Genomic DNA, 144179 nt, shown 5'->3' on the forward strand with positions numbered 1-144179 from the left:
TTAGTAAATGCTCCCTTTTCCTGTAAGAACGAACTGTATGCTGCCTTTTCCTGTAAGAACGAACTGTAATTGAACTAAATTATGACTAGACCACAAGACTGGACAGAGTACTGTACGGCTTTATATGAGACCTGATTTAAGCAACAATCTACAAAAAAAGAGACACGTTGTCGGCAGGATTCGAACCTGCGCGGGAAGATCCCAATGGATTTCTAGTCCATCGCCTTAACCACTCGGCCACGACAACCTTATAACAGTGGTTAAGGCGATGGACTAGAAATCCATTGGGATCTTCCCGCGCAGGTTCGAATCCTGCCGACAACGGCTTTTTTTAACATCAGCAGTTAACGTGACAATGAGGAATGTCCACGTTTGGATACATTGTAACACCTACAGTAACGTTACGATCAATGTGTTTATATACATCATTGGTTACTACGATAAGCTTATCACAAATAGTAATGTTATACTGAAGATAAGTCTATGATTGGATGCATTGCAACACCAACAAGCCATCTTGCGATATACAGTATGAGATATACAGATTGGTCAGTGCTATCCGGGATCTTTGGGACATCCCTATCCTAAACCCTAACCTTAATCACAAAGGATGAATTATCCTAACCTTAACCATAGTCCTTCCCTAACCAACTTCAATGGTGTAGTGGCGGTCCAATGATCCCGTATAGCACGGACCGATATAGATTCTGATGATGTGATTTCAGTGATGGTGGTGGAAGATAAGATTGACCATCACCCCTCTCAAATTAATCATTTAAAAAATGTATTATCAGACCTTTTGTATTTACCAATGCATACCCTTGGCAGAATAAATTTTTTAAACGTTACCTCTACGATTCTAGGAGTAAAATCATGAAGGGGTATGAATGAACATGAAAAAGAAAGGGGTATGCTTGAATTGGCAAAAATAATAATTGAACATTATAACTTGAGAAAATGTTGAAAAGAGAAACAATTATTAGTTTTAAAAAATAGAAAAGCAAGATAGGCCTAGAAACAAGCTAGGTATCATATCATTTTCCCATTTATAGATATTCATAATACACTTTTGTAGCCTACTTGAGAAAACATAATTTCGGTATTTTTCTTTTGTGCAATTCAGCAATAATTGCAAACTTCAGTTCAGATTGCAAGGACTCAATGTAAATACAATTCACTTTGCCTGTTCAGGTCTACTGTACTGGAAGAACAGTCACCACGTGACATCAGCACTGGGCCTTCGGTCTGTTTTCAGTAGTCGGAGAGAGAGGAAGAAAAATGGCGGCTGCGACCGATCAGAAGCGGGACGCACGCCATTCGTTTTGAGCTTTCTCACGTAAACCGAGGCCGGGGCTTTACGGGACTACTTCTTTGGAATCTACGCAAGTCAAGCTTTCTGGAGGTACCCGTTTTTCTGGGTTCTGTGAAGGCTAAATAAACTCAGAAATTGAAATAGAAAATAATAGATTTTATATATAATGAGGGGGAAAAGAGGCAGGCCGCCCAAAACCCTGCTGATGCAGGAGCCTTCATCCGAGCCGGAGCGTGGCTTGAGACCCAGGAGGGAGTTGAGGGCAAAGGGGAGAGGTAGTACCGAGGTCGATTTTGAGAGTCCCAAGAGGGGAAATAACTCTTCATCGAGGGGCAGGAGAAAAGTGGGATCATCCACGGTATCTCGCGGTAGGGGAAGAGGCAGGGGGGGTGGTGGTGGCAGAGGTACTAGGGGCAGACGGTCAATCGCTAGATCTGTGGTTTATGATGATCATGAAAGTGATGAAGATGATGATGCTGTGAGTTTGAGATCTGAGGAGGACGAGTTGATAGAGGAAGAAACGATAACGGACGAGGAAGAAGAGGCCCTCAACGAGGAGTCAGACCCGCTTGAGGAAATACTCGAGGAGGATGATGATGCCAGCTACTGTACTGAGAGCAGCTTTCGGAGTCAGAGCACTCATGGCAGCACTCCGGGTAAAACCGCAATATTGATCAAGCTGCTTAGAGAATGTTAGAAAACAATGACATTGTAACTAAATATAATTTGTCTGGGCGTATTTTTATTGGCATTATTTCTTATAGTGCAGGAAGCTGTATTGTTCAAAATGGAGAATGCACTGACTGTGTATAAAAGCAGGCCTTGCTTGAGATCAAAATTGGTGATGATGGAATGAAAGCTTTGCATTTAGCCATCTAGGCAGTGCACGAGAGCCGAATTGCACATTTTTGAGTTCTGAAACATTCACACATCTTTAACTAACAGTATTGTGCGAGATGTTAGTATAATTGTGTTTGCTAGTTTTGAATCTGACTTGGCTATTGCAATAGCTAGGTAGATAAGGTCTGTTATACCTAAGGTCTAACGTTAGCAAGCTAGGCTAACAAGCTAATGCCTGAACCTGCTAAACAGCTGTAAAGACAGATTTATCATTTAGAAAACAACTAAAATGACCAACAACAATATATTACTATAACATACACTAATAACTGGATTGTTTCTTATTATAAAACAACGCCTGATGATGCATAATTTCCTTGCAGGGGAATAGCTACTTACCACGTCTGGCTAGCTAGCCAAATATTTTGATAAATGTGTCTAAATGAATGAGACACTTAATTAACGTGTTGTTTTTCTTTAACCTACTCTAACTTATTATTAGCTTCTCATACCTAGCATAGGTTTATTTTTGCAGATGAGTTCTTCAAGCTAGCAAGTTAGCAATGTCATGGGCTCGTGCACTTGTCCAGGAGGACCCAGCTAGTTTGCTAGTAATCCACATCAGCTCGAGCTAATGACAGGACAGGGTACCATGTGGCCCATTGTTTTGAAAATAAGCGCCCTCAATTTCACCAGTTGTAACTGTGTGGAGGAAGTTTCAGTGACGCAGCACAATAATGTTTTACATTCCCCAAAATACATAATGGAATTATTAATTTCAATGTTATATTAATATCCGTAATATTTCATATCCATAAGCTGTTGTAAACTTTGGAAATTGAATGCAGAAGTTATTTTTGTTTCAACACACTTTTGATGCACATTTTCTCACACACAATAGATAGAAGCAACTATTTTGATTAGATTAAAGTTAATTATTATTTGTTGAAAGTATAGTTTGAAAGACACTGTCAAAACTATGTAAGAAAGATACAAAATATATCTGTACAATAGCAGAAAAGTAATGATTATGTTGCTGTTGCAAAACATTATCACAGTGTTTGGATTAGACCCATTTAAGAAGTAATTTTTTTACATTGAAGGGAATGTCCATTGTGTTAGATTTCAACATTTGTTCACTTGTAAATTCTGTCTTTAACGAAAATACACAGAAACAAGTTGATCTATGATTTAAGCCCTTGAGCCAATGTAATTATGCTGTGTTTGGGTTTTATGTATGAGTTACAGAATGCAATTTCAGTTTTAGTTAGTCTTTAAATCACATGGATTATGGCACTCACCTCTCTCTCTCTGTCTGGCAGGGCGGAAGAGGACGCGGGTGCACTGCCCTCGCTCGCCCATCTTTGAGGAAAAGGAGATCCCTCCTCTGGAGCTGCCCAGAACCTCTGAGGACCTCATGGTGCCCAGCGAGGAACTGCTCAATGTGTCCTCCATCTACGAGGTGCTGCGCAACTTCAGCACGGTGCTGCGGCTCTCTCCCTTCCGCTTCGAGGACTTCTGTGCTGCGCTGGTAGGCCAGGAGCAGTGCACGCTGATGGCAGAGACCCACACAGCCCTGCTGAAGGCCATTCTGCGTGAGGAGGACACCTCCAACACCACGTTCGGTCCTGCCGACCTCAAGGACAGCGTCAACTCCACCCTCTACTTCATTGACGGCATGACGTGGCCCGAGGTGGTGCGTGCCTACTGCGAGAGCGACCAGGAGTACCACCATGTCCTGCCCTACCAGGAGGTGGAGGACTACCCCTACGGCCCGCTGGACAGTAAGATCAAGGTGCTGCAGTTCTTGGTGGATCAGTTCCTCACCACCAACATTGCCCGCGAGGAGTTGATGTCAGAGGGGGTGGTGCAGTATGATGACCACTGCAGGGTGTGCCACAGGTTGGGGGACCTGCTGTGCTGTGAGACCTGCTCTGCGGTCTACCACCTGGAGTGTGTGAAGCCGCCTCTGGTAGAGGTGCCAGAGGACGAATGGCAGTGTGAGATCTGTGTGGCACACAAGGTGCCCGGGGTCACAGACTGTGTGACAGAGATGCAAAAGAGCAAACCCTACATCCGCCAGGAGCCCATCGGCTACGACCGCCAACGGAGGCAATACTGGTTCCTAAACCGAAGGATAATTGTGTAAGTAATTACTGCTCCCCCACCCCACTTCCCTTAGTAGTGACTTCAACAATATTATGCACCATCTCCATACCATACTGATTGATCTCATCTGAGCGATACGTCGTGTTTTGTGATGTAGTCAGAGAGTGGCGATATGTCCTTGAGGTTCTTGAAAACAAGTTAATCAATTGCCTTCAGAATTACTACATTACAACATCCCTGCTGTCTTTTTCCAGTGCTGAATTGCTTGGTATAACATCAGTCATGTCCTGTAGATAGAATAATACACCTTTTGTTGCTGAACACTATGTACACACAGATTGCCTGAGAAAGCTGAACATATATTTTTTAACTTGAATTTTAGTAGCTGGATGTTGCTGGTAATCCCCCACATTCATGTAGAAGCAGCCTGGATTAAACATTTACTGGGTATGAAAAATGTAGCTGATTTCAACGATGACTCAATCTGAAGAGAGCATTTCCCATCATGCAGTGGGATTTATCAGCCAGCGCAGTGAGGGTGCTGTGATCGTTAACTATGCCCTTAGTGAGGGTGAAACTCCTGTGCTGTGATGCCATAGCCCCCCTGAGAGTTAACTGAACTGCTGCTGGAGTATCAGCTTTCTCATCACGTTGCCTCTCCTCCATTTGAACATGTCTTCACAATTGCTTGTAATTGGTCTCTCCTCTTGCAAGAGGCAAACAAAAAAGAAATAAGTGGGCTGAAAAACAACATGCTTTTGAATGGAATTGAAGCTTATTGCCAATTTGCATTCAGTATAAATGTTATTTTTAAGGTTAAGATATCTTTGTGTCCAGGTTAACGATGCCTCATGCAGCATTATATGCCATCCAATGATGCCATCTCATGATCTATTCATTAAGGTCCTTGAACCTGTTTTTATCAACAAACTAATTGTCAATTATATTCCATCTTATTTGGCAAAGCTCTAAAAATGGTTGTTGACCTGTTATTCCAGTGAGGAGGACGGGGAGCATGAGAAGAAGAAGATCTGGTACTACAGCACAAAGGTCCAGCTGGGAGAGCTGATAGAGTGTCTGGACAAGGAGTACTGGGAGAACGACCTGTGTGCCGTCCTTGAGGAGATGAGAGAGGAGGTGCACACTCACATGGACATCACTGAGGACCTCACCAACAAGGCCCGCGGCAACAACAAGGCCTTCCTCACGGCAGCCAACGGTAAGGCTAGACAGCCACCTGCTGGATGCTCTGAATCACTGTCTGTCACGCTGAAGCATTTTTAGCTGGTCCGTGGCTTCTATGCGTTGTCAATATAGAAATGTCAACGACGACCCCTAGGCTACATGTTGTATAGCCAGCGTGTAGCTCCTGTGGAATTGCATTCCAATAAATCTCTGGAGAGGAGAGTACATTCTCCCTCATGCTGAAGTATGATTAGGACGGTTGAAGTATTAGAACTGTCAGAGGGCCGCAGGTAGTCTAGCGGTTAGAGCGCTGGGCCAGTAACCGAAAGGTTGCTGGTTCGAATACCCAATTCGACAATGTGAAAAATCTGTCTGTGCTCTTGAGCAAGGCACTTAACCCTAACATTCTCCAGGGGTGCTGTACTACTATGGCTGACCCTGTAAAACAACACATTTCTCTGCACCTATCACAAACCAGGAGGAGTAGAGTAGCCACACAGAGAAACAGACACAGTGCTTTAAAAACGCTGTTTGCATGGTAAGTAAAAAGGCTGAGAAAGAGAGGGGAATAGCAAAATCTATGATGTTTGATGCTTTATTATTGTCACATACATGTGACAATAATACCTTCCTTTCTATGTGCATTTCCTGACTACTAGATCTCAGAGTTTACACAAACCAAGCTTGCTTGGTTCTAGTTGAACTGTTTTGGGATCAGTCTCCTCAATTGTTAGACAATGAGGGCTTTGTGACAGATATTCCAAAGACAAGATTTTCTTTAAAGCCAATGCAGAGTCTTTTCTCTCCTGTCTAGTTCCATCTGTACCATCTGTGGTGATGAATAGGCCTTGCTGGTATGTTATCCTCTTGAGAAGCCCATTGCTCTGGTGCACTGCTTCATCCTCCCTCTGTTCACTGGAGCTGGTGACACCTGTTTCTCTCCCTATGACAACCTCAGTTATGAACCATTGGCGGGTGGGGAATGGAGATTGATTTCATTTTTCATCTTCTCCTGTGACCCAGGACACTTTCAGAGACATAATGCTTTCTGCTGGCTGTCCACATCTTTTTTTTGTTAGATCTATTTCCCTGAATTAAGATTGGAATCTCTCTGTCTGCCTTTTATGGGGAGAGATTTTATACTATATCATCATAGAACACATTATTGATTCTCCACTCTCTTGCTTTTAGTGCTCAGACAGCAGCTTCATTAATGTCATCTCCGGAGCGTTGACCCGCTGTTGCGTTTCAGGGAACAATAGTAGAGACAGCAAGTCAGGAGTTCTAATGAGTTGTTCTTGGTTTTAGCTGTCAATGGCTAACTATATTGGTATTTAACTGTGCTGGTGATCATACGTGTTGTGACTTGGTTATTATTACCTGTCACAATCCGTTTCCACTCATTTTTCACACAGTCTCAAGTAGTGCTAGAAGGTGTATTAGCAATCTGTAAGATTGAGATGTTTGTGTGGTTGTTCTCTGAAGGTGAGAGACGGCTTCTATGAGAACCAGGCTGGAAGGGGTAAACCTAGTGACAGGATGATCTTGACACTGTTACAGCCATTATACATAGGCCTATGTTACTTTCCAATTGCAATTTTATCAGTTGGTTTTATATTGTTTCAAAATGCGTAGGAGAGCAATATTCTCAAGGGGAGTGTGGAAAGCAATTATGGTTTAACTCCATTATATTTGTAATGCCATCCTGTAATAGAACAACATCATTAAACAGGCTAGGGCTAGTGTTAGCCAAACAACTCCATTCCATTTCTTATTGTGTAGCATCGTTTTTCTGGTTGTGAATTAGCTACTTGACACATCCCCTTGTTTTAATGCCTGAAAAAAAAAAAACATTACTGGCTGGTTGTGAGCTTAGACATACGGACATGCATAACAATGTAATAAACAACATGTAGACCTACTGATTTACACGTAAGGTTGAAATGTAGTCTCCGGTCAAACAGACCTAGCATGCTGTGTGGGTGTTGGCCATATGTTTATCAGCTGTGTTGTTGTTTGTGTAGATGAGATCCTGGAGCGTGTGCAGGCCAGGCAGGAGCAGCGGGCAGCGGAGCAGGCAGAGAAAGCCAGTCAGGTAGCAGGTGACAACAACCCCGCTATAGACACCACCAAGACAGAGGAAGAGACCCCCACACACTGCTCTCCACGGCCAGACAACAGAGAGCTCCAAGACCCTGAGTCTGAAGCAAGCTCACAAGGTAAGACTGGAGTAGCTCTTCTATGTGAGTTGTTTATTGCTTATGAAGTCCTTTTCTGGATGCGTCTTTTATGTAGCCTTTTGAAGATGGCTACGTCTTTAAAAAAAATATATTTCAAAAGTGTTGATCTGGTGAGGCAGTTGTGTGCTAAAGATCCAGAGTGAGTCTTGTATGTTTCACAGCAGCTGCAGCTCCACCTACTGGAGAAGAGAACACCACCGTCCAACCTGAGCCCCCTAAGCCTGCTGAGGTGTCCTGCTCGGCCCCCTCTGAGAGTGGGGACGCCTCCATGGAGCCTGAGCAGGAGAGGCCAGGTACATGATGGAGAAAGAGCCCAGCAATCCGCATCTCTCCTCCCAGCCTCTCGTCCTCCTTGTCACACCTCGCTGTGGCTATGCATGTGTGCATCCATCATCATCGGTCTCATGCTCTGGCTGTCTCAAAGCATCCTCCATACTGTAGTTGTGCATAATGTGATGTGATTGCTGTCACAGGATGCATTGCTGTGGAGTCACTGCTACAGGCTTTTTGCTGCTGCTTCTTGGCTAGATGATGATATTCATGCTAGTTGGCTGCACCTCAATGTGACCATTTGTTGATTTGATTATTGGCTCTGTTTGGTAGAAAGTGTACTAAAGAGTGCTATTGGACCATTAAGGCTAAGTCATAGCTTCCTTTGAGGAAGAGCGTGTCTTGAATGGCTGCACCACGGTTACACTGTATGCCTGTCTGGTTGTCTACTAATTCAATACATGGATGACTAACAGAGTGAATGGATTCTCTGTTGGGCAGCTTTCACTTAGTCCCCCCGTCCAGAGTAATGAGTGTAACAGAGGGGGCTCTACTCTCCCACAGTACTGCTCACTTCACTATCACTCATTAAACTGACCGGTGTTGCTCACTTACTGAAATAATTATCCTTCAGGAATAAACATATTTTGTCATAAGTATTTTCTTACTCCTCAAAGCACTCTGCTTTTCACTTCTGCTTATGTAACATTTAAATAGCCCATTATTGAATCCCCTTATTTCTGTGGTTTTCCATCTTCATATGATCAGGATCTCTGGTGCATTGGGCCTTTTTGCGGGAACTTGTGCTCTTGCTATTCATCCATGTTGTGTTCCATTGTCTTGTGTAGTGTTCAGCATGCAAGGCTGAACAGTGCTCAGGAGGCTCTAAGTGTAGCCAGTTGTTATTCTAGTCACCTTGTCAATTGCTTGCATGTTCTATTTTCTCAATGCATTCATTGTGTTAGCCGGTCCACACACTGAAAACTTGTTCTCAGATAATGGCGTTTCAGCTGCAGCCAGCAGCATCCCTGGCAGGCAACGCCCACCATGCTAAGTCTGTCACAACCAACCTCTTATTCTCACTCCAATTCATCAGGGAAATTGGCCTCCGTTCCTTTAGCGGAAACAAAAGGCTGGCTGCCTTCCTGAACCTCTCACCTGCTACCTCAGCGCAGTATATACAGCAGGGCCATTTTAACCCACAGCTCAGAAACACAATATCTTTCTTAATTTGGTTCTGCAGCCGCGTGTTGCACTGTTTGTGTTGTGTTGCACTGTGTTCGTTCCTGGCTGGAGGGGATTTAGCCTTATCTGTCTGCCTGGACTGCTGAAATGCAAATTCTTGCTCAGACTCGCAGATTAAGCATTTCCCTGGTGTTATGCTAATTGTGCATTATCATTAAGGAACAGGTGAGGCGGGGAAGGCATCAAGCCAAACGCATTCTGTTTGTACATTTGTTGTGGATTACAGGTTTTACTTATTTATAAAAAAAATTGTCCGTGTTTGCTCTGCATTACCGTCATCATTTGCAATACTTTCTCAGTATAGACAGCTGGTGCTGGTGTTGACGCATGTTTTCAGACAAAGGGAGCCTAAGGGGTTTGTGCTGCGCAGCTTCTCACTGTTCAATCCTCTCCTCCTCCCCAGATGATAAGCCTGTAGACTCAGAGTCCCATGGAGAGGAGGACCCCTCTGCCCAGTGCCAGCCTACTCCACCACCACCACACCCTGGTGACGAGAACAGCAACAGCAGCCACGTCTCAGCGCCTGGGGTCCTCAGGAGGCCTGAACAGCCAAACCTCGCTGACAGGTCCTCTCAGTCCTCCATCACCAGCCAGGATGACACGGGTATACCGTCGCCATACTATCCATGCACTCAGGCCTCTGGAGGCACTCTGTTACTGATGAATGCCCTGACTCATTCAACTTTCAAGGGCCTTGACTACCAAGTGACATTAGAGATACTGTTTGTATCATTGAACACGCTGTGCTGGTATTTGGCCCAATTACTCATGAATCCTTTATTCATGATTGACTTCTCTCTTTTAATTAATCATCCCTGATCTTAATGATGTGTTCTGTTGCTCACAGGTGAAGGCAAGGAGAGTGTGAATGGTGAGGGGTCAGCGTCAGGACGGACTAACAATCGCATAGTGACTCGTCTGCGTAACCCGGACAGCAAGCTGAGCCAGCAGAAGACCCAGGGAGATGGCAGCCCTACACCCAGGGACAGCAAGGAGGTGAGACACCAACCAGACACTGTGTTAACCTTCTGTCCTCTTTGTGGGATTTCACCCACAGGCTAGTCTCTCACATTAGAAGGCAGCTTTAGCAGGATTAAATGGATTGTCCTGTTATATTTTCAATCATCTAGACTGAAATCCAGTCCTCTGTTCCACATCGACTCACTTCTTTATTACATAATGTTACACAATTTATTGAACTACCGGTAGTCTCCCAATTACAGAATCCCTAGGGAACAATTCCTCTCTTCTCAGCTGTGTCTCTATTCAGCTCAGTATATATCCCCCTGTGGGTCTCTCCATCAGACATCTCCTCCCAGCTCTGAGAGTGAAGTGGCTCGCCTGGATACTGTGAGGAAAGAATTGACGGTGAAGGGCAACCTGAACAACTTCTTCAAGCTGGGCCAGGAGGGCAAGTTCCGCGTCTACCACAACCAGTTCAGCACCAACACACTGGGCCTCAACAAGCACCAGCATCGCGAGGACCACGACAAGCGCCGCCACCTCTCCCATAAGTTCAGCCTGACCCCCGCCGGGGATTTCAAGTGGAACGGCTCCATCCACGGCTCCAAGGTGCTGACCATCTCCACCCTGCGGCTCACAATCATCCAGCTGGAGACCAATGTACCCGCCCCCTTCCTGCACCCCAACTGGGCCTCGCACAGGTACGCTCCAGCAGACTACTTACTCTGGCATAGGAAAGTGGGGTTTAGAACTGATTCACACAATGGAGAACTTGAATATGATTGGCTGATAAGGTAATGTAAGGAAATCCTGTTTTGCCATATAGTGAGGTTGTAGGTTTGTGATTTTACAGGACAAACTGGATTAAAGCGGTGCAGATGTGCAGTAAGGCTCGGGAGTTTGCCTTGGCGCTGGCCATCATGGAGTGTGCTATCAAACCAGTGGTCATGCTGCCTGTCTGGAAAGATGCACTTGGACACACCAGGTAAGAGACATGGGTTGTGACTCAAAGGACTTAATTCATTGCTGAATTGAGTTTTGATGAAAAAAGGATTTCAAATATAGTCATAGCACCTCGATCTAACTGCTCTCTGCAGTCTAGTTTACAATGCTAAACTGAATTAATTATATTGCTTCACTGCTCTGCTGATTATGAAGCATTTTGTTCACCTCTCCAGTGCAGAGGTCTGTAGTGGTGTGGGCAGTGTATGCAGAGTAGCTGACGCTTTTCCCATGAGTGAGAAGAGGTTCATTGTTGAAAATAATAGAGCGCTGGCTAAACAAGCCAGAGTCACCTTGCTGTTTTAATGTCTTTTTTTCACTCTCCCCCTTCCCTCTCCCCTCAGGCTCCATCGCATGACCTCCATGGAGCGGGAGGAGAAAGAGAAGGTGAAAAAGAGAGAGAAAAAACTGGAGGATGAGGAGACTATGCAGCAGGCCACCTGGGTGAAGTACACCATCCCCATCAAACACCAGGTAAATCTGGGTTCACTTTTCTCTCATGTCCTGTTTGGGCTTTTATGACTGCATGATGGCTGACAACATAATAATCTCTTCTTTTGAATGTGATCGCGTAGTCTTCATCTAACTGGTTCTTTCTCTCTGTGTGTAAGGTGTGGAAGCAGAAGGGGGAGGAGTACAGAGTAACGGGGTACGGGGGCTGGAGCTGGGTCAGTAAGACTCACGTCCATCGCTTTGTTCCCAGGCTACCAGGGAACACCAACGTCAACTACCGCAAAGCACTCGAAGGTAAGTGTTTCTTCTGTACACGTATTATCCCTGTTGTCTCATCTCACTGATGATGATCAAGGGCACTCAAGCAGAAAATGTGGCTCCAGAATGCCTCAGTATAAATTAGGTGCTTCATGTGATTTCATTTTCATCTCTCTACAGCAGCTAAAACTGGCAAAGAAAATGCAACGTCCAGCCTAAACAAATGGAAACGGTTGCCCAAAGCACCAACAAGCTCGGAAACCCAGGGAAAAGAAGAGTCTGCTCCAATTACTGAAGAAAAAGACAAGGAGCAAACCTCCACCATGGAGTCATCTGGGAGCACTTCACCAGGAGAGGGGCAGACTCTGAAAGAGGAGGAGGAGAAGGAAGATAACAATATCACAGAGAAGGTGGAGGAAAACATTTTTGATCAGGTGGAGGAGGAGACTGAGGACAAGATGGATGTTGACCCCAGTCCACCAGACACCTGTCTCAGTGAGGAAAAAGGTACAATGATATTACTTTTCATCAATAAACAAAGAGGGTCCCCTGCTGTTTATCTGAATAAGAAATTGTAATAGATGGCATTTGTTATTTTCCCGACGCTTGCTATGATTGACTGTGTTCTACATTCATCCCATACTTAGCAGCTGTCTGTCAGGGCTCACAGTTAGCATTTTCTGGCTAATATCATTCATTGAGTTCTCTCTCTCTCTCTCTTTTAGGTATAGTGGACAGCAAAGGCCCCTCGTCACCGACTGACCCTGCTGTGAAGGTAGAGCCCAGGGATGGAGAAGAACCTAAGCAGGAGGACTCTGAGGCCAAGCCACCTGTCCGCCCCTTCAACTGGGATGTGGTGAATGTCAGCGAGGGCTTCCAGCTCCGTACGGCCTACAAGAAGAAGGTGAAGACGTCCAAGCTCGACGGGCTGCTGGAACGCAGAGTGAAGCAGTTCACCCTGGAGGAGAAGCAGAGGCTGGAGCGGCTCAAACAGCAGTCAGCCCTGGCCAAACACACAATCTACAAAGAGAAAGTTCATACAGGGACTCCCACCACCGTCAAGACTGAAGCTTCTACAGCAGACAAGGAGCAGGACAAGTTAGCAGTGACACCGTGCACTAGTCTGAAAGCTGAGGGGCAAACAGACTCTGTAGTTAAAGACTCAATCGTTAAAAGGCTTGACTTTGACCAGGAGCAGCCAGTGAAATCCCAACCCTCAGGAGAGACAGATAACCTGGACGTCAGATTAGGCTCCACCTGTAAGCCCCAGGCAGCAGGAGCCACAGGCCCCAACCTCAACACCATAGGGTTGGCCAACCATGAGAGCAGCGTTCAGGGCAATGGTGGGGATGCGTTATCGCAAACAGAGCTGAATGGAGGCTTCCAGAAAACCATAGAACTCAACAAAGTCAATTCGACATCCCTAGAACCGGCTTTAGGTGCGGCCAAACCTCCCAAAGCAGAGGTGACGATAGCAGGAGAAAACGGTAAGAAGCATGGTTACGAGGAGACAGAGCAAGGCAATGGACAGAGGGAGACAGAAAGCATGGAGGTAGACCAAAGCAAACCACATCAAGTGCAGGTGAACGGGAAAGACGCTGTTGACACCAAGGCTCCTGTAGACTCAAAGATGCACTTAGACCTGGCCAACAAAGTGGACACCAAGGCCATGCTCCAGACGTTAGAGGGTGACATCAAAACGCTGCCAGTGAAGGAGCCTGTAAAGTCCATTATGAACGGTACTCTCTCTCAGGACGGGTTAAAGGTCAACAGCACTGTGTTAGCCACCAGCCCAGCTTTGGCGGACGTAGAGAGGAAGGTTGTGGTGTCCGAGCCTGACTACCTGCCTCCTCAGAAGGTTGCCAGACTGGAGAATAATGGCGAAAGGGTGGCAGACTCTGTCACCTCGTCACTGTTAGGGCTGTCCACTGGTGTTCCCAAGGTAAGCAACAGCACCAAGTCTGAGCCAATGGAGATTGGGCAGACGGCATTCAATAAGATCACCCCGTTTCCTATCCCCACTGCAGAGGAGTCCAGCTTGAGTAACAACACCACAGAGAGTAGCAGTAGTGGGGCGCTGAAGACCGTCACCACAACCACTACTACCACCGTGTCGACAGAGTCTCGCACGGTGCAGATAGCTGAGGTCTCCAGCAGCAGTAAGCCTGCAGTGATGCCTGCTGCAGAGAGCAGTGCTGTGTCCACCCTCACCACCATGACCAAGACCACCGTCACCAGGGTCAGCTCCCCGACCCTCGGGGCCGCCTTCTCCGAGGAGACCAAGACTGTTGTCACGGCAATGTTGACAGATGCCACATCTGGCCCCTCAGGCTCTTTGGTCACCTCCATGACGGTCAGTAAGGAGTACTCCACCAGAGATTGTGTCCGGCTGCTCAAGTTCTCCCGCTCCAAGAAGACCCGCTCTGGCACGGCCCTCCCCTCCTACCGCAAGTTTGTCACTAAGAGTAGCAAGAAGAGCATCTTTGTACTGCCTAATGATGACCTGAAGAAGCTGGCGAGGAGAGGGGGCATCAGAGAGGTGCCCATCTTCAACTACAACGCCAAGCCAGCCCTGGACATCTGGCCCTATCCCTCCCCCAGACCCACCTTTGGAATCACGTGGAGGTTAGTCAAGTAGTTGACCCTTAGTTATTAGGCTGCCATTCGTGCAGTGGGCCACATAAAGCCAACAATAATAGGGCTGAAACCATTGAGAACAGGGAACCATGTACATTTGTCTTTGGTTTAAGGTTGTTTCGGTAACACTCACTGACTAGGGTCTCCCATTCAGATACCGTCTCCAGACTGTAAAGTCTCTGGCGGGGGTCAGTCTGATGCTACGGCTGCTCTGGGCCTGCCTGAGGTGGGATGACATGGCCGTCAAGCCCTCCCCTGCTGTAGGAACCACCCGCACAGGTGAGTGCACAGCAATGCTACCCTCCTCTCCCTCTCTCTGCCCTCCCCCTTCCTGTCTCTAAATTTGAAGATGAGGCACCATTTCAAACTGACATATTTCCTTTCTGCTCTCCCCAGAATCCTCAGAAACTGCGATCACCACAACGGAGATCATCAAGCGGCGAGATGTGGGGCCGCACGGCATCCGGTCGGAATACTGCATCAGGAAGATCATCTGCCCCATTGGCGTTACCGAAGCTCCCAAAGGTAAAAGGATGAAACCGCAATCCTACAGTGGTCTCATGAATCTTTGCTTTGGATTGCCTTGCTCAGCTTGTTTCTCACCTCTTCTAGTGTTCTCTCTCAAGTACCTGAGTAGGCAAATCCTTTGCAATGTCAGTGAAAATATGAAGATTGAGAAAGTTCACTGTTTATCCCACAATAGAAAAGATGACATTAATTGACAGAAGTCAATACTAGTTTTTCCCTTTACCTCATTCTTTCTCTCATCCTCTCTCTCTCCTCCTGAGTAGAAACTCCCACGCCCCAGAGGAAAGGCCTGCGCTCCAGCGCTCTGAGGCCAAAGAAGCCTGAGCCGGCCAAGCAGACTGGGCCCATCGTCTTAGAGACGTGGGTGGCCGAGGAGGAGCTGGAGATCTGGGAGATCAGAGCCTTTTCAGAAAGGTGAGCAGGCGGACTGTCCTTAGCCTTGTGGCTGGGGCTGGAGAGAATAAGCTGCTGTACTGCTTGATATTATGTGACCTTTGAACCTTTACTTCCCTCAAGATGTCTTGTTGTAACCCTGCCCAGGTATGTTGTGTTGTCTTGTCATTGGATGTAGTATGACTAACTGGCTTGTCCTCTTGTGGGCACAGGGTTGAGAGGGAGAAGGCCCAGGCTGCAGACCAGGCTAAGGTTAGTAGAACGCTGAAGACAGCAGAGGAGGCCAAGGCCCAATTGGAGGCTCAGCTAAAGCACCAGAGATTGGCTGCTCAGCAGGTGGGAAGATCAGACAAGTTTCCACCTTGCACAATGGTGACACCTAGACTCCCTACAATCCACCCCCCCCTCAGCCCAAACCTGGGGGTGCACAAACACTAAACATGGGGAGCTGGGACATTTCAAGGGCCTCTGTTTGGGTTGGTTTTGATCAGAATAATTGTCCTTTTAAACCATGTGCAATTACAAATGTGTATTGGAAGTGATGTTATGTATTATTCAGATGAGACATGTTCACTATGTACTCACACTCCTTTACGCCTGTCTCCACTTTCCAATGAGTTTGGTGTTTCTATATGGTTTAGCATAGATTTAGCATCTCTACCTTTGCGTTGTAGAAACGGTTGGAGCAACAGAAGCCTGGTGCCACCACCTCCACCCCCACCAGCACCCCTACAACCTCAGCCTCTGGCACTCCGACATCCCTGACCAGCCAGGTCACTTCAGGGACTAAACTGGTCCTGGCCACCAAGCTGGGAACACCTGTCACATTCCAGCAGAACAAGAACTTCCATCAGTCGTTTGCTTCCTGGGTCAAGCAGGGCCAGGGTAGTCCAGGTGAGTCTGGCGACTACTAGCTGCTCATCCAAAATCATCATCCTCAATCATGGCAGTGGCTACTGTGGGGGTGTGTTTTAAATTGATAGTGATTTTTTATATATATTTTTTTCCGTGTTTTTGGTCATAAGGCGTTTTCGTTCCCCATTCGCTTTTTAATGGTGGCCATTGAGGTTCACTTGTAGATGTTGAAAATCGTTACAACAACATAGATAATTTTAGTGTTTGGATTCTTATTTTTTCATTTGACCTATTTTGATAGATATTTACGGTATGTTGAATTGCCTTAATGGCCAGTGGTGTCCACTTTCTGTATACGAAAAGTGTGGGGCTGGGAAAGGGAATTATAAAAACCTTTGGAATAACTTTTGACTCCTAGAAGAAAGTGGAGTTTCAGGCACATAATCAGTTAATCAGTCCAAAAGCATATGCAACGGCTTTGTTTGAATCAAAGCTGGGGGGAAAGGACCCCTTAGTGGACACCACTGCTGCACACCCTGGCTGTTGTGGTTGCACTTGCACACGGTGTGTGACTGCAGGTGGGGTGTGTCTTGCAGCCTCCACTGGCTCAGGGGCCACCGTGGCCAACAGCATTGTCACCACCTCTGGACAAACGTTCCAGATCTCTGGCAGCCCGGTGACCATGGCTGGCCAGGTCATCACCGCCAAGCTACCCATCCCGGCCAACAGCAAGATTGTCACGGTCAACATGCCAACCACACAAGGAGGTATGGAAGACCTTGCCATCTGTACGGTTTTAGCCAGCACGATCGCATTGACCAGGCCTACCCCCACTCAGCAGGCCTACGCCCACTCAGCTAGCCTGCCCCCACTCAGCAAAACCATGAACCATCTCACCCCAGTGGAAACTAAACCTTTGAGGAGCTTTGAAGTGTTGCTTTTGGTTTGAGTGTGCTGGCTGCTCTAATACGTAGAAAATGCCAATGATTTATACAAGAACACTCCAGGAAGGAGTTCCCCTGGGATGCCCTGTCTGTCTCCCTCAGTAATAGACACAGTAATGGCTGTTCTGTCTGTCAGATTATTCATCCCATGGAAGCTTCCTTCAGGTACCTTGGTTGGACTGAGTCCCAGACAGTCTCAACACAAAGGACCTGTTCTGCTTGATCAATACAATCTGTCCAGGTCATCTGCAAGAGGGGCAGATGAAATTTCTCCCACTGATTGCTGTGACTTGACAGTACATTTGGAGATGTGATTCAACCAAGTATTTCTTTGGCAAACTGAATTCTTAGTTCCATGAGCTTTTAACAAGGGCGTTTGACGTGTTGTAAATCTCATTATTGAGGTTCAACACCCTACTGTTGATCTACTTCTAGTAAATGCATGCTGCTTAACACAGTCCCTGTCCACCACAGGTATGGTGCAAGTCCAGCAGAATGTCCTGGGCATTATTCCATCCAGCACCCCAGGCAACCAGCGGACCTACTCCTCATTCCAGAACCGCAACGCCACCATCAACATCAGACCCAACACCTCCACCTCAACCACTACTCAGCCGGTAGAGAATAGACATCAAACAGATCTATCTCTCTCACACATATTCTTGCTCTGTCTTTTTCCCTCTTATGCTCCCCTCGCTCTTTCTTTGTTATAATCTTAATTAGAATGTAGTTAAATGAGCATAATCATGTGTACAGAATCATTTATTTGTGTTTTGTTTCTTTGGCTCAGGTCATCACTACTGGAGCCCAGATCCGTCCGGGCATGACGGTGATCCGATCGCCTCTACAGCAGGGCACCACCATGGGCAAAACCATCATCAGAACCCCCTTGATGATGCAACAAGGTATTCTACCAGCCAGTAGGTCTCTCTCCTCTACCGCCTCCCAACCTGTGGCTGCATGGCTCTGCTCACTCCTCAGCATGCAACATTACTTTGTGTTGATATGTTTATACGTATTCATTTTATTAGGATGGATACTACACTGCTCAAAAAAATAAAGGGAACACTTAAACAACACAATGTAACTCCAAGTCAATCACACTTCTGTGAAATCAAACTGTCCACTTAGGAAGCAACACTGATTGACAATACATTTCTCATGCTGTTGTGCAAATGGAATAGACAACAGGTGGAAATTATAGGCAATTAGCAAGACACCCCCAATAAAGGACTGGTTTTGCAGGTGGTGACCACAGACCACTTCTCAGTTCCTATGCTTCCTGGCTGATGTTTTGGTCACTTTTGAATGCTGGCGGTGCTTTCACTCTAGTGGTAGCATGAGACGGAGTCTACAACCCACACAAGTGGCTCAGGTAGTGCAGCTCATCCAGGATGGCACATCAATGCGAGCTGTGGCAAGAAGGTTTGCTGTGTCTGTCAGCGTAGTGTCCAGATTATGGAGGCGCTACCAGGAGACAGGCCAGTACATCAGGAGACGTGGAGGAGGCCGTAGGAGGGCAACAACCCAGCAGCAGGACTGCTACCTCCGCCTTTGTGCAAGGAGGAGCAGGAGGAGCACTGCCAGAGCCCTGCAAAATGACCTCCAGCAGGCCACAAATGTGCATGTGTCTGCTCAAACGGTCAGAAACAGACTCCATGAGGGTGGTATGAGGGCCCGACGTCCACAGGTGGGGGTTGTGCTTATAGCCCAACACCGTGCAGGACATTTGGCATTTGCCAGAGAACACCAAGATTGGCAAATTCGCCACTGGCGCCCTGTGCTCTTCACCGATGAAAGTAGGTTCACACTGAGCACGTGACAGAGTCTGGAGACGCCGTGGAGAACATTCTGCTGCCTGCAACATCCTCCAGCATGACCGGTTTGGCGGTGGGTCAGTCATGGTGTGGGGTGGCATTTCTTTGGGGGGCCGCACAGCCCTCCATGTGCTCGCCAGAGGTAGCCTGACTGCCATTAGGTACCGAGATGAGATCCTCAGACCCCTTGTGAGACCATATGCTGGTGCGGTTGGCCCTGGGTTCCTCCTAATGCAAGACAATGCTAGACCTCATGTGGCTGGAGTGTGTCAGCAGTTCCTGCAAGAGGAAGGCATTGATGCTATGGACTGGCCCGCCCGTTCCCCAGACCTGAATCCAATTGAGCACATCTGGGACATCATGTCTCGCTCCATCCACCAACGCCACGTTGCACCACAGACTGTCCAGGAGTTGGCGGATGCTTTAGTCCAGGTCTGGGAGGAGATCCCTCAGGAGACCATCCGCCACCTCATCAGGAGCATGCCCAGGCGTCGTAGGGAGGTCATACAGGCATGTGGAGGCCACACACACTACTGAGCCTCATTCTGACTTGTTTTAAGGACATTACATCAAAGTTGGATCAGCCTGTAGTGTGGTTTTCCACTTTAATTTTGAGGGTGACTCCAAATCCAGACCTCCATGGGTTGATACATTTGATTTCCATTGATCATTTTTGTGTCATTTTGTTGTCAGCACATTCAACTATGTAAAGAAAAAAGTATTTAATAAGATTATTTCATTCATTCAGATCTAGGATGTGTTATTTTAGTGTTCCCTTTATTTTTTTGAGCAGTGTATATTTAGAACCATATTGGTAGTCCGCCAATGTTAATTTTATGTATGACCTCCAGTCAGTTCATTCATGATAAGTCAACTGATTTGTCTTGGGACTGTCCCAGGCACTTTTCTTATTTAAGGCTACTTGTGTGTCCGTTTTTCTGTTTGCCTCACCATCTCACTGTCTGTCCTCTAGGCCAGCAGCAGGTGGTGACTCAGATCATCCGGGGCCAGCCTGTCTCCACAGCAGTTTCCAGTGCCAGCCCTGTGCAGACCAGCGCAGGCCAGAGGGTGCTGGGGGCTGCCCCGTCCCCCCATCCTGTCACCCCTGCCCCCGGGCAGTCCCCATCACCATCCACCCCCCAAGGCGGCCGACCACAGCAGGGCCAGGTCAAACTCACCCTGGCCCAGCTCACCCAGCTAACGCAGGGGGCACAGGTGAGGAGCCACCTGCTCTCTTTTACATCTACTTATACACATACTCTCACACTCCTGTTGGATGGATTCTCTGTGTGTTTCTATATCTGACTGTGTGTGTGTCTGTCTGTGTGTTCCAGGGAGGGAACCAGGGTCTCACAGTAGTGATCCAGGGACAGGGCCAGACCACAGGCCAGCTGCAGGTCATTCCCCAGGGGGTGACGGTCATCCCAGGCCCTGGGCAGCAGCTCATGCAGGCTGCCATGCCCAACGGCCAGGTGCAGCGCTTCCTCTTCACCCCGGGGGCATCAGCCCCTGCCCCCACCCCCGCCACCACGGCCAGCGCTGCTGTCACCCCTGTCACAGCCACCACAACCACACCCTCAGTGCCAGGTATGAGGCTAGGCCACTTCAACAAGCATCGTACACGAGTATTTGCAGAGTTGTGAATTCTAATGTTCATTTGGATTGGTCTCTGGTTTGTGGTTATGTGGATGTGTTAATACTGTGCCACTCTCTTTCTCTCCTACCTTGCAGCACTGTCTCAGCCTCAGGTTCAGACTCCCGCCACCTCTCAAGCACCGGCACCACCAGTCCAGCCTCCTCAACAGGCTATCGCTCCAGTCCAGCCCCCTGCCCTCGCTCCTGCCCCCCCTCCAGTGTCCACACATCAGACTCAACCCCCTCAGACTCAAATCCACATCCCCCTCCAGTCCCCCACTGCTTTACCCATCCAGCAGAAAGCCCAGATCCCAACCTCTCCACAACAGGTCCATATAAAGGCTGTCTCTGTCTCCCCCTCCGTCACCCAGGCCACAGTGAGGCCCATCCAGGCCCATGCTCAACTCCAGCCCCAGGCTCCGGCTCAGATCAGGCCACAGCAGCAGCTGCAGCTCCACCACCAACCCCAGCTGATCACGGTGCCGGGGCTGCAGCAGCAGGTCCAGGTGCTGGGTACCATCCAGACCCACGTGGCGGCCCAGCTCCAGGTCCAGGCCCAGCAGGGTGGGGCGGTGCCCCAGCAGATCAAGCTGCAGCTGCCGATCCAGATCCAGCAGGCAGGGGGCCAGGTGCAGGCCCACCAGATCCAGAACGTGGTGACCATCCAGACGGCCAGCGTGCAGGAGCAACTGCAGAGGATCCAGCAGCTCAGAGAGCAGCAGCAGCAGAAGAAGAAGCAGCAGGAGGCCAAGAGGGAGCAGAGCCTGCAGGCCTCCAGCCCCAGCGACATCATCCAGAAACAGGTGGTGATGAACCAGAATGCTGTGATAGAAAATCTGAAACAGAGGAAGACCATGACTCCAGCAGAGCGGGAGGAGAACCAGAGGTATGGCTCTCATTGTTCACAGACATGACCCTTACATAACGACACTCATATGAATTACAGTAAAGAAAAATATCCATTTGTCAGTTCCAAAACCTTACTATAATTAATCCAACCAACAATCGCCAACTATTTTGTATTAGTTGTATTTCGTCTGATTCCATGATGAGTCTGACAAGCCCTCCCTTCCTCTATCCCCTGCTGAGCAGAATGATCGTCTGCAACCAGGTGATGAAGTTCATCCTGGACAAGATCGACAAGGACGAGAAGCAGGCGGCTAAGAAGAGGAAGAAGGAGGAGTCTGTGGAGCAGAAACGCAGCAAGCAGAATGCCACCAAGCTCTCGGCACTGCTCTTCAAGCACAAAGAGCAGCTCAAGGCTGAGATCCTGAAGAAGAGGGCTCTACTGGACAAGGAGCTGCAGCTGGAGGTTCAGGTCAGTGCCATAGCCACCTCTGCCCTCTAACACACATCATAGGCCACTTTATTGTAGTGCTCCATTAGGGTGTAGAAGTGTGATATTGGATGTATTGAGAAATATTGTGGCCACTGGCCAGGAATTCCTTACATTGTGATAATACCAAATGTCAACCATTCTCTCCCTCTCTGTCCTTCCTTTCCCCTCTGTCCTTCTCTCTCTCAGGAGGAGCTGAGGAGGGACATCAGCAGGCTGAGGAAAGAGAAGGAGAAGGCCCAAGCTGCAGCCTCTCAGGCAGCCGCTGCTGCAGCTGCAGCCCAGGTAGCCTCCTCCCTCTCCCCTACCATAGCCTCGCCCTCCTCCGCCCACAAACGCAAGAGGGACGACGAGAGGGACTCGTCCTCCGCCAAGCCCAAGAAGAAGAAGATGATATCCACTACCTCAAAGGATCACAAGAAGGAAGTCAAGCTGTACTGTGTCTGTAAAACGCCCTATGACGAGGCCAAGTAAGAGACAGATGCACCATATCATGTTCCCATAGAAACACTGAACATGTAATTGAACTGTAGCATGTATGTCAAAGATGACAAACTTAACAAGTCCACATGGTTTCAGGTTCTACATTGGGTGCGACCTGTGCTCCAACTGGTTCCACGGTGCGTGTGTGGGCATCACGGAGAAGGAGGCCAAGAAGATGGACGACTACGTCTGTAATGGCTGCAAGCAGGGCCAGGACTCACAGGACTCAGAGGGCACCACGGAGGAGCTGTACTGCATCTGCCGGACGCCATACGACCAAACACAGTATGATAACACAATACGAATAAGGTTACAGCTTGGGTGGACTGAATGTTATAGGTCCAAATATCCCTGACCTGTACTTCCCATGTCTTTTCTCCCAGGTTTTACATTGGCTGCGACCGTTGCCAGAACTGGTACCACGGGCGCTGTGTGGGCATCCTGCAGAGCGAGGCCAACCACATAGACGAGTACGTGTGCCCGCAGTGTCAGTCCACGGAGGACGCCATGACGGTCCTCACACCGCTAACAGACAAGGACTACGAGGGGTTAAGAAGAATCCTGCGCTCCTTACAGGTATGAAATCCTGAGGTCTCCTCTGTTCAGTGTCTTTACTGATGATGATATGGAGATGGCCAGAGTTGGGAGTCACATGATATACCCTGTCTTGAGTAAATGAAATGATTAAATGAAACAACATTGCATTGCAGGACCAGTGTTCTGGTCTGAGGCGCTACATTCCCAACAGACTTCAATATACCTCACTGTTGTAAATCTAGTGAAACATCTATTTTTCTGTTAACAGGCTCACAAAATGGCGTGGCCGTTCCTTGAACCAGTAGATCCCAACGATGCTCCTGATTATTATGGTGTTATAAAGGAACCGATGGGTAAGATCACATCTCTAAATCACTGGAATGTCATTGACTGTCGCTATTATTTCTGTTTGGTAGAAAAAACATTGTAATCTTGAATGTGTTTAGAAAATATAGTAATTTACCAACACATTTACCTTTGATCACCCTTCTCTATGTTTCATCCCCAGACCTCTCCACAATGGAAGACAGATTACAGAAACGGTATTACAACAAGCTCACCGAGTTTGTGGCAGATATGACCAAAGTCTTTGACAACTGCCGCTACTACAACCCCAATGACTCACCCTTCTTTCAGTGTGCCGAAGTTCTGGAGGCATTCTTTGTACAGAAGCTCAAAGGTTTCAAAGCTAGCAGGTAAGTTTAGAGCTCTCATGACTCCCAAAGCTCTTCAGAGGCCCTGTCATTAAGTCTGCTGTTAGAAAAGACTCCCTCCATCATGCTCCTCTGCATGGGTAATGGCTTGTCAGTCATATAATGTTCATGATCCGTTTCGGACACTCCATGTGACTTTGATTGAATCTGCCTACGAGAATTTCCCAAGAACACCCTGTTTTCCATGTAATCTTTTCTTTTTCATTAAACCATGCATCCGTATCATGCTACAGTAGTTAGCCTCATGCACTCTCTGGGCATGTCAGTTTGTGCTGTAGTAGCCTGACTTTGGCTGTAGCCTTCCCTATAGACCTTCCTGTGGTCTGTGGGCTGCTTGGTAGAGGGATGCAGAGTCTTACCAAAGCCTACATAGCTGACTTCAGCTCAGACATCCTCCCTGCAATAGTTCTCAATTGTGCTTCATTCATGTTTGCTCTGTGTCATGCATCACCTTGCATTTGTGTCTGTTTCACCTGTTCCGCATGCATTTGATTTATGCCACTCATTCTCTCTTTCTTGCAGATTGTGATGTCATAAGTCTGACGTTATAGCTGGAGTCTGATCTGGATGCAGGGGTCTCTAGTAGTGAATCATGGAACATGCTGTTTCATAAACAGCAGAAATTCTGTGTGATTATTTAAGATTAAATAAATAAATACACACACACACACACACACACACACACACACACACACAAGCGTTCTATCAGTGAAACAAACCATGCTTAAAAGTACATTTGCAAGTATAGAAGCCAAATTCCAAAGATGCCTTCAGTGACAATCACAAAATGGCAGCCATGTTGACACTTACAAATCAAGTTTTCAAGGGATATTCTTTTTCTCTATTATTTTGGTCATTTCACCATTTAAAATCGTATCAATTATCAGCAAGATAACATCAGTGTCAGGGAAGCTTTTACTTAGAAATGTGTAAATAAGCTTCACTCAGAAATTCCTTTTTTTTGTAGTTAGTTATTCAACTGATGAAGTTCTGTTGGAGAGGGAGATAAATAAGATAAATATTGTATGTTTTTTTAATCCTTTTGTGAAGGATTATTTTATGGTTAAAACAAAGAGAGCCTATGGTCAGAGGAATTTATATACACTTAAAATAATCAATAAAATGTCACGGCTTAACTATATTGGACGCAATGCCTTACTGCATAACGGTACCTCAGGATGTAGATCTGACGCACCATTTCATTGACTAAGGCATTCCCAATGATTTACACCAACATGGCTGCGCAATCTCCTTCCTGACCCCATGGCATCCATTTTTTGTATCACTGTTTTGTTGTTTGTTTTTGTTCATATCAGTATGTTTAAACTATTCATTAAAAATGTTAAAGGTTCTCAACTGTTCCCCTTTTCCACATTCTATAGGTCTCATAACAACAAACTACAAACTTCGACCTCTTAGAATATACCACATATATTTTTTTTTTTATGCACTCAGCGAGAATTGGGTTAAATTCTGAACAATAAATCCATGTTGGGACCTGACTCCTGTGCTTTGGGACGTCTACCCCTCTCCCTCCTTCTGGCCCCATTCTACGCAGCCCCCAAAGGAAGACTCTCCCTGTAAGACCAGCAGCGCTGCTCCCACAGAACTGTCAGGTGGAGCTGCTGCCTGCCCACCTCTGCCACATGGACATTTGACAAGGGGTTAAAGTGGAGGGTTTGAATAAAGGCATTTCCGAAGAAGGTTACCTCAAAGAAGATACTTTCCTTGTTCTTTCTTGATTTGATTTCATTCTTTATTACCCCTCTAGCTAGTTGAAGAAATTAAGAAAACATCATACGCTTCCATGGCCATGACCATTTAAAAAAAACATCTATGATGCCTGTTTGAACATTGAGAAATGTTGAGCTGAGTTGCACTCAGCCTATCAGATTGCACAGTGACACTTCTGTGTGTTTCTCCCCTTGCAATCACTTTATTAGAGGTGGTGTGAAAGATGTGTCTCATTGGGAAGGACTTGCTTGAGTTTGGACCTACTAGCTTTCTGGACACCAACAGTTTGAGTTTGTCAAGCTATGCTGAAAGGAATATTTGGTATTAATTGCCCAGCAGTAATGACACACTGCAAAGGATAAAACACAATATGTTTTTGCCCTGTTTGTAAAACTTTTTTTGTATTACAGCTGAAGAGATATTGATGTATATGAACCATAATAAATGGAGAAGACCTGGCTCTCTTCCACTACTGAAAGTGTCGGCATATGCTTTTGTGAAATACATTTTGTTAATATTTTTCCCTACAGCATTTACAGTAAATTCTAAAAGTATTCAGACCCCTTGACTTTTTCCACATTTTGCTACGTTACAGCCTTATTCTAAAATTGATTAAATAGGTTTCTTTCCCTCATCAATCGACACACAATACCCCATAATGACAAAGCAAAAACCAGGTTTTTAGAAATTTTAGCAAATGTAGAAAAATAAACGGAAATATCACATTTACTTAAGTATTCAAACCCTTTACTCAGTAATTTGTTGAAGCAGCTTTGGCAGCGAATACAGCCTCAAGTCTTCTTTGGTATGACGCTACAAGCTTGGCACACTTGTATTTGGGGAGTTCCTCCCATTCTTCTCTGCAGATCCTCTCAAGCTCTGTCAGGTTGGATGGGGAACGTCGCTGCACAGCTATTTTCAGGTCTCTCCAGAGCTGTTCGATCTGGGTTCAAGTCCGGGCTCTGGCTGGGCAACTCAAGAACATTCAGAGACTTGTCCCGAAGCCACTCCTGCATTAGCTTGTCTGTGTGCTTAGAGTAGCTGTCCTGTTGGAAGGTGGACCTTCGCCCCAGTCTGAGGTCCTAAGCACTCTGGAGCAGGGTTTCATCAAGGATCTCTCTGTACTTTGCTCCATTCATCTTTCCCTCGATCCTGACTAGTCTACCAGTTCCTGCCGCTGAAAAACATCCCCACAGCATGATGCTGCCACCACCATGCTTCACCAGAGGGATGGTGCCAGGTTTCCTCCAGATGTGACGCTTGGCATTCAGGCCAGAGAGTTGAATCTTGGTTTCATCAGACCAGAGAATCTTGTTTCTCATGGTCTGAGAGTCCTTTAGGTGCCTTTTGGCAAACTCCAAGCGGGCTGTCGTGCCTTTTACTGAGGAGTGGCTTCCGTCTGGCCACTCTACCATAAAGGCCTGATTGGTAGAGTGCTGCAGAGATGGTTGTCCTGCTGGAAAGTTCTCCCATCTCCACAGATGAACTCTGGAGCTCTGTCAGAGTGATCATCGGGTTCTTGGTCACCTCCCTGAGGATAAAAAAAAAAAAATCCATTTTAGAATAAGGCTGTAAGGTAACAAAATGTGGAAAAAGTAAAGGGGTCTGAATACTTCCCAAATGCACTGTACATTGTTATTTAATTGGCAGTTATGGGTAAGACCTTACATGATCTCATCAACTAGCTGCATCTATATAATTTTAATTTCCTTTAATAGCACTGGTATGACCAGATGGGACTCCAGTGACCCTCTATCCCCGGTTCCAGGCATTAATGTCTGAATGAATGTCCATTGTAAGCATATATACGGAAGCACATGTAAATACTGTATTCAGAGGTTGATGTTGATAATTGGTCATGATACACGATAGTCGGTGTAATGTTTGTCCAGACTTTTGAAGCCACTAGGCTTTTGAAGCCACTCCTTGAATTGCATCAGATTTAGATATTGTTTCCACACACATCCTGAGCAGAAAACACATTTTAAACAGTTGTATTTAATAACACAAAAGCAACTGTTCCAACATGAACTTGGTTGGAGAAAATACATTCTGATTTGATATTTATATGATACAAATTGTATTACATGGGCATGGTAGTCCTGAAATCTCGCGATAGGTGTCTTCTGACAACACTTCCTGAGCGCCCTGTGATTTTTCAAAACAGTCCAATAGGGTGATGCTTTTAATCGAACTGACCAATCAGGGAGCTTTATGACAGGAGTTTAAAGGTCTGTACAACATTTCTATGCATTAGCTAGAATTTTTGAACAAGGTCCCGGTAAGTGCTTGTCAACTGCTCATATTTTGTAATGATTGGCTAATATTCGATGTACGTCTACATATTACTGCTTTACTTTTTTATTGACTTTGTTGATATGATTTGCTAGCTATTCTTCCTGGTCACTTGTGACCGATATAACTTTATAGAAAAGCCAAAAACGTGTACCTGGATTTTAGCTAACTTTAATTAAGCTAATTTTTCCATTTCGTTTAGGTGCTCAAAAAATATTTCTTTATCAAACTACCTCGAAAATTTATCAATTTGCCCAAAAATGTCTGCTGGCAACGAGAACGGTGTCCGTCTGGACAAGTTCAAGAATAAGGGAAAAGATGCAAATGTAAGTGACATGTATGGCACATTTTCAATGTTTCATTTCAAATATTTGGTAATGGCTTGCTAACTAAATGAATCTGGCTAGGCACAATCAATGATGGTTCAATGATCACTTTGCAGGAGCTTAGACGCAGGAGGGTTGAAGTGAACGTCGAACTTCGCAAGGCAAAGAAGGACGATCAGATTTTCAAACGAAGAAATGTCAGCACTTTGCCCGACGATGCGACTTCCCCACTTCAAGAGAAAAGCCTAAACTGTCAGGTGAGTTTGTTAGGCCTGTCTGTTTTATACAATGCACAATCATTACAATGGCTACAACCTGCATATTTTTTTTTAAAAATGGTGTAACTCTTTCAGTTTTACAATCCCTGGTTTTATTTATGTGTTGTATTAATTTACAGGCTACTCGACAGTGGTCCGTGGAGGAGATTCTCACTGGTGTGGACAGTAACAACCTTGATGCTCAGCTCAACGCCACACAAGCTGCTAGGTAAAGTGATCTCTGTAAAACTGTCTGGGAAATGCTGTATTTATTGTGGTGCTTTTTTGAGGGGAGGGGCTACCATGATCATGACTTGTTCCTTTTTCAATTGTTCTCATTACAGGAAACTGCTATCCCGTGAGAGACATCCTCCCATTGACCACATCATCAGTGCTGGGCTGATTCCTAAATTGGTTGCTTTCTTGGGTTTGGAGTCACCCCCTATCCAGTTTGAGGCTGCCTGGGCTCTAACAAACATTGCATCTGGAACATCTGACCAGACCAGTGCTGTTGTGGAGGGCGGAGCCATTCCAGCCTTCATCAGCCTTGTCATATCTCCCCACCCCCACATCAGCGAGCAGGCTGTCTGGGCTTTGGGTAACATTGCAGGTATGGCATTCCTCTTTTGTTACCGCATCTCTTCAGTGTATGGAGCTTAACTACAAAAGTGATCTACCACCCCTAACCTTACATCCTTGATTTCGTCTGTTAGGTGATGGGTCGGTCTACAGAGATCAGGTCATCAAGCATGGAGCTGTGGCCCCCCTGCTCAGTCTGCTCGCTGTCCCTGAGCTCTCTTTGTTCTCTGTAAGTATTCTTAGTGCCTAGTATTCTTAATGCAGTGACCCTTGGCAACCATTCATAAGCAATGGACAATCACTTGACTTTCATGTCATAATGCTACAAAACAAAGTATTTGTCTTGTTTTTTTCTAACTCCTTGCCCCCACATTACTTGCCTCACTGGCCACTAGGTGGGGCTGTAACTCAATGAATGAACACCTCAGTAAAACCTTTATTTTTTGCTGCAGTCTGGCTACCTGAGGAACATCACATGGACGTTGTCAAACCTGTGCCGCAACAAGAACCCATCTCCCCCTCTGGCAGCCGTGCAACAGATCCTGCCCACTCTGGGGCGTCTGTTGCACCATGACGATAAGGAGGTGCTGGCAGACACCTGCTGGGCATTGTCCTATCTGACCGACGGGCCCAACGATCGCATTGAGGTGGTGGTGCAGACTGGCCTGATCTCCCGCCTGGTGCAGCTGCTTGGCTCTGGGGAGCTCTCCGTTGTGGTATGAGCACTGTCTATTTATCCTGCAGGGGTGGTGGGCTGTCATGTACAATGATGTAGTCACCCATATATTTATGAATCTCAACGTCTTTATGGTACTATGCCTTTTTTCACCCAAGTGACCACTGTCTTTGACCTGTCCCCTTCAGATTCCTTCTCTGCGTGCCATTGGCAACATGGTGACTGGCACGGATGAGCAGACTCAGGCCGTGCTGAATGCTGGGGCCCTCTCCATGTTCCCTGGCCTGCTGCGCCATCACAAGAGTAACATCCAGAAGGAAGCCTCCTGGACCCTGTCCAACATCACTGCAGGGAGAGACTCTCAGATCCAGGATGTCATCAACGCTGGCCTGGTCCCTCTCATGGTAGACATCCTTCGCAAGGTATGTAGGTTTGTTATCCATAGTAATATCTTATGATAGGATTTGTATTAATTAATTAATTTCTCATAATTAGGAATGATGGGATGTTTTCTTCAATGTATTCCTCTCATCTGCTTTTCCATACAGGGTGACTACAAGACTCAGAAAGAGGCAGTTTGGGCCATAACCAATTTTACCAGCGGGGGCACAGTTGAACAGGTTGTGTACCTTGTTCAAGCCAATGTGCTGGAGCCTCTGTTGAATCTGCTCTCAACAAAGGACAGCAAAACCATCCTTGTCATCTTGGATGCCGTCACCAACATTTTCCTGGTAAGGGGACCTTCTCACCAATAATTACTTAATCTTATTACTGGTATAGACATGGGCATTTGTACACTACAACTGCAAGATTCGGGTGATTAAAAAAATATATATATATATTATTTTTTTGTCCATAAGGCTGGAGATAAGATTGGTGAAACAGACAAGCTGTGCATGATGATCGAGGAATGCGGTGGACTAGACAAGATTGAAGCTCTGCAGTCCCATGAGAATGAGCTGGTCTACAAGGCCTCCCTCAACCTGATCGAGAAATATTTCTCTGGCGAGGTGAGCATCATTGTGCAATGGTGACTAAGTAGACATCTGTCATCCTATTATAGATGGTATTTGTTTCCTTTGCCTCAATTTTTCTGACACGTTCTGTTTTGTAGGAAGAAGAAGACCAATGTGTTGCTCCGGAATCGACAACCGATGGCTATGCATTCCAGATCAGTGAAAACCAAAGCACTTTCAACTTCTAAATAGCACTTCTCCTTTCATCTCTACTGTATACTGCCACTGTTTGTTCTCAGTTTGTGTAATGGACCTCTATTCTATCTGAAATGTACATACGTTTATAAATGTCTGTAAATAAAATTCTTAAAATAAGTTCTAACTGCTGTAATTTCTTGTGAGGTTTGGGTGGAATGGCAAATTGAATTACAATTTAATATTCATCTTTATAGCTTTCACCCTCTTGTTTCTCAAACAGAACTGTATGTAAAGATATACACACTTTGTTTTTGGCACTATATGGACTGTCAGAGCTAAATTTCACATTATTTTTAGCATTACACTGACCCTAGCAATCTGAAATGTAACTTTTGTCTGAATAAAATCTCTAGAATTTTTTTTTTTTTTTAAAGCTGACTCTTCTCAATCATTAGCATTTTGTCATTTCAGTTTTTAAGGTAAGCGGTGCAGGCAGATGTTTCCATCCCTATGTCGTCATTGGTCAGCTACTTACTAGCCTCCTTAAAGTGGGATCTCTGCACTGAAGGTCGCACAAGCTCAACAGTTCAGCTCGTCTGGTTGAGAGGAGGACTGAATTCCAAGCGGTCCGAAGCTGAAGCGTTCTGAAGATGTGAAGTATGAACTCGGGTCGCTTGCTTCCTTTATAAAATAGTTAGGACAGAAACCCGATTTGACAGAGTATTTGTTCAATCAAATGCACTCGGAGGCATCCTAGCTAGTAATTATTGTTTTTGTAGGTGTGCGGGACAGTGATTGTGTGATCATAATGGCAGCAGTGCTGTCCACATCCGGGCAACAATGCCTTGACTCCATTATTGTTAATTCGGTCTGAAACTGGTTGATAAATATTTATTATATAAAATATTTTTGTCAAGCTGGAAGCAAGAGGAGATGTCTAACCAAGGAGTTCGGCGAAATGGTCCGGTTAAGCTGCGTTTAACAGGTAAGAGACCCAACATGTTGTTCCTCCACAAATGTGGCTACTAGCGCGACCTAGCTAGTTATGTTTATTGTGTGTTGCTAGCCCAGCTAACGTTAGTTTGTAGGACAAAAGTGTGTGTTCGAAAGGGTGCTTGCTGTGGTGTTTAAAAGTTTGGGCGCACTTTAATGTTTTGAGTAGGGCACGTTATATAACTGGCAAATTAAACTAAAACGAAACAAAGAAACTACACAGGAGCTAGATAACTTGGTAACGTTTCAGAAATGTGATTTGTAACGCGTGTTAAACTAGATAGTTAGCTAACATTAGATTACATTACCCATCTAACGTCGTTAGCACAGGCAAAAGCATTCAGCCTGGGATTACTGTTAGTAGGTAGCTGGCTAGCTAACTAAATAGTAACGTTACTAGTTAGCTTAAACTAGTTCTTAAGAAATATTTGGGGTTGCGTGTGTGTTTGTGTGCGCGCAAAAGACTACCAAGAGATTCAGAATTACATCCACAATTTTTGTGTATAAGAACTATGTGGGATAGGATAGATTTTCCGGTTTCATTTTTAAACTATGTATATAATGTTAATGTGGGTAACTAACGTTCTCATTAATTGCCGTAAGTGTGTTATTCTGTCCCACATACATTACTGTATTCCTTGTGTTGTGCTATTAATCTAGCTAATTAAACAATGCCATCGTTGACACAGCTACTACACAATCTGTAAAATTGAAGGATTAGATGGCGGCTAGATTGAGAGACGATGTCTGCGTTTACACAGACAGCCCAATTCTGATCTTTTGCACAAGTATTGGTGGAGGAAAAATTTGTGGAAAAATATGAGAATTGGGTTGTCAGTGTAAACGCAGCATATGTCCCAGACAGTTCGCATACTGCAAAGTGGGGATCAATCCCCCCCAGAATACTGTGGCTGTGAGGCAACGCTCTCTCTCTCTGGGTCGCTCTTATTTGGTTTGTACCATTTCAACACAAACAGTAAAACGTTTACATGAGAGGACATTGTTTTGACTGGGAGAGGGGGATGACAGCAGCTATGTTTGATGTACCTCTAGGATCAGGGCTGAGGCAAATTCCAAGCCTTTCCATTCACCAGGAAGAGCCAAGTTAAATATTTAAGCTACTGCTGTTTCTGATAGAAATAAGTGGAGAGGAGGGGAGCAGGGGTCTCTGGACTGAAGTGAGAGATCTGCCTGATGTTGAAAAGAGATTACTCTCAATGGTGTATTCCACAGTTGCTTTAAATCACCTGTGCTACAGAGGTTGCGTTTACACGGGAAGCCCAATTCTGATCTTTTGCCCAATTATTGGCAACAGATCTGATTTCTCAAAATACCAATTAGTGGAAAAGATCAGAGTTGGGCTGCTTTGTAAACACAGCTTTAAGTATTGAAAGTAAAGCACATTGAGAGTTCTGACAACCTGTGAATTTGTCCAAATGTGAGGTAACTTTTCTGCAAAAATTACTACTGGTGGGGTAACCAGGTTCGAACTAGATAGCCCCATTGAAATGTTACCAACATAATATCCTGAATTTAGGACTGATTTTGGTGTCTGTTTTGTTTGTCCGAACTACATGGTGGTCAAGTGCAACACCGTTTTGTCACTTTTTATTATTTTTACTTGAGCTTTATGTTGTAAATTGCCCCCTGTGAATTAGTCTGTCATTCCACTTTCAGATTGACTGCAGTGGTGTCTTGGAGAAATAGTAAGAATGTGAATTCACTGTGGAAAATGAGGAGAGTACGATCACATGGACCTATTTTCCTGGTTCAGGGAGAATTACACAGTACAGGGCTCCAGATCAAACGTCATCCCTGCTGGAAGACAATAGAGATTTATGACTTTACACAAAATGTGTATTTGCTCACTTAACTACTCTGTTTCATATTTACCTGTCTTCCACATGTCTGTCAGTTGAACTGAAGTGTTTTCCCCCTTCCGCCGTCATCTCCCCTGGGAAGGTTTCTTTTAGGATTAGGCTATGTAATATTGTGCAGTGTTATCCATATGCTCCTCCACAGCCAGACTCGCTCTGGGCGGGGAAGGACTTTGTTTAGGGAGTGGTATGTCCTCTTTGCCTGACTACCCATTAGTGATGGGGGGGTGGAGGGATCGATAGTTAGATATCGGGATTTTATTTTTGAGCTAGTTGGCTGTACCAAAACTCCAATATTTTTCCTTCATGGCTTGTTCTCCATCTTTTTTTTAAATAGGGAGCCAATTTGTTTTCGGCACTTTTATTTCCATGACTGATCAAAACTTGTTTCCTCATGACTCCCTCTTGTCCCTCTGCAGCAGACATATGGTGAGAAATATGTTTGGAACATCGAATCGCAATAATCACAGTATCGAATTGCAATACGTATCGTATCGGCACCAAAGTATCGTAAGTTCCCTGGCGATTCCCAGCCCTACTACCCATCCACATCGCTCTAGCCAACTGACTTTTCTTCTCCGCGATGAGTCTGGATTTGCCTCCCTCCCTGACGATTTCTAGAATGCGAACACATTTTCACCATTCTGATTGGTCCCAGAAACCGATGGGTTGTGCCAGAGCCGGCCTACATGATGACGTTATCAACTTTGGTACTCTGATTGGTAAGACTTGTTAGACTATCCAATCGCTGATTAATTTGTTTTGTAGAACACCCCTCATTTTGAAGTCTCACAAACAACTTCTAGGATTGCAGTTTCAGACTGAATGAATGTAGCGATCGATAGAACAGCGGAATTCAATTCAGGGTGAGTCGGCAGGCAAATGCCCTCTCTCCTCTAGTCGATTTTCACCGTCCCTCTCTTACTTGTTCTGCATCCAGACAAGTTCTCAGTGCTTAATGCAGTGAAGGTAGTGACCAACCACCCAATTGGGGCGGCTATTGAGAGAGATAAAATATTGTATAAATTAAATAATTATTACTATATTTGGGCATGATAAGATGCCATGATTTGTGAAACGCTAATGTGTTTACTTATACAAACTCACCTATTGGTAAGTGATGAAGGTCTGAGCATGAGTTGTGAATTGATAATAGCAGCTTGTTGTTAGATGTAGTTGACTTTGACACATTGCTGTTGATGAGTTTGTTATTGGGTAAGCCCTGAATGATGACTTGTTACATGCGAGCAGTCTTGTAGCTGTTTGTGTTCCTCTGAGCTTCTCCTTGCTGACATACCCCCATCCATTTGAACCAGATGTTGCAGACGGTTGCCAGCTTTTAAACTGGAAAAATATGGCAAACCAGCCGCTAAAACTAACACTTGGGGTGAGAATTGCCCCTTGAATACACAGGACAGGTTTCCATTATGATCTACAGCTGATCACTCTTAAATTATATCACACAAACATGGTTAATGGCACAATACATGATCCGGTAAGTAGTAAATTACAGCGTTAAAATATGGCTCATTGCAGAGCACATTATCTTATCTGCCCTAAATTGTATTACTCAAACATGGTTCATGACCAAATGGTATCCATTCCAAACAGCCATACATTTGTCTAATTTATGTGTCTCCCATAAAGTAATTTGAACAAAGAAGCTGTGGAAGGGAGAAGTGAACCCTCCATTTTAACACTGAGGCCTCTGATCCCCAGCTGTTTGTAGCTGAGAGCTGAATCCACCTCACCCACCAACAGATTTGGACAGCACAGTCATTGATTAAGAGATCTCCATAGCATCAATAAAATGAAACGCCTTTCATAACAATAGTTTATTTTATTTCAAGGCCATCTGTTCTTAGTGTTATTGGCTGACCTGTTGATAGTTGATTGAACTCTATTTGCTAATGTTTCATTTAGATTTGTTTAGCATGCATATTACTCTTCTGGGTTTTGCCCTGTACAGAGAAGAACTAACTCTGTGGGATTATCTAGCATTCTCCACAAAAGCATCCCCCCCTCTTCCTTTCTTTCTGTGAGTCACTCAGTCCTGTTCTTTCCGACTGTAAACTGCTCCCCTCCCAGTCCTAAGCGCGTTGCACTCCCACCCTCAGCTAGAGAGAAAGCTGTTGTGTGGTTTTTGATCTTTCTTTTGACGGGGAACCAGCTACTATTGAGGACAGCATTGAACAAAGCTGCAGCTTTGTCAGGTTTACCTATTGAAGTATCTACATTCCTTTTTTAGTCGATTATTGTAAATATTGTTGCTAGCTACCTCTCTGGGATCTTGTAAAATGGGCTGTTAAATGAATGCACTTGTCTCATTTAAATCAAAACAGCCTAATTTTTCCCCTTGTGACAATAGGTTGAGAGACTAAACATTCTCTCACTGTACAAATCTGATTAAAGGATCCATTTCTGTAGTCCTTAGTCTACCGATTGGGTTAACATGTTAGGTAGTGGGGGGAAACTTGCAACTGGGCACAGATGGTGCTACAGAGGCACGGGACTTAATGATCAAGAGAGTTCTTAATGTGTGCAGAGTCATGTGGCTCAGGCCATTTTACAGAGTGCCTGTATGGAAGTGATTTTGGTCATCTGGGTGTTCAGAAAGGATACCTCGTAAATACACAATGATTAGGTACATGTGGGGAACTGTTGACTTTGCTACTCCATTACAGAACTGCATTTGAGCAAACAGTTCCACATTTTGCTTAAAGAGAAGGAAAACAAAACAATAGCAATTATTGCACGTCATTTGTAAATGTTTTCCTTCCCCCGCTGAGGGCTCTCCAATAATTGAAAATGTTTCATAAATTAATTGACTGGGGTTGGCTTTCCTGTTGGTTCAGCTGCTCTTCAAGGAGGACAAAGGCTTCTGCGGTCAAACTCCCAAACCGCTGCCAGCAACGGAGCCGAGGCCAGATGTAGAGGGGGAGTGGGCAGCATCTGAGAGGAAGCTCTTTACAGACAAACACTTGTCCAAATGTCACCCCTGACAGGTGGGGAGCAGACTAGAGAAACTCCTTTTGAGGTTCATAGTAATAATAAAGTGAAGAATTGCAGTCCTATTACTCAGCAGGACTGTCGGTTGGTCCTCATGTTTTGCTCAGATTGCTGGGTGGATTATGAGGCTTGTCCTCTCTACAGTTCAATGTGTTCGAGCAATCAGTTGGTGGTGTGACCTGAGGAGAGTGGTGTGACCTGAGGAGAGTGGTGCTCCCAGCTAGGCTGAGGATGGCCCATCAGACAGAGCTTTATTATCAAATTCAGAGTTCTTTATTGAGCTTAATGCTAGCTTAGGTTGGTGTTTGTGCGCTTATCTCACTGACTCAATACATTCCGTTCAAGTCGGGTTAATGGATTATAGTTTCCTTGTCTCATTTAGAAACTAAAAGCACAGATCACCTCACATTCCCCTTTCTATAGACAGGTGGGTTGTTTACCAACAAAATCGATGCCTGCACAGATGGGGTTTGCTTACAATGAAAGCATTATTGACAACATTTAAACCATATTTCGTATCAATGTTTATTGAAAACATCAATACATTTGCCCAATAAGCACTGGTGTCACTCAAATGCATTGTTAGTTGTTGATTAGCTAGCTAGTGAATTGTAGCCATATTAGCATAGGCGTGACATAAGTCAAAACAAGACATGGAATCAAGAACAAGATACAACTAGCTGAAACAGCCACATGATTCTCCACATGGCAGCTTCTTGTCATTGCTGTAGCTATCTGACTGTTCAGAATCATAACACACAGCCTTTTGCCTCTTAGATGTGAGTGCATCATTGTGACGTTGTCAACCAACCCGTCTGTCTATACTTCGCTCTGTCTTGCCTCTGTAGCCTATGTTCTTTGTGAACCCAGAGGGCATCCAATGATAAGCAGATGCTGAGCGTGACCATCAGTCGACAGAACATCTGCAGCCAGCCCCTCTGATGATTAGTGCTCTCCAGGCAGCAGCTGCCATTATTTACAAGCTCCCCTCCACCTTACTGTCTGCATGTCTGACAGAGGAAACACTCCCCGCACCTGCTCTGCCTCGGCGTTGTCCATTTTCATCATTCTCCACCTCAGTTTCCTATTTACACACTGACATATCTGCATTTCACACCGCTTCTCTGAAGAAGCCCCTCTGTCAGCTTCCCAAGGAAGACGCTGTTTGCGTGCCGTGCGGACAGTGTAAGTCTTTCCGACTTGAAGGGTAATCCTCCTGGGTGGTTGAAAGGGCGCCTTCAAAGGCCTGATGTGTTAACCTGGCAGAGCCGGTTAATGGGTCAGAATTGGATTAGCAGTGAGGGGAAGCTCTAGTGAGAATTAATCTGTTGCTTGTCTGCAGGCTCCTCTCATTTCACTGCTGCCTGAACTCTGTTATTTTCCTCCCTCTGCTCACGCTCATTTCCCTAACGCTGCCTTTGAAGTGAGAAATGTCACTTTGGGGTATTTCTTTCACTATGATTCACTTTAGATGCCCTTGTTATTTATCAGTTACATAGTACAGAAAACGTATTGGGTACTTAGAAATGGGTTGTGTTCGGTCTCACTCCCTTGACAAATGTAGGCTAGTCCTAATATCTATTGTCTTAAAGGGATTACATTTGAGTCATTTAGAAGACGCTCTTATCCAGAGCGACTTACAGTTAGTGAGTGCATACATTTTCATACTGGCTCCCCGTGGGAAACGAACCCACAACCCTGGCGCTGCAAACTCCATGCTCTACCAACGGAGCTACACGGGGCTATATGATGCGAGAATCTGGAAATTAATACATTTTCTATGTCTCTGCGTGCAATATGAAGGAAGTTCGAGGTAGTTTAGCGAGCTGATGTGAACTAGCGTTAGTGCAATGACTTTAAGTCTACAAAAAATATATGTTGTATTGTCACACACTGGATAGGTGCAGTGAAATGTGTTGTTTTACAGGGTCATCCGTAGTTATCAGTCTATTGGCGCCGGAGGGGATGGCTGCCGTTTTATGGACTCTTAACCAACCGTGCTATTTTGTTTTTTCGCATTGTTTGTAACTTATTTTGTACATAATGTTGCTGCTACCATCTCTTATGACCGAAAAGAGCTTCTGGACATCAGAACAGCGATTACTCACCTTGAACTGGACTAATCATTTTCCTTTGAGTCGGACGAGAGGGATTTGCTCCAGACACCCGACAGGGCCCTCATTCCCGTCATTCGCAGCGAAAGAGACGGAGATATCACAGAAGGAGATCGGGGTGCCTGATAAGGAGCCGGCAACGAGTGGATAATCTGCCTTTGCCATCGGTACTATTGGCCAACGTACAATCGCTGGATAATAAAGTGGACAAACTAAAAGCACTTATATCCTACCAACGGGACATTAAAAACTGTAATATCTTATGTTTCACCGAGTCGTGGCTGAACGACAACATGAATAACATACAGCTGGCGGGTTATACACTGTATTTGCAGGATAAAACAGCAGCCTCTGGTAAGACAAGGGGTGGCGGTCTTATGTATATTTGTAAACAGCTCAAGGTTTTGCTCGCCTGAGGTAGAGTATCTCATGATAAGCTGTAGACCACACTATTTACCAAGAGAGTTTTCATATATATTCTTTGTAGCTGTCTATTTACTGCCACAAACCGATGCTGGCACTAAGACCGCACTCAATGAGCTGTATTCGGCCATAAGCAAACAGGAAAACGCTCATCCAGAGGCGGCGCACCTAGTGGCCAGGGACTTTAATGCAGGGAAACTTAAATCCGTTTTACCTAATTTCTACTAGCATGTTAAATGTGCAACCAGAGGGGAAAAAAACTCTAGACCACCTTTACTCCACACACAGAGACGCGTACAAAGCTCTCTCTCGCCCTCCATTTGGCAAATCTGACCATAATTCTATCCTCCTGATTCCAGCTTACAAGCAAAAACTAAAGCAGGAAGCACCAGTGACTCGGTCAATAAAAATGTTGAAGCAGATGCTAAGCTACAGGACTGTTTTGCTAGCACAGACTGGAATATGTTCCGTGATTCTTCCGATGGCATTGAGGAGTACACCACATCAGTCACTGGCTTCATCAATAAGTGCATTGACGACGTCGTCCCCACAGTGACTGTACGTACAGTTGAAGTTGGAAGTTTACATACACTTAGGTTGGAGTCATTAAAACTCGTTTTGCAACCACTCCACAAATTTCTTGTTAACAAACTATAGTTTTGGCAAGTCAGTTAGTACATCTTTGTGCGTGACACAAGTAATTTTTCCAACAATTGTTTACAGACAGATTATTTCACTTATAATTCACTGTATCACAATTCCAGTGGGTCAGAAGTTTACATACACTAAGTTGACTGTGCCTTTAAACAGCTTGGAAAATTCCAGAAAATGATGTCATGGCTTTAGAAGCTTCTGATAGGCTAATTGAAATAATTTGAGTCAATTGGAGGTATACCTGTGGATGTATTACAAGGCCTACCTTCAAACTCAGTGCCTCTTTGCTTGACATCATGGGAAAATCTAAAGAAATCAGCCAACACCTCAGAAAAAGAATTGTAGACCTCCACAAGTCTGGTTCATCCTTTGGAGCAATTGCCAAACGCCTGAAGGTACCACGTTCATCTGTACAAACAATAGTACGCAAGTATAAACACCATGGGACCACGCTGCCGTCATACCGCTCAGGATGGAGACGCGTTCTGTCTCCTAGAGATGAACGTACTTTGGTGTGAAAAGTGCAAGTCAATCCCAGAACAACAGCAAATGACCTTGTGAAGATGCTGGAGGAAACAGGTACAAAAGTATCTATATCCACAGTAAAACGAGTCCTATATCGACATAACCTGAAAGGCCACTCAGCAAGGAAGAAGCCACTGCTCCAAAACCGCCATAAAAAAGCCAGACTACGGTTTGCAACTGCACATGGGGACAAAGATCGTACTTTTTGGAGAAATGTCCACTGGTCTGATGAAACAAAAATATAACTGTTTGGCCATAATGACCAACGTTATGTTTGTAGGAAAAAGGGGGTTGCTTGCGAGCCGAAGAGGGGGTTGCTGAAGCACGGGGGTGGCAGCATCATGCTGTGGGGGTGCTTTGCTGCAGGAGGGACTGGTGCACTTCACAAAATAGATGGCATCATGAGGAAGGAAAATTATGTGGATATATTGAAGCAACATCTCAAGACATCAGTCAGGAAGTTAAAGCTTGGTCGCAAATGGGTCTTCTAAATGGACAATGACCCCAAGCATACTTCCAAAGGTGTGGCAAAATGGCTTAAGGACAACAAAGTCAAGGTATTGGAGTGGCCATCACAAAGCCCTGACCTCAATCCTATAGAACATTTGTGGGCAGAACTGAAAAGTCGTGTGCGAGCAAGGAGGCCTACAAACCTGACTCAGTTACACCAGCTCTGTCAGGAGGAATGGGCCAAAATTCACCCAACTTATTGTGGAAAGCTTGTGGAAGGCTACTCGAAACATTTCACCCAAATTAAACAATTTAAAGGCAATACACTCAATTAGTATTTGGTAGCAATGGGGCGGCGCACAATTGGCCCAGCGTCGTCCAGGGTAGGGGAGGGAATGGCCGGCAGGGATGTAGCTCAGTTGGTAGAGCATGGTGTTTGCAACGCCAGGGTTGTGGGTTCGATTCCCACGGGGGGGGGGCCAGTATGAAAAATTAAATAATGTATGCAACTGTAAGTCGCTCTGGATAAGAGCGTCTGCTAAATGACTAAAATGTAAAATGTAGCATGTAAACTTCTGACCCACTGGGAATGTGTTGAAAGAAATAAAAGCTGAAATAAATCATTCTCTCTACTATTATTCTGACATTTCACATTCTTAAAATAAAGTGGTGATCCTAACTGACCTAAGATAGGGAATTTTTACTAGGATTAAATGTCAGGAATTGTGAAACTGAGTTTAAATGTATTTGGCTAAGGTGTATGTTGACTTCCCACTTCAACTGTGTGTGTGTGTGTGTGTGTGTGTCTTTGTTGGGGTTAATTTTCAGGATGGAAAGCCGCTTTCAGTATAAACTTGAATGACTAAAACCAGATATAAAGTATGTAGAAAAGATAAACCTATATATTTTTTCATAATTTCATCTTTGAGAACTAACAATCACAACAACAAAAAAAGGTAAACAGTCAGGGAGAATAGAAAATTCCAAAAGCAATGAATTTAGAGGTATATATTTTATTATGTTTGAGTAAAAGAGCACAGCACTAGCCATGGCAAAATGCATAGATTTGCAGGAAATTAGCATTAAAACAGCAAAAATATATATCAGCTGCATGAATGTTTTTTTTTTCAATTGCAGGAAATTGGCTTAAATGCTAAAAGCTTCTCTACACAGGCAAGATGGGGGCCTCCTAATTTGTATTTGTTTTATTGCTGAGCTGACCGCGCACCCTGCCACGCCCCCGGCCACGCCCACCACCTAAGACACTTTTTGAGCCAGAAAAAACCCCTGACTTCAGGCATGTCTATGAATCCACACAGTGTAACAGGTTCTGTTCTTGAGAACAGGGCAGAGGGGCCTGTTGCATGGCCAAGTGCCCTAAGGCAGACACTCATCTCTGTTGTTTACCTCGCCAGACCAGACCTTCCTCCCTCTAACACAGGAGCAAAGGTACACATGACCCCATTATTCTCCATCACTTAGGCTATGTACAGTGGGGAGAACAAGTATTTGATACACTGCCGATTTTGCAGGTTTTCCTACTTACAAAGCATGTAGAGGTCTGTAATTTTTATCATAGGTACACTTCAACTGTGAGAGACGGAATCTAAAACAAAAATCCAGAAAATCACATTGTATGATTTTTAAGTAATTAATTTGCATTTTATTGCATGACATAAGTATTTGATCACCTGACAACCAGTAAGAATTCCGTCTCTCACAGACCAGTTTTTCTTTAAGAAGCCCTCCTGTTCTCCACTCATTACCTGTATTAACTGCACCTGTTTGAACTCGTTACCTGTATAAAAGACACCTGTCCACACACTCAATCAAACAGACTCCAACCTCTCCACAATGGCCAAGACCAGAGAGCTGTGTAAGGACATCAGGGATAAAATTGTAGACCTGCACAAGGCTGGGATGGGCTACAGGACAATAGGCAAGCAGCTTGGTGAGAAGGCAACAACTGTTGGCGCAATTATTAGAAAATGGAAGAAGTTGAAGATGACAGTCAATCACCCTCAGTCTAGGGCTCCATGCAAGATCTCACCTCGTGGGGCATCAATGATCATGAGGAAAGTGAGGGATCAGCCCAGAACTACACGGCAGGACCTGGTCAATGACCTGAAGAGAGCTGGGACCACAGTCTCAAAGAAAACCATTAGTAACACACTACGCCGTCATGGATTAAAATCCTGCAGCGCACGCAAGGTCCCCCTGCTCAAGCCAGCGCATGTCCAGGCCCGTCTGAAGTTTGCCAATGACCATCTGGATGATCCAGAGGAGGAATGGGAGAAGGTCATGTGGTCTGATTAGACCAAAAAGCTCTATTTTTGTCTCAACTCCACTCGCTGTGTTTGGAGGAAGAAGAAGGATGAGTACAACCCCAAGAACACCATCCCAACCGTGAAGTATGGAGGTGGAAACATCATTCTTTGGGGATGCTTTTCTGCAAAGGGGACAGGACGACTCCACCGTATTGAGGGGAGGATGGATGGGGCCATGTATCGCGAGATCTTGGCCAACAAACTCCTTCCCTCAGTAAGAGCATTGAAGATGGGTCGTGGCTGGGTCTTCCAGCATGACAACGGCCCGAAACACGGAGCCACTCCTTAGTTGCCCTGGCTGTGTAAGAAGCATCTCAAGGTCCTGGAGTGGCCTAGCCAGTCTCCAGACCTGAACCCAATAGAAAATCTTTGGAGGGAGCTGAAAGTCCGTATTGCCGTATTGCGACAGCCCCGAAACCTGAAGGATCTGGAGAAGGTATGGAGGAGTGGGCCAAAATCCCTGCTGCAGTGTGTGCAAACCTGGTCAAGACGTACAGGAAACGTATGATCTCTGTAATTGCAAACAAAGGTTTCTGTACCAAATATTAAGTTCTGCTTTTCTGATGTATCAAATACTTATGTCATGCAATAAAATGCAAATTAATTACTTAAAAAACATACAATGTGATTTTCTGGATTTTTGTTTTAGATTCCGTCTCTCACAGTTGAAGTGTACCTATGATAAAAATGACAGACCTCTACATGCTTTGTAAGTAGGAAACACTGCCAATTTTGCAGGTTATCAAATACTTGTTCTCCCCACTGTGTACAGGGTTCCACTTTGCTGGGGATCCTTGGTACTGTACTGTACTCTTTAACAGTTTTTACTAAGTTGATTTTGTGATCAGTTTTAGTTGTCTGTGATTCTTGTTTTCTTTTTCTGTGGTTTGGGGAGGTAATGGTATGCTCAGGTGAGCCAGTCGTGTTTGTACAAAGTCTTATTAACTCGCTAGATATCCAGACTTGTTTCCAGGAAAAGGTGGTGAGGTACCTAGAAGGTTCCTAGGCTCTGCTGTAAACCTGGATCGACACGGATTGATGCGATTAACCCTTACCTCTCTAACCTTGAGCAGATGGGGGGTCTCTAAGTCACCAGTGTTATGGGAGGCTTGGAGTGAAAACCGCAAGGCGCTCACAGCTGACACAAAGCATCTGTCTGTGCCCAGCCTGCCGTTGAGCCCTCTGTCCTCTGAGGAGATAGATCACAAGAGATGTTTATATTCACACCAGATCACAATTCAAATGGCATTTCCACTAAGTTGAACAATTATGCCAAGGCTTCCTGTAAATGATTTTTGCACATGAGCAAAGAGGATGACTATTTTAAAATGTCTATTTCTGAACTGTCATGTCCGGTAGTAGGCTAGTTAGAAAGTCACCAAACATTATGCCCCTTCTCCTTTTTAAAATAGAATTACACTTAATTCAGCAAGTATTGTTTTGCTGTTTGACTGGATTAAGGACGGCCAGGTATCCTTCTTTTAAAATGGCTGCCATACATGGTCTCGTTGAGAGGACCCAGTTAACGCTGTTATTACAGGGACTACTCTCAACATTATTGCACAGCCTTCAACTCATTCCATAGTCCTTGAGTCATTGGGACTCTCCAGAATGAGGTATATGTAACCTTATCCTTGTAGAAAGAAGGATTCTCAGTGTCAGGTTTTGGTCTCTTTTGCTCAGTGCCTTGTTGCGAGATTGACCCAGTTATTGTGTAACTGTCTGCTTGATGAGTTGTGGCTTGCTAGGTGGAAAGTCATTATGAAAGTACCTTCCCCATCTAGGACCGCTCCAGTAAAACAATCGCTACAATGGCCTGATGATTCATTGTGGTTTAGCTGGAGCAGAGGCCACAGACACTCCAGCCAGTCAAGTCTAGAGTATGAGGTCAAGGTTTCAATGTGCATTATCATTCAGATGGGATGTGTAATTACAGCCTTGATATAACTCATCAAGGGAAGGGTCACAGGTGACTAAAGTGTAATGCACTAGGCTACATCTTACGCCCCAAAAGGTTCAAGGACCTTTTAAACGTGGCTGTCACATAAGTGGCCATAACCCTTCTCTAAGCGAGGGCAAGAAAAGAGAGCTCAAAGTTTTGACCGTGCCACCTTATTAACCCCATCTACCTCCACACAAATCAGAGCTGCCTAGACTTGGAATGATCTCATTATAGCAGCATGGCACGACTCTGCCCACGTCCCTCAATTGCTAAAGCTGGGACAGACATGACACAATGGTGCTAAAGCTGGGACAGACATGACACAATGGTGCATAGACACGTTTAACACTCTTCAAAACACCCAGTAAAAGCTGTTTATGGTAGACACCTGCACATTATGCCATTCGCTCATGGTTTTTAATCATGGAGCTCGATGTCTGTCAGCGGCACATACAGTGAGCTACAAAAGTATTGGGACAGTGAAATATTTTGTTGTTTTGTCTCTGTACTCCAACACTTTGGATGAGAAATGATACAATGACTGTGAGGTTAAAGTGCAGACTGTCATCTTTAATTTGAGGGTATTTTCATCCATATCGGGTGAACCGTTTTAGAGATTACAGCACTTTTTGTACAGTGGGGGAAAAAAGTATTTAGTCAGCCACCAATTGTGCAAGTTCTCCCATCAAAAAGATGAGAGGCCTGTAATTTTCATCATAGGTACACGTCAACTATGACAGACAAAATGAGAAAAATAAATCCAGAAAATCACATTGTAGGATTTTAATGAATTTATTTGCAAATTATGGTGGAAAATAAGTATTTGGTCAATAACAAAAGTTTCTCAATACTTTGTTATATACCCTTTGTTGGCAATGACACAGGTCAAACGTTTTCTGTAAGTCTTCACAAGGTTTTCACACACACTGTTGCTGGTATTTTGGCCCATTCCTCCATGCAGATCTCCTCTAGAGCAGTGATGTTTTGGGGCTGTCGCTGGGCAACACAGACTTTCAACTCCCTCCAAAGATCTTCTATGGGGTTGAGATCTGGAGACTGGCTAGGCCACTCCAGGACCTTGAAATGCTTCTTACGAAGCCACTCCTTCGTTGCCCGGGCGGTGTGTTTGGGATCATTGTCATGCTGAAAGACCCAGCCACGTTTCATCTTCAATGCCCTTGCTGATGGAAGGAGGTTTTCACTCAAAATCTCACGATACATGGCCCCATTCATTCTTTCCTTTACACGGATCAGTCGTCCTGGTCCCTTTGCAGAAAAACAGCCCCAAAGCATGATGTTTCCACCCCCATGCTTCACAGTAGGTATGGTGTTCTTTGGATGCAACTCAGCATTCTTTGTCCTCCAAACACGACGAGTTGAGTTTTTACCAAGAAGTTCTATTTTGGTTTCATCTGACCATATGACATTCTCCCAATCCTCTTCTGGATCATCCAAATGCACTCTAGCAAACTTCAGACAGGCCTGGACATGTACTGGCTTAAGCAGGGGGACACGTCTTGCACTGCAGGATTTGAGTCCCTGGCGGCGTAGTGTGTTACTGATGGTAGGCTTTGTTACTTTGGTCCCAGCTCTCTGCAGGTCATTCACTAGGTCCCCCCGTGTGGTTCTGGGATTTTTGCTCACCGTTCTTGTGATCATTTTGACCCCACAGGGTGAGATCTTGCGTGGAGCCCCAGATCGAGGGAGATTATCAGTGGTCTTGTATGTCTTCCATTTCCTAATAATTGCTCCCACAGTTGATTTCTTCAAACCAAGCTGCTTACCTATTGCAGATTCAGTCTTCCCAGCCTGGTGCAGGTCTACAATTTTGTTTCTGGTGTCCTTTGACAGCTCTTTGGTCTTGGCCATAGTGGAGTTTGGAGTGTGACTGTTTGAGGTTGTGGACAGGTGTCTTTTATACTGATAACAAGTTCAAACAGGTGCCATTAATACAGGTAACGAGTGGAGGACAGAGGACCCTCTTAAAGAATAAGTTACAGGTATGTGAGAGCCAGAAATCTTGCTTGTTTGTAGGTGACCAAATACTTATTTTCCACCATAATTTGCAAATAAATTCATTAAAAATCCTACAATGTGATTTTCTGGATTTTGTTTTCTCAATTTGTCTGTCATAGTTGACGTGTCCCTATGATGAAAATTACAGGCCTCTCTCCTCTTTTTAAGTGGGAGAACTTGCACAATTGGTGGCTGACTAAATACTTTTTTCCCCCACTGTATGTGTATTGAAGTAGTAAAAACGTAAGTGTTGATCCCATATTCATAGCACTCAATGACTACATCATGCTTGTGACTTCTACATTAATGTGGATGCTACCGTGATTATGGATAATCCTGAATGAATCGTGAATAATGATGAGTGAGGAAATTAGACGCACAAATATCATACCCCCAAAAAAGCTTGACTTGGGGGTATGATATTTGTGCGTCTAACTTTCTCACTCATCATTATTCACAATAGGTTCAGGATTATCCATAATCATGGTAGCATCCACATTAATGTAGAAGTGTTAAGAAACATTATATTCTTATTTACAATAGAAGTGACTCCAAAATGACACACTACATTATTTAGCGTTCATTTCTATTGGGCACAAAATAATCTGAAACGCAACCAAAACAAACCGCAAATGCATCCAACAAATGTGTAGAGTCCCAAGCCCAAGCTTTATGTAGTCATTGCGTGCTATGAATATGGGACCAAATACTAAACTTTGTACCACTTTAATACACAAAAGTGAATACTTTTGGTCCCCTAAAATGGGGGGGGGGGCTGTGTACAAAAAGTGCTGTCATTTCTAAACAGTTCACCCTCCAAATTAAAGCTGACATTGTATCATTTCAAATCGAGTGCTGGAGTACAGAGTCAAAACAACAAATGTGTCACTATCCCAATACTTTTGGATCTCACTGTACCTAGTGTTGACAATAAAAGATGACTGGTTCCCCCAAGAATGCATATAAACAGATACACATGTTGTGTGTGTGTGGACTACATTGTCTCTTTTACTTTGAAAACATGTAATTATCCCCAAATCATTGGAGATGCATAGGGCCTAGGTTACCCTATTTTTTTTTGTCTTTACCTATAGGCTTTCAAGGTTAAGGGATGGAGCACATTCATTTTATTTTATTTGTACCTTTTTATTTAACTAGGCAAGTCAGTTAAGAACAAATTCTTATTTACAATGATGGCCTACACCGGCCAAACCCGGACGACGCTGGGCCAATTGTGCGCCGCCCTATGGGACTCCCAATCACAGCCGGTTGTGATACAGCCTGGAATCGAACCAGGGTGTCTGTAGTGACGCCTCAAGCACTGAGATGCAGTGCCTTAGACCGCTGGGCCACATGGGAGTATTGCATTGCTGTTCCAATGAAAAGAAGAATCAGTCTACTCGAGGCAGTGTGATGGTTGGCATGGCCTAAAACGTGGCTTGCTCATGATGTAACTAACCCTCCTCTCAAACAGAGTTTGGGGAGCAGCAGTATTTCTCTGCTCCAGGCTGTGGCGGACCTCCATGTCTGTTAAACAGGTTAGTAATATCCCTCTCTCCTCTGTAGCTCTACCCAAGCCTCTCCTCCATTAGTCTACATCAGAAAGTGCAGAGGAGCCAAAGAGCTTTACAGAGCCATGCAGCCACTCTAAACTGCCAGTCCCAGCCAACGGTGGTGCAACCTGGCAGAAGCTGAGTGCTCACTGTTTTGACTCACTAAGCATCAGTGCTGTGGAAGACTTTACTCGACTGGATGTCTTCCTCTCAGGCACATTGTATCACACAGTGGAAAAAACACATGTAGGCCTACTTACGCAGGGGTACCAAAAATACAGCCAAAAAACGTATGTGGATGAGTTCCCTCTTTTTGGTTCTCAAAATAGTTGGTGTGGACTCCTTATGCAATTACACAAGGCCTCATGGAGGAAAGGGTGATGTAAGATGGATGAAATGTTCTCACACTAAGAATGTCGTCAGCCCTTTCCTCTGTGCATTTGTTTGCATGGTCAGACAGGTTTAGCAGTGAAAGGTTGCTTTTCCGACTCTTGTCTCTATAGCGCTTCCCTCATTAGGGCTCCCGAGTGGCCCAGCGGTCTAAGGCACTGCATCTCAGTGCTTGAGGCGTCACTACAGACCCCCTGGTTCGATTCCAGGCTGTATCACAACCGGCTGTGATTGGGAGTCCTGTAGGGCGAAGACGTATTTGAGGTATTAAAGCTAGAATCCTTAATTTTTCTAGGCACACTGGTAAAAAAAAATATCCAGGTCGCACAGCAAAATATTTAGGCGCATATGCGAGTAAAATGATTGCACTGTAGAGCCCTGTGTTGACAAGACTTCTTCTCCACTTCTAGTGTGAGAGATGAAGCATGTCTTTGAATGCTCCTATGATTTTGAGCCTAGTGAAAATAAGTATATTTTCTTAAAAGCCTGCTCTCTGTTTTCCTTATTGTCTGAAGTGACGTGTTAGATGATGAGGTCTTGGTGGTGTTTTTTCCCCCACATCTAATTTTAAAGCCTTGGAAGTTCGAGCTCTGTTTACAGGCATTGGGAGATTTTCCTGGCAGCCTCTTCCCTGATCACTTAGCTCCTACCTAGACTCTTAATATCAGCATTTAGTCTTATCAGATTAGCATATTTACATACGTGGATTTTCTCAAATGTAAAAATTGCCTAAGATGGATATTTATATTTTCTATTCTATTTCAATTGCCCCAACCACATTTCCACACTTGTACTCTGCACTCCCCCACTAACCCCCACCCTGCACAACTAGGCTACATTCAGGTCTACAGTTAAGTGGTGTGGCAAGGTCTTTAAAAAGCAACCCACTTTTGTCCGGAGCAGGGCTGAGTGCACACATAGAGACGAGAGTCCTGCCCAGCGGCAACCCTACTGGACTGTCCCACTAAGCAGGGCTGTCTGAGGCGTGTGGCACACTCATGTTAGCACAGCCAGCCCAGGCAGACAACCCATGACACACAGGCCATATAAACAGCCTACAACTAGCCTAGAGAATGTCCATGAAGACTTTATTGTAACTGTCTCGATTCCCATTTAACCCTTTTATGTGTGTGTGAGTCATGTTGTCCTGTCACTGTTCCTCTGTGGCGAGGCAATGGCGCCCGTGCTGAAGCCCAAGCCCAGATAAGGCTCTCACATTCTCTTGGAATGAGAGACAGGCCCAGAGTTGAGAACCCACCAGCGCCTAATGGGCTGGCTGGAAACCAGGAGATTGATCAGGCTGCAGGAGGAAGCGGATTGGAGATTAGAGATTACAGATTAGGATCTGGTCCACCTCCAACACTTGTCGTTCCAAACTCTCTCCTTCCTTCCTTCCATCTTTCTTCTCTTTTTTATTTGAAGGCGTAGTGAAGGGAGGAGTGGTTGAGGGGAAAAGGAAGCCTTTTGTTTACAGAAGAACAATGCTGCGAATGAGAGCGCTCAGTCCTGGAGTCAAAACAGGGCTAGAGACAGGCAGGCAGGGGAGAGGGGGGGAGAGCGTTCCAGAGAGATGTCAGACTGTCTGGTGGGATTGGGTCAGGGCACTGGACTAGGGGGAGGGGAAGGGTGGTGCACGGGTTAGCGGCAGCAGCACTATTGTTTTGGGTCACAATTATGATTTCACACTAAAAGAGGTTGATTTTGACACGTCCCTCTTTTTCTTTTAAATTCCAGACCTGGTTTTGACTTTGGACAGGCTGGTAATGGTGGGTTTTTACAGGGCAGTTCTCTTTTCCCACACCCCCACTTCCTCCTCCTCCTCCACAGGCACGCCAGTGTGATGGTTAACCACAGAGCTGTACACCAGGGCAGCACTGTCAACCCCCTTTTTTCCCCACAGCATCCATTTCCCATGTTCCATCCCATTCGGTTATAATTTGAGTGGTAGAGTTTGAGTGTGTGTTTGAGAGAGAGGGAGATGTGCGGGATCCAGCTGAAGTGCCTCCATTTTGTTTTGGCCAGTGATTGTTTTCTCATTCAGTGTGTCATGTGACTTCTCCCTCCCCAGGTGGCCTGAGTGGCGGGGTGCATTGAGTCCCCGGACAGTGGGTCTCTTTGTGTCCAGCCCTGGGAGAGACTCACCCACTTCCCTCTCTCCACAGGTGGAACTTTAACTTTATCCAAGGTCTCTGCCTGCCTCTAGCCTATCTGTTCATAGATTTTTGACCGAGAAGGCCAGGAGGTTGTGGTGTTTGCTGATCCTCCCCCCTTCGGGGAAGCTACCTAGTTTGGGCTGTGATATGGAAACCTATGATGTGACTAATAACCCACCTACTGACTGACTGTCAGACATAGAGAGGATACACATGCTGGAATGCCGGGTTATGTTCCAGTTTAGTCATTAGATGTGTTCCACGTGTTTGTTCCTGTCGGTGCCAATGACTCAGGGCTTGTAGGAGGACATTAAGTGGTACCATATCTTTAACAGGATATTAAGAGATGAGGCTTTATGGGTCATAAGAGGGAAGTGTGTGTGGGTGGGTTTCTGAATGTGTGTCCAGCTGCAGCTTCAAATTCCTCTCCAGCTGTTTGGTTGTGGGCCATGTAGATAAGAACGTGTAGTAAATGTAGAACGTGTTAGCCTAAAAGGCTTTTGTCATTTATCAGAGTTGCATGTGATCCCGGTTCCCTATGAAGGCTGTGTGGACAGCCTGGTGATAGAGGGAAGGGCACGCGGCGTGGTTATCATTAGCATTCAAGCTGTGATATACAGCATCTACACTCGTCATTACTCACTTTGTCACCCCCACAGATACCTTAGCTGACTGATGTTGCAACGCAGTGCCTGGTACAAGGCTGACACCATTGAATAACTGTACACTACAAGTGTACTCTGTCCACCCTGTCAGATTCACACTCATCTCATTCCACTGATATACAACAATTAGGAATGCCTCTGAGGCCGCCTCTATTATAGTGTCTGTTTGTTTGTGTGCTGTATTCTTCTCCATTACATAGTTTTAAATGTCAACACTCATTAGCCTACTCCTCTCCCGTTGTGAACAGCTCAATTGTGCTGTCCTTCCTCCCTGTCAGTCACACTGCAGTCCTTGGGTCTTTGAGCAGCCGGCAGCGCGACCAGAATGAGAAACACAGACACACACAGAGAGACCCTTCTCCAAGCCTTGACTTGATACCGCCGTCGCTATGGCGACTGACGACTTAAGATGAGCCGAGATGCAAAGGGTTACGTGATGTTTTTCCGGAGTGTGTAAGTCCTTTAGTGGGGGCAGACAGGGTGAGAAATGTTTGGAAAATTAGTTTGCACCACAGTGGTTTTATGGGTGGGTTTCTGACGGTTAAAGAAAGGATTATTTTCCCTTCCACATGGTCATGGCTAGAAGGGAAACTGCTTTTGCCAAATGAATGTCAAAAGTAGAAACGTTTTCCTAACCTTAATCTAATTCTCCTAACCTGCTACGAAAAATCGGACAAAAGCTTTATCCCATCTAGACAAAACCCTTCAACATGGATAATAAGGTGGAATTGGTTAGAATTGTCACTCAAATTGTATTGTACCATTAGGCTCTCCAGCTCTCCCCTCGCCCTTATTCACTTTGGCAAGTACATCACTTGGTTGTGCAAACAAATTGCAACTCCCTGAGAACAGCATTTTGTTAAAAGTGGACATGGGAAATAAATTATGTGATTGTAACTAAACTAACGGAAAGAATGTTTTTTACACTCCCAATCCTGGGAAAATGTATGGCTTTTTGTGACTGTGTGTGCAAGTGCCCATGATATTTTCTCTCTCTCTCTCTCTCTCTCTAAATTTTTTTTTACGTTTTACAATTACTTGTGAAGACATAAAAACTATGAAATAACACATATGGAATCATGTAGTAACCAAAAAATGTTAAACAAATCAAAATATCTTTGAGATTCTTCAAATATTACATTTTAGTCATTTAGCAGACGCTCTTATCCAGAGCGACTTACAATTAGTGAGTGCATACATCATTTTTTCATACTGGCCCCCCATGGGAATCGAACCCACAACCCTGGCGTTGCAAACGCCATGCTCTACCAACATAGCTACATCCCTGCCGGCCATTCCCTCCCCTACCCTGGACGACACTGGGCCAATTGTGCGCCGCCCCATGGGTCTCCCGGTCGCGGCCGGCTACGACAGAGCCTGGATTCGAACCAGGATCTCTAGTGGCACAGCTAGCACTGCGATGCAGTGCCTTAGACCACTGCGCCACTCGGGATACTCAATAACCACCCTTTGCCTTGTTGACAGCTTTGCACACTCTTGGCATTCTCTCAACCAGCTTCATGAGGTAGTCACCTGGAATGCGTTTCAGTTAACAGGTGTGCCTTCTTAAAAGTTCATTTGTGGAATTTCTTTCCTTCTTAATGCGTTTGAGCCAATCAGTTGTGTTGTGACAAGGTAGGGGGGTATACAGAAGATGGCCCTATTTGGTAAAAGAGCAAGTCCATATTATGGCAAGAACAGCTCAAATAAGCAAAGAGAAACGACAGTCCATCCTTACTTTAAGACCTGAAGGTCAGTCAATCTGGAAAATTTCAAGAACTTTGAAAGTTTCTTCAAGTGCAGTCGCAAAAACCATCAAGCGTTTTGATGAAACTGGCTCTCATGAGGACCGCCACAGGAAAGGAAGACCCAGAGTTACCTCTGCTGCAGAGGATAAGTTCATTAGAGTTACCAGCCTCAGAAATTGCAGCCCAAATAAATGCTTCACAGAGTTCAAGTCACAGACACATCTCAACATCAACTGTTCAGAGGAGACTGTGTGAATCAGGCCTTCATGGTCGAATTGCTGCAAAGAAACCACTACTAAAGGACACCAATAAGAAGAAGAGACTGGCTTGGGCTAAGAAACACGAGCAATGGACATTAGACTGGTGGAAATTTGTCCTTTTTGGTTCCAACCGCCGTGGCTTTATGAGACGCGGTGTGAGTGAACGGATTATCTCCATGTGTATTTCCCACTGTAAAGAATGGCGTAGGTGGTGTGATGGTGTGGGGGTGCTTTGCTGGTGACACTGTCTGTGATTTTATTTAGAATTCAAGGCACACTTAACCAGCATGGCTACCACAGCATTCTGCAGCGATACGCCATCCCATCTGGTTTGGGCTTAGTGGGACTATTATTTGTTTTTCAACAGTACAATGACCCAACACACCTCCAGGCTGTGTAAGGGCTATTTTACCAAGAAGGAGAGTGATGGAGTGCTGCATCAGATGACCTGGCCTCCACAATCCCCCGACCTCAACCCAATTGAGATGGTTTGGGATGAGTTGGACCGCAGAGTGAAGGAAAAGCAGCCAACAAGTGCTCAGCATATGTGGGAACTGTTGGAAAATCATTCCAGGTGAAGCTGGTAGAGAGAATGCCAAGAGTGTGCAAAGCTGTCATCAAGGCAAAGTGTGGCTACTTTTTGAAGAATCTCAAATATAGAATATATTTTGATTTGTTCTTTGGTTACTAAATGATTCCATATGTGTTATTTCATAGTTTTGATGTCTTCACTATTGTTCTACACTGTAAAAAATAGTAAAAATGAAGAAAACCCCTTGAATGAGTAGGTGTGTCCAAACTTTTGACTGGTACTGAGGGTGGGGGGGTGTGTGTGTGTGTGTGTGTGTGTGTGTATATATATATATATATATATATATATATATATATATATATACACACACACACACACAGTATCTCACAAGTGAGTACACCCCTCACATTTTTGTAAATATTACAGTATATCTTTTCATGTGACAACACCTGAAGAAATGACACTTTGCTACAATGTAAAGTAGTGAGTGTACAGCTTGTATAACAGTGTACATTTGCTGTCCCCTCAAAATAACACAACACACAGCCATTAATGTCTAAACCGCTGGCAACAAAAGTGAGTACACCCCTAAGTGAAAATGTCCAAATTGTGCCCAAAGTGTCAATATTTTGTGTGGCCAACATCATTTTCCAGCACTGCCTTAACCCTCTTGGGCATGGAGTTCACCAGAGCTTCACAGGTTGCCACTGGAGTCCTCTTCCACTCCTCCATGACAACATCACGGAGCTGGTGGATGTTAGAGACCTTGCACTCCTCCACCTTCCGTTTGAGGATGCCCCACAGATGCTCAATAGGGTTTAAGTCTGGAGACATGCTTGGCCAGTCCATCACCTTTACCCTCAGCTTCTTTAGCAAGGCAGTGGTCGTCTTGGAGGTGTGTTTGGGGTCGTTATCATGTTGGAATACTGCCCTGTGGCCCAGTCGCCGAAAAAAAGGGGATCATGCTCTGCTTCAGTATGTCATAGTACATGTTGGCATTCATGGTTCCCTCAATGAACTGTAGCTCCCCAGTGCCGGCAGCACTCATGCAGCCCCAGACCATGACGCTCCCACCACCATTCTTGACTGTAGGCAAGACACACTTGTCTTTGTATTCCTCACCTGGTTGCCGCCACACATGCTTGACACCATCTGAACCAAATAAGTTTATCTTGGTCTCATCAGACCACAGGACATGGTTCCAGTAATCCCATGTCCTTAGTCTGCTTGTCTTCAGCAAACTGTTTGCAGGCTTTCTTGTGCATCATCTTTAGAAGAGGCTTCCTTCTGGGACGACAGCCATGCACACCAATTTGATGCAGTCTGCGGCGTATGGTCTAAGCACTGACAAGCTGACCCCCCACCCCTTCAACCTCTGCAGCAATGCTGGCAGCACTCATACGTCTATTTCCCAAAGACAACCTCTGGATATGACGCTGAGCACGTGCACTCAACTTCTTTGGTCGACCATGGCGAGGCCTGTTCTGAGTGGAACCTGTCCTGTTAAACCGTTGTATGGTCTTGGCCACCGTGCTGCAGCTCAGTTTCAGGGTCTTGGCAATCTTCTTATAGCCCATCTTTATGTAGAGCAACAATTCTTTTTTTCAGATCCTCAGAGAGTTCTTTGCCATGAGGTGCCATGTTGAACTTCCAGTGACCAGTATGAGGGAGTGTGAGAGCGATGACACCAAATTTAACACACCACCTCCCCATTCACACCTGAGACCTTGTAACACTAACGAGTCACATGACACCGGGGAGGGAAAATGGCTAATTGGGCCCAATTTGGACATTTTCACTTGTACTATAATAATTAAATAATAATTGGTCATTTAGCAGACGCTCTTATCCAGAGCGACTTACAGGAGCAATTAGGGTTAAGTGCCTTGCTCAAGGGCACATCGACAGATTTTTCACCTAGTCGGCTCGGGGTTTAGAACCAGCGACCTTTCGGTTACTGGCACAACGCTCTTAACCACTAAGCTACCTGCCGCCCACTTTTGTTGCCAGCGGTTTAGACATTAATGGTTGTGTTATTGAGGGGACAGCAAATTTACACTGTTATACAAGCTGTACACTCACTACTTTACATTGTAGCAAAGTGTCATTTCTTCAGTGTTGTCACATGAAAAGAGGAGGAGCCAGTTTCGAACAGTCCTCGCCATGCACTTCACCCCAGCTGCCGTTTGCCATTCTTTTTGTAGGTCACTTGATGTCATCCTACGGTTGTTGAGTGACATTCTAATTAGTTGGCGGTCATCCCGGTCAGTAGAGAGTCGTTTTCGCCCTCTGCCGGTCTGTAGCTTTGTTGTCCCCATTGTCTGCTGCTTGACCTTGTTCTTATGAACCGCCGTCTTTGAAATTTTAAGGATGGAAGCAACCTGACGCTCACTGTATCCCTCTGCCAGTAAAGCCAGAATTGAACCCTTCTTTTCCTCACTCAAAACCTTTCCTTTTCAACTCTTTTGGCATGGTCAATAGTTATTTTTTGATTAATATTACTTTTGAGGTACTATTAGCACTGTTTTTGCCATCCAGCTGGTCCTATTGCAAGAGGATAGTGATGACCACAACAGTGGATTTTATACTTTTCCTCGTTAAATAAGATTTGGTTCATGTGATCACCTAATCAGTACCTAATTCAGTAGAATGAGGTGTGCCTGTGTTGGAATTCAACAGACACTAGAATGGAATGGCTGTCATACATGTAGAGATGCTGATTTAAGAAAAATGTGCAGTCGTCTCTTAATTTTTGCCAGAGCTATATATATATATATATATATATATATATATATATATATATATATATATATATATACATACATACATACATACATACATACATACATACATACATACATACATACATACATACATACATACATACATACATACATACATACATACATACATACATACATACATACATACATACATACATACATACATACATACATACATATACTACGATTCAAAAGTTTGGGGTCACTTAGAAATGTCCTTGTTTTCTGAAGAAAACCAATTTCTTTGTCCATTAAAATAACATCAAATTGATCAGAAATACATTGTAGACATTGTTAATGTTGTAAATGGCTGATTTCTATTTTATTTTTTATTATGGAATATCTATGTAGGTGTACAGAGCCCCATTATCAGCAACCATCAGTCCTGTGTTCCAATGGCATGTTGTGTTTGCTAATCCAAGTTTATCATTTTAAAAGGCTAATTGATCATTAGAAAACCCTTTTGCAATTATGTTAGCACAGCTGAAAACTGTTGTGCTGATTTAAAAAAGCAATAAAACTGGCCTTCTTGAGACTAGTTGAGTATCTGGAGCATCAGAAATTGTGGGTTCGATTACAGGTTCAAAATAGCCAGAAACAAATAACTTTCTTTCTTCTAAAACTCGTCAGTCTGTTCTTGTTCTGAGAAATGAAGGACCTCACAGGTCCTCAACTGGCAGCTTCATTAAATAGTACCCGCAAAACACCAGTCTCAACTTCAACAGTGGAGCGGCGACTCTGGGGTGCTGACCTTCTAGGCAGAGTTTCAAAGAAAAAGCCATATCTCAGACTGCCCATCTTAATATTTTATTTTTATTGGCCCGTCTGAGATATGGCTTTTTCTTTGCAACTCTGAAAGCGGCTGAAAAACATCCCCACAGCATGATGCTGCCACCACCGTGCTTCACCGTAGGGATGGTGCCAGGTTTCCTCCAGACGTGACGCTTGGCATTCAGGCCAATGAGTTGAATCTTGGTTTCATCAGACCAGAGAATCTTGTTTCTCATGGTCTGAGAGTTTAGGTGCCTTTTGGCAAACTCCAAGCGGGCTGTCATGTGCCTTTTTTACTGAGGAGTGGCTTCCGTCTGGCCACTCTACCATAAAGGCCTGATTTGGTGTAGTGCTGCAGAGATGGTTGTCCTTCTGGAAGGTTCTCCCATCTCCACAGAGAAACTCTGGAGCTCTGTCAGAGCGACCATCGGGTTCTTGGTCACCTCCCTGACCAAGGCCCTTCTCCCCCGATTGCTCAGTTTGGCCGGGTGGCCAGCTCTAGGAAGAGTCTTGGTGGTTCCAAACTTCTTCCATTTAAAAGTGATGGAGGCCACTCTGTTCTTGGGGACCTTCAATGCTGCAGAAATGTTTTGGTACCCTTCCCCACATCTGTGCCTCGACACAATCCTGTCTCGAAGCTCTACGGACAATTCCTTTGACCTCATGGCTTGGTTTTTGCTCTGACGTGCACTGTCAACTGTGGGACCTTTATATAGACAGGTGTGTTCCTTTCCAAATCATGTCCAATCAATTGAATTTACCACAGGTGGACTCCAATCAAGTTGTAGAAACATCTCAAGGATGATCAATGAAAACAGGATGCACCTGAGCTCAATTTCAAGTATCATAGCAAAGGGTCTGAATACTTATGTGAATAAGGTATTTCCTTTTTTATTGTTAATACATTTGCAAACATTTCTAAAAACCTGTTTTCGCTTTTTCATTATGGGCTATTGTTTGTAGATTGCTGAGGATTTTTATTTATTTAATCAATTTTAGAATAAGGCTGTAATGTAACAAAATGTGGAAAAGGTCAAGGGGTCTGAATACTTTCCGAAGGTACTGTATATGTGTGTGTGTCTCCATGTCCATGTGCCAAGATGGAGAGCTATATATTTGTCAGTATGAGAGTTCGCCCGGCGTGACCAATAAAAACAGATTTACGATGCCGCCCTGTAGGTGCAAGCTCGCCGGTTTCCTTTTCTTAGGGAAGGCTCCTGTCATCAGGACACACTTCCTATAAACCCATACATTTAAAGAATTCTGTGTGCTGGCAGGAAAATGGGGACAATCACTTAACGTAATGTAATTAAACAAAGCTATCGTGACAAAGTAGATTAAATGGAGGCCATGGGTTGGATCATATGGCTAATATATTTCTGTCAGCTATATGGTGTTTGCTATGTTTCTTCAGTGGCTTATGGACCGTTTAATGCAATATTCTGTATTGTTGGTGAGATGGGATGTGCAACCATTCTCTTTCTCCAGGATGGTTCTCTGACTGTCCTCCCACAGTTCTCTTCCTTGCTCTACATTCAGATCCTCCATCTGTTCTTTTCTATTTAGAAACTGCTTGTAAATACACTATATCACCAAAAGTATGTGGCCACCCTTCAAATTATTGGATTCTGCTGTTTCAGCCACACCCATTGCTGACAGGTGTATAAAATCAAGCACACAGCCATGCAATCTCCATAGACAAACATGGGAAGTAGAATGGCCCTTACTGAAGAGCTCACTAACTTTCAGTTCATCAAATTTCTGCCCTGCTAGAACTGCCCCGTTAAACTGTAAGTGCTGTTATTGTGAAGTGGAAATGTCTAGGAGCAGCAACGGCTCGGCCGCGAAGTGGTAGGCCACACAGGCTCACAGAACGGGACTGCCAAGTGATGAAGCGCGGAGCGTGTAAAAATCGTCTGTCCTCAGTTGCAACACTCACTACCGAGTTCCAAACTGCCTCTGGAAGCAACGATAACTGTTCGTCGGAAGCTTCATGAAATGGGTTTCCATGGCCGAGCAGCCGCACACAAGCCTAAGATCACCATGCGCAATGCCAAGCGTCGGCTGGAGTGGCGTAAAGCTCACCGCCATTGGACTCTGGAGCAGTGGAAACGCGTTCTCTGGAGTGATGGATCACACTTCACCATCTGGGAATCCGACGAACTAATCTGGGTTTGGCGAATGCCAGGAGAACGCTACCTGCCATCTGTAAAAATTTGGTGGAGGAGGAATAATGGTCTGGGGCTGTTTTTCATGGTGCGTGCTAGGCCCATTAGTTCCAGTGAAGGGAAATCTTAACGCTACAGCATACAATGACATTCTAGACGATTCTGTGCTTCCAACTTTGTGGCAACAGTTTGGGGAAGGCCCTTTCCTGTTTCAGCATGACAATGCCCCTGTGCACAAAGCGAGGTCCATACAGAAATTGTTTGTCGAGATCGGTGTGGAAGAACTTGACTGGCCTGCACAGAGCCCTGACCTCAACCCCATCGAACACCTTTTGGATTAATTGGAACGCCGACTGCGAGCCAGACCTAATCGCCCAACATTAGTGTCCGACTAATGCTCTTGTGGCTGAATGGAAGCAAGTCCCCGCAGCAATGTTCCAACAACTAGTGGAAAGCCTTCCCAGAAGAGTGGAGGCTGTTATAGCAGTAAAGGGGGGAACAACTCCATATTAATGCCCATGATTTTGGAATGAGATGTTCGATGAACAGGTGTCCACATATTTTTGGTCATGAAGTGTATGTAACACCATGAGAAGTATTAAACAACCATCATCAGGGAAACATTTAAGAGCGTCGCTGTTTGACATTCAGATTTATACACGAGAGGCAAGTGCTCTGCTACCATGGGAAAGAGCCCTTGAGAAATCACTAACTAACCAAAATGAGGCCACAAGGAGTGACAGTGAGGTACAAACCAAGGGTCCCATAACCCCTTGTGTTCATGTAAGATTCAATAACTCACTGAATCTCTCCCTGTAAAAGTATAAAGCTGAGCCGAGGGATTCAGCCCTCCGTCCCATGAGAGGTGACACCCCTGAAGAGAGGACCGGGACGCCCTGTACCGTCTAGCAGGTCCATCTTCAGGCTCCTACTGCAGTCTGTCTGTCCATCCGTCCAAGGTGGAAGCCTGCTGAGCCGCTGGTATAGAGCCCGATCCGACCACGGCGTTCCCTTTCCTGGGGTCAACCAGCACTCACATGATCTGGAGCCTGCCATGGTAACTTAATTTAGCTGCCCTTCTCCAGGGAAACCCATCAGACAGTCAGGGCCGGACACATGGAATTATGTGTACAGCATTAGAGTTTACAGCCGGTCTTCACTCGCTAGTTTACTACGTGATCAGTCAGACTATCTGCCCAATACCTGCATAACATTGACCTACCTATTACATTTACATTTTAGTCATTTAGCAGACGCCCTTATCCAGAGCGACTTACAGTTAGTGAATACATTTTTTATTTATTTTTTATACTGGCCCCCCGTGGGAAACGAACCCACAACCCTGGCGTTGCAAACGCCATGCTCTATCAACTGAGCTACATCCCTGCCGGCCATTCCCTCCCCTACCCTGGACGACGCTGGGCCAATTGTGCGCCGCCCATGAGTCTCCCGGTCGCGGCCGGCTGCGACAGAGCCTGGATTCGAACCAGGATCTCTAGTGGCACAGTTAGCACTGCGAAGCAGTGCCTTAGACCACTGCGCCACTCAGGAGACACATATATTGGTGGTTAGGCTATATATTGACTGAAGGAGAGGCAGTTGGCCCATGGTGTCTGAGTGTACTCTTGTCTGTATGTAATGTAGGGTCCAAGAAAATCTGTTTTTAATTTTTTTGCCTGATTCCGTATTCTCAGTTTAGTTTTTCAAGGTTTCTGTTTTCCTCCATGTTTTCGCTCTCAAAATCACACTTTTCTTTTATAGAAAAACAACTAAATTGGATGTTCTAAGCCACATCAATGCTTAAACCACATCAGGAGACCACTTGAGGTCTGACATTTTTTAGAAATGTAGATTTTGGGTTGTAGTTACCTTTTTAATTCCAGTGTGCACCTAGCAAGAGGCTGTTATTTAGTGGTTTTTGTAGTGCACGTGATGGTAGAGTTTGCTAAACAAATACCCACTGGATTGATGCAAATAATCATATCATTCTGCCATTTAAGCGTAGGTTACTTTGTAGTGAACATTTAAATGAGAAGGTTTTTGGGAAAGCCTTTCCATCTACCAGAAGACTTTTCATTAGCATCATCGCTAGCGGCTACACAAAGTGGTAGACGCACTCACTGCGCATACACAGATGGGGAATTCTCGTTAACTCTTCAGAAAGTTGCAGGAAATACAAATCACTGATGCATTCTGTTCATGTCTTATGATAAACTTGCACACATTAATTTTCTATACATTTAGTTGATTCCCTACTAAGTTCAATAAAACAATTTTATATGGTTGAATTCCGTTTTAATGTCTGGATACTGTGATTCCATCCCCATTCTCCGCATGGCAGATTTTATAGGGCCATAGTAATGAGAACTCCTCTCATGTTCTGATGGTTGGCTTCCATTGGATGATGATTGCTGCCCTGTGCTCCATTCATGCTCTGCGGTCAATCTCATCATTGGCTTCTCTGCTGCCATTGTCTGGTTGTCTCTGTAATTTCATTGGTTTTGTCTTGGGTCCGCTGTGCTCGGCTGTAATTCAGCCTGTTCTATATTTTACGTGTATAAGTGTAGTGTTGTTTTCCTGCTGTATTGATGGCTAGGTTTAATGTATGCTTACAGAAGGCCCGTTGGTTTTCATGTCCCGATCAGAGGGACATTACTGCAAGTTCTGGTGTGTGATGTGTCATTTCTCTACCACAGTCAGACAGGCCTATTGTGTCACCGGCCTCCTCTCTCTTCCCTCTTCCTCTCTCCCAGTTTACATTTGGCTATATGAGACTCACCATTGCCCTTTCTCACTGGGACTCCCTGTAACGTTTTCACTTTTCATGTCCATCTCCTGTAGCTTTGCTCCGCTGCAGCTGTGAAAATACAGAAAATTACCAGCTTTCTGAGTCCAGTTCTTTTGATTTAATCATCTATTTTGGAGAAACACTATGAAGCTAGTTTTCAGGACCCAGCATATGTTGTTCTGCCCATAGTTGGTTGTAGAAGAAGCAAGGGAGACCTGAATAGTGATAACACAGAGAGCTGTCACCTGATTCTTACAACTCCTCAGCTCCTCACGCCCGACTCTCTCTCTCACCTCTCTCATCTCTCTCATCTCTCTCTCACCTCTCTGCCTGTAAATAATTAATTAGATCACTGGAGCTAGAGCTGGTGTGCAGAGCGAGGTGTTGTGGACCCTTTCAGGGGCCTGTGGTGTGTGCGATGACTGGCATACAGTGTGTGTGTGAGACAGACTGAGACTGAGACTGAGAGAGATGCATACCAGATGTTTGAGTAATGAGGTGGGTTTCACTGGAACGGAACAAATTCCCAGGGATGTTTGCTGAAAGAAATTCTTCCTCGTCTGTCGAGCATGTTCTCCCTCCCCATCCCCCAAGAGGGTTTAGATTCGGTTAAGACCTATTTTTCTCCCTCCTCTCTCTATCTTAATGGAGTAATTCTCATTTAAACCCAGAAACCCTTTGTGTATGCTGAGTATATCAGTAAACACCATGTGTAGATGTTTGTTTCACACTGCTGTCTGTGATGTGTGTGTTTTAATTCAGTCCATGGCACTCTTAAATGGTGTTCTGTTCCCTGTCATACGTTGTTTCAGCTCCGACCTAAATTGATTTAGGAGTCAGGTTATGTTTCACATGCAGTGTAAGCACTGTGGTTCTCCCTGTGTTTAGCTGTGGGTGGGGGGGGTGTCAGATGAATAGCGGTGGCTGTAGATTCAATGCTGTCTGCCCCTATGGGCCTGCCTTTGTTTATTTGTGTTAGCAAAGTAAAGTCTGGACACTCACCTGCATGTGAGCGGGTCTCTGTAGCGAGAGGACACACAAGGGGCCCGCCAGACACGAGACAGATTTAATCTCTCAAAGATGTGAAATCGACTCACATAGCAACTATGGATGGCTGTCGCACCACAGTTGGCGTCTATGTGGGTGGTATTGAATGGCGCTGGTAGTGAGCATAGTGGGTGGATTCTGATCAGTGGGATGTGACCAGGATGGCCAAAAAATACATAGACCAAATACTTAAAGGTAATTGAAATACAATAGAAATCCAGGCCATTATTACCTGTGTCTGTACTGAAGTGGACCAGAGGGGCTGGGGCCGGGGCTGAGTAAGTGACTGAGTGTGTGGTGGTGGCTCCAGACACCCAGGTGGCCGTTGAGCCTCTTCATCCAGACCCAGTGGAGGGTGTTTAAGTGGCTCTGCCTCATTGCCTCAGCAGCCCCTCCATGGCTCTCACAGGGGAACTGCCCAATCTACTGCTCTGCTGCTGCAGGCTGGCTGCTGTGGGGAAGAGTATGCCCCTCCCTTTTAATAGTTCATATTGAATTAATGTGCGAATGCCCTATGATTCAGCATGTCGCCAACAAGTGCCCATATGCACTATCGTCAAGTTACTTTCTTGGTTGAGTTGCTCAACTACTGTAGCTATAAAGCATGTTGATGTGGGTCTATTTTCTGGAGGGGAACAGGAGAGCTCCTCATGTCATTGAGTCATCACCTGGTTGTCAGCTTATGATCAGTACACACACTCAAATTTAGAGATGTAGGGTCTGGCACAATTCAGTCTGGCTAAAGATATATGTTCATGTGTTTTCTCTATCACCTGAAAGTGAAATTACTTGTCTTACATTACACATTATAAAATAAATGCTCCTGCTGCTGTTGCTTATGTAATGTAGCCAAGGCTATCTATATCCAAGATGGAGCGCTTTTCGATTCAGTTCCCAGAGTAGCAGTGTATAACTTCAGCCCTGCACAAACCTCTCCCTTGGCAGTGATGTAACCCCACAATCACAACAGCCTGTCAGTGTGTAATATGTGTCTATCTGCAACGATTAAAAATAACACCGCATTCTCCTCTTCTGTTTCAGTCCTCTGCGCCAAAAACCTGGTGAAGAAAGATTTCTTTCGTAAGTAACCCAATGAAAGCTGTGTTTCTGATCCTCGACTCCATTTTAAATGGCTTTATAGATTCATAGTCGGGGGGCTTGGGGGCTTTGACGTCTGCAGTGTGAGATATGTATCCCCCATGAGAAATGTGAAAAGTGGGTCAGTTTGTGCTGATAAAAGAGGGCCTGCTGCCAGCTGCTAGAGTTCTCTACCAGCAGAATGCCATGCTAACACATTCAACCAGCCACTACACTACACCAGCAAAGAGGAAAGGGTTAGCAGCCTGTAATGTTACTACTGATATGTTTGTGGAGAGCAAGATGAGCTCACCACATCACCATGATGTAGCTTATCAATATTAGCCAAGTATTTGTAATAAAACTAGGCCTATTTTATTGCCTTTATTTCTGCATTCACATTTCATGCATTGAGTCACACAGGTCTGAAATATCAATAAGTATGGGATCTCAATAAAACGTTTATACCGTCATTTAAAGCTAGTCCATTTCAGAGTGAAACAGCACAGCATTTCAGTGTGTGCTAGGTGTCCATAGTGGCCCCAGTGTTTGGGTGTGTTTGGGTCAGGCTGTCATGGAGAGTGAGTGTGTTAAGGTCCCTCACTCAGGTGGTTTCTCTGGTGCCCATTCCTCCCATTCCAGCACTCAGGGGCTGAGTAAACACTCACTCAGTCAGGGCCTGGGTGGAGAGAACTCTGGGAGTGTGTGTGGCAGCAAGGTAGGCTTGTCTCTGTGGGATACTGTATTTATGTATATGGAGAGATAGAAATATATATATATATAAGTGCATTTTTGTTTTGTTTGTGTGGGCCTGCATGGCATATGTGTGTGTGTCCGTGAGCTTGTGCGTCCACCACATCCAGGCAGTGTGCAGGTGAATGTCATCCAACATGTCCCTCAGGTCTGTCTATTAGTGTCAGTGTCATTTCCACCCGTATCTCTAGATATCTGTCACTCGGGTCAGGTTCAGTCACACTATCAGATTCACACATCAGCCATTCCTAGACTGTTACAGAATGTTATTCATCAAAAGTAGTTTTCTTCAGATGCCCTCTTTTCCCGCATTCAGAAACAGTGTAGTCTCACTTCCATCTGCATAATGAAATCATCGAATAATGATAGAGTGATGCCTGTAAAATTTTCTCCTAGTACAGCCTGTCCTTGGCCAGGCCAGTGTGCTGAGGCAGTGTGTGTGTGTGTGTGTGTGTGTGTGTGTGTGTGTTTGTTCCCCTGCAGGCCTCCCTGATCCCTTTGCCAAAGTGGTGGTGGACGGCTCAGGACAATGTCACTCCACAGACACCGTGAAGAACACCCTCGACCCCAAGTGGAACCAGCACTACGACCTGTGAGTCCCCTCATCATTTAACCCGCATAATGGATAGCGCAGAGCTTGTGCTTGACACAGCATCCATATAGAAGCAGCTGTGACTAGATGTGAAACTGTGTATCTAACAGAAACCTTACCTTAACCTGCTGATTTAGTAATGAACCAGCATTCTGCTGAACTGCGGACCCTCTCTATAACCTTCACCAGTGCCCTCTATGCTATATCTACACCAGTGGAGACTGCTGAGGGGAGGACAGCTCATAATAATGGCTGAAACGGCGCGAATGGAATGGCATCACACACCTGCAAACCTTGTATTTGATACCATTCCACCCATTCGGCTCCAGCCATTACCGCGAGCCCGTCCTCCCCAATCAAGGTGCCACCAACCTCCTGTGATCTATGCATTCCTTCAACCTCACCCAACTCCAATGTGCCAAGTGGACATCAGGGATGTGTCAGATATTGATTCTGCAGGATCTGAATGCCCCTACAGTAAGCTGTGTTTATGTCTGCCCTCTCACTTATCTGTAGGCCAGCGATGACAACTCCACTGGGGTAGCTAACGTGAAAAATAAAAACATTTAAATAGAACCATGGGGAGGGAAACTAATCTCAGAAGCCTTTTACCTTTTGGACAGAAATATGTGCATGTCTTGTTGCACCCATGTCGCTTTTCCCAAAGACTGCTTGTCTTGTGAAAGCAACCTGGAAAAAGAGAGGGGGGGAGTGAATGGCAGGGAGAGTGAAAGTTTCCAGTATTTGCCCAGTGTTTATCCAGCCATCACACGTAGCTAACATAAAGAGGAAGCACATGTCTCCTTTTGTTTGGTTGCTCAGGATACCAGACCCTCTCCCAACATGGCTGTTTAATTAGCTGTTCATGTCCCGTGTGACAGGAGGGAAACACAGCCCTCAGTCAGTCAGTCATTCCCACTGTGGAGGAGAGAGAGGGCTGGACACAGTGATGGATGGGAGAATATCGACCTGTGTGCTCCCCAGGCGGAGCCAAACGCACGCACACACCTCTCTCCAGATTTTTTACAAACCTTTAACCTGCCTGTGTTCCTTCCTCTTAATGACTATGTTAAACCTTTAGGTGCCCTCCCTCTGTGTGTCAGGGATAAGGCCTACTACACCATGCTAGTCTAATTGACTGAGGGCAGCTGAGCACACTCACACCTATTCAAATGGTGTCTGAAACACCTGGTGCTCACGCTCAGTAGAGCCAACTGCATAAAAGCCTTTGCTTAGTTGGCACTGACGCTTTTTTCCATTGGTTGTATGTGCACAGCGTGAGGAAGTGTATGTGCTCATGGCAACATTGACACGTCAGGGCCTCCTCAGTGGTGTGGTCAGACCAACAGACTGGCCCGTGACCACTGACCCCAGCCAGCATTGTTACAGGAAGTGGCCTGCATGCCAAGGATAGCAGACTGTGTCTCGCTGGCAAACTGCCTCTCCTCCACTCCTAATCCATCCCAGTGGAAGTATGTGGAGCAGACAGACTGGACTGTAATACGGCTCTGTGGCCCTTTTAGGGACAAACCAGGGGACAAATCTATCAGTTTATTTGTCAGCACGCTACAAACTACATTTATACTAAGAAGTATAAAATGTTAATGAATATGTCAAATCAAATGTTATTTGTCACATGTAGACTAACAGTGAAATGCTTACGGGCCCTTTCCAACAATGCAGAGGGGGAAAAAGAAAAATAATAAGATGAGGAATAAATCCACAATGAGTAACGATAACTTGGCTATATAGACGGGGTACCAGTACCGAGTCCATGTGCAAGGGTACAAGGCAATTTGAGGTAGATATGTACATATAGATGGGTATAAAGTGACTAGGCAACAGGATAGATAATAAACTGTAGCAGCAGCGTATTTGATGAGTCAAAAGAGTGCAAAAAGGGTCAATGCAGATTGTCCAGGTAGCTATTGGTTAACTATTTAACTAACTAGTTAGCAGTCTTATGGCTTGGGGGTAGAAGCTGTTCAGGGTCATGTTGCTTCCAGACTTGGTACCGCTTGCCGTGTGGTAGCAGGAAGTCTATGACTTAGGTGACTGGAGACTTTGACAATTTTTAGGGCCTTCCCACGACTGGCAACTGTTTGGCATCCGACCCCAATGTGCTACAGAGGGTAGTGCGAACGGCCCAGTACATCACTGGGGCCGAGTTCCCTGGCGTCCAGGACCTCTATACCAGGTCCTGGATGGCAGGGAGCTCGGCCCCAGTGATGTACTGGGCCGTTCGCACTACCTTCTATAGCGCCAAGCAGTTGCAATACCAAGCGGTGGTGCAGCTCAATAGTGCAGCTGTCAAACTTTCTGAGGATCTGAGGGCCCATGACAAATCTTTTCAGCCTCCTGAGGGGGAAGAGGCGTTGTCGTGCCTTCACGAATGTGTTGGTGTGTGTGGACCATGATAATTCCACCACTCCACTACAGCCATGTGGATGGGGGTGTGTTCGGGCCCTCCGTTTCCTGTAGTCCACGATCAGCTCCTTTGTCTTGCTGACGTTGAGGGAGAGGTTGTTGTTCTGGCACCACACTGCCAGGTCTCGGACCTCCTCCCTATAGGCTGTCTCATCGTCATCGGTGATCAGGCCGACCCCCGTCGTGTCGTCAGCAAATTTAATGATGGTGTTGGAGTCATGCACGGCCATGCAGTCATGGGCGAACAGGGAGTATAGGAGGGGACTAAGCACGCACCCCTGAAGGGCCCCCGTGTTGAAGGTCAGCGTGGCGGATGTGTTGTTGCCTACCCTCACCACCTGGGAGGCCTGTCAGGAAGTCCAGGATCCAGTTGCAGGGTCCTGAGCTTAGTGAAAAGCTTAGAGGGCACTATGGTGTTGAATGCTGAGCTGTAGTCAATGAACTGTATTCTCACGTAGGTGTTCCTCTTATCCAGGTGTGAGAGGGCAGTATGGAGTGCAATAAGAGATTGCGTCATCTGTGGATCTGTTGAGGCGGTGTGCGAATAGGAGTGGGTCTTAGTCCTGTATTCATGTTTTGACTGTTTGATGGCCCATCGGAGGTTGTAGCGGGATTTCTTATAAGCGTCCGGAATACTGTCCCGCCCCTTGAAACCAGCACTCTAGCCTTTAGCTCAGTGCGGATGTTGCTCTTATTAATGATGTGATAACCTCCTCAATTTTATTGGATGAATCGCGTAGCATATTCCAGTCTGTGCTAGCAAAACAGTCCTGTAGCTTAGCTTCATCGGACCACTTCCGTATTGTGCACGTCACTGGTATATAATGATGAGATGTTAATGCATCTCCTATACCTTCATAGATACAAGTATTGGGATGAAAAGACAAGTGCACAATGTTCTGTTCCCATAGCCTGGCCCAGGCCCTTGTCCCTCCCTTTCGCATCTCTTCTGCTATGGGGACTGGGGGGAACAGGTGGCAGTAGTGTCCCCAGGGCCCAGCTGGTGCTGTCCTGCCTGCTGAAGAAGTGTGATTTAACACACACCGCCACCTCTCAGGCCAAGAGCTAACTCATTTATTTCTGGCACAACGTGGTTGGATGCAGCCTGGCCTGCCTAGCACCAACTGCCATGCAATATGCCATATACTGTACCTCAACCAACCAGAGACATAACATAGAGATGGCCTAAGAGGAGAAACTCTTATCTTATTACAAGTAATCATATTATCTGAGAGTTTGGCATGTGTATAGTGTATGTAAACATACTGTATCTTGTTTTGAAAAGCTTAATCCAATGTCTAGTCTACCGCCCTTATTATTTGATACAATAATCATATCCAGATCTGTGTTGGCTGTAATAATTCCCCCCTACAAATCTGTCCTGCATTCTAATGCTCTCAGATAGCACCCCAGACAGGCATTTGGCTTCCACTCAAAATGTCCAGACGTCTTACTCACACCCCCATTGTTTCACATGCCTTTAGTTTCGGTAAGCAGCATGATAATTATAGTGGGATGCAGTCTGCTAACTGTATGGATGATTAGTTTTACACTGAGGAAGGGAACTGGGCCGAACAGATGTGCCACGACAGGTTGACGTAGTGTGAGTTTAATACCCAGGCCTCGCCTGACACACAGTACCTAAGAGTGATCGTAGAGGCAGTCAGGGAGTAATGTCATGGTTCAACTGTTCACTCTCTCCTTCTTTTCCTCACTTACACTATCCCTCTTTCTATCTCTCTTTCAGCCTCTCCTCCCTGTTTCTTTCATTCTCCCTCTCTCCGGGTGATTTTGGGTCGAAGGGCTGCCTTTGGATGATTTATGACTCACAGGATCTGTCTGTCTCGTACCCAGACACTCAGGGTCGGGAGTCGCACATTCACAGACGCCGGGCGGAAAATCCCTCTCAGACACCTCCTGACTGTGTCCTTGTGGGAATGCAGCCCGCGGTGACAGGCAGCCCCCGAGCGGATGTGTGCCTCCCCAGCAGGGACATCCAGGCAAAGACTGGCCTGTTGGAGCAGTGCATTAACACGGGCTTTAGTAAGATCTACAGTACATTGGAAGTGACTGGTCTCTCTCTTCTCTCCTCAGCTATATTGGCAAGTCTGACTCCATCACCATCAGCGTGTGGAACCACAAGAAGATCCATAAGAAGCAGGGGGCTGGCTTCCTGGGCTGTGTACGCCTTCTGTCCAACGCCATCAACCGCCTCAAAGACACCGGCTGTAAGGACTACCTGATTGGATTAGTGTGTGTATGTGCGTGTGTATTTAATGCTGTGAGGTAATGTCTGTGTAGTGACCCATTGTCTGTCCCACAAACGGCGTCACAAGCTAGCGGCATCACAGGCTAGCGGCGTCACAGGCTAATAATCCCCTGCTCCTGTCACAGTGACACATTGAGCTCAGTGCCCACACTCTCTCCCTACTCCTGACAGGGCACAGGCCAGGGTGTGAGAGGGGTCACAGTCTGCAGCACCAGAACAGGAAAAGACAATCCGCATCAGCCCACAATCACTGTGAACGTGTCATGTCAGAAGCTAATGGCTAAATGAGATTGAGGCTTGGCGCTCCAAGCCAACGCAGCCGTGCCAGCCAGGCAGGGACCCAGTGATGACTTTACCAAAGGGCCTCCCCCTCCAACTGTATGTATACTATGCTGATAGGCCTGCAACGGTCTTGTAGACGGAAAAAATGACAAAATCCCACAGCTTTTCCTAGAAGCCCCTGACACTTGTTTTCCTGGAAAACCTGAACCCTGTGCCACAGCTGTGAGTAGTTTGCCTCTGCATTTCCTCTCATTACCCCCTCCACCCTTCTCTCTCTCTCCACCCTCGTCTGTCCCATAGACTGGCAGCATGCATGCGCCACAGTGACTAACCTCCGTTTATCTCTGTCTGCAAATCTAGACAACCGGTCATTTCACTCAGACATGCATAATTGTACAGCTATTTAAATGTAAGCATAGATTTGTTATGTCCCTCGGTTGTGGTCTTATTCAAGTGTATGTTTGTCATTCTTTCGCTTGTGCCTTTTGCAGCTGTTGCACTGTGTCCTGTCCACAGGCGTTTTAGGGGGCTTTGGGTTTGTGTGCGCATGCTCATTGCCCCAGCCTTGTAACAGTTTGACCGGCCACGTTTTGGTCCCTGTTTAGTCTAGACGCACATCCTGAGCCGATCTGCACGACACTCAGACAACAGTGAACAGATAGTGGCATTTCTCATGTCTGCAGGCAACGTGGTATTCCTGACATTTTTTTGGTCCTTATTTTTTTTTTTTTTTTTCAGCCTGGGTTGAGAACGTAGACAAAGAGTTTCCAGACATTGGCAGGGGTTCATGTCCATGTTCTGTCTGGGTGGAATAGTGCCGGCTTTGTGCAGAGATTTGTCAAATGTTTGACCTCTGTAGTGAACTGCAGGCTGCTCGGTACCGATGCTCAGTGATTTTTTTTACGGCCCATGGCCACTCCACAGACCATCTGTTCCAGTGCATATCCAATACCCAGCCTTCAAGGGAGGGGGAGGGGAGGGAGAGGGAGAGAGAGGAATTCACTGTGGTGATGTAAACGATACAGAGCAAAGGGACTTGTCTGCGGGGAGAAAAACCCTCCCAACAATGCTAGTTTACATGTCTCTCAGACAGTGATCGATCCCCCTTTCCTTTCTCTCCTCTTCCCTCTCCTGCCTCTCTCCTTCCCCTCTCTCCTCCACAGATCAGAGATTGGACATGAACAAGCTGGGCCCCAATGACAGTGACACAGTGAGGGGTCAGATAGTGGGTGAGTACAGCAGTGACCAGCAGGCCACACAGACATTCACCACACACTCGCGTACATTCACATAACACTGTTATGCACCTGAAGTGTTAGCACTCCATTATTAGAACCTCAGGCTAACATCACTTATTTTTATAATGCTGATAAGACCTCACTACACCACTGTGCATAGAATGAAAACCGGGAAAGAGAACAAAACCCCTCCCAACACCATGTAGGCTCCTACCAGTAACCTGAGCCTGCAGGGTGACTTATTTTCCCAGTGATTCGTTGGTGTGTAAAGCGTTGAGCGCTGACCCTGAGCGTGCCGTGCCTCCAACACCAGGCTTTACGAGCGCCTCCCTCAGACTTCAGACGGCACGCACTGCCATCTGCACCACAGGGCCTGGTGACAGACAGTCACAGCACCGCTGCCACGCCACCTCACCTCTGACCCACCAATACGTGCCCTCCACTCACTTCTTGGGTCCTCTCCAGAACTGGGATTCGAGACTGGCCAGATCGCTGTCAGAGTGCAGACGGCTGGTACTTCTACTTCCAGACACGATCATCTTGTCACCCACAAGAGGATTTGACCGTCTGATCCTCTTAAATTTTAGTCTCTGGTATGAGAGGACATGAATAGATGTGTATCTATTCTCATTCTCCTATGTGTATCTGTGTGTCCACAGTGAGCCTGCAGTCCAGAGACCGGATAGGTACAGGAGGCCCAGTGGTGGACTGCAGCCGTCTGTTTGACAATGACCTGCCAGACGGGTGAATACCGTACCCACCACCACACCACAACCCCATTTAACATTTGTCCATACTGGACAGTACACACACTATACACCACCACATCATACCCTCACAGCAGGGCCAGTCAGAGCCTATCATAACCACACTGCCCCACAAACAAAAGTGTTCCAGACAGCATGTGGTGTGGTGTCCCAGACTCCAGTCCAAGTAGCCAGAGGCTCTGCTGTTCAGATACCAGAGGCTCTGCTGTTCAGACACTTCACCAGCTTAGCACGACTGACCTCAGCACTGAGCCAATGATGTTGGCTGGGGTTGGGGAGTTTAGTCTGGGGTTGGTGTGCGCCAGAGGAATTGGGTGAGCAGATGGGAGACTGGGTCCTATTAATTAGCAAGAAGCTCTGGATCATGTTTAGTAGGGGGGCAATGTTTTGAAACAGGAGGTACTACCTGAACTTGGTTGCACTCAATGTCCACTCACTGCTTTGTACATGTGTTTGTTTGTATCTGCTGCATCCAGCTGGGAGGAGCGGAGGACTGCGTCTGGCCGAATCCAGTACTTGAACCACATCACTCGTACCACACAGTGGGAGAGGCCTACCAGGTGAGTAACATAGTAAATGTAAATCTGTGACACTCAAATTAGTATGATATTGGTATGGTTACATAAGACACAAGGTTACTTAAGCCCAAAAACTAGAGGGAGGTTGGTCGGGGAGGATGGGTGGGCTTTTAATGCGAACATCTAGCAACCTAAACTTGAGCATTTATGTTAATTAGCAACTACTTAGCATATTAGCTTACCTTAACTCCTAACCCCTAGCCTAGTTAACGTTAGCCACAACAGAAGTGGAATTCGTAACATATCATTCAAAATGGATGATGGACATACACAAATTAATACATACCAATATGAAACATAACATATCATACTAAATGGAGGGAGACCGATTTTACATTTACTATGTTATATCTCTCCCTGAGTCCAGGCTGAGTGAGTACACAGTTTTACCCACTACCCAGCCTCAAACCCATGGCCTAGACAGCATTGAATTTGTGTTAGGATACACTGCAGACTATTGAACAGGGCCCTAAGACTCTTATGCTCCAGACGGTGTTGTTGCTCCACAGTTTTATCTCTCTCTCTCTCTCTCTCTCTCTCTCTCTCTCTCTCTCTCTCTCTCTCTCTCTCTCTCTCTCTCTCTCTCTCTCTCTCTCTCTCTCTCTCTCTCTCTCTCTCTCTCTCTCTCTCTCTCTCTCTCTCTCTCTCTCTCTCTCTCTCTCTCTCTCTCTCTCTCTCTCTCTCTCTCTCTCTCTCTCTCTCTCGACTCTAGACTTACCTCATGTTGCTTAACAAAGCAGGAGCAAGCCAATGTCTAGTCCTAGCATCGAAGCGCTCCTATTACAAGCACAGTTACATTTTAAATATCAATAGACACTGGTCTGATTTCAACAAACCTACCATGAAGGAGATAATATAACCCACCCTCCCTGTTTGATGTCCTTCCTCTCCTCCTGTTCCCTGTCTCTCCCAGGCCTGCGTCGGAGTACTCCAGCCCGGGCCGGCCTCTCAGCTGCATTGTGGATGAGAACACGCCCATCCTGAGCACCAACGGGGCCACACCCACCGTCCCGTGTGTCCCGTCCAGCGACCAGCGGGCCCAGGAGAGACGCGTCCGCTCCCAGAGACACAGGAACTACATGAGCAGGACACACCTCCACACGCCCCCAGACCTGCCTGAGGGATACGGTTAGTGGAAAGAGGATTCTAACACACGATATGGACACACCAGACATACACAAACACACACTATAGAACGACCACTTTGGTTCCCACAGCCAGAATAGACTGGAGCATCCTATATTATGAACCTCTATGACAGACGTGTCTCCTTCTGCTTTAAGACCGGTGTCGTTATTGCAATGCCTCAGTGTTAACTGCATCCCTTCGGCCCCACGCTCGGCTGAATCATCCTGATAATCTGTGTCCCCATTCAGACCCAACAGCACAGCCACCATGACTTTGCAGCGCAGCATAAGGAGCCTGACAGGCCCCATTTTTAAAGGCCTAATTGAATTGAGCAGTCAAAGGCTGGCGGCAGCCGCTCACTCCTCCCCCTCCTCTCTCCTTCCTCACACGCAGCCCAAGGGCGGCCGCTTGATCCTCAGACACTGTGTAGTCTTGCTGAGGATTTAGGAGTAAATCACAGCAGCCCAACCCAGCCCTTCAAGATTAGCAGGGTGCTGTCTCTTTTTGGGGCCAGCTCCTCTGAACCGCTGTCAGCAGCCCGAGTGGCGGGCCAAGGTCGGCCAAGAAGTGTCACTCCGTGTCGAATGCATTGGGCTCAGCGGGGAGAGGGAGGGGTGGAGGTTATGTACACGCATGTTAGAAAGGCAGGGCGGTGGGTCCAAAGGAATGCCAGAGAAGAGCTTCCCAGCTCATGGAAATATCTCTGTGAAGCTGTGATGAATGAGCTCACAGACAACAAACCCTCTTCTCCCCCCTATCAGCCCCGCAACTGGGATCCAAACTGACTCACTTCCTGCTTTTATCTCTGTCTGTATGATCTCTCTTACGCATGCACACACGCTCGGATCAAGATACGCACGCACGTTGGCGCACCAATGAAAATCCTCACCGTGGAAGAAATGTATAACTAACTTGTTTTCCTTATCATCCACTCACAACTCTCACTCATTTCTCTCTCACTCATCCCACTCTTTCACTCATCTCTCACATGTGTGCACTTGTCTGTAACCATTGCTCTGTACCTCCAATACCTGTATGATTACCCATGCTGTTGTTCCCCCCTTACAGAGCAGAGGACCACGCAGCAGGGCCAGGTGTACTTCCTCCACACCCAAACAGGAGTCAGCACATGGCACGACCCTCGAGTACCCAGGTATACCCACCACCCCTGTCTGAACACACAGTACCCAGGTATACCCACCACCACTGTCTGAACACACAGTACCCAGGTATACCCACCACCACTGTCTGAACACACAGTACCCAGGTATACCCACCACCACTGTCTGAACACACAGTACCCAGGTATACCCACCACCACTGTCTGAACACACAGTACCCAGGTATACCCACCACCCCTGTCTGAACACACAGTACCCAGGTATACCCACCACCCCTGTCTGAACACACAGTACCCAGGTATACCCACCACCACTGTCTGAACACACAGTACCCAGGTATACCCACCACCACTGTCTGAATACACACATACTCTCTGTACACTATACCCAGTTCACTCATTAAGTATTTCCAACACAAATTATTTAAGGCTGATGACAAAAACAGGATAATCTGGGATGCTGTAATGCAGGTTTGGGTGAGGGTGTTTTTATATAAACCATCACCTACCTCCACCTATGTTTCTGTCATGGGATGGACAAACATTGGCTAGCTATCCTCAGGTTCGATTCCCGGGATCACGCGTATATGAAATGAATGCACTCATGACTTTAAGCCACTTTGGATAAAAGCGTCTGCTAAATGGCATGTAAATGTCAATCACAGGGATCTGAAAGGATTCACAGCAGACACCTCTGGTATGACCTCTGCCTCGAGACCCTCAGCTCTCAGCACACAGCCTTCAGCCCTACTGTACATATGGCTCAAAGACTCCACTCACTCAGGCATGTGTGTCTTTATCGATTACCACAGGCCCAAAGAAGAACACACATCAACACGTCAGTGTACTGGGAATAGAGTCAATAGAAAGAAATTCAGTGATCGAAAAATACCTAGACATTGCTGTTCTCTTGCCCCCTTGAAATATGTGTGATAGATGGTGTTTTTCTTGCACTTCCTGCTATCCTATTGGTCACGCCACACCCTGGTTGTGTGTGCAGCAGATGCTGGGCTGCCAAGCTCCCAGTGCTGAGAGGCTTGGTCATTTGGCTGGGCCTCAGTCCAATAAGTCACTACCAGTGAAGTGGGTCTGCTGTAATTTCTTAAAGTTTCTCTCCACGGACACCAAAAGGAGTCCAGCTGAAAGGATTGCATGGCAGCAATAAATAATTTAGACGGGAAGAAGAAAAATGGAATAAAAGTGATGTTGTTTTGGAATCCTTTTCTCACGCCTCTTTGTTTCCCAGTTACTGTCAGCCTTGAGGTTTGCTTCATACCTTGACTTTGATTGGTCTTACGTCTCATTCTTTCTTTGATTATTTTTCATCTTTCTTTTGTCTTTCTTTTCTGCCCTTCACCTCTGACTGTGTTGTGTATTTGTGGTTCCCAGAGACCTGAGTAATGTAAACTGTGAGGAGCTGGGCCCACTGCCCCCGGGCTGGGAGATCAGGAACACAGCCACCGGCCGGGTCTACTTTGTGGACCACAACAACCGCACCACACAGTTCACAGACCCGCGACTCTCCGCCAACCTGCATCTAGTCCTCAAGTGAGTATCGGGTTATACCAGTGCCACAAATTAAACATGGTCCAGAGCTACATAACAGCCCAGATTAAATGAGAAGTAGTTGAGGGAGAACTGTAATGTATGACTGGCTGGCAGTGTGGCTGTGTAACTGTTGTTTAACTGTTGTTTTGTTTTGTGTTCTGCAGCCCAAGCCCCAATGGTTCCCGTAGTGGCATCGAAATTCAGAATAGTCAGATCAGGTGAGGCCCTCTATTTCCCCCGTCTATTCTCTATTCTGTGGCCGACCTCTATTTCTCCAACACTTGGTTCTGGGGAGACAGAACAGACTGCACACAGACAGATACACACACAGACATATTGACTCCCCCACCTCAGGATGTTTTACAGAGTCCAGTGCCAAGGTGTGTTAAACACCTTTTGGGGTTCAGCTATCAGAGAAGCCTTTCTCCTGTGCATACACTCTCTCTCACACACTACCACACACAACCTCACCCATCCAGACACACACACACTGCACGCACAAGGCTGAATTCCACCGCCCTGCAGCGGTTTTGATCATGCAGGGGTTTTAGCACACAATCCGTCACAAAGCTGGTTTTGGCTCGACATCAGATAGCAATGTGGAAACCAAGACTGATGTGTCTGTGGCTGAGGAGCGTCTTACGTCCAGGAAATGGAGCATAAATTTGATGCCCGAGTCAATGAATTGTGTGTGTGATAGTGTGTTTTGGTGTGTGTCGTGGCAGTGTGTGCGTGCGCGCGCTTCAGAATTTCTCCTCGCAGCTGTTCAAATACAGGCCATGTAACGATAGCTGCAGCATTACCCGCAGTGCAGTGTAAAGGTGGAGCAGAGTACGGGAGGCTTCGGTGGGCCTCCTCCGTCTGACCTCATTCCTGTTCCGTGCAGGGAGAGGCGGAATGCATCGATGGAAAGATCTGGTGTTATTTTCCCCTGTTCTGACAGATCAAAGAACGTGTTTGGGACTTTGGTGCTTTTTCTTTTTCTGCGGTCCTCTGAAAACCTTATAAAAACCCAGGCTGGCAAGCCATGTATGTTTGTAATGCAGGAATCTAGTCTTAAGCACAATAATGTCCAGATGTGTGAAAAGCAGTACACAGTGTTTCTCCTCTTTTAAAAAAAACACTGGTCCGATTTATTATTTCACTTTAAACTTGAGAATTAGAGTTTTCTAGGTTATTGATGTCTTTGTTTGAGAGGAATAATTGTATCGAAATGAGAGGCGTTTAAGCAGAGCCAAGAGCGGATCTGTGGCCATTAGAATGATGTACGATGGGCCCTGGGTCCAGCCACATACCTTCCCTGGGTTCTGCTTTAAAGGGAGAAACCCTTGACTTTGACTTGGAGAACCTAAGGCTGCATTTACACAGGCAGCCCAATTCTGATATTTTTTCCTCTAATTGGTATTTTGACCAATCACATCAGATCTTTTTCGGAGCTGATCTGATTGATCAAAAGACCAATGAATGAAAGAAATATCAGAATTAGGCTGTCTGTGTAAACGCAGCCGACGGGATCTCTAGGTGTGCGCTAATGTAACACGCATTGGGTGGTGGCTCAGAGGTTTGGAGCGTGCTAAGTCTGCTGGTTAGTAGAGGGCTCATGGGCCTGACCCAGTCTGACTGGATCATTATACATTTACATTTACATTTTAGTCATTTAGCAGACGCTCTTATCCAGAGCGACTTACAGTTAGTGAGTGCATACATTATTTTTATTTTTTTTTCATACTGGCCCCCCGTTGCAAACGCCATGCTCTACGAACTGAGCTACATCCCTGCCGGCCATTCCCTCCCCTACCCTGGGCCAATTGTGCGCCACCCCATGGGTCTCCCGGTCGCGGCCGGCTACGACAGAGCCTGGATTCGAACCAGGATCTCTAGTGGCACAGCTAGCACTGCGATGCAGTGCCTTAGACCACTGCGCCACTCGGGAGGTAAATCATCCTATCTGAGAATACCTTCTCTGATTTTGTCCCCTCACTGACCGGTGTGGAGCAGAGAAGCTGGACTCTGGCTGAGACGAGGGGTGGGAGTGACATTCCAACCAGCGACAAAACTCTGGAAAAGATATCAGAAGGCCGGCATGGTTTTCCATCAAGACATCTGCCTTTTATCAAGGCAAACTATTTCAGAAATTCTCACCCCTCATGCTGTCATCCCACAAAAATGTTTGATATATACGTGTCCTTCAAGCTTATCGTTTATTACCCCTTTTATTTGCTAAAGACATTGCCTCAGCGAGCCACAATACGTTTTTGGTTAAACCCACCCTGTGATGTTGCAATCTCCTGACTCTAAGCCTGGTCACTGGACAATAGGTAACAAAATCCCTGTCTGGCCTTAAGACCTGGCTTCAGGTCTGCCCTCTGAGCACTGAAGATCAGTTCCCAGGGGTCTAGCGTTCTCTAGCTTTACACTGAGTTTTTACATTTACATTTTAGTCATTTAGCAGACACTCTTATCCAGAGCGACTTACAGTTAATGAGTGCATACATTTTCATACTGGCCCCCCGTGGGAAACGAACCCACAACCCTGGCGTTGCAAGCGCCAAGCTCTACCAACTGAGCTACAACTGTATTACTGTCTGAGCATATCATTACAGTGTCTTCAGAAGGTAACACACCACGCCATCTTACTCTCTTAAAAGGAGTTTGAAAAATAGATAAATAATGCACACTAGTCAGTGTGTGTGTGTGTGTGACGGGCAGGAATGTCTGATTTATGCGTGAAAGTGGAGGGAGTGCTGCTCTGTGGCTCAGTGCCTCTCCTCTCCCTGTCTGAGTTGTCCTCTCTGTTTGGGTGCTGTCCGGAGGCATCCCTTCCTGCCTCCACCCTCTCCCCTCTTTCCCTCCCTCCCTCTGTCTAGTCTGCAGGAAATAAATGGATTGAGGAGGAGGACTGGAGTGCCCTATGGGGCCCTGTGGCTTTCTGGGATAGCAGGGAGTGGCCAATCCAGCTCAGCTAGACGAGGCCAAAGACAGTGGGAGCCTAGAGCAGTCACTCCTTAGAATAAGCTGTCACCATGTATTATGGTGTGTGTGTATATAAAGATCAGGATGACTGCTATATGACTATCAATTACTTCTGCTCAGTGTATGATCCTCCAAACAAATCTTTTTGAGAGCTGTGATTGGGTATTTGCCATATTTGATCACATTATACCTAATAAAAGGTTGTCTGGTTTGTATAGTACAGTGAACGGCAGGTGTTTAGTAGCTGTCCCAGACAGAAATAGATTTGCTGAGTTGTTAGAAATGACTGGATTTCAGTGGTTTTGGCCTATCCAATATTATATGATCCTGTACTTTTTGGGCCTAGGTAAATCCATTTAGTCCAGGATGGGTTGTTGCTCCATGATTCTCCTGTCACAGACTCTCTGCCCCCCTCTCACACTTATCCACACACTTAAGGCGTCAGCATGCGTCAGTTCAGCTGGCGGCTAGGCGAACCAAACGAGTGTGCTCACATACTCCTTTTAAAGACCTTTGCTTGAAAAATGAGAAAAAGTGGCAATAGTACTGTTTGTCCATTTTGAGATGCCGTAGCCAGTATACACTTCCTCAAAATAGTCAGAATTAATCTAAGATAACTCAAGAAATCTGTTATTAATTTAGATGTTTTTGCTGAGGAGATCTTAGTCACGCAATTTTACATCTAACTAAGATGTTTGGTGCAGTATTTCTAAATGAAAAAATGTGCATGAAAATGAGTCGTCTCTGGTTAAATGACAAGACTTTACTGAAGAATCCCTACTGTTGACCAATCACCGGCGAAGGGGCGTAGATTTCGGCGACTGACTTCGGCTTGCCTCAAGAAAACATTTTGTGTGCCCAAACAACCATGTCACAAAATGCTGTCATAATATATGCACAAACTCTTCCAAACTGTTTCAGCTGGGAAGCATGCGAACATCTTTACACACTCTGCCCATCTCTCTCACACACACACACACACACACTCTCTCTCTCGCACACACACACAACCCTTTGTGGCTGGCTGTACAGTCTGGTGTTTATAACCCTGCTCAGGGGGTGAGCGTGCCCGCTATGCCCCACTAAAGTGCAAAAGGCCAGAATGCAAATAATCCTCCAGCGCTGGCTCCATAACGGGCCTTTTGATTCTCTCTGTGTGTCTGAGCAGAAGAGCCTTCCACCAACCCTGCTGTGGTTCAGAAGTTCACTCTCAGGCCAGAGGTTTGGGCAGGAGTAAAGGATCTCGTTCACTACCACCGCAGATCATATTCATAGCCTGTCTTTTGATTTGGAGGTTAACCGCTCTACTGCACTGATGTTTTATCACAGTTACAGCCACCCACTGAGGTGGTCTTCTTAGCTTTTAGGAACCCTAGAGACCTTGGTTGTTCATTTATTGGTTTCCTATAGTCAGCAACACGTATCCTCTTATGAAGGAACTTGCACTGAAATGTCACTCCTGTTAATAAACAAATAAAGAACCTTTCTGAACAATTTAAGCTGACGACATGAGGTCTATGGACACCCTCATTGAACCCTCACTGCTCAGTGCAGAATGAGGCAGACACTGAATCTATTTGCTGAAGTCTCTTGCTGTGGCCACAGTTTGCTTCTCCCCTGTAGAACTGTCTATTTTCTCTCTGTCTGTGCCATGCCATCTCTCTCTGTGAGACCACCGTGGGGCCAGCGCCGGAGGGGGTTGGCATGGCACACACCTGTGAGCTGGCAGAGCCCAGCACGGCAGGAGCCCACAGCCCAGTGGAGCTGCCCACGAGGAGCGTCCGACAGGGCCGTTTGTATGGAGAGCTTGGCGGGGTGTGGAGGAAGGGCCACTGGCTGCACCACACCTCTGTCCTGTTAACAGACAGACAATGTGGCTCCACGGACACATCACACCACCCTCTGGCTCTGCCCCCTCCTGTGTGAGTGTTCAGAAATACCACCTCCACCTATGTCTGTGGGCACATGGCAGCTTGTTTGACTTGATGTGCTTCCCAGATGACCTCAGTGTGTTTACCTCTCGTTCTCCAGTCAGCAAAAGGAGGGAGACAGAATTCCTGCCTGGCTGTATTTTCTAGGTTTTCTCTTTTTTTTTTTGTGGTGGTTTACTTTTGTGTACCTGTACGTGTTGTTACGACCCCAAGTCTCAACAATAATTTCTCTCTCTCTCTATCTCTATCCCCAGCCGTCAGAACCAGCTGAAGGACCAGGCGCAGCAGGCACTGGTGTCTCCAGGTAATCTGCCAGAGGAGGCAGAGTGCCTCACGGTGCCCAAGTACAAGAGGGACCTGGTGCAGAAGCTGAAGATCCTCCGCCAGGAGCTGTCCCAGCAGCAGCCCCAGGCAGGCCACTGCCGTATGGAGGTGTCCCGCGAGGAGATCTTTGAGGTGAGACCGTCAAATTAGTGTTATACCCTCAGTTCTTAAACACAACCAGCATTGTTGAGTCTTTAATTAGTATTACTGAAGAGGTTGGCTATCCCGATCCTGAAGGAAAGCATCAACTCTGGACATTTTCCTCGCTGTCATTTACACCTGCAAAAGTTTATTATACCTGATATTTTACCTCACTTTCTAAACTCAGGCAATGATTTTCCCATCCTCTTCTTCCCTCTCCTCTCAAGGTCGTTGCTCGTCATGTTTCTGTCACGGCGTTATCCACCACGCTATTATCTATGATGTGTGAAGAGAGTATGTTCATATCCAAAGCAGACCTCTTGTTTGAAATAAGGCTTTTGTGAAGTGCACTCACTTCCCAGTGGGGGAGGTTTTCTAGTTTGGGAGGTGTGGAGCCTCCTCAGAGCAACAACACCTGCAACAGACTACATGACCCTCATTAAATATGTGATGGAATGTGCTGGAACATCCTTGTCTGTTAATCTGGAAGACATTTTTGTTGGCTGATCTCAACACGAAAGGGAGAGGGGGGTGGATTTTAAGGCTAGACATAACTTAATCGCTTTTCTGGACACGCCGAGCTGTTAGAAATACAGCTGTGTGGGCAAGTGTCAGCTGGTGGACTGTCAAGCTGTCTTAGTGTGTACATTCTATTAAAGATAAGAGGGCCTTATTTCTTTGGCGTCACCGCTGACACATCCTCAGTGTAACTGGAGGGCACAGTGGACCAGCTATGGGGAGAAAGCAGTGTTGTTGTTCCACTCTTCTGTTCTGTCTGTTTATTATTATTATCCTCCCAATCCACTTTTAATGAGACTGTCCCTGACACTTAACTAGCTTGGGCCTGCGTCTGCAGCTCTGTGCATGTGGGGTGAACGCACCAACCCAGAGTGGCGTGTAATGATCCCAGACTCTTGAGTGCCAAGGGGAAAGTTTGTTACTAAAACACTGCTGTCTAATGTTCTACAGAAGCCCCCTCTGGCGAGGAACATGAGGAGTGTTTCTCATCATTGTTTCAGGACAGTTCCTTCTTCTCTTTGTTTTTTTTGTCTTCAGCTTGAAGCAATTTGGAATTGCACAGGTCTTTGGTCATTGGTTTGCATGTTTAGGACAGGCAGACAGGCCGGGCTTCTCCAGACTCATACTCTGTATTCCTACCCCGCTTCCCATGAGCCACTGAGACTTGGACACTGGTGGGGGGGAGGGGGAGGGGGAGGGGGGGTGCAGTATTGAGAGACTCACGGGATCTCTTGGTGGAATGTGTCACGTTGGGGAATGTCCTCTTATCGCCCCCACCTCCTGATAATGCGCTTTGATTAAGGTTGGACTGGACACTCAGGTTACTTTGGCAGGGGAGGAGAGGGTGTACATCATCGCTAGGCAGGCAGGGGCCAGCCAGGCTGGTCCTAAATGACAGAGCACACAAATGTTTATTCTTTGGCTCGGTCCCCAGAGCCAGCGTCACTCACACAGACATTACAGCGCAGATAGAGGCCTCCCTCTGGGCACAGGCCCTGGACTGTACAGTATATACCAGATGGTCTCTGGAAGTACTCAGTAGGTTTGGGGGTGCAGTCCTCCATCCCAGTCCCGTTCGTTACAAAGGTGTCTCTGTATGTATTACAGGAGTCTTACCGCCAGGTGATGAAGATGAGGCCGAAGGACCTGTGGAAGAGACTGATGGTGAAGTTTAAAGGGGAGGAGGGGCTGGACTACGGAGGAGTGGCCAGGTAGGAATCCACAACAAAGCATGTGGAAAAAATAACAAATATGCATCATCATGGAACTAAGAAGATGTTTATTGTGTGTTAGAGAAGTAAATGCACCAAGTCTGGAACCAACAGGACCCTGAACAGCTTCTACCCCAAGCCATAAGACTACTAACTAGTTAACCAAATAGCTACCTGGACTATCTGCATTGACCCTCTTTGCACCAACTCTTTTGACTCATCACATACGTTACTGTTTATTATCTATCCTGTTTTCTAGTCACTTTATACCTAAATGAACATATCTCCCTCAATTGCCTCGTACCCCTGCACATCCACTCAGTACTGGTAGCCCGCGTATACAGCTAAGTTATCGTTACTCATTGTGTATTTATTCCTCGTGTTATTATTTGTTCTATATTTTTCTCTGTGCATTGTTGGAAGGGCCCGTAAGTACGCATTTTTACACACACACACAAGTAAGTCTACACCTGTTGTTTAGGAAGCATGTGACAAATAACGTTTGATTTGATTTTGATTTGAATGCCAACATCTGCTGAAACAAGGTTGTCCCCCAAGTGGTAATATTGATTTAAAGCACCCAATCTGAGCATTATACATCTGCTTTTTAAATTGTCATGGAGCATTCACTTTCTGAAATTGATGTTCCCTGCCTTGAAAAAATATTGAATGGACCAAGAGATTTCACAATGGATGTTCTCATCGTCTGTCTCTCTCTTTATCTGTCCCTTTCTGTGTCTCCTGTGTGTACAGGGAGTGGCTGTATCTGCTGTCCCATGAGATGCTGAATCCGTACTACGGCCTGTTCCAGTATTCCCGCGATGACATCTACACCCTGCAGATTAACCCCGACTCGGCCGTCAACCCGGTGAGTCAGAGACCCAGACGCCGCCACCAGCCCGCCCCGCCCCGCTGTGATGTGAAAGACGAGGTCACACGGACAGCTCATCTGCTCTAGTCTTGCACAATCTCTCTCTCTCTCGCTCTCCTCTGCCTATTTGTTTGGCCCTGCACCTATCAACTGTTCTCATGCTAGATCCTAGAGCTCCTGGATACTGGTGATGAGTTAGGCAACTCTTTATCTGCGGTTTTGAGACTCTTTACTGCCTCTATAGCATTTGGTTGTTAAATCCATCATAAGGGAAATATTTTACAATGGCAAATAGTTTGCATGCTGCTGCTCACCTTTTGAGTCTTAACCTTTGTTAGGATTACGTACTGCAATAAATTCCCAGCTGTAAGAACAACAGGTATTTATTATTTACCAAGGGCCCAATCCTAACTTGAGACATGCGTGAGGAAATCTGATTTATTGCGCAAATCTCCCATCGACATCAATGCATGACTTAAGAAAATGTTTGAGTTGCATGCATGCATCTTAAGTTAGGATTCTGCCTTGAGTTGCTAAATCTTGGTAATTCTCAGAAGACTGGGAGATGCAATGTTAAATTGATGTACTATGAAGTGTTTAAGAGGACTAAAGGTGATTCTGTCTACCTCCCCAGGAGCACCTGTCCTACTTCCACTTTGTGGGTCGTATTATGGGCATGGCGGTGTTCCACGGCCACTACATAGACGGGGGCTTCACCCTGCCCTTCTACAAACAGCTGCTGGGGAAACCCATCACCCTGGACGACATGGAGTCAGTCGACCCAGACCTCCACAACAGCCTCGTCTGGATCCTGTGAGTAGGAAGGAAATCGGAAAAACATCCTCACACAGACCAAGATGCGCTCACAGAGATTAACATGGTTTTTAATTGCGATAGATTGTAATAGCTCATTATCTTTTCATAGGGTAATAATTTGGTGTATGTGAACTATAACATCTACTGGTGTACGTTTAAAGTCCCTAAAATAACCACTCATGATCATGTAGCTACACATGATGAGCTCTTCAGCTGTACTTTGATCCATACATACATTAACATTCCCCCTCCCCCAGCACCATCTCTCTCTAACCCCCCTGTCTGTCTCTCTGTCTCTCTCAGGGACAATGACATCACAGGGGTGTTGGACCACACCTTCTGTGTGGAGCACAATGCCTACGGGGAGATCATCCAGCACGAACTCAAACCCAACGGCAAAATCATCCAGGTCACCCAGGACACCAAGAAGGAGTATGTCAGGTGAGTACTCCCCCACTGCCCCTCCTCACCACACAGGAAAAGGGTTGTGCTAGCAGTCGACAGTCAAGCCCAGTAGGGAGGAGATACTGTTTGGATATCAGATGAGTTTAGCTGCATGTGACCAGCTACAGTTAACTGACCTAGGATCAGTGAGTACAGTACATGTGAAGAGGCTCAGAACCATGCTGATGTGAAGGCAAAGCCTTGATGTTCCAGTATGAATCATAGATCTCTGACTCTCTTTCTCCCTCCAGACTGTATGTGAACTGGCGTTTCCTGCGAGGCATCGAGGCTCAGTTCCTGGCCCTGCAGAAGGGCTTCAACGAGGTCATCTCCCAGCACCTCCTCAAGGCCTTCGACGAGAAAGAGCTGGAGGTATGAATGAGACACATCCCCCAGACTAGCAGTACTTAGCTTCACTGTCCATTCTTTAGAAAATGGCTACATTCTCCATCCACAAGTGGACATCATCATTTTCCACATCCATTTTCTCCCTACAGTTTCCCTTTGACTTTCATTTCACATTCTCTCCCTCTCTCCACCTCAGCTCATAGTGTGTGGCCTGGGTAAGATCGACATCAACGACTGGAAGTCCAACACGCGGCTGAAGCACTGCACCCCCGACACCAACATCGTCAAGTGGTTCTGGAAGGCCGTGGAGTCGTACGATGAGGAGCGCCGGGCCAGGTTGCTGCAGTTTGTCACCGGCTCCTCCAGGGTCCCTCTGCAAGGCTTCAAAGCCCTCCAAGGTACCCTCACATCACTCACCCTCCTGGGACATGTACAGTAGCTACAGTTGAAGTCGGAAGTTTACATACACCTTAGCCAAATACATTTAAACTCAGTTTTTCACAATTCCTGACATTTAATCCTAGTAAAAATTCCCTGTCTTAGGTCAGTTAGGATCACCACTTTATTTTAAGAATGTGAAGTGGGTCAGAAGTTTACATACACTCAATTAGTATTTGGTAGCATTGCCTTTAAATTGTTTAACTTGGGTCAAACGTTTCGGGTAGCCTTCCACAACCTTCCCACAATAAGTTGGGGGAATTTGGCCCATTCCTCCTGACAGTGCTGGTGTAACTGAGTCAGGTTTGTAGGCCTCCTTGCTCGCACACGCTTTTTCAGTTCAGACCACAAATGATCTATAGGATTGAGGTCAGGGCTTTGTGATGGCCACTCCAATACCTTGACTTTGTTGTCCTTAAGCCATTTTGCCACAACTTTGGAAGTATGCTTGAGGTCATTGTCCATTTGGAAGACCAATTTGATGTCTTGAGATGTTGCTTCAATATATCCACATCATTTTCCTTCCTCATGATGCCATCTATTTTGTGAAGTGCACCAGTCCCTCCTGCAGCAAAGCACCCCCACAGCATGATGCTGCCACCCAGTGCTTCACGGTTGGGATGGTGTTCTTCGGCTTGCAAGCAACCCCCTTTTTCCTACAAACATAACGATGGTCATTATGGCCAAACAGTTCTATTTTTGTTTCATCAGACCAGAGGACAGTTCTCCAAAAAGTGCTATCTTTGTCCCCATGTGCAGTTGCAAACCGTAGTCTGGCTTTTCTATGGCGGTTTTGGAGCAGTGGCTTCTTCCTTGCTGAGCGGCCTTTCAGGTTATGTCGATATAGGCCTCGTTTTACTGTGGATATAGATACTTTTGTACCTGTTTCCTCCAGCATCTTCACAAGGTCCTTTGCTGTTGTTCTGGGATTGATTTGCACTTTTCGCACCAAAGTACGTTCATCTCTAGGAGACAGAACGCGTCTCCTGCCTGAGCGGTATGACGGCTGCGTGTTCCCTGGTGTTTATACTTGCGTACTATTGTTTGTACAGATGAACGTGGTACCTTCAGGCGTTTGGAAATTGCTCCCAAGGATGAACCCGACTTGTGGAGGTCTACCATTTTTTTTTTTTTTTTTTTGATTTTCCCATGATGTCAAGCAAAGAGGCACTGAGTTTGAAGGTAGGCCTTGAAATACATCCACAGGTATACCTCCAATTGACTCAAATGATGTCAATTAGCCTATTAGAAGCTTCTAAAGCCATGACATCATTTTCTGGAATTTTCCAAGCTGTTTAAAGGTAGAGTCAACTTAGTGTATGTAAACTTCTGACCCACTGGAATTGTGATACAGTGAAATAATCTGTCTGTAAACAATTGTTGGAAAGATTACTTGTGTCATGCACAAAGTAGATGTCCTAACCGACTTGCCAAACTATAGTTTGTAAACAAGAAATTTGTGGAGTGGTTGAAAAACAAGTTTTAATGACTCCGACCTACAGTGGGGAGAACAAGTATTTGATACACTGCCGATTTTGCAGGTTTTCCTACTTACAAAGCATGTAGAGGTCTGTAATTTTTATCATATGTACACTTCAACAGTGAGAGACGGAATCTAAAACAAAAATCCAGAAAATCACATTGTATGATTTTTAAGTAATTAATTTGCATTTTATTGCATGACATAAGTATTTGATACATCAGAAAAGCAGAACTTAATATTTGGTACAGAAACCTTTGTTTGCAATTACAGAGATCATACGTTTCCTGTAGGTCTTGACCAGGTTTGCACACACTGCAGCAGGGATTTTGGCCCACTCCTCCATACAGACCTTCTCCAGATCCTTCAGGTTTCGGGGCTGTCGCTGGGCAATACGGACTTTCAGCTCCCTCCAAAGATTTTCTTTTGGGTTCAGGTCTGGAGACTGGCTAGGCCACTCCAGGACCTTGAGATGCTTCTTACGGAGCCACTCCTTAGTTGCCCTGGCTGTGAGTTTCGGGTCATTGTCATGCTGGGAGACCCAGCCACGACCCATCTTCAATGGTCTTACTGAGGGAAGGAGGTTGTTGGCCAAGATCTCGCGATACATGGCCCCATCCATCCTCCCCTCAATATGGTGCAGTCGTCCTGTCCCCTTTGCAGAAAAGCATCCCCAAAGAATGATGTTTCCACTGCCATGCTTCACGGTTGGGATGGTGTTTTTGGGGTTGTACTCATCCTTCTTCTTCCTCCAAACACGGCGAGTGGAGTTTAGACCAAAAAGCTCTATTTTGTCTCATCAGACCACATGACCTTCTCCCATTCCTCCTCTGGATCATCCAGATGGTCATTGGCAAACTTCAGACGGGCCTGGACATGCGCTGGCTTGAGCAGGGGGACCTTGCGTGCGCTGCAGGATTTTAATCCATGACGGCGTAGTGTGTTACTAATGGTTTTCTTTGAGACTGTGGTCCCAGCTCTCTTCAGGTCATTGACCAGGTCCTGCCGTGTAGTTCTGGGCTGATCCCTCACCTTCCTCATGATCATTGATGCCCCACGAGGTGAGATCTTGCATGGAGCCCCAGACCGAGGGTGATTGACCGTCATCTTGAACTTCTTCCATTTTCTAATAATTGCGCCAACAGTTGTTGCCTTCTCACCAAGCTGCTTGCCTATTGTCCTGTAGCCCATCCCAGCCTTGTGCAGGTCTACAATTTTATCCCTAATGTCCTTACACAGCTCTCTGGTCTTGGCCATTGTGGAGAGGTTGGAGTCTATTTGATTTGAGTGTGTGGACAGGTGTCTTTTATACAGGTAACGAGTTCAAACAGGTGCAGTTATTACAGGTAATGAGTGGAGAACAATCAATCAATCAATCAATTTTATTTTATATAGCCCTTCTTACATCAGCTAATATCTCAAAGTGCTGTACAGAAACCCAGCCTAAAACAGGAGGGCTTCTTAAAGAAAAACTAACAGGTCTGTGAGAACTGGAATTCATACTGGTTGGTAGGTGATCAAATACTTATGTCATGCAATAAAATGCAAATGAATTACTTAAAAATCATACAATGTGATTTTCTGGATTTTTGTTGTAGATTCCGTCTCTCACAGTTGAAGTGTACCTATGATAAAAATTACAGAACTCTACATGCTTTGTAAGTAGGAAAACCTGCAAAATCGGCAGTGTATCAAATACTTGTTCTCCCCACTGTAAGTGTATGTAATCTTCCGACTTCAACTGTACATAGCTAGGTTCTCAGTGTTTCACTGCACTTCACTGGTGGAGTTGCTTGCTAGATAGCCCTTGTCCACCCCCTATAGGCATGTAATATTGATTATGACGGCTTATGACGTTTGTTATGACAGCGTAACAAATGTTTATGCCAGAGGGAGATGGGTGAGCGTTGTTTGTATTCTACTCTACTGTACCCCGAGTCAGCTCAGCAGGCATTGAGTGAGAGCAGGGCCTCAGAGTGTGTTGTTGTTGCCTGAGCTGAACCCTCTGTGCAGAGCAGGCTGAGCAGAGTCCAGTGGTTTAGTGGGTCCAGTCTGGCAGACAGGATGCCCAGAGAGCACCCAGGCGTGCGGAACACACTGTGATCCACTGCTCTTCCTGTCTGACATGCCGCTTCACGCCACTCTTCCACCTTACATAACAGGACCATCACTGCTGCTGGTCTAAATACCAGGGTCCACGCAGGCCAACAACAACATACACAAACCCTGTGCTCTTTGTGCCCACACTTGGCGCCGCTGAGTGCTGAGCAAGCTGTCCAGTACAGTACTGTCTTTTGTGTGTGAGTGAAGTGTGCTCTGCCGTTGTGCTTCACAGTAACTATGTTGATATGTTACAGGTGCTGCAGGCCCACGACTCTTCACCATCCACCAGATCGATGCCAGCTCCAACAACCTGCCCAAAGCCCACACCTGGTGAGTGTCTGCTCTGACCCTGCAGCTTGCCCTCCAGGCACAATGTATGCCTTTGTCAAAGCTGGGAAGGGCACTTTGATATATCAACATCATGGTTTAGGTTTCCACCCATGTATCTGTTAACCATGAACATAGAGAACTCCTAATACCAAAGGCTCATGCTCAAGTCTCTCTTGCCCTCTCTTTGTTCAGCTTCAACCGGATCGATATTCCTCACTACGAGCACTATGACAAGCTGTATGACAAGCTGCTCACTGCAATCGAGGAGACGTGTGGCTTTGCTGTGGAGTGAGACGCTGCTGATGCAGGGGTCGGCAGGAACAAGGAGTGGAGGAACTCGACCATGGTCAGACACCACCATCCAGTTCACCCAGGGGAGGGGGGCGTCTGCGGTCCAGTGGCCCAAGGACTCTCTCACCCACAATAGGGGCATGTGGCCAGGCCGAGGGGGGGAGGCAGAGGAGACGGAGCGAGTGGTCTCGTCTGTTTAGGGGTTTCCCCTCATCCCCCACCCCTCTTTTAAAAAAGAACCTTTTCAGCTGCTAATAACTCAGACTATTTACTAACTTGTGGAACCTGCAAAAATGGCTGGCTCTTTAAAAACAAAAAAAATTATATGTTCAGTTTTAGCATTCTAAAAATAGACAGTATTCCATGTAGCAAAGCACCATCTTACCAAGCAGAACATGAAGTCCACACCTAAACAAAACAATGGCCACATAAATAAGACTGGTATCACTGGTTTGATGGAGCACAGTGTTACCCACAGTTACCAACAACACTGAATGGTGCTTGGTATGTTTGGAGGCAGGGAATGAAGGGAGCATGAAGGCTCCTTAGCACCCCCTGGTGACTGAGTCCTCTTCTACCACTGAGGCCTTTCGTGGGGCATCTATCTTCACTCTGAGGCTGGACTTTGGAGCACATGTTCAGAACTTGACCTTATGGAGACAGACATGCAGGGCCCCACTGTCAACGACCCTCTCCAAAGAAAGCAGGGGCCTCTAGTTTTCAGATGCTACCTAGCAACCAGCGCTCCATTCCCAGAAACCAGTGTCTGACATCTAAGCTTGTTTGAAAATTAAATAAATAGCTTGAATGGTGTTATTTTTATATAATATGAAAATGAAACACTCAAATTATATATAATATATATATATAATTTATTTCTGTTATATTTCAGAAAGCTTTTGCCATTATATATAAAAATAAATAATACATGTTTTAAGTACTCAGTGTTACTGTTTAAATTATAGACAATTTGTGAAAGCAGAGTTAAGCTTGAATGAAGTTCACTTAGATTGCTGTGGGTGAAATCTTTACATAGCCTCTTTCCTACACAGTAAGTAGAGAGGTGGTCTTAAGGGCGGGTTGTCTTTAATACACACTGTCCTCTGAGTGCCATAGTACTTTTGACTGAATCTTTTCAACTATTTAGATATTAACCTGACCATTTAAATTCTAGTGACATCATCCAGTAGGTTCATGTGGTGGGGCATGTAAGATGAGTTCCATAGGCCTTTCTCATTGTTTCTTCATGGTGATCTGCTCTGTCCCCACAAAAGAATGGCTAAGAGTCCCTGCTACCCTGATGCATTTTGTTAAGTAAAGATTACACATGTTTGAGATCTTTTGTAAGTGCTACTCTTGTCATTTTGGCAAATAACTACTACTACCTTCCGGTTATGGTCTTCTGGTGCTAAATACAGCAGCAGTTTGCTAATTTCTTTAAATATATTAGCAACCAGTCTCATACCTGGGGCTGAGATGGGCGCATAGCAAACTACATACAAAAAGTTGCAATGAATTGAACAAACATAACTCAGACCTCAAGCCACATTCTCAGGAGATGTCATATTATTTGTTGTATTATTTGGGAGCTGACGTGGTCAGATACAAAACTTTTCCTCTGTAATGGTTGAATGTCTTCTACAGTACATTATGTTCAGCGGCTATAAAGTCCAAAGTCCACAGTTGTCATATGAAATGTAACCCAACAGTAGACATTGACATGTGATTGTTGGTTTTCTATATCTCCATATTGGCTATAATTTAAATCTGAATGAATGAGATGAACCCCCTAATTCTACTCACCTGAACCTAGCTCTCCAAGTATGGATTTGGGGGAGAACATATTTATTTTCTACTCATTCAAACAAATTGTTGAATGTTTTCTTTTTTTTTTTAAGGCTGCCTGGATCACACAACCTGTAATTTATCTTTTAACTTAAGTTTTTTTAAATGCACACATACAGAACTATTTGTCGCCTTATGTAATAGGTGACTTCTATCTATTTACCAGATAGGTTATGGACTGATTTGATTTTATATGTAAACATATTCATTTACTTTAAAATGCACAAAAAGATCCCTCTACAGTCTGTTTCTTACACAAAATCTCTCTGCATTACTCCATAGCTGCCTCCCTGAAGAATGGAACTTTTTAATAATAAGTCAAATTTGAGATGCAGTTTTTTGTTGCTTCATTTTTTTGCATGATCCACTAGCAGGACTATATCTCTTATAGCTGACTGATGCAATTAGATGTACTTAACACTATAATTTTTGTAAGAGTGTTTTATTTTTGTGTGTAATTGGTTCTAATTAAACTTGCCTTTGTCTAATGAAATGAGATCTGTGGCTGTGCCTTGTCTTTTGTCGGTTTTGGGGGGCTTTCAAAGGATTTGGGGTGAATTTCGTTATTGTGAAGACAAAACACATGCAGTTTTTTTTTATTGTATTTTAGCCTGGGTATTTTGGGTTGCATCTGATATAACTCCTCAAATCAAATTGTATTGGTCGCGTACACATATTTAGCAGATGTTAACGCAGGTGCAGCAAAATGCTTATGTTTCTAGCTCCAACAGTGCAGTATACCTAACAATACACACAAATCCCCAAAATAAGAAAGGAATTAAGTAATATCAGAGCGAAAAATGTTAGTCCGGAGAATGAAAATAAATATATATATATATATATACACACACACAGCTGTGGAAAAAATTAAGAGACCACTGCAAATGTTTGTTAAATCAGCATCTCTACATGTATGACAGCCATTCCATTCCCATGTCTGTTGAATTCCAACACAGGCACACCTCATTCTACTGAATTAGGTACTGATTAGGTGATCACCTTTAACCAAATCTTATTTAACGAAGAAAAGTATAAAAACCACTGCTGTGGTCATCACTATCCTCTTGCAATAGGACCAGCTGGATGGCAAAAACAGTGCTAATAGTACCTCAAAAGTAATATTAATCAAAACATAACTATTGACCATGCCAAAAGAGTTGAAAAGGAAAGGTTTTGAGTGAGGAAAAGAAGGGTTCAATTCTGGCTTTACTGGCAGAGGGATACAGTGAGCGTCAGGTTGCTTCCATTCTTAAAATCAAAGACGGCGGTTCGTAAGAACAAAGTCAAGCAGCAGACATTGGGGACAACAAAGCTACAGACCGGCAGAGGGCGAAAACGACTATACTGACCGGGATGACCGCCAACTCATTCAAATGTCACTCAACAACTGTAGGATGACATCAAGTGACCTACAAAAATAATGGCAAACGGCAGCTGGGGTGAAGTGCACGGCGAGTTCGAAACAGGCTCCTAGGGGCAGGGCTGAAGTCGTGCAAAGCTAGAAAAAAGCCCTTCATCAATGAGAAGCAAAGAAGAGCCAGGCTGAGGTTTGCAAAAGACCATAAGGATTGGACCGTAGAGGACTGGAGTAAGGTCATCTTCTCTGATGAGTCCAATTTTCAGCTTTGCCCAACACCTGGTCGTCTAATGGTTCGACGGAGACCTGGAGAGGCCTACAAGCCAGTGTCTCGCACCCACTGTGAAATTTGGTGGAGGATCGGTGATGATCTGGGGGTGCTTCAGCAAGGCTGGAATTGGGCAGATTTGTCTTTGTGAAGGACGCATGAATCAAGCCACATATAAGGTTGTGCTGGAAGAAAACTTGCTTCCTTTTGCTCTGACATTGTTCCCCAACTCTGAGGATTGATATTTCCAGCAGGACAATGCGCCATGCCACACAGCCAGGTCAATCAAGGTGTGGATGGAGGACCACCAGATCAAGACCTTGTCATGGCCAGCCCAATCTCCAGACCTGAACCCCATTGAAAACTTCTGGAATGTGATCAAGAGGAAGATGGATGGTCACAAGCCATCAAACAAAGCCGAGCTGCTTGAATTGTTGCACCAGGAGTGGCATAAAGTCACCCAACATCAATGTGAAAGACTGGTGGAGAGCATGCCAAGACACATGAAAGCTGTGATTGAAAATCTGGGTTATTCCACCAAATACTGATTTCTGAACCCTTCCTAAGTTAAAACATTAGTATTGTGTTGTTTAAAAATGAACATGAACTTATTTTCTTTGCATTATTCGAGGTCTGACACACTACATATTTTTTGTTATTTTGACCAGTTGTCATTTTCTGCAAATAAATGCTCTAAATGACAATATTTTTATTTGGAATTTGGGAGAAATGTTGTCAGTAGTTTATAGAATAAAATAAATAAAATATGTTTACCCAAACACATACCTATAAATAGTAAAGCCAGAGAAACTGATAATTTTGCAGTGGTCTCTTACTTTTTTCCAGAGCTGTATATATATATATATATATATATATATATATATACACACATAGTACCAGTCAAAAGTTTTGGCACCTACTCATTCAAGGGTTTTTCTTTATTTTTACTATTTTCTACATTGTAGAATAATAGTGGAGACATCAAAACTATGAAATAACACATATAGAATAATGTAGTAAGCAAAAAAGTGTTAAACAAATCAAAAAATATTTTATATTTGAGATTCTTCAAAGTAGCTACCCTTTGCCTTAATGACAGCTTTGCATACTCTTGGCATTCTCTCAACCAGCTTCACCTGGAATGCATTTCCAACAGAGAGTTCCCACATATGCTGAGCACTTGTTGGCTGCTTTTCCTTCACTCTGCCGTCCGACTCATCCCAAACCATCTCAATTGGATTGAGGTCGGGGGATTATGGAGGCCAGGTCATCTGATGCAGCACTCTATCACTCTCCTTCTTGGTAAAATAGCCCTTACACAGCCTGGAGGGGTGTTGGGTCATTGTCCTGTTGAAAAACAAATAATAGTCCCACTAAGCCCAAACCAGATGTGATGGCGTATCGCTGCAGAATGCTGTGGTAGCCATGCTGGTTAAGTGTTTATTCTAAATAAATCACAGACAGTGTCACCAGCAAAGCACCATAACACCTCCTCCTCCTCCATGCTTTACGGTGGGAAATACACATGCGGAGATCATCCGTTCACCCACAGCGGTTGGAAACAAAAATCTCAAATTTGGACTCAAGACCAAAGTACAAATTTCCACCTAATGTCAATTGCTTGTGTTTCTTGGCCCGAGCAGGTCTCTTCTTCTAATTGGTGTCCTTTAGTAGTGGTTTCTTTGCAGCAATTCGACCATGAAGGCCTGATTCACACAGTCCCCTCTGAACAGTTGATATTGAGATGTGTCTGTGACTTGAATCTCTGTTAAGCATTTATTTGGGCTGCAATTTCTGAGGCTGTTAACTCTAATGAACTTATCCTCTGCAGCAGAGGTAACTTTGGGTCTTCCATTTCTGTGGCGGTCCTCATGAGAGCCAGTTTCATCATAGAGCTTGATGGTTTTTGCGACTGCACTTGAAGAAACTTTCAAAGTTCTTGAAATGTTCCATATTGACTGACCTTCATGTCTTAAAGTAAGGATGGACTGTTGTTTCTCTTTGCTTATTTGAGCTGTTCTTGCCATAATATGGACTTGGTATTTTACCAAATAGGGCTATCTTCTGTATACCACCCCTACCTTGTCACAACACAACTGATTGGCTCAAAAGCATTAAGAAGGAAATACATTCCACAAATAAACTTTTAAGAAGGCACACCTGTTAATTGAAATGCATTCCAGGTGACTACCTCATGAAGCTGGTTGAGAGAATTCAAGAGTGTGCAAAGCTGTCAAGGCGAAGGGTGGCTATTTGAAGAATCTCAAATATAAAATATATTTTGATTTGTTTAACACTTTTTTGGTTACTACATGATTCCATATGTGTTATTTCATAGTTTTGATGTCTTTACTATTATTCTACAATTTGAAAAATAGTAAAAATAAAGAAAAACCCTTGAATGAGTAGGTGTGTCCAAACCTTTGACTGGTAGTGTGTATGTATATACAGTGGGGAAAAAAGTATTTAGTCAGCCACCAATTGTGCAAGTTCTCCCACTTAAAAAGATGAGAGGGGCCTGTAATTTTCATCATAGGGACACGTCAACTATGACAGACAAAATGAGAAAAGAAAATCACATTGTAGGATTTTTTATGAATTTATTTGCTAATTATGGTGGAAAATAAGTATTTGGTCAATAACAAAAGTTTCTCAATTCTTTTTTATATACCCTTTGTTGGCAATGACACAGGTCAAACGTTTTCTGTAAGTCTTCACAAGGTTTTCACACACTGTTGCTGGTATTTTGGCCCATTCCTCCATGCAGATCTCCTCTAGAGCAGTGATGTTTTGGGGCTGTCGCTGGGCAACACGGACTTTCAACTCCCTCCAAAGATTTTCTATGGGGTTGAGATCTGGAGACTGGCTAGGCCACTCCAGGACCTTGAAATGCTTCTTACGAAGCCACTCCTTCGTTGCCAGGGCGGTGTGTTTGGGATCATTGTCATGCTGAAAGACCCAGCCACGTTTCATCTTCAATGCCCTTGCTGATGGAAGGAGGTTTTCACTCAAAATCTCACGATACATGGCCCCATTCATTCTTTCCTTTACACGGATCAGTCGTCCTGGTCCCTTTGCAGAAAAACAGCCCCAAAGCATGATGTTTCCACCCCCATGCTTCACAGTAGGTATGGTGTTCTTTGGATGCAATTCAGCATTCTTTGTCCTCCAAACACGACGAGTTGAGTTTTTACCAAAAAGTTATATTTTGGTTTCATCTGACCATATGACATTCTCCCAATCCTCTTCTGGATCATCCAAATGCACTCTAGCAAACTTCAGACGGGCCTGGACATGTACTGGCTTAAGCAGGGGGACACGTCTGGCACTGCAGGATTTGAGTCCCTGGCGGCGTAGTGTGTTACTGATGGTAGGCTTTGTTACTTTGGTCCCAGCTCTCTGCAGGTCATTCACTAGGTCCCCCCGTGTGGTTCTGGGATTTTTGCTCACCGTTCTTGTGATCATTTTGACCCCACGGGGTGAGATCTTGCGTGGAGCCCCAGATCGAGGGAGATTATCAGTGGTCTTGTATGTCTTCCATTTCCTAATAATTGCTCCCACAGTTGATTTCTTCAAACCAAGCTGCTTACCTATTGCAGATTCAGTCTTCCCAGCCTGGTGCAGGTCTACAATTTTGTTTCTGGTGTCCTTTGACAGCTCTTTGGTCTTGGCCATAGTGGAGTTTGCAGTGTGACTGTTTGAGGTTGTGGACAGGTGTCTTTTATACTGATAACAAGTTCAAACAGGTGCCATTAATACAGGTAACGAGTGGAGGACAGAGGAGCCTCTTAAAGAAGAAGTTACAGGTCTGTGAGAGCCAGAAATCTTGCTTGTTTGTAGGTGACCAAATACTTATTTTCCACCATAATTTGCAAATAAATTCATTAAAAATCCTACAATGTGATTTTCTGGAATTTCTTTTCTCAATTTGTCTGTCATAGTTGACGTGTACCTATGATTAAAATTACAGGCCTCTCTCATCTGTTTAAGTGGGAGAACTTGCACAATTGGTGGCTGACTAAATACTTTTTTCCCCCACTGTATCTGGGGAAGGGTATAAAACAATTTCTAGAGTGTTTCCAAGAGCACAATGGTCTCTATCATTGGAAATTGAAAAAATATGGAACTACCCAGACTGCCTAGAGCTGGTCGTCTGACCAAACTGAGCAATCGGGCAAGAAAGACCTTGGTCAGGGAGGTGACCAAGAACCCAATGACCACTGACAGAACTACAGAGTTCCATGGCTGGGCTGGCGTGTTTACATGTGGTCTGCAGTTGTGAGACTGGTTGGATGTACTGCCAAATTCTGATAGACAAATGAACATTCAATTCTCTGGCAACAGCTCTGTTGGACATTCCTACAGTCAGCATGCCAATTGTACGCTCCCTCAAAACTTGAGACATTTGTGGCATTGTGTTGTGTGACAAAACTGCACATTTTAGAGTGGCCTTTTATTGTCTCCAGCACAAGGTGCACCTGTGTAATGATCTGGCTGTTTAATCAGCTTCTTGATATGCCACACCTGTCAGGTGGATGGATTATCTTGGCAAAGGAGAAATGCTTACTAACAGGGATGTAAACAAAGTTGTGCACACAATTTGAGAGACATTTCTGGGATCTTTTATTTCAGCTCATTAAACATGGGACCAACACTTTACATCTTGTGTTTATAATCTTGTTCAGTATATATTATTTATATTATATTATAAAAAGGCACATCACAGCTTGCCTGGAGTTTGCAGAAAGGCACGTGAAAGATTCTGAGAGCATAAGGCAAAAGATTCTGTGGTCTGATGAGACAAAAATGTAACTCTTTGGCCTGAATGCAAAGCGCTATGTCTAGAGAACCAGGCACAGCTCATCACCCATCTAACACCATCCCTACTGTGAAGCATGGTGGTGGCAGCATCATGCTATGGGAATGCTTTTCAGCGGCAGGGACTGGGAAACTAGTAAGGATAGAGCGAACAATGAATGGAGCCAAATACAGGCAAATCCTTGATGAGAACCTGCTTCAGAGTCCAAATGACCTTAGACTGGGGCAAAGATTTATGTTCCAACAGGACAAAGATCACAAGCATACAGCCAAAGCAACACTGGAATGGCTTCAGAACAAGAATGTGAAAGTCCTTCAGTCCCCAGACAAAGCCCTGAATTGAATCCCATTGAAAATCTGTGGAAAGACTTGAAGATTGCTGTTCACCGCCGCTCCCCATCTAACTTAACAAAACTTGAGAAAATCCCCAAATCCAGATGTGCAAAGCTGATACAGACATACCTAAGACAACTCAAAGCTGTAAGCACCGCCAAAGGTGCTTCTACAAAGTATTGACTCATGGGTGTGCATAAATTGCAAGTGTATAAATTGAGCAGTATAATAAGAGCCTGGTAGCAGCATTTGTGATGTGTGCTAAAGTGCGGAGAATCAGCAGGTGGTCAGTCCTGTTGAAGTGTTCAGCAGTCTGATGGCTTGTAGATAGAAACTGTCTCTGAGCCTGTTGGTATCAGACCTCATGCTCCGATACCGTCTGCCCGAATGTAAGGGAGAGAACAGCTCATGGTTGGTGTGTGTGGGTCCTTGATGATGCTGCGTGCCTTCCTTGATGATGTTGCGTGCACCGTTTCAAGTAGATGTCCTGGATGGGTGTAAGCACGGTCCCAGTGATGTACTGGGCTGTCTTCACCACCCGCTGGTGGGCATTGCGGCCGTGGACGGACCAATTCCCATACCAGGACTTGATGCAACCGGTCAGGACACTCTTGATGGTGCAGCGGTAGTATTTGGAGAGGACCCGGGGCGGCATGCCAAATTTCTTCAGCCACCTTAGGAAGTACAGAAGCTGTTGCGCCCTCTTGACAAGAGTGGTGGTGTTGTTTGTCCATGACAGGTCCTCGGTGATGTGGACGCCGAGGAACTTAAAACTCTCTCTACTACAGTCCCATTGGTGTGGTGTCTCTGCTGTCTCTCTCTGCTGTCTACTGAAGTCCACGATCAGTTCCTTCATTTTGTTGAAGTTGAGGGAGAGGTTATTTTCCTTAGCAACTGTAATTGAGAACAGAGTAGTACATGAAGAGTATTGTCTGCTAATGTGTCTCTGACTTCGGATCAGGAAAGGGGATACGAGAAGGGTTACTTTGGAAATGAGAAAGATGACATTGGTCATTTTACATACAGTATAAGAGCAGTAAAAACAATCAGGAGTACATTTTACATTTACATTTTAGTCATTTAGCAGACGCTCTTATCCAGAGCGACTTACAGTTAGTGAGTGCGTGCATTTTTTCATACTGGTCCCCCGTGGGAATCGAACCCACAACCCTGGCATTGCAAGCGCCATGCTCTACCAATTGAGCTACACAATACTACACTTATTCTATTACCATGATACAATAAAGAGGTCAGTTTAGGGCCGTGTTTCATAGAAGATGAAGGATTATAGTATGTCACACTAGTTTTATGTCATCCTTTAACTAGCTTTTAAATCTTGACAAAGTCGGAGCTGTAAAGTTTTGCATTTTAATTTTAGCCTTATTTGAATTAGAATGAGTCTGGCATGTCCTGAGCAGCAGAGGCGTGAACTGAAGTGGTTTCATCAATGATGATGGGGAAAGGTGGTGATGAGAGGGGGCATGGGAATCAGTATCTAGTTGCTCAGACAAAGGAATGGGCATTCATAAGGTAATTTTTGGTAGTGTGATGGACGGTATAGGCCAAAACAGATTGTTTCTGTGGTAGCCTACAACCAACTTTGACATTGATGTTATTTCATAGATCCACGCAGTGGTACACCTCTCTGCATATTAAACTTGATCACACATACAGTGCCTTCAGAAAGTATTAACACCCTTTGACTTTTTCCACATTTTGTTGTGTTACAGCCTGAATTTAAAATGGATTCAATTTAGATGTTGTGTTACTGATTTACACACAATTACCCATAATGTCAAAGTGGAAATGTGTTTGTAGAAATGTTTACAAATGAAAAGCTGAAATGTTTGGAGCCAATAAGTATTCAACCCCTTTGTTATGGCAACCCTAAATAAGTTCAGGAGTAAAAATGTGCTTAACAAGTCACATAATTGTCACGATCGTTGAACGGAGTAGACCAAGGCGCAGCGTGATGAGCGAACATACTTTACTTTATTATGATCACACGAACAAAACAACAAACAATAACGAAACGTGAAGTCCTTGGCTACAATATAAACCATTCGGAACAAACCAAAAGGAACAAGATCCCACAACTACTGTGGGAAAACAGCCTGTTTAAATGTGGTTCCCAATCAGAGACAACCAGCAACAGCTGACACTCGTTGCCTCTGATTGAGAACCACTCTGGCCAACATAGAAACAGAACAACTAGAATAATTAACATAGAACACAAAACACATAGAATCTACACACCCTGGCTCAACATATAGAGTCCCCAGAGCCAGGGTGTGACAGTACCCCCCCCCCAAAGGCGCGGACTGCGACTGCGCCTCAACATAGACCAAACAGGGGAGGGCTGGGTGGGCATTCCTCCTCGGAGGCGGTTCCGGCTCTGGGCTTGACCCCCACCCTTCAACCATCCCCCCGTAGCGCCCCTGGTCCGGTCTGGCCCCGCTGGCTGGAGCTGGACTGGATATCGTAGGAGCGGATTGCTTAGGCTCCGGTGTGGAGCAGCTGACCGGTACCTGACCAGGCACCGGTGACCCAGGCACGGGTTGTGCCGGACTGACGACGCGCACCCCTGGCTTGGTGCGTGGAGCAGGAACGGGCCGGACCGGGCTGACGATGCGCACCCCTGGCTTGGTGCGTGGAGCAGCAACGGGCCGGACCGGGCTGACGATGCGCATCCCCGGCTTGGTGCGTGGAGCAGGAACGGGCCGTACCGGGCTGACGATGCGCACCCCTGGCTTGGTGCGTGGAGCAGGAACGGGCCGTACCGGGCTGACGATGCGCACCCCTGGCTTGGTGCGTGGAGCAGGAACGGGCCGTACCGGGCTGACGACTCGCACCCCTGGCTTGGTGCGGGTGGCAGGAACAGGCCGGGCCGGGCTGGCGACGCGCACCATAGGCTTGGTGCGAGTGGCAGGAACAGGCCGGGCCGGGCTGGCGACGCGCACCGTAGGCTTGGTGCGAGTGGCAGGAACAGGCCGGGCCGGGCCGGCGACGCACACCGTAGGCTTGGTGCGAGTGGCAGGAACAGGCCGGGCCGGGCTGGCGACGCGCACCGTAGGCTTGGTGCGAGTGGCAGGAACAGGCCGGGCCGGACTGGCGACGCGCACCGTAGGCTTGGTGCGAGTGGCAGGAACAGGCCGGGCCGGGCTGGCGACGCGCACCGTAGGCTTGGTGCGAGTGGCAGGAACAGGCCGGGCCGGGCTGGCGACGTGCACCATTAGCTTGGTGCGGGGAGCAAGAACAGGCCGGGCCGGGCTGGCGACGCGCACCATTAGCTTGGTGCGGGGAGCAGGAACAGGCCGGACCGGGCTGGCGACGCGCACCATAGGCTTGGTGCGAGTGGCAGGAACAGGCCGGGCCGGGCTGGCGACGCGCACCGTAGGCTTGGTGCGAGTGGCAGGAACAGGCCGGGCCGGGCTGGCGACGCGCACCGTAGGCTTGGTGCGAGTGGCAGGAACAGGCCGGGTCGGACTGGCGACGCGCACCGTAGGCTTGGTGCGAGTGGCAGGAACAGGCCGGGCCGGGCTGGCGACGCGCACCGTAGGCTTGATGCGAGTGGCAGGAACAGGCCGGGCCGGGCTGGCGACGTGCACCATTAGCTTGGTGCGGGGAGCAGGTACAGGCCGGGCCGGGCTGGCGACGCGCACCATTAGCTTGGTGCGGGGAGCAGGAACAGGCCGGGTCGGGCTGGCGACGCGCACCATTGGCTTGGTGCGGGAAGCAGGAACAGGCCGGGCCGGGCTGGCGACGCGCACCGTAGGCTTGGTGCGAGGGGCAGGAACAGGCCGGGCCGGGCTGGCGACGCGCACCTTCAACTTAGTGCGGGGAGCAGGAGCGGGCCGGACCGGACTGGTGACGCACACCACTTGCTTGGTGTGAGGAGCGGGACTGGGTTTCTTCATAACCCTCCGCTCCCTCAGCTGCCTACACAGTTCCTCTCGCCGTGCCTCTACTCTCACCTTCTCCCTTATCGCCTCCAGTAGCTCCACCCTCTGAACCACTAACACCTGCTCCCTCTGGACCAATAGCCCCCTTAACCTGGTGGCCTCCTCACCCAACCTCCCAATACGCCCTGTAGCTGCCTCCTGCTGCCCCGTCGCCCATGCCGTGTGCCCCCCCTAAAAAAATGTTGGGGTTGCCTCTCGTCCGTCCGACGACGACACTGTTTACGCCGTTGCTCCTCTCTTCGTCGCGCCTCCACCGTCTCCTTCCACGGACGGCGATCCATCCCGGCCTGGATTTCCTCCCAGGTCCAGGACCCCTGCCCGTCCAATATCTGCTCCCACGTCCAGGCTGCCTGCTCCTGGACACGCTGCTTGGTCCTGGTATGGTGGGATCTTCTGTCACGATCGTTGAACGGAGTAGACCAAGGCGCAGCGTGATGAGCGAACATACTTTACTTTATTATGATCACACGAACAAAACAACAAACAATAACGAAACGTGAAGTCCTTGGCTACAATATAAACCATACGGAACAAACCAAAAGGAACAAGATCCCACAACTACTGTGGGAAAACAGCCTGTTTAAATGTGGTTCCCAATCAGAGACAACCAGCAACAGCTGACACTCGTTGCCTCTGATTGAGAACCCCTCTGGCCAACATAGAAACAGAACAACTAGAATAATTAACATAGAACACAAAACACATAGAATCTACACACCCTGGCTCAACATATAGAGTCCCCAGAGCCAGGGTGTGACAATAATACGTTGCATCAACTCACTTTGTGTCAAATAATAGTGGTTATCATGGTTTTTGAATGACTACCCCATCTCTGTACCCCACACACAATTATCTGTAAGGTCCCTCAGTCAAGAAGTGCATTTCAGCACAGATTCAACCACAAAGACCAGGGAGATTTTCCAATGCCTCGCAAAGAAGGGCACCTATTGGTAGATGGGTGAAATTAAAACATACAGGCATCATTCCAAACTCAGTTGCCAGAGAGGAAGGAAACCGCTCAGGGATTTCACCATGAGGCCAATGCTGATTTTAAAACAGTTACAGAGTTTAATGGCTGAGCGTGCCGTCTCTAGCCAACTCTCCTGCTATCTCTCTCAGAATGACCTTCTTGATCCAAACCAGTCAGATTTCAAGACTGGTCATTCAACTGAGACTGCTCTTCTCTGTGTCACGGAGGCTCTCCGCACTGCTAAAGCTAACTCTCTCTCCTCTGCTCTTATCCTTCTAGACCTATCTGCTGCCTTTGATACTGTGAACCATCAGATCCTCCTCTCCACCCTCTCCGAGTTGGGCATCTCCGGCGCTGCTCACTCTTGGATTGCGTCCTACCTGACAGGTCGCTCCTACCAGGTGGCGTGGCGAGAATCTGTCTCCGCACCACGTGCACTCACCACTGGTGCCCCCCAGGGCTCAGTTCTAGGCCCTCTCATATTCTCTCTATACACCAAGTCACTTGGCTCTGTCATATCCTCACATGGTCTCTCCTATCATTGCTACGCATACGACACACAATTAATTTTCTGATAACCAGGTGGTGAATCGCATCTCTGCATGTCTGGCAGACATATCAGTGTGGATGTCAGATCACCACCTCAAGCTGAACCTCGGCAAGACGGAGCTGCTCTTCCTCCCGAGATAGGACTGCCCGCTCCATGATCTCGCCATCACAGCTGACAACTCCATTGTGTCCTCCTCCCAGAGTGCAAAGAACCATGGCGTGACCCTGGACAACACCCTGTCGTTCTCCGCTAACATCAAAGCGGTGACCCGATCCTGCAGGTTCATGCTCTACAACATTCGCAGAGTATGACACTACCTTACACAGAAAGCGGCACAGGTCCTAATCCAGGCACTTTCATCTCCCGTCTGGATTACTGCAACTCGCTGTTGGCTGGGCTCCCTGTCTGTGCCATTAAACCCCTACAACTTATCCAGAACGCTGCAGCCCGTCTGGTGTTCAACCTTCCCAAGTTCTCTCATGTCACCCAGCTCCTCCGCACACTCCATTGGCTTCCAGTTGAAGCTCGCATCTACTACAAAACCATGGTGCTTGCCTACGGAGCTGTGAGGGGAACGGCACCTCCTTACCTTCAGGCTCTGATCAGACCCTACACCCAAACGAGGGCACTACGTTCATCCACCTCTGGCCTGCTAGCCCCCCTACCTCTGCGGAAGCACAGTTCCCGCTCAGCCCAGTCAAAGCTATTCGCTGCTCTGGCACAAGCTCCCCCACAACGCCAGGACAGCGGAGTCACTGACCACCTTCCGGAGACACTTGAAACCCTACCTCTTTAAGGAATACCTGGAATAGTCTAACAGTAATCCTTCTACACCCCCCTCCCCCAGTGGTGTTTGCTTATTATTTTCTTTAAGCAATGGTTTTTTTCTGGCCACTCTTCCGTAAAGCCCAGGTCTGTGGAGTGTACGACTTAAAGTGGTCCTATGGACAGATACTTCAATCTCCGCTGTGGAGCTTTGCAGCTCCTTCAGGGTTATCTTTGGTCTCTTTGTTGCCTCTCTGATTAATGCCATCCTTGCCTGGTCCGTGAGTTTTGGTGGGCAGCCCTCTCTTGCCAGGTTTGTTGTGGTGCCATATTCTTTCCATTTTTTTATAATGCTCCGTGGAAAGTTCAAAGATTCTGATATTTTTTTATAACCCTGATCTGTACTTCTCCACAACTTTGTCCCTGACTGTTTGGAGAGCTCCTTGGTCTTCATGGTGCCGCTTGCTTGGTGGTGCCCCTTGCTTAGTGGTGTTGCAGACTCTGGGGCCTTTCAGAACAGGTGTATATATACTGAGATCATGTGACACTTAGATTGCACACAGGTGGAATTTATTTAACTAATTATGTGACTTCTGAAGGTAATTGGTTGCACTAGATCTTATTTAGGGGCTTCATAGCAAAGGGGGTGAATACATATGCACACACCACTTTTCTGTTATTTATTTTTTAGAATTTTTTGAAACAAGTTATTTTTTTTCATTTCACTTCACCAATTTGCACTATTTTGTGTATGTCCATTACATGAAATCCAAATATAAATCAATTTAAATTACAGGTTGTAATGCAACAAAATAGGAAAAACGCCAAGGGGGATGAATACTTTTGCAAGGCACTGCTATTGTTATTTTTACTCCTGCTCTTTAATTGTGTTACTTTTATTTTGTATTATTTTATATTGTGTTTTTTTGTGTTTTTTGGGGGGTATTCTTTCTTAAAACTGCATTGTTGGTTAAGGGCTTGTAAGTAAGCATTTCACTGTAAGGTCTACACCTGTTGTATTCCGCGCATGTGACAAATACAATTTGATTTGCTTTGACTGGGTGTATTGATATAAGTGTAGTCAATAACTTCACCTTGCTCAAAATAATATTCAATATCTGTTTTCTTTTTAACCAATAGGTGCCCTTCTTTACAAGGCATTGGAAAACCTCCCTGGTCTTTGTGGTTGAATCTGTGTTTGAAAATTCACTGCTGGACTGAGGGACCTTGCAGATAATTTCATGTGTGGGGTACAGAGATGAGGTAGTCGTTCAAAAATTATGTTCAACACTGTTATTGCACACAGTGAGTCCATGCAGCTTATTAAGCAGATGTTCACTCCTAAACTTATTTAGACTTGCCATAACAAAGGGGTAGAAAACGTATTATAACTCGAGATATTTCAGCTTTTCATTGCCCTGACACTAAGGGGTATTGTGTGTAGGTGGGGGTGCACCATCAACTTCACTAGTTTGAGACTGCCATCTAGCCATTATTTTTTTTACTGGATGTGCCTTCTTTGAGCTCTGACGTCACTTATGGTAAACGCAAAGCAACCGGATCACAACAGTTTTTTTGCTTTTTTACATATGCTTTCGCCAACAGGTTTCATTAAATAATCCCAAGTGATACACCCAGAGAGCTATGTCTAAATATATCGCTCTGATACACCTAAGAGCGAAAATGTGTTTATTTGTCAAACGGCAGTCAAGCATCGATCATGTCATAATCAGACCCTCAATATTTATTGGAAAGTAGCATCAAGATCACCAACCTGTGAAGTTCATAAAAACGTATTTCATATGTAGCCTAATAAACGGAATGGTTTCCTGAGTCATACCATATCGTCGCGTGCATATTTGCGCATAAAGGCGTTTCCACCGCCATTTATCGCATAATTAATTTTACGGACACAAAAAGATCCCACCATGTCAAACGAACAAATTATCTCTCGGCATTTATACAATTGTACCGAAACGTCCTGTTTCCATCACAGCTGTTAATACGGTATGAATTTACTCGTATAAAAACTGGATGGAAACGTGGTTATTGTGATACACCTGATAAAATGTGACCAGCTGGGCACAATTGCAGTCTGTCGTATTAGAGATTAAATTTGGAATAGCATTTGTTAAAAAAAAAAAAAAATTTAATAATGGATTTTCATATGGGATACAAATACTTTATCTATAAGGCCATCCCCAAAGCCAACACCTCCTTTGGCCGCCATTTCTTCCAGTTATCTGCTGCCCATGACTGGAACGAACTGCAAAAATCTCTGAAGCTGGAGACTCTTATCTCCCTCACTAACTTTAAGCATCAGTTGTCATAGCAGTTTACCGATCACTGCACCTGTACACAGCCCATCTGTAATTAGCCCACCCAACTACCTCATCCCCATATAGTTATTTATTTTGCTAATTTGCACCCCAGTATCTCTATTTGCACATCATATTCTGCACATCTATCACTCCAGTGTTAATACTAAATTGTAATTATTTTGCACTATGACCTATTTATTGCCTTACCTCCATAACTTACTACATTTGCACACACTGTATATAGATTTTCTATTGTGTTTTTGACTGTACGTTTTGTTTATCCAATATGTAACTCTGTGTTGTTGTTGTTTTTACCGCACTGCTTTGCTTTATCTTGGCCAGGTCGCAGTTGTAAATGAGAACTTGTTCTCGACTGGCTTACCTGGTTAAATAAAGGTTAAATAAAAAAAATAAAAAAAAGGCAGCTTTAACAATATTAACACATTGCGACAGAATTACCCCCTCTATTTCACACAATTTTCGGACCATAGACGCAAAATCGGCACGTGTTCCTTTCAAATAGCATTGAATGTTACGTTATGCAATGTCAGTTCACGGCGGATTAATACTTCACTCAGACAACGTGACACTTCCTCATGCAATAAAAGCGGATTCTCTTTTTCAGTTCACCGGCATTTCAGCATAATCACTGCCGGTCGGGTCTGATATCGGATTTTCAGACGTAGTTTATTTATCGTTTTTATTTATACACTTTGTTTACAAGATGCCTGGATTTTCCGACAGAGATCGTGGTAGAGATAGAGGGTAAGTGTCTGAATTAATACATTTTAGGCGAATTTAACACCTCGTGTTGTCTCGCCAGAAATGGATGCCATGACGCACGGGATAACGGTAGCTAGCTAACTCGTTGTTTAGCTAGCGAGGCATATGTCGTTTTTTATGATTAAATACGACAGTCTGTAAGTTCACTTTACTCTAAATGGAAATTATCAAAATTATGATCTACCTTAAGTATTTTCAAATCAGTAGGGACCAACGTTTTTAAAGGCCTCGGTTCGTCATTAAACTAGCAAGACACTTTCTGCCTGACCTGCTGAATCCGTAAATTCTTAGCTGGCGGCCTGTTAACTAAAATGCGAACAAGCTAGCCAGGGGTTGTAATCGGCCAAATAACTTTCAAATGTATGAAATTTTTGGAACATTAACTATGTACCACATAGTACAGCAAGTGTCCGATAACAGGCAAGCTAACCGACTAAATGTATTTGTACGCCATGTGGCATTATTGAATGCGGATACAAAATGCCGGCCGGTTTTTTTCATTGTTCCTCTGCCGGAATCCGGATACATTGAAGATGGCTGTCTTAACGTGACGCAGAGTCCAATAAAACAAGCATTTCTTATAGTTTTATGTTTAACTTGGAACTCTGCATTGCATTGACGTTTATAATTTAATGTTGAACTAGCTGACTGCTAGTTAGCGGTCACTAAACAATGTTCTGTTAAATCTAAAAGGTAAAACTTGATTTGCGCTTAAGCAAGCGAGTTTCTGCTGGTATCCTATCTCTTTTTACATTGGTTGGAGTGACTAACGTTAGATCATTAATTTCCCCAGTTATGGCAGCGGACCACCTCGTTTTGGAGGCGGTGGAAGAGGAGGAGGAGGAGGAGGTGGGGGAAAGTTTGGTAATCCCGGCGACAGACTGCGCAAGAAGCACTGGAACCTTGACGAACTCTCTAAATTCGAAAAGAACTTTTACCAAGAGCACCCCGAAGTTACTCGGAGATCTCCGGTATGTACGCTAGTGGTCAAAATCCAGATACAGTTGACTTACTGTAAATGTTACATAATGGCCATTGGAAAGTGTTCTTGCACATGTTCATTTGTTGCCCAATCAGCAATGGCCTTTTTCATTGCCATGCCAATTGATCTGAGTCTCTACATGTCATTGCAGCAAGAGGTTGCACAGTACAGAAGTACTAAAGCTGTTACTGTGAAGGGAAGGGACTGCCCTAATCCAATTATGAAGTTCCATGAAGCCAGTTTTCCAAGTAAGTACATCAACTGAATGTGGCATATATTAGTGGAAGTATTTATTTATGCTCCAGACTTGTCTTCAATCTGGGTTGGCGTTCATGTACTTACCCCCCCACCCCTTTGCACAGCCTACGTGATGGATGTCATTAACAAAGCAGGCTGGACAGAACCAACACCCATCCAAGCACAGGGTTGGCCACTGGCATTGAGTGGCAAGGACATGGTTGGCATTGCACAGACAGGCTCTGGGAAAACTCTCTCGGTAAGTGTGTTGTGAGAATCTGAGTCTTGACTATTCCAACAACCTAGAATTGCTCTTAAAAATAAGGGGACTGGTGGTCTTTTTCTTTACTGTAATGCAATGTCTTTTTTTCCCTGTAGTACTTGTTGCCTGCAATCGTGCACATTAACCACCAGCCTTTCCTGGAACGTGGAGATGGACCCATTGTAAGTACCCATGGATATTCAAAGACTTGTATCTAATCTCTCATCCACCCAACATGGATTTATGGTATTCAATCTTTCTTTCAGTGCTTAGTTCTTGCCCCGACCCGTGAGCTGGCTCAGCAGGTCCAGCAGGTGGCGGCAGAGTACGGTAGAGCTTCTCGCCTGAAGTCTGTCTGTGTTTATGGGGGCGCACCCAAAGGGCCACAGCTCCGAGACCTGGATAGAGGTAAGTTCCACAACAGCTCTGTTTTTGGCTGAATTGAATCTATGGAATTATCTGGTGCTCAATATGTTTATTTTTATATATATAAATAGGTGTGGAGATTTGCATTGCCACACCCGGCAGGCTTATTGACTTTCTGGAGGCAGGAAAGACCAACATGCGTAGATGCACTTACCTGGTTCTGGATGAGGCTGACCGAATGCTCGACATGGGCTTTGAGCCACAAATCCGAAAAATTGTGGACCAAATCCGAGTGAGTTCTGTTGTGATGCATTAGATGTGCTAATAATAGTCTGGCTATCTCACTTGGTACAGTTGTCAAGGAAGAATTCTGATGCCTTCCCTGTTCTCTACAGCCTGACCGACAGACTCTGATGTGGAGTGCCACCTGGCCCAAAGAGGTGCGCCAGCTGGCCGAGGACTTCCTGAAGGACTACGTCCAGATCAATGTGGGAGCTCTGCAGCTGAGTGCCAACCACAACATCCTGCAGATTGTGGATGTTTGCAACGATGGAGAGAAGGAAGACAAGTGAGTCGTGTGTCTGATCTGTGGCATTTCTATACTTGTCTATGTATTGGGTGGAAAATATGACTTTGACGATAGTGTTAAGTCACTAATTTTAATCCTTCACTGCCTTCCCTTTTCAGACTCCTCCGCCTACTTGAGGAGATCATGAGTGAGAAGGAGAACAAGACTATAATATTTACAGAGACCAAGAGGAGGTGTGATGAGATCACTAGGAGGATGAGGAGGGATGGGTAAGTGGCATCAATACTTAGTTCTTGAAACTGTCAGGGTACTCATGTGTTTTACTGGACTCAATTGACACTTGCTCCCTCCTTTAGTTGGCCAGCAATGGGCATCCATGGAGACAAGAGCCAGCAGGAGAGGGACTGGGTGCTCAATGGTGAGTTTTAGCCACATTAACAATTTAGTATGACTCCTTGACCTTTTATGGCCAGTTAACAATTTCCTTTCCTTTTTTCAGAGTTCAAGTTCGGAAAGGCGCCGATTCTCATTGCCACAGACGTCGCCTCCAGGGGTCTAGGTTAGTTTCATTCTGTCCTTGGTCCCTTGTACCAACTTTTCTCTGAAAGAAAGTGTTTCTTTCTGTAACTCTTCTGCCTTCTGAGTTTCTCCCCTATCTGAAGGAGCAGTCTTTTGAGGCAGGGCCTTGGCATGACACGCCCAGGTCTCCAGAGGGGGAAGGAGGACTCTTGGAGGTGTCCTGACTGGGACGTCACCCAGTCACATACAGAGGTGGCGGGGCCTGAGTGCTGAATATCACGCTGGGCTGCCCAAACGGGGGCCTAAATGAGGGTTAGCAGCCGCACCCCTGTAAATGCAGCTGTTCTCTGGCATCGGTTTGGACTGCTTCACACCCAAGCTCATGTCTCCACCAGGCTCTGCTGTTTCCATGTCTTGCATGTCGGTTTGGGCATTGTATTGCAAGTCATTGAGTTCTGGAAGGTGTAGCTTTTCTCAAAGAACGTGTGACATAAATGAGGCAGTTTCCTAAACTTCTGTTTTGAGAGCAGTTGTAAGTCCAATTACACGTTCACCTCTGTAATGATATGGCTACTGGCGCTTAGTGTCAGTGGGTCATGTCAGTTGGCTGGGGACAAAATCCAAGCTCGCACTCCTCCCTCACCTGAGTTTCAAGTCATGTCGAGACCTGCCAACGAGACATTTGATCAAGTGAACACTGGTTCTGGGAATATCTTGCCTTGATTGGGGCTACTTTTTTTTTTATGGGTCACAGGAGTAAGTGGCTCCATTTTTAGGGTCCCCCCCAATTGTTTATGGTCTTGGCAAGACGTTGCAGTGTGGCCTTTATAGCAAGCTTCTTATGAGTGTGTGAAGAAAGGGCCTTCGTTGTCACCATACGGTCCTAGTTTTGGCACATGAGGAGGCAACAGTGCGTATAGCGGCCTTACTGTGTAGAAGCACCCGGCGGTCACTTGACATTGTGTGGGGAGTTTGCTGCAATGGGAATGGACTAGTGAATGCATACTCCTTTATGGTAAGACTTCTGATCCCTTGTTTTTGGGGGATGTTGAGAATTAAGTGAGGGGTTATCTGGATTGGAAGCGTTTGGAGTGTGCATCGTTTCTCTCTTCCCACCGTAGTATCCCCACGGATTAAGTCTTTCTAAAGTTGTCTAATGCTATTCTTTACAGCCTTGTGGAAAAACCAGCTACATCCAGTGAATGGTTGTACTAACTTTGCTCTTTTGGTCTGGCTGTTGTGGTGTGCATCTTTATGCGCTCCCTCTGCTTTTGTTGCCACACTGCAACACATCCTACAGATGTTGAAGATGTGAAATTTGTCATCAACTTTGACTACCCCAACAACTCTGAGGACTATATCCACCGCATCGGCAGAACAGCCCGGAGCCAAAAGACTGGCACAGCCTACACCTTCTTCACCCCCAACAACATGAGACAGGCCAGCGACCTCGTCGCTGTGCTCCGTGAGGCCAACCAGGCCATCAACCCTAAACTCCTCCAGATGGCGGACAGAGGAGGTAAATCTAATTGGTGAGATACAGGAACTGTGGTTCAGCTGCAGCCATTTTTTTCACTTTTTTTTTATTGACGTGGATGGGTTTGGCACAGTCAAAGCTATGGGATCTTGATAGATGTTCACGTTAGTTTGTCTTGAAACCATTGTTTATTTACCCCTACCATGTGTCTGTTTTCCCATGTACCCATTTCATGTCACACCAACTTGCATGACAGCCCATTCTAATTTGTTCATGTGTTTTCCTTTCAGGTCATTCAAGGGGAGGCAGAGGTGGTAGTGGATTTAGGGATGACCGCCGGGACAGGTACTCCTCCGGGGGCAGGCGTGACTTCAGTAGCTTTAGGGACAGGGAAAACGATAGAGGTTTTGACAGTGGACCAAAGAAGGTCTTTGGCACAAATTCACAAAGCGGAGGCTATGGGACAAGTGGCTTTGACAAAAGCGGGAATGGTTTTGGCGGTGGTGGCTTCGGCAGCAATGGCCAGTCAAACTATGGTGCCAGCCAGGCTGGGGCGTTCCCAACGCAGAACTTCCAGGCCCCACAGTTTGGTGCCAACCAGGGGGGTGCACAGAATGGCATGAGCCATCAACAGTTCCCATTCACACAGCAACAAGCACCACCGCCCATGGTGCCCTACCCCATGCCCCCTCAATTCCCACAGTGAACATGCACATCAAAGTAAAGATGGTAACTTCATGCTTTTTTGTCCTGTTTAGTCCTATACTCTATCCAAAATTGTACTGTTATGTTTTATTTTTTACACAACCGGGTTCAACCGATTTTTGAACCTCTATCGAGTCCTGGGGGGGGGAGGGGTGGGTTCTGCAGTGCAGCAATAGTGATGGCGCACAGTTTTGCTTTCTTTTACTTATTTAATTTGTTTCATTCCTCTGTAACGTTTAGTCTTGTTATTTTGTACTAGTTAATTGCAGATGTATTGTTTTGTCCCACCTGTACCATTTAAAGTGATATGTTAAGGTCTTAACTGGGAGGCACTGCATGGCCTTTCGAATTAAAAACCAAGAACACATATTTTCTCTTGCATTCTTTTACACCTTTACATGAATTTCAGTAACGCTTGAGTCTGTTCCACTTTGCCTCCACATCTGGTAAATGGATGAACGCTCGGGAGTAGTAGGGAATTACTCTAGGATTACTTTGGCAGTGTAAGGTCCAATCTAAACATACCTAGTTTTGTCTAGCAGGTTATATGAACATGGCTGATGTCTTAAATAAGTGAAAATACTTATGGTTGAATATGCATGAGTTGAGGTTTGCAGTTATGCCAAATTGATGCTATAGTATACTTGGATTTAAAGACTTCCTCCTGTGATTTACAACTATAAATACAGTATTTTTACAATTGCAACTTCAAGGAGTTGGTCTGGGGAATCCGTGATGTCATCGGACTCCCACCTTGCAGAGCAATAGAGAACAAAATGAAAGTGCCCCCCCCCCCCCCCCCACACTTGTGCTGTCATGACTTAGATGGGCTGCCTATTGATGTGCTTTTATGACAATCTAGTGTAGAATGAGGTGAAAAGGAGCATGGAGTGCCACTAAGAATCAAATAGTGAAGTACAAATACCCAAAAAATACTTAAGTGGGACTTTCAAGTATCTTTAATTACTTTATACCACTGTACACAGGCACATTGTAAAATATTAAATGACCCCCCCCATCTGTCGAGCAGGTGTTGTGTCCTCTGTGCAATGCTAGGACAGGCTCTCAGCTGACCTGGCTGTTTTTTTTCATTATAACCATTAGCGCCCTCAGTAGTTATTCAACTCTGTGAGTAGTGGTTTCTTCCACTGTTAGTGGAGATGTATATAATACTTTACCTAATGCAGTAAGGAGGGAGTGGCCTGTCTGCATACTGGAAACACTACCAGCTGTCATGTCTTGAACACAGCCATCTAAAAATTTAGACCGGAGTGTCCTCTGGTATTTTTATTGGAAGGAAAATTACTAGTCACAGAGTAGTCAATTTTTCATCTGATGCCATCCATCATTGAAGACTTGATAATTATAGGGCCTGGATTCACTCACCTCCACTACTTACATAAATGAATCTCTCTGCCTGCTTTAACTGAGCAGCACATAAAACCATCCTCTCTCTTAGCAGGGTGGTGAGGGTTGGGTAACTGGTTGGCCTTGTCTGTCTTCCCACTGAGGTGTTGGCAGGGACTTGTTTGGGTGGAGTGACACTTATGATACATATTTTACAGGTAAACACCAATTAAACCTTTCTGGAAAGATCCAATTGTCCTTTTGTTTTGGTTCCCAACTGTATTCAATTTGTTTTAAAACACCTTGTACTGTAAGCATTCTTGATGGCAAACAATGCAAGCAGATGGTGAGTGCAAATTGTGATGTCTCACCCCGCTGGAGAAAAGCATGGAACTCATTACATTTACATTTTAGTCATTTAGCAGACGCTCTTATCCAGAGCGACTTACATATTATTATTATTATTATTATTTTATTTTTTATACTGGCCCCCTGTGGGAAACGAACCCACAACCCTGGCGTTGCAAACGCCATGCTCTATCAACTGAGCTACATCCCTGCCGGCCATTCCCTCCCCTACCCTGGACGACCATGAGCTCAGTTTCTTATAGATGGCTTGAGGGTGAGAGGTAGATTTTTTCAGAGCCGTGATCTGAATGGAAATTAGATTTTTCCGAATTCTGACATTTTGCTCAATCTAATATTTCTATATTTATTTTCATTTTGGGGATTTGTGTGTATTGTTTTGTATTGTCAGGTATTACTGCACTGTTGGAGCTAGGAACATAACATTTGATTTGACATGGAATAGACAGTTCCCTAAAAATAGTGGCCTGCGCCATCATAAGTATTAAACACCTATTCTTGGGGACCTTTTAGATATTTTCAATGATTAAGGGGGTGCCCTTGTTTGCTATGCTCCCATATCCCTTGTAAATGTAGTTCAAGCCCTGCTCTTCAGTGTCTCAAGTTACATACCTCGACTGAAATGGGTTCTCTCTGTGTACAGACTCTGTGAGGTGTAAATGATTTGTGCGTTCTTGACTGAGCCTCTCCCAGATGAATGGCAGCCAGGCTTGCACAATGTGGAATTTAACCAGGTATGTGTTCTGCCCTGTGGTGTAGTGTTGTGGGATAGGGGAGGGGTGTGGTATGGGATAGGGGAGGGGTGTGGTGGGGTTACTTGTTAAGTCAGTAAATGAGATTGGACATTTACAATGCAATAATATGCAGCCCCGGTAGCCCACACCTTATGACCACATTACGAAAACCTGAACTTTGAAAGATGTGATTTTGTCATCCCCAGCACTGCTGCTTTACTCAGAGAGTGAGTATTTCTTAGCTATGATTATGAAGTGAGATAGGCCTACATCTTTTTTAATTGAACAATTAACATGGTGATAAACATCAGAGAAGATTCCAGCATTACTACTCACAGACATTAGACAGTGTACTCAGATGAGACTTTTATAATTTCTCAACAGATGACATTGTGAACATACACAATACATCAGTGGAGGCTACTGAGGTGAGAACGGCTCATAATAATGGCTGGAATAGAGTAGATGGAATGGTATCAAAAACATAGTCCATGGGTTTGATACCATTCCATTCACTCCATTCCATCCATTACACTCCATTCCAGCCATTAATATGAGCCGTTCTCCCCTCAGCAGCCTCCACTGCTATATATACAAAAGTATGTGGGCAACCCTTCAAATTAGTGTATTCGGCTATTTCAGCCACACCCGTTGCTGACAAGTGTATAAAATCGAGCACACCGCCATGCAATCTCCATAGACAAACATTGGCAGTAGTATGGCCTTATTGAAGAGCTCAGTGTCTTTCAACGTGGCACCGTCATAGGATGCCACCTTTCCAACAAGTCAGTTCATCAAGACTTCTGATCCCTTGCTAGGGCTGCCCCGGTCAATTGTAAGTGCTGTTATTGTGAAGTGGAAACATCTAGGAGCAACAACGGCTCAGCCGCGAAGTGGTAGGCCACACAAGCTCACAGAACGGGACCGGCGAGTGCTGAAGTGTGTAGCACGGGAAAATTATCTGTCCTCAGTTGCAACACTCACTACCGAGTTCCAAACTGCCTCTGGAAGCAACGTCAGCACAATAACTGTTCGTTGGGAGCTTCATGAAATGGGTTTCCATGGCTGAGCAGCCGCACACAAACCTAAGATCACCATACGCAATGCCAAGTGTCGGCTGGAGTGGTGTAAAGCTCACCGCCATTCGACTCTGGAGCAGTGGAAACGCGTTCCCTGGAGTGATGAATCACGCTTCACCATCTGGAAGTCCGACGGACAAATCTGGGTTTGTCGGATGCCAGGACAACGCTACCTGCCCCAATGCATAGTGTCAACTGTAAAGTTTGGTGGAGGAGGAATAATGGTCTGGGGCTGTTTTTCATGGTCCGGGCTAGGCCCCTTAGTTCCAGTGAAGGGAAATCTTAATGCTACAACATACAATGACATTCTAGATGATTCTGTGCTTCCAACTTTGTAGCAACAGTTTGGGGAAGGCCCTTTCCTGTTTTAGCATGACAATGCCCCCGTGCACAAAGCGAGGTCTATACAGAAATGGTTTGTCGAGATCAGTGTGGAAGAACTTGACTGGCCTGCACAGAGCCCTGACCTCAACCCCATCGAACAGTTTTGGGATGAATTGGAACACCGACTGCGAGCCAGGCCTAATTGCCCAACATCAGTGCCCGACCTCACTAATGCTCTTGTGGCTGAATGGAAGCAAGTCCCTGCAACAATGTTCCAACATCTAGTGGAAAACCTTCCCAGAAGAGTGGAGGCTGTTATAGCAGCAAAGGGGGGATCAACTCCATATTAATGCCCATGATTTTGGAATGAGATAATAGTAATAATATAATAATATGCCATTTAGCAGACGCTTTTATCCAAAGCAACTTACAGTCATGTGTGCATACATTTTTACGTATGGTGGTCCCAGGGATCGAACCCACTACCCTGGCGTTACAAGCGCCATGCTCTACCAATTGAGCTACAGATGTTCGACAAGCTGATGTCCACATACTTCTGGTCATTTAGTGTATGGCATACAGGTAACTGCAAAAATAAAGAAAACCAACATAGTTTCTAAATAGGGTGTTTGGCCATCACGAGCTGCAAGAACAGGTTCAATGCCCCTTGGCGTAGATTCTACAAGTGTCTGGAACTCTATTGGAGGGATGCGACACAATTCTTCCATGAGAAATTCCATTATTTTGTGTTTTGTTGATGGTTGTGGAAAACGCTGTCCCAGGCGCCTCTCCAGAATCTCCCATAAGTGTTCAATTGGGTTGAGATCTGGTGACTGAGACCCACACACCCTTTAAACCCCCTATCCATCTTTGAGACCCCTCTTTCAAAGTCACTGAGATCTCTTCTTCTAGCCATGGTAGCCAAAATAATAACTGGGCCTTTTTATACATGACCCTAAGCATGAAGGATGTTAATTGCTTAATTAACTCAGGAACCACATCTGTGTGGAAGCACCTGCTTTCAATATACTTTGCATCCCTCACTTACTCAAATATTTCCTTTATTTTGGCAGTTACCTGTAGTTCCCTCTTCGTTCATCACTCTTCACTTTTTGTATCTTTAGTATCTTGCCTGTTTCTCTACTGGCATGTTGCCGTTGGTCAGGAGAGTACCTGCTCTGGATGTGAGCCAGACACACCTACGTCAAGCATGATACTCAAAAGCATGCTAAACCACAGCTTTCACTCCGTAGACAACACATTGTGCATTAGTAGCGTTAATATAACTCAGACATAAACTCCCACCACCCACTTTTCTATTGATTGCACATGCTTGTGTAATTATATACCAGGTGGTGTCAGAGGAAGGCCCTAAAAATGGTCAAAGACTCCAGCCAGCCAAGTCATAGACTGTTCTCTCTGCTACCGCATGGCAAGACTGGAACTAACGGGACCCTGAACAGCTTCTAGCCCCAAGTCATAAGACTACTAAATAGTTTGTTAAACAGTTAACCAAATAGCTACCCGGACTATCTGCATTGACCCTTATTACACTAACTTTTTTTTACTCATTACATACGCTGCTGCTACTGTTTATTATCTATCCTGTTGCCTTGTCACTTTATTCTTAGTTATGTGTACATATCTACCTCAATTACCTCGTATCCCTGCACATCAACTCGGTACTGGTACCCTGTGTATATAGCCAAGTTATCTTTACTCATTGTGTATCTATTATTACTTTTATTATTGCGTGTTATAATTTTTCTATTATTTCTCTGTTTTCTTTCTCTCTGCATTGTTGGGAAGGGCCTGTAAGCATTTCACTGTTAGTCTACACCTGTTGTTTACGAAGCATGTGACAAAAACAATTGGATTTGATTAGGTTCTGGGATTATGTGGGCACAATGCACATACATACATGTTTGTCTTTCTACCATCAGCAGAGGCCCCAGCTCTTCCCTCAGCAGTAAGGGTACTCTGCATTCCTCTCGGGGACCTTGACTCCTTATACTAAGAGGGGTAATTCAACAGGGTGTGTGTCTGATAATCACTGATACTCAGAAGCCTGAGGAACTGTAGCCTACTGTACTGTAGTGTCCGATGCCGTGCCCTGTGGCTAAGCTACAAACACAATACAATGCAAACCAGCACGACCACTCACGTTGGTCTGTGCAGTTTTGACTTCCTGACATACTCAAAGCATCTCCAAAATAAAGGATCAATGGTGATGTCAAATGCTTATCAAGTTGTCACGTTTTGATTATTATTTTAGGTTGTTGTTAGATAATAGACTTGTTTTAACTTGTCCAGTTTCACTACACCCTGTCTGTAGTGGGCTAGTGTGTAAAAGCTAACACTACATTTAAATAGGTGTCATAACAGTACTACAGATAGCTTTTAAGTTTTCCTTGGACATTTTTGTGATATTATTACTACCCACAGATCACACCCTCTTAGTATGATACTCTCTCTAAATATTATTGTCCTTCTCTGTTTGCTTGTTGGGTGGATAGCACAGTTGGAATGTGGGGTGCCCAACCTTCAATAAAGGTATATGTAGTAGTAACTATCATGATTCTTGTTGGATATGTTTTTATGCAGTGTGAACTTTGGGCCGAAGTGGCTGTTAGTATATTGTTTGGCATTACACTATAGCCTTTTGGTGTTCTGGCATTTCATCCCAAATATGTCTAGAATCTAGATATTCTATTTGTAATGACAACTATTCAGTGGTTTAATGTCATTACTAGATAATTCAATCTCCAATGTTTGAAGGTGGAAATGAATTTAGATTGGTTTGATTGAAGTCAGTAAATGTGAGTGAGTAGCACCCTGGAATCTAACAGGTGACTGGCCCTGCTACATTTCAGTGTTCCTACATTGGAAGTCTACCAATGAGGAATCACACTGTTATAATAATGTGTCTCTCTTAGTGTTGGACTCCCTTGATTTGGAAAAGCAGTGCCTATTCAACAATGTCTATATAAAAAAACTATCTTTATTTATTATGCCCAGGTAAGACAAAGTAAATATATTAAAATATAGGAATGCAGGTGTGTAGGAATGGAGAGAATGTGAGTGAGAGAGAGAGAGTGGGATGGAGAGCAGCAGAGAGGAACAGGTCTATCCGGTCTGTTCCTTTGGTCTAGTGCCTTCATGATGACACACCTGTTCATTGGGGTGGAGCTGAGACAGGTGGCTGCTCTTTAACTAGAGAGAGGAGACACGGCTAGAGAGAGAGGTACAGCGAGAAGAGGGAAGTGAGGAGTAAGAGAACTGCACTGGGACTGACAGAACACACAGCCTCCCAGGATGTTCAGCAAGAAGAAGGAGTACGACCTGGTGAAAGTCGCCCAGTGAGTCTGCCCTCCGTTGCCTGAACTTTTATGTGTTTGTGTGTCGTGTTTCCTTCTCTTTCCTTCACTTTCCTTCTCTTTCCTTCTCTTTTCACTGTCTCTTATTTATCTTTTTCATTGCATCCCAGCCTGCTTGTGTTCCCTGGTGGGGTGACCTGGAATCTAGTTCACTGCACATGTGGGCATTTGTTGACTGGTCTTTTCTAAGTCCAACTTGGAGTGTATTTTTAAGAGTCTGCAGTCTTCCAAGACAATGCAGTAGATGATTTAGATGAAGTATCATATTTGATCTATGAGCACTTAATATTGGAAACATCTCATGTCAAGTAAATGGACAGACCTTATATAAGCATAAAATGTATCTTATCTGCCGCCGATTGATGACGAGACAAGACAACAATTTACGTAGTAACTGTCACAATTCGTTTACTTTTCTGAGAAAAGAGAAATCTCATTGGTATTTGGACTGTGTTTTATGTAACCACACCACTCGTGTGCCTTTAGCAATGGGGTGTAACATTAATGTGCATTGATTCTCCACATTGCTCTCAGTATTCAATAGATGGCTGCTCTGACTAATTATGTAGACAGAGCAACAATAGCTCTGATGGATAATACTATGTTACACTAAGGTGGCCTGGCCTGGTAACAAAGAGCCCAGAGCACATAAAAGCACTGGTTGAAGAAGTGTGATCTCACAGAAGTTCAGTGAGGACTGTGAGTAACAGACAGCAGATTTGGAATGTGTTTAGGTACATCGCTGGAAGACTCAGGATTTATGTTTATATAGAGAAGAGGGTATGTGCTGTTGCTTAAATAGTTTCAATCAGATTTGTGTACATACAAAGTTGCATAGAGATGAATAGATAAGATGTCTTTGTGCAATATGTACTATGTTCCTTTCAAGTGTGCCTTAATAAATCAATAATCTGAGGCTTATTTTTCAGTTCCTTTACGTCACTGAACTGTGTCACTCATCACATGTCACTTGCGGGGACACACTCCACATTACTCCTACGCTGGGGTGTGTCTTGGAGCCAAAGGGCTGACATTATGCCTAGGGCATTTCTAAACTAAAGGAATGACAGGGTGTAGAGTCTGGATCCACTGCAGCTCTCTGTCTTCTAGAACCAGCAGGGTGACTTTTAGGCTTCCTTTTACTGCCTGCCTGCCACACTCCTACTCACCCTGACATGTGTGTGTGCTGTTTGCTTTGGTACTGTAGCTATGCATTATCCAACTCCTTTTAACCTTCTTTAGGATATGACAGGATATGACAGGATATGTCTGCTAACCTAGATGGCTCCTACAGCTATGTGGACTTTGTCATTTTACGACATATACTAACAGAGATAAGCAGTTGTCTAAATGACTCAAAGCTGTCCTGATGCAACAAGGCATGTATGAGATACTGGATACCATAATATTTAAACAGTAAATCTCTCCCCCCACTATCGCTATTAGTTTTATTGTCCCATTGGAATGTAATTGCATTCATCAGCTATTACCTTTGATCAAAGTGATTCATGGGGACATCAGTAGAATTCTATGTGCCATGTCACCCATTCACTCTAAATTCCTGAGGACACTCCTCAATAATCCGTCAATGTGAGGGTGTGTACGAATAAATAGCTGACTTTCATAACAGCGACTACTAGTAGGAATGACAGAACAATAAGTACAAGAACACACAGACTTAAAGATGTGTTGATTACTAGATGAGTGTGGATGAGTGACAGTCCTTTGTAGAGTTGGATGGGGGAGGATTCCTTTTTGTTCTGCCTGAGGCTGGTTCTCATTTTGATTATTCTACCAAACCTGGAATCTGGTTCCTGAACATTCAGGTTGTTCTACTGAGCTCGCTTAGATAGGCCTACTGGTTTCAGCAATGTGTCAATTACACTGATGTGAATGGAGGTTTGACTTTTCTCTTCCCAGGAGCCAAGCTAATGACGTGGCCGTGCTGGTGGCGCGCATGCAGAGCAATGCAGACCAGGTGGAGAAGAATGTGCTGCGCTCTGAGGAGCTGATGGCTGTGGTAAGAGGTCCTACCATCCCTACCCACACACTGCGTGTGTATGTAATTACACAGTTATACATACATACACCTTTACCTAACATTTACACTGCCCTATTCAATGAAATATGCATTCCTAAATTCCACTTCATCAAGCAAAAACATTTCAATCCCCCCACAGATATTTTATCAAGGTGCAATTCAACACAAATGTTTCATGATGGGGAGTACCTTGTGTGGCATTTACAAGTCCATTGTCTGTTTCCATTTCTGTTCCAGGACACAGTGAATGAGAAGAAGCACAGGCCCTTACTGCACCAGAAGAAGAATGCAGAGATCCTGGCTGAGGCTGAGGGGCTGCTGAAGGACCTGTTCCTGGATGTGGACCGGGCCAAGAAGCTTTCACACCCACAGGCTGGAGAGATAGAGAGCGAGTGAGTTCCAGCAAGAACACACACACACACACACACACACAATCACACACACACACACACACACACACACACACACACACACACACACACACACACACACACACACACACACACACACACACACACACACACACACACACACACACACACACACACACACATACACACACCCTTAGAACATGAAACAATGGTTTTGTGACAGAGATACTTTTCCAGAGGCTCTCAGCGAATGTTCTGAACACTCATGTTCTCTCTTTCCCTCTTTTATTATGCCTCTTAATTCTCATTTTTTTCTGGTCCTCAGTGTGAGAAACCTCCATGACCGCTGGTCTAAGGACTGTACCATGTACCGGGACCTGTATGAGGCAGTGCAGGAGGTAGAGCTCACTCCCAGGATTGACTGGACTCAGGTGCTGGAGGAGAAACAGGTGAGCCTGCCATATCCTTGGTAATACTCTATTCAAGACCAGTATGGCGTAGACAGTACTGTACTGCCATTATATAACAACTTTGGTTGATCACTGCTTTCTACTGGTGCAACCAAACCTTTGGTATTAACTCCTAGTTGCTTGGAGTAACTTATACACTGCTCAAAAAAATAAAGGGAACACTTAAACAACACAATGTAACTCCAAGTCAATCACACTTCTGTGAAATCAAACTAGGAAGCAACACTGATTGACAATGAATGTCACATGCTGTTGTGCAAATGGAATAGACAACAGGTGGAAATTATAGGCAATTAGCAAGACACCCCCAATAAAGGACTGGTTTTGCAGGTGGTGACCACAGACCACTTCTCAGTTCCTATGCTTCCTGGCTGATGTTTTGGTCACTTTTGAATGCTGGCGGTGCTTTCACTCTAGTGGTAGCATGAGACGGAGTCTACAACCCACACAAGTGGTTCAGGTAGTGCAGCTCATCCAGGATGGCACATCAATGCGAGCTGTGGCAAGAAGGTTTGCTGTGTCTGTCAGCATAGTGTCCAGAGCATGGAGGCGCTACCAGGAGACAGGCCAGTACATCAGGAGACGTGGAGGAGGCCGTAGGAGGGCAACAACCCAGCAGCAGGACTGCTACCTCCGCCTTTGTGCAAGGAGGAGCAGGAGGAGCACTGCCAGAGCCCTGCAAAATAACCTCCAGCAGGCCACAAATGTGCATGTGTCTGCTCAAACTGTCAGAAACAGACTCCATGAGGGTGGTATGAAGGCCCGACGTCCACAGGTGGGGGTTGTGCTTATAGCCCAACACCGTGCAGGATGTTTGGCATTTGCCAGAGAACACCAAGATTGGCAAATTCGCCACTGGCGCCCTGTGCTCTTCACAGATGAAAGCAGGTTCACACTGAGCACATTTGACAGACGTGACAGAGTCTGGAGACGCCGTGGAGAACGTTCTGCTGCCTGCAACATCCTCCAGCATGACCGGTTTGGCGGTGGGTCAGTCATGGTGTGGGGTGGCATTTCTTTGGGGGGCCTCCATGTGCTCGCCAGAGGTAGCCTGACTGCCATTAGGTACTGAGATGAGATCCTCAGACCCCTTGTGAGACCATATGCTGGTGCGGTTGGCCCTGGGTTCCTCCTAATGCAAGACAATGCTAGACCTCATGTGGCTGGAGTGTGTCAGCAGTTCCTGCAAGAGGAAGGCATTGATGCTATGGACTGGCCCGCCCGTTCCCCAGACCTGAATCCAATTGAGCACATCTGGGACATCATGTCTCACTCCATCCACCAACGCCACGTTGCACCACAGACTGTCCAGGAGTTGGCGGATGCTTTAGTCCAGGTCTGGGAGGAGATCCCTCAGGAGACCATCCGCCACCTCATCAGGAGCATGCCCAGGCGTTGTAGGGAGGTCATACAGGCATGTGGAGGCCACACACACTACTGAGCCTCATTTTGACTTGTTTTAAGGACATTACATCAAAGTTGGATCAGCCTGTAGTGTGGTTTTCCACTTTAATTTTGAGGGTGACTCCAAATCCAGACCTCCATTGGTTGATAAATTTGATTTCCATTGATCATTTTTGTGTGATTTTGTTGTCAGCACATTCAACGATGTAAAGAAAAAAGTATTTAATAAGATTATTTCATTCATTCAGATCTAGGATGTGTTATTTTAGTGTTCCCTTTATTTTTTTGAGCAGTGTATTTCAGAATGTAGTAGTAGTGGTACAACACTTTATTATCCCCAGGGGGAAAACAGCCAAACAAAGTTAACAAGACATGTGTTTGAGGTCAACATTTAGCTGAACTCTAGAGGATTTACTGTACCTGTGTGTTGTGTGTTATAGAAGCAGATAAGTGCAGAGGGGTATGGGCCCAACCTGTCTGATGTGGAGAAGCAGATTGCCTCTCATAACATCCTGCACCAGGAGATCGAGGCCTACGGCTCCCAAATGAAAAGCAGCAGCACTGGCTCTCCGGTAAAGACTACAAAGCCCTCGGCTGCTTTCTTCATTCTCCTTCTCACCAAAACTAGGGATAAACTCTAAACAATGATTGTCATGTTCTGTTTCGCTCTGTCCACAGGCAAAGTTGTCTACCATTCAGAGACAGTACACAGATCTCTTGGTGAGTTATTGTCCAGAAGTTATGTAATAAATCTGTGTGTGCATTAAAGTATGGCTCTGACATGTCAAAGGGGCTCAAAATGCTACACTGTTGTGGTTGTATTTGAACCTTTGTGCCTGTGTTATCTCTCCACCGTTGACTATAAGATAGTCCAGGTGTGACTGATCTCTGTCTCTCCCCATGCTGTGTGGTGCAGGAGGCCTCCCTGTGGAGACACAGGTACCTGGCCTCTCTGTATGACTACATGCAGGGCTGCAGTAAGGAGCTTGTCTACCTGAGCGAGTACCAGGAGAGGATCCTCAAGAAGGACTGGAGCGACCGCATGCTGGACCCCCCAGGGGTGCGCATGGAGTACGAGAAATTCAAAAACAACACTCTGCTAACACATGAGAGCGAGACCATCCAGCTACAGATGGATGGGGATCATCTCCTTGAAATGAAGCACCCTGCCAGCTCCACAATACGGGTATGTTTATATGGCTACAAAATGTCAACCTTTCCCATTGTAATAGCTGAAGTATAGGACATTGGGTTATTCATCATCTACTCTGATCTTCCCTGGGTCAATATGCTTGGTTTGTCTCAGGCACACAGCGACGCATTGCAGAATGAGTGGCAGAGCTTCCTCAACCTGTGCATCTGCCAGGAGGTACACCTTGACAACATAGACAACTACAGGAAGGTACGTCATCTCTTGACCCTGGGAAATTATGTTTCTTATGGCTTGTTGTCATGGCTCAATGTAACATTGCTCCTATGTGTGTTCCTACCTACAGTACCAGCTGGATGTAGAGACTTTGTCTGAGTCCATGAAGAGACTCAACTCTAATCTGGACCCCAAATCACTGGACAACAAGAGCAACCCAGAGATCCTGCTACAGCTTGAGGTGAGATTTGGTTTATTCTTTGTATCTAAGTTCAGTAGTTTCTATGACGTACAGCATTATTTCAATCTGTTCTCTAATATACTCTTCTGCATCTCATATCCTCAGGGTGATGAGAGAGCGATAGAGAGGAACGAACAGCGCCTCGTAGCCCTGAGGGAGTTCAGCAGCACCATCGCCCCTCTGAAGCTGCGGCGTCTCCGCCCCACCAAACCCACCCCCGTGGTGTCCCTGTGTGAATGGACCAACGGAGAGGTATAAAATAGCTTCATAGAATAGCAGTGTGAGAGTTCTGAGAAGCTAAAGGGCAAACTAATGTCCTGTCAATTGACAGCTGTAGAACAATATAATGATGCAAACTCCTGTCACCCTTAGGACTCAGTGTCTCAAGCAGAGAAGCTCATGCTAAAGTCCAACTCAGACAATGAGAACTGGGAGGTCCAGACCAGCACTGGGAAGACCAAAACCCTGCCTGGAACCTGCTTCCTGGTCCCACCACCAGACACTGAGGCCCTTGAGAAAGTGGAAAGGTAAAGAGAGAGAGAAAAGTGCACTCTCCTTATTACAATGACCCAAAACTTAACCACCGTCACAGGCAAACTGTTATGTCATTGTGTGTTTGTGTGTCCAGTCTGGACAGAGAGCTTTCTAACCTGAAGAGAAAGAGAACTACTCTGATGGCCTCCCTGAGGAGCCCCAGTGTGGAGGTGGTGCGCTCAGTGAGAGCAGGTTAGTGGAACATCACTCCACTTGTTCAGAACTTTAGCATAAATCACTTAGTTTGAACTCACAGTGGGAACCTAGTAGATACAGGGCACTAGATTCAGTGTGGCCCTCTCCTGTCCCCTTATTTCTCACTGTGCCCTCTGCTTCTCCTCAGCCCCTGTGGCTAGTTCCCCAGAGGACCCAAAGACCACAGTGCTGGCCAGCCAGCTGGACAAGATCAGCAAGAACCTGGACCACAGTGAGAAGGACATCCTGAGCCGGCTGAGGGCCCCTCTGGATCGGAGTGACCCCACACGTGACCTGGCCAACAGGCTGAAGGAGCATGAGGTGAAGGGATCGTTTTTTTTTTTTTTCAGACCACTGCAGCCTGCTACATAGCATAATTATAATAGACAGTGTGGTTCCAGAGTGTAATATCATTGGTGTGTTTCTCCCTTCAGAGGGCCACCCTAACTGTGAGGAACCTTGAGGCAGAGAAGGCAGCGGTCCAGAGAGATATGGAACCCATCCTAGCCCAGAAGCACCTTGGGCCCACCACCTCCGCCCTGTCCCTCAAACTGAGTGGTCTTAGCAACAAGTTTGACGACACCAACGTCCTCTGTGACCTGTACAACAAAAAGTATGAATTTAGTTTACAATGTGAAATAAATAAAAAAGCTGTGTAACGGTTGGGTTGTCTATATGTTCTTTTTTTTAACTGTTTTTTATTTATTTTATTTTTTACATCCAATTCCTCAAGATTCTTCTCACTCACTAATGTCCTTTCTCTTGACCAGAGCCACAGCTTCCATGTTCCTGGAGAGGCAGATCAATATGGTAGACAACTCAGTCTCTGGCTTTGAGGAGCAGTTGGCTGAAGATGCTGCCATCCCTGATGTCCCCAACGTCCTCCAGACACGCATCCAGAAGCTTCAGGTAACACTGTTTCAATCATATGACCACTTAAAGTTCATCACATGTTCAATTCATGTCATTATGATGGACTCTTACAAGTTGCAGTAAGTGTTCTGTTTGATTGACCCATCCTCTTTGATCCGTCCCCTGTGTTTCTCCCTTGTCCTACAAACAGAACATGCGGAAGGATGTAGCGTTAAAGCAGGACGAGATGCTGAAGCTGAGCAGGGACTTGGAGTCCACAGAGCAGTTGAGCAGCTCCCTGCAGAAGGGCTTCCATGAGTACTGCCCAGACATCCGCCGCCAGCAGACAGAGGTCAAACACCTGAAGAACCGCTATGCCAACGTCAACAGTCAGCTACAGGAGAGGTGAGAAACCCATTTGTCCCTCAACTATATGTAACAGTTATATGTGTCTTGTGTCTGTGGTTACTTCTGTGGTCTATGATATACTGATGATTAATACAAATATATATATTGTTATAGAACATTTCTGATGCAAGAGGCAACCAATAAGAATCAAGGCTTCCAGAGCTCTGTCCAATCATTGAACTTCTTTTTGACCAACCTGCCTAATAATACGATCAAGCCAAGTGATGGACTTTCTCAAATTAACTCCAAGCAGAACTCTCAGAAGGTTTGTGGGTTTATTTTATTTTGGTGTTTTTTTATCTCAATAAATGTGTCTGCTATGAACATTTTCAGTTTTCTGCAGAATGTTTATTTTGTTCTTATTGTGTGTTTGTTTTCTTTTCAGAGAGTGGTGGAGGACATAAAAAGGAAATCAGATGATGTGGGCCTAGCTGTGAAACAGTCCCGTGACTTGCAGAATGTACTCAATGTGAGTAAAATAAATTAAATCTAATCAGAGCTAACATTATAAATGTCCATATCAGTTGAACGGTTTTGGTCAATGTTGTTCTTAAAAGAGTAAACAAATATTCACCATGTCTCATAGGAGTATGAGGCCAAATCTGATAAGTACCGTGGTACACTGAAAGATGTGGATGATGAAGATGCCAAAAGACGTCACACATCCTCCATGGCTGACGCTGTGCTGAAAAAGGTATTGTGGACCTGAGAGACTGCAACAATCCTCATCCTATAGTTGACTTAATTTGCATTCAAGTTGGGGCATTGATTCAAGATCCATGATCTGACCAGAGGCTGTGTGTTTCGGTTTCAGGAGAGAGCTCTATTGAACCTCTACTCAGAGGTGTCTGCAGAGAATGATCAGCTTCTTAACAAGATGGGATTGGCTAAGAACATAATTGCCCAGGTATGACACAATTACTTTGTAAAACATCAACACAGTGGATTCGGTAATCCATCATAAAGTAGTATAGGTTACACTAAATTGTCCACTGTTACCTGCTCTGAACAGAATGAAGAGAAGGTGAGCCAGGTGGTGGTGAAACAGCAGCGGCAGCTGCAGAGTCAGCAGAAAGACCTGGAGGAAACAGACGTTCTAAAGAGAGAGCTGGCGGATGAGATCACCAGGCGCTCCCATGCTGAGAATGACCTAGCAACATACAGAAAGAGGTTTATTTCACTGAAAAGCCGCAGAGGCGTGGAACGAATGGAGGAGAAGGAAGTTGTGCAGTACTACCGTGACCCCAAACTAGAGAGTGACCTGGTGTCCCTGAAGAGTAGAATCCAAGATGAGACTGTAAAACGCTCTGGTACCCGGACAGACATAAAGGTTGTCAATGAGAATATCATCCGCCGGGAGACTGAGCTGACAAATGTCAAACCTAGGCTGTTGACCAAGGTGTTGACTGAGTTTGAGAGGGACCCCCAGCTTGACAAGGAGGCCACCAAGCTGAGAGATGAGATGCGCAAGCTGGAGCAGGAGGTCCAGGTGAGAGATACAGAGACGGTCCACATGAAGACTGAGATCACAGTTCTGGCACAGAAGAGACCGACTATCAAGGAGAGAGTAGTGAAAAAGGAGGTGGTGAGACTGGAGAAGGACCCGGAGATGCTGAAAGCAGTTCTGACCTTTCAGACCGAGATCTCAGAGGAGGGGTTAAGATCCAAGTCCCTCAATGATGAAATATTCCGCACAAGGAGCCAAATAAACACACTTGAGAGGGTCATTCCCACTATCCAGCCTAAGATTGTTACCAAGGTGCTGAAGAGGGTGGAACAGGACCCTAAACTCATTGACGAGGTTAAGACTATCCACACCAGCCTGGAAGAGGAGAACAAGATAAACAGTGATTTGATGAAGGAGCTCACCAGCCTCCAGATCCGCTACAGTGAAGTGGAGAAGCTGCGGCCCAAGCTTGAGGTCAAGGAGATCATCAATGAGATCTACAGGGTGGACCCTGAGACAGAGGTGGAGCTGGTGAGGCTAAGGAAAGAGCTGCAGGACTCTAATCGAAACCGCACTGATCTGGAGAAAGAAATCGACTCAGTTATGGTGGATCTTAAAACTCTGCGTTCCCAGAAACCCAAGTTGGAGTACAAGGAAGTGACCCAGGAAGTGATTAAAGAGGAGAAGAGCCCAGAGGTCATCAGGGAAATGAAGAGGTTGAACGACCAGGTTTCCCTTCTGCGGGTCTCATATGACAGCACCCTTGATCTGCTGAGCCGCCTGCGCAAAGAGAGAGATGAATGGAAGGTCGAAAAGTCTAAGTTAGAGACAAAGCTTGTAAACAAAGAGTTGATCAAATACGAAAATGACCCCCTACTGGAGAAGGAGGCTGACCGTCTGAGGAGAGATGTGAGGGAGGAAATCCAGAAACGACGCAACGTGGAGGAAACTGTCTTTGACCTGCAGAACAAGTACATCATGCTGGAAAGGCAGAAACCAGAGGAGAAGATTGTGATGCAGGAAGTGGTGCGTCTTGAGAAGGATCCAAAACAAATCCTGGAGCATGAAAAGCTGAACAAGAACTTGGATGAAGAGGTTAAATCCCGTAGAAAACTGGAATTGGAAGTTCGGCAGCTGAGAGCCCTGGTTGAGGAGAAAGAGAGAAACTTGGCACTGATGGACGACCGGCAAAAGAAAATCCAAGTAGAAATAGAGCTTAGACAGATCAAATCTCGCATCCTTGAGCTTGAAAATACCCCTCAACCCATTGCGGAGAAGATCATTATTGAGGAAGTCCTCAAAGTGGAGAGAGACCCCAAGCTTGAGAAACTAACCAGTGGCTTACGCACAGACATGGATACGGAGGAAACCAACATCAGTCGTCTGGAAAGGGATATCCGAAACCTGAAGATCAAGTTGGACATCCTGCGCAAGGAGAAGTCCATTGAAAAGACTGTATATAAAGAGGTGATTCGGGTGGAGAAGGACCAGAATGTGGAGGCTGAGAGGGACCATCTCAGAGAACTAGTGTTACAGGAAAGAAGTTCCAGACGGGACCAAGAAGATGAAATCCAGAGGCTTAATACCAAAGTGACCCGGCTCCAGACCACAAAGTCAAGCACCTCTCACGAAGAAACAAGCATCACCCTCAATCGAGATTCCCTGATCAGAGAGAAGGAAAATCTCCTCAAAACACTGAGGACGTTGGAGTCTGAGAAACAGGACATAAGCATATCGTTCCAGCTGCAGTCCAAGCTGATGAGTGAGAGAAACCAGATAAACAGGCAAAGGGGCTTCAAGATGGATTCTGAGGTACAACGTCTAGAGAAGGACATCCTGGATGAAAAAGACCGGATACACCAAAAGGAGACCTACATTATGGAGCTGCAGAACAATCTGAAGAAAGAGGATCACTCTGAGACACATACCAGAGAGACCAACCTCTCCACTAGAATCAGCATCCTTGACCCCGAGACTGGCAAAGACATGGCACCATATGATGCCTACTTAGAGGGTCTGATTGACCGCAACCAGTACATCCACCTCCAGGAGCTAGAATGTGACTGGGAGGAGATCACCTCAATGGGTCCAGATGGGGAGACCTCGATTCTGCAAGATCGCAAGAGTGGAAAGCAATTCTCTGTCAAGAATGCTCTAAAGGATGGCCGCTTGACCCAGTCCGATCTGCACCGCTACAAGGAGGGTAAAATGCCTATCTCAGAATTTGCTCTCCTGGTCGCTGGGGATTCCAAACCGAAGCCTTACATTGGTCCAATCGCAACACCAAGGACACCGACAAAGACCACTGCAGCATCTTCTTTGAGCACAATGCCCTCATCACTCAGGTCTTCCTACTCAAATCTCACAAACAATAGATACGGTAGCAGTAGCAACCTGAATACTTTTAGCGGTGATGAGCTCTACCCAATCTCTGGGGTGCTGGACACCACCACCAACAGCCGTATGTCTGTGCGTAGTGCCCTGACTCGAAACCTTATTGACCCAAACACAGCCCAGAAGCTCCTGGAGGCACAGGCAGCCACGGGTGGCATCGTCGACCTCAACAGAAAGGACAAGTTCTCTGTTCACAAGGCAGTTGAGCTGGGTCTCATTGACAAAAGTCACATGCATCTGCTGTTGAATGCTCAGAAGGCCTTCACTGGAGTAGAGGATCCTGTGACCAAGGAACGTCTCGCAGTAGGGCAAGCGGCTGAGAAAGGCTGGATACCTCAGGATAGTGCCGTGAGATACATGGAAGCACAGTACCTGACTGGGGGGCTGGTGAACCCCCATAAAGCTGGTCGCATCAGTGTCCAAGATGCTCTTAACACCAAGATAATCGACAGCACAGTAGCCAAGAACCTCCAAGACAAGTCTGCCCACACCAAAGAGTTGATTGACCCCATCACGAAAGAGAAGATCTCTTACAAGGAGGCAATGGATCGCTGCAAAAAAGATGTCACTACAGGACTCTTGCTGCTCCCTGCATCCTCCAGCGGTGACTCCAGAGATGCACCATCATACTCCAACTATCGATTCTCTGGCTCCTACAGCCAAGTCTAGACATGTGGCTGACACACATGCCAGATCTAGAGTGATGCTACAGCTCCAGGTGCTAAATAGAAATAGAATTCAGATCACAACAACACAAACATATTCTTATGATGTCTTTATGGTAAAGGTAGAACATTTTTATAGTTCTGATTGTTGAAGTCAGAAAATGTCTAGGTTGTACTGTATACATTGACCTGTTCTTTAGTGATGCTATGATTCTCAAGAGCTTTCTTTGATTTGTTTTTCAGTATTGTGAGAGCCATTTATTCCAATAAACTTTCAAATAAGCACTCATTATTATATTTTTCAAAACAAACGTTGGTCTCTGTGTGTGATTATTCCTATATGATGGTGGTAATGGTTGAAGTTCAAGTTGTTTATTTGTCATATGGACAGGAATACATTGTGGTGTACTGTACACAGTACAAGGACATTCTTACTTGCATGTTCACCTCTAAACAATGCGACAACAATAAGAATAGAAAAATAAGTACAAAACGAATAAAATAAAAATAGAGTTCACTGGAATAAAAAAGAAAAAATGTAGCAGGAAAATGGCCTTTTCAGTAATGGTAGTGCCCCCCTTCTTTCCTGGTGTTTAGTGTGCTGCCCATTGTCAATTTCACTTCTGTGACCCAGCTGAGACCACATGATAACGAGGATGTCCATGTTTTGACATTCTCACATGATGGCAGAACCATAAAACAAGGTAGCAGGCTAATGCAATACACAGTGGATTTAATGTTGAGAGCTTCTGTGCTGCTGTGTGTCCAACCAGAATGGGCCGTTATGCCAGTAAATAAGGCTCTACAGATGTAAATGTCCCTCCCCTTGTCCTGGTGAGAGGTGAAAGGTGTTGTGGGGACTGGTGAGAGTCGGGGAAAGTGATCCCCTCTGATGGGATGTCTAGTAAACAGATTAGTTGGTTACTGACAGGGCTTTGTGGGATTATTGGACATGCGCCTGTCTGGAGGGGAAGTGGCCCCCTCCCGTAAGTGGGGTCGTAAAATGAGGTTGTAAAATGAGTGACCTGGTGCCATAACTGGTTAAAATGATATAGGGATTAAAAACAATGAGAGATTACAGAACACAGCCTAGCTATGAGAAGAATGCATTTGACGATGGTGAAGATGTCCATTAGGTCCAAATGTTTTATTGTATTTTGCACTGGTTGGTGAAATGACTTACTGTGGTCCCATGCTGAGGTAGATGACCCCTAAATTCCAAAAATCAATTCATTTAGAAAAACCATCAAGCAACACAACTTGAATGCCCTGGGTGGCAGATTGATCATTGTAATACTGTTCTTTTAAACAGTAGTCAAAGGTCTAAGGAGCCACTTTGTTGATTTGGCCATGCTTTCTGAATAACTGTCATAACTGAAAACACACATAACAAATACAGGACATAAATTATGGTATACATTATGATGACAACTCACTCATTGCAGTAGGAAGATGGTGTGGCATGGAATCGTCCGTCCACCTCATTGAAAGTACAGTAAGTTGTTTTCAGTAATTGTAAACAAAGCATAATGGATGACGAAAGTAATTGCAGGCCCTTTTGTATTACTGTGTGATTATTTCCATAATGCCACTGTCTTTGGCACTGATCCTGTGTCCACTGCACACAAGAGGAAGCATTTGCACCACTATGTTTCCACTATTGGGATGAATAGGCGTCACTGACACCTGTCCTTCATTTAATGCAATTTAGTGCCGCTCACGCTTCTAACACTGATGGCTGGGGGAGTCGATGCTCTTTCATTACTGTGACCTCAGCAAACACATTATACACCAGCACTCCTCACTAATGGCTAGAAAATATCCCAACCCTAATACATTCAGAACAGCAAGGGAAAATGCACGCATTACTAACCGTAAAGGATGGATTTAGGTGTTCTGTGGCTAGAATTAGTTCAAACACACCATAGAAATGTTTACATGGCTTTGTTGACATGTATGGTGGTGGTTGTCTCCCTCATTGTAGATGGGATTTAAATAATGTGTCATGATACAATTTTAGGATGAAAAATCGGATCATGCTATAATTGCGCTTACTTTGTAGACTTGGTTCTATTGTAGTGTCGAGTTAACGTTGCTAATTATGCTGTGTGACCAAGGAGGACCCGCTGACGCTGTATTTTTATCATAAGGTTTATTCATAACAAAGGGTTACAGCGTCGATTTACAGATACCTGCAGATACCCGGAGAATAATCGCCCCATCTCTAATATGATTATTCTGACCTCCTTTCTCCCAACTGTGGTATATATGCTATGTAATCTGATATGGGCGTTCCCCTACAGACCAATCCCAGGAGGACACCTAACAGACTTCCTCTGTTCTATGGTGTCACTCTAAAATGGCTCCCTCTAAAACTGAATAAACCTTATGGTATTATTTTATGTATCATTAAGGCAAATGTAGGGAGAGGTCAAAGGTAAAATAATAATATTAGTGATAAGCACGGATATGTTGTAAAATTAAAAACCTATATGCCTTAAAATGTTTATGGATTGAGAACCAGTTGAAGGGTGAATACAGAGCAGAGACATTTATGTGTTTTTCATAAAAACTCCCTGCAGCTGGTCTGGGAATGTAAATATTTCTACCACGACAACCTCCTCTCAGGTTCCACTTGAAAACATTAGCAAAGTCATAATTCTTCATACACTACATATTCCCCCCTTCGAGACTAACTAATTGTCTCGAAACAAAAAGAATAGGATTATGACAAGTAACAATCTCTCTTATTGATTATTTTTAACAATAAACCAAAACAATTTTCTATGGAGTGTAAATACATTTCTATGAAACATGAACAAATCTTTATGGAGTGTGAGAGCGAAAAACCTGTCTGGCAGCCTTCTTTCCAAATATCCATCCATCAATCAAGACAGTAAAATTCTCTCACGGCCCCTCTGCCCCAGGCAACCACCTAAGTACTCCAGATCAATTCATCAATCTATATAAATGAATTTGAAACTATGATGCAATTAAATGCACATGAAAGCCTCAGCAAACAAAATACTATCCAAAATGTCCACACTCAGGCTGGTCGACCCATCGGACCCTACTGTGGATTCTCTCTATCCCTGCCTAGACTCCATGTCCCTAAGCATTCACGAAATAAACAAAAACATCTGAGATCCCCACATGTATCCAATAACATCAAATATCATTCTACAAAAATTAATACCTAATACAGAAAGAATATGACACAAATTATGTATTACACATGCAAATATGTCTATATTTCATTGCAGACACTGGAATGTAGTCCACTACACTTCATCTCCTCAGCAGTGTCGACTTCCAATGCATCGTTGATGATGGAATCGGAACATTTCCACACCTTCCTTGTTCCATCTCCTCCAGTCCCTTCATATTGTCCTTTCATATTGTCCCTTCATATTGTCCTTGTTTGAGTATTTCAATCTCTACATATTCCCCCATATGCTTCTGGAAGAAAAGAAAAGACCAAACAGTATCTTTTGCAAAACAACACATTCAAATTAAAACATCAATATCAACTAAAATTATAAAAATGATATATAAAATGAATCTAAATGAATCACATTCTATTCCCCCCTTTGATTCATAACAAAATACTAAAATCACCCTAATATTGAAACCTCTGAAATCTATCTATCAATACTCCTTTGAGTCTTCACAGAAGGTTAAACCCTCTTATCGTTTCATTTGCAAAACCCTTCAAATTATAGGTAATATTATCTATATTATCTTCCCAATTTTACACCATACCATCGAAAAAGTCCCCACTTCTCTCTTAGACTTATCCTCCAATGATAGGCTTCCCAGACTATGAAACTTCTCTCTTTCAGAATCAGATATCTCTTTCCCTGTGCTTCCCCTCTTTTAATTTTAAAAACCTCATATGGAAGCTTCAACTTCAACATGTAACAACATCCTATCCATCCATAGGTAAGAATATATACTCTCACCACAAACCCTAAATAACTCATATCCATCATATGTTTTATTAGAACAAAAACAGCTTTTAGCCTTCACTGGTTACCTCTCCAATGCTTCATGAAGCGCTGTTAACTGATTTTCCTTCCTATCTAACAAATTCACCTAGGTTAATTCATTTAACCAATAACACTTAAACCTAGGCCTAAACAAATGTTTCCACAACTACAAGGAAAATGAGCTGTATCACCCATCCTAACCCTAATAACAGTCTTTTCCTCTAAAATTGGTGCTGGAGCTATTGGCTCCCTTGTAATCAAATGTGATATATTTATAGCTTTAATAACTGTCAATGTTTAAATAGTTAAATTGCTTCTCACTATTGTTATAATATACTAAAGTGTTGATGTCATTGTCGATTCATCCATTTTCCCCTAAGCTTTGAACTCTTTACTTGTATTTCCATCTATCACCAGTAGTGTCACTACATTAACTCTCAGTCCTAACTCTAATCCCTCACTTTCAAAATTTTCATTATAAAAAATACACTTACAATTACCTTGATCTTCCTGCTGGGAATTGTAAATATAGATACTCAATCACCCTCAATCTTCTCTTATCATTCAGCAACGCATACTTTCTCAATGCATCTGCTCCTAACAGATCTAAACTCCTACCATATCTATCTTCCCACTAAACTCTAAATTTTCCTTCACCACTGTTCTCTCTCTCTTACTACTAACATTGAAGCTTAGCTAACTGTCCTAGAGTTCCTTCAACCCTAGTTTTCCTAACTTTTTTTTTTTAAATCTGACTTTTCTCCTAACTTTAAAAAACCCATTTCACTGATTTATCCACAAAATCCCTTACCACTAATTTTAGAATATGTGATCGGGAAGTCCCCACCTGCTTATGATTTCTTTACACACAGACTTGGCAAACGATTGAGCATCTTTTAGCCTAATTTGAAATCTCTTGGTGTAGGAATGTAACCAAGAATAACAGTCACCCCTTTTAACATTATTTTTCAGACAGATTGTCCCATAGGAAGGAGAACAATCTTTTCAAGCAAATATGATTCCCAAAAACCCTACTCTTTTAAAATCTTCTACCAGACAGCCGTCTGGTGTACATCTTATTGTACAGTTCAACTTACACAATGCTTCTCTTCCCAACAATGCAATAGGTATATGTTCTGATACCAGTATGGGTATTTTAATTTTCTTTTCATAGCAGATCTCAATTGGTTCCTTAAGAGTAATCAACTGTTTTACTCCCTCAAATTCCTATCCTAATTAGTCAATTTTACATAGTGAGATGTGTAACCTCTTCAGGCTGAACACAGATAAAAGCTTTTCCACTATCCGCTATCACTTCCCATAGTCCTTTGTTTATTTTCACTTCAATTGTTGGATCTTTTTCCTAATTGGTGCTACCAGCTGACACCCCCCTTCGGATCTTCTAGGCACTCCTAGAATCCTTGCTCCTTTAAGGGTTCTTCACTTGCTCCTGTATCTTCCTCTGAAATTTCCTCTTTCCAGAAACTATCTATGGATATGAAACAACTTATACCACTAGTTGTGGCTGGTACAATTGCATTTGACCTCGTTCAGTTGAAGCTATGGCAGTGATTGTTGATTTGGTGCACACTGATTCTTCATAACCAAAGCTTTTCTTCTCCTTCTTCTTCTCCCCCAGTTGTATTTCATCAAGTTTTCTGAGAGTTTCTTGGTCCTGTTCTTTCTTGTTGTTTACATATCGGTATTCTTCAAAAGCTTATATTCTAAGTTCTGTCCTCGAAATATCATCTTCCATCATCTTCTTACTTGTGCTCTCTTTCCTTCGCCTCAATGTATACTTCTCCTCCAATTCTTGGGATCCTTTTCTCAGCAGTTTTTTCTCTCTTCTTCTGTATCTTCAGCTTCTTGAGTTGTTGTTCCAGTTCTCGTTGTCTCTTCTAAATTATTCCCCTTATCCAGGCATAATACACATCAGTCTATATCTCTTTCTATTTCTTCTTTACTAATCATTGTAGAATAAAATCCTCTTGAATATGAAGCACCTTTAATCTCCAGATCTTCATCTTTGTCTTCATATTTGCTTTCATCAGAACTGAAATATCTTGTATTCTTCTTCCTTCTAATCACAGAGTCATATCCACCCATGATCTCTTCTCAATCACTCTGATCATCATCATCTTCTTCTTCATCTTCATCATCTTCTTCTTCCAGACATCTCATTTTCTCTTCCTACTTTTGGAGTTTTGGATTCATCTTTATGGTCGTTTCTGCTTCTCTCTCTCTATTATTCAATCACTTTCATCATGTTGATGACGTCAGGGTTAAAATTCCCTCTACTAGCTATGTTTGTTCAATGTCAGGCCAACTTTTATTCCCTTTTCCAGATAACCTTTAGTTAATAGTATTGCAAGGTTTACTATTTTCAACTATATCAACAGGTGTAATTACTTTCATAGTTCTGATGTCCTTTTTCCCCCTTGTAACAACTATTTTATATTCCTTTATTGTAAATTATTTCATTATTTTAGACTATATAGCCTATGGCTTCCTCCCTATTTTTTCTCTTTCTAATTATATATATATCTTTTTTTTTTTTCTTCCCCAAATTAATTAATTAATCAATTAATTTATTCATCCATTTATTTATTTATTTATTTTATTTTATTTTACCAAATTATTGATTAATGGCAATCTTACCACATCCAATCAGGAAATTAAATGAAAGTAGTCAACTTCAGAGCAATCCAAAAAATAAAGACTTCTAATCCTACAACACTACAATACTCATAAACTCATTGCTTAATAAGCATTCAATTACCTTAATTTTACAGAATAATGTCAGTACTTGATTCCCCCACTCAACTCTAATCAAACCCACTCATGCACAAAAACTCCAAAATGCAATTCCATCAATTGATCAGTACAAACATTCAATATTCCTCCGTTCACATTCGCGCTAAGAATTAACTCAGGAATAATATAAATAGCTCAATAACATTTATTTATTTTATTTATTTATTTTTATTATTATTATTTATTTTTTTAATCCGTCAACATCTCTCTCTCATTTATCAATTCGATAGGTTTCAAATAGTTTCATCTTTAAACAACCGCCGATTTAACAACCAGAATACACCATTAGCCTAACTCTTCTCCTCTCTCTTCATTCGTCTGTATCTCCCCGCAGAGGAGTGTAGCAGAGGAGTGGCATATTTACCCCTACGTCACTCTAGTCATAAAATCACACGCATGCGCAGTCCAAACATCACTGCGATTTCACAGTGGAAGGAGCTCTCTCCCAGCTCTCTCCACGCTAGGCAACAGAAAGTTAACAGTCCCGCTGTATTTCCTCTCTTTTACCCCTCATAGACAAACAATAACACTTAACAGAGCTCACAAATCATAGGACACAAATCCCACGCTATCCTAAACACAGTTCTGGAGGCTCGATCCATTCCAATGGACCTCCAAGGTAAAAATACCGCACGTAGCACGCATCAAATTAGCATGTAGCATGTATAAGTTAGCATGTAGCATGAAGCATTTAGCATGTAGCATTTGGCATTTTAACCTCCGCCGCGTCGTAAAATTCCTTTGTTCCTAAATTTCTGCTACCACGAGTTCCCGCGGAAATTCAATGAGCGGTTACGTCAATCAAATGATTCGTCAACCACAAGCTGAGAGGTAACATACAACCAAATATATACCACAGCCTCAAGCCCCCTGGACTTACCTACTTCACCTAACGTGTTATAGGATTTTTTGGCCCATCATAATGATCACCTCCTTAAGAGGGTTTCCGTAGATTCGCAGCGGTTCTAAGTTACACACATATTCCTAGGCCTTATTCCTCTCAATCTATTCTTCTTGAACTTAATTCAAGCAAAATATCTCTATAGACACTCCCCCTTTTTTGCGTTGTTTACCAGCGCAAACAAATTTAGAACGGACTCCTATCTCACAGCACAGCAGCAACACACACACGCAAGTTCTTTAACGGTGCATTCTCTCAACGCACACACACAGACACACGAACCGACCAGAGCCCAAATTTGAGAGCAAACTCACCCTTGTCTGCCTCTGGAGCCAGAGTCAGCTCGGCGCCCATGAATGAAACGCTGAGAAAAAACGCAATTCCGTCCCAAATTCCTTGCCGCCATTTTGTAGTGTCAAGTTAACGTTGCTAATTATGCTGTGTGACCAAGGAGGACCCGCTGACGCTGTATTTTTATCCTAAGGTTTATTCATAACAAAGGGTTACAGCGTCGATTTACAGATACCTGCAGATACCCGGAGAATAATCTCCCCATCTCTAATATGATTATTCTGACCTCCTTTCTCCCAACTGTGGTATATATGCTATGTAATCTGATATGGGTGTTCCCCTACAGACCAATCCCAGGAGGACACCTAACAGACTTCCTCTGTTCTATGGTGTCACTCTAAAACGGCTCCCTCTAAAACTGAATAAACCTCCTCTCAGGTTCCACTTGAAAACATTAGCAAAGTCATAATTCTTCACACACTACACTATATAAATGAGTGAGGGGAGTTTATCTCCTTGGCCCAGATTTACCCTTCCGTGTGGGTTCAGTTGTTCACCTGGCAGGTTTGTGGATGAAGACTGACAGGGTGACAGTATGCCTTAATTGGGGAAAATGTACTCTGGAAGGCTTTGCCCACTCATCACCTGTCTCTCCAATAAATACCACCTTGAGAGAGATTAGCAATTTAAGCAGGTTTACACCTAATGTAATACACTTAATGTAAAAAGACAACACTAATATATGGCAGTCAGTACTTTATTTCCTCTGAATTCCAAAAGATTACTATTTCACCCTCACCGAAACGCACACGGTCAGGAATTATAAACACGATCTGTAACTTTCAATTTGAGTCAAAGGTCTGCCCCTGCACTTTACATTTACATTTTAGTCATTTAGCAGACGCTCTTATCCAGAGCGACTTACAGTTAGTGCATTAATCTTAAGATAGCTAGGTGGGACAACCACAGAGGCCCAATAAATGGGCAAAAGATCAGAATTGGGCTGCCTGTGTAAACGCAGCCAAAGTATGCGTATGATGTTGTGTATTCTTATGACTAAATATGGTTAAATTCATTAACAGTAAATTAAACTATTATACCAGAGTTATCCAAATTGGACATGCTCAGAAAGTTAGTAAATTGTCATCTTTATTGTATTTTCTAATTACAAAAACAGTACAAAAACATATTTATTGAAGATATGATTGGTTTCAAGGGTAAGACAGGTTCTGGTGGAGTAAGAGAATATATTACATGGTTTGATCAACGCTCTGCACATATGACCCAAAGAGAAATGAATAGACAAGCAGTTTCAGTAACAATTTAATCCAAATTGGTGTGTATGTAGCCTACTTTTCTCATGGTATGAAAACAGGCTTGTTAACTTAGGTCACTAGATCTACTGGCAGTCCAATGAAAGGATCCTCTTGTATATCCTCAGACGTTTACAATAGCTAATGCCCACTAATAGAGATAAAGAGGCACGGTTGAGCTGCTAAAGCCTGGTAGTCAATGACGTCAGTCCATACCGTCAGAGATGCGGTAAGGAGGGGGCTT

The 144179-nt window shown here is 45.0% G+C and overlaps 5 protein-coding genes across 5 annotated transcripts; all 5 read left to right on the forward strand.

The window, feature by feature from the left end:
- Positions 1-1256: 1256 nt before the first annotated feature.
- On the forward strand, positions 1257-25961 carry LOC311143724 (nucleosome-remodeling factor subunit BPTF-like). The gene is made up of 31 exons (XM_084179597.1): positions 1257-1968; positions 3475-4297; positions 5260-5480; positions 7471-7665; positions 7848-7979; positions 9605-9805; positions 10049-10197; positions 10507-10865; positions 11018-11149; positions 11511-11640; positions 11778-11913; positions 12058-12384; positions 12603-14502; positions 14669-14793; positions 14911-15039; positions 15306-15456; positions 15648-15771; positions 16110-16329; positions 16887-17057; positions 17709-17851; positions 18025-18139; positions 20025-20266; positions 20386-20638; positions 20783-21572; positions 21779-22004; positions 22212-22492; positions 22602-22790; positions 22889-23081; positions 23311-23395; positions 23551-23737; positions 24278-25961. Exons 1-31 carry the CDS (start codon positions 1479-1481, stop codon positions 24282-24284), a joined length of 8826 nt encoding a protein of 2941 aa, XP_084035723.1. The 5' UTR covers positions 1257-1478; the 3' UTR covers positions 24285-25961.
- A 1769-nt stretch (positions 25962-27730) lies between these two features.
- Positions 27731-30946, forward strand: LOC311147012 (importin subunit alpha-1-like). The gene is made up of 11 exons (XM_084183617.1): positions 27731-27770; positions 27987-28110; positions 28227-28367; positions 28508-28596; positions 28712-28977; positions 29081-29175; positions 29399-29662; positions 29811-30044; positions 30171-30353; positions 30483-30632; positions 30737-30946. Exons 2-11 carry the CDS (start codon positions 28045-28047, stop codon positions 30824-30826), a joined length of 1578 nt encoding a protein of 525 aa, XP_084039743.1. The 5' UTR covers positions 27731-27770; positions 27987-28044; the 3' UTR covers positions 30827-30946.
- A 429-nt stretch (positions 30947-31375) lies between these two features.
- On the forward strand, positions 31376-94306 carry LOC311143733 (E3 ubiquitin-protein ligase SMURF2-like). The gene is made up of 20 exons (XM_084179608.1): positions 31376-31761; positions 65006-65044; positions 66278-66386; positions 70908-71041; positions 72528-72593; positions 73262-73346; positions 73846-73929; positions 74861-75075; positions 76144-76228; positions 77585-77743; positions 77908-77961; positions 82902-83103; positions 84739-84842; positions 85596-85710; positions 86348-86526; positions 86833-86970; positions 87225-87345; positions 87518-87719; positions 91597-91672; positions 91865-94306. Exons 1-20 carry the CDS (start codon positions 31710-31712, stop codon positions 91962-91964), a joined length of 2319 nt encoding a protein of 772 aa, XP_084035734.1. The 5' UTR covers positions 31376-31709; the 3' UTR covers positions 91965-94306.
- A 15469-nt stretch (positions 94307-109775) lies between these two features.
- Positions 109776-115381, forward strand: LOC311102516 (putative ATP-dependent RNA helicase DDX5). Its single transcript, XM_084143879.1, has 13 exons — positions 109776-109917; positions 110729-110906; positions 111069-111165; positions 111280-111413; positions 111533-111598; positions 111683-111824; positions 111914-112074; positions 112178-112350; positions 112470-112580; positions 112668-112729; positions 112811-112870; positions 114131-114349; positions 114598-115381. The coding sequence occupies exons 1-13, from the start codon at positions 109877-109879 to the stop codon at positions 115011-115013; spliced, it is 1860 nt and encodes a 619-aa protein (XP_084000005.1). The 5' UTR covers positions 109776-109876; the 3' UTR covers positions 115014-115381.
- A 6716-nt stretch (positions 115382-122097) lies between these two features.
- LOC311104686 (envoplakin-like) lies at positions 122098-134930 on the forward strand. Its single transcript, XM_084146564.1, has 21 exons — positions 122098-122221; positions 124160-124259; positions 124518-124672; positions 124977-125100; positions 126966-127097; positions 127204-127245; positions 127442-127711; positions 127832-127927; positions 128022-128132; positions 128238-128384; positions 128505-128659; positions 128761-128858; positions 129010-129182; positions 129296-129474; positions 129632-129770; positions 129925-130118; positions 130236-130386; positions 130507-130590; positions 130708-130815; positions 130936-131028; positions 131134-134930. Exons 1-21 carry the CDS (start codon positions 122178-122180, stop codon positions 134629-134631), a joined length of 6093 nt encoding a protein of 2030 aa, XP_084002690.1. The 5' UTR covers positions 122098-122177; the 3' UTR covers positions 134632-134930.
- Positions 134931-144179: the final 9249 nt, after the last annotated feature.

The sequence above is a fragment of the Coregonus lavaretus genome (assembly GCF_964263955.1).
Source record: "Coregonus lavaretus genome assembly, chromosome: 2".
Classification (NCBI taxonomy): domain Eukaryota; kingdom Metazoa; phylum Chordata; class Actinopteri; order Salmoniformes; family Salmonidae; genus Coregonus; species Coregonus lavaretus.

Coding starts and splice junctions, on each gene's coding strand:
- LOC311147012 (XM_084183617.1), top strand. CDS start 28,045: ATGTCTGCTGGCAACGAGAACGGTGTCCGTCTGGACAAGTTCAAGAAT. Junction 28,111..28,226: donor ATAAGGGAAAAGATGCAAAT/GTAAGTGACATG, acceptor ATCACTTTGCAG/GAGCTTAGACGCAGGAGGGT. Junction 30,354..30,482: donor CCGTCACCAACATTTTCCTG/GTAAGGGGACCT, acceptor TTTGTCCATAAG/GCTGGAGATAAGATTGGTGA.
- LOC311143724 (XM_084179597.1), top strand. CDS start 1,479: ATGAGGGGGAAAAGAGGCAGGCCGCCCAAAACCCTGCTGATGCAGGAG. Junction 15,040..15,305: donor CGTTACCGAAGCTCCCAAAG/GTAAAAGGATGA, acceptor CCTCCTGAGTAG/AAACTCCCACGCCCCAGAGG. Junction 17,058..17,708: donor CATGCCAACCACACAAGGAG/GTATGGAAGACC, acceptor TGTCCACCACAG/GTATGGTGCAAGTCCAGCAG.
- LOC311104686 (XM_084146564.1), top strand. CDS start 122,178: ATGTTCAGCAAGAAGAAGGAGTACGACCTGGTGAAAGTCGCCCA. Junction 122,222..124,159: donor GACCTGGTGAAAGTCGCCCA/GTGAGTCTGCCC, acceptor TTCTCTTCCCAG/GAGCCAAGCTAATGACGTGG. Junction 128,133..128,237: donor AGATCCTGCTACAGCTTGAG/GTGAGATTTGGT, acceptor TCATATCCTCAG/GGTGATGAGAGAGCGATAGA.
- LOC311102516 (XM_084143879.1), top strand. CDS start 109,877: ATGCCTGGATTTTCCGACAGAGATCGTGGTAGAGATAGAGG. Junction 111,599..111,682: donor AACGTGGAGATGGACCCATT/GTAAGTACCCAT, acceptor TCTTTCTTTCAG/TGCTTAGTTCTTGCCCCGAC. Junction 112,351..112,469: donor GATGGAGAGAAGGAAGACAA/GTGAGTCGTGTG, acceptor TTCCCTTTTCAG/ACTCCTCCGCCTACTTGAGG.
- LOC311143733 (XM_084179608.1), top strand. CDS start 31,710: ATGTCTAACCAAGGAGTTCGGCGAAATGGTCCGGTTAAGCTGCGTTTA. Junction 31,762..65,005: donor GGTTAAGCTGCGTTTAACAG/GTAAGAGACCCA, acceptor CTTCTGTTTCAG/TCCTCTGCGCCAAAAACCTG. Junction 65,045..66,277: donor GGTGAAGAAAGATTTCTTTC/GTAAGTAACCCA, acceptor GTTCCCCTGCAG/GCCTCCCTGATCCCTTTGCC.